This window comes from Neopsephotus bourkii, unplaced genomic scaffold, assembly GCF_033783945.1.
Source record: "Neopsephotus bourkii isolate Nb327-2 ecotype Australia unplaced genomic scaffold, CSIRO-AGI_Nbou_v1 NB_272, whole genome shotgun sequence".
Classification (NCBI taxonomy): domain Eukaryota; kingdom Metazoa; phylum Chordata; class Aves; order Psittaciformes; family Psittacidae; genus Neopsephotus; species Neopsephotus bourkii.
Genome location: NW_026900781.1, coordinates 2,811,373 through 2,955,551, shown reverse-complemented (window position 1 = coordinate 2,955,551; position 144,179 = coordinate 2,811,373). Strand labels below are relative to the sequence as shown.

The 144,179-nt window shown below is 40.3% G+C and overlaps 2 protein-coding genes and 1 long non-coding RNA gene across 5 annotated transcripts; 1 reads left to right on the top strand and 2 right to left on the bottom strand.

Annotated features, from left to right (window-relative positions):
* The first annotated feature begins 61,848 nt into the window (after positions 1–61,848).
* Positions 61,849–69,320, top strand: NRSN1 (neurensin 1). The gene is made up of 3 exons (XM_061346390.1): positions 61,849–62,112; positions 66,517–66,714; positions 67,744–69,320. The coding sequence occupies exons 2-3, from the start codon at positions 66,526–66,528 to the stop codon at positions 68,140–68,142; spliced, it is 588 nt and encodes a 195-aa protein (XP_061202374.1). The 5' UTR covers positions 61,849–62,112; positions 66,517–66,525; the 3' UTR covers positions 68,143–69,320.
* LOC133208491 (uncharacterized) lies at positions 62,933–63,195 on the bottom strand. The gene is made up of 2 exons (XR_009724381.1): positions 63,083–63,195; positions 62,933–63,005 (listed from the first exon to the last, which is right to left on the bottom strand). It is a non-coding gene; the product is annotated as an uncharacterized LOC133208491 (long non-coding RNA).
* Positions 69,321–80,047: 10,727 nt separating the features above from the next.
* On the bottom strand, positions 80,048–136,020 carry DCDC2 (doublecortin domain containing 2). Of its 3 annotated transcripts, XM_061346388.1 has the most exons (11): positions 135,929–136,020; positions 134,865–135,422; positions 129,786–129,837; positions 116,006–116,082; positions 115,762–115,893; positions 111,108–111,254; positions 110,361–110,415; positions 107,483–107,678; positions 93,920–94,020; positions 83,171–83,386; positions 80,048–81,922 (listed from the first exon to the last, which is right to left on the bottom strand). In XM_061346388.1, the coding sequence occupies exons 2-11, from the start codon at positions 135,155–135,157 to the stop codon at positions 81,833–81,835; spliced, it is 1,359 nt and encodes a 452-aa protein (XP_061202372.1). In that variant the 5' UTR covers positions 135,158–135,422; positions 135,929–136,020; the 3' UTR covers positions 80,048–81,832. The 3 variants fall into 3 exon arrangements, with proteins under 3 accessions (XP_061202372.1, XP_061202371.1, XP_061202373.1); XM_061346387.1 differs by lacking the exon at positions 135,929–136,020 and having other exon boundaries at positions 134,865–135,815; XM_061346389.1 differs by lacking the exons at positions 80,048–81,922; positions 135,929–136,020 and adding an exon at positions 82,185–82,610 and having other exon boundaries at positions 134,865–135,818.
* Positions 136,021–144,179: the final 8,159 nt, after the last annotated feature.

The following is a 144,179-nucleotide window of genomic DNA, read 5'->3' as shown; positions in this document are numbered from 1 at the left end:
ATTATATTTTAATACTGGTTGTACTAAAACACAGGCACAAAAATTTGTGATGAGAGGTTAGAAATGTTAGAAATAGCTCTTCCTATAACAGATAACATTTTGTTTGTCTTCTCCCCTCAAGTGGAATTTTTCCAGGTTAACAGGTAATGCAAAAGATCTCCAATTTTATTCAGAAATTTAGTTAGTGGCAAGAAGTGTTCTGCAGAGTGATTTTATATGCATTCCAGCACTTTATAAAGAAAAATATAGAGGAACTGAATTGCTTTTCACATTTCTGTTTTCATTTCAGATGGAAGCAAAAGAGTATCTGTAGGACATGAGAAAAGGGCATTTTATTTCATTTTATTAGAGCAACACCAGCAGTAGGTTTTTTAAGTTCCATGTAAGATTGGATTTGAGGAAGTGCACCATAAGTTGTTTGCACCATGCTGGACTGAAGGACAGCTTCACAGGTTTATGTAGAATGCAGAAGCCATGGGATACTGCTTCTTGCCAAGTTACCCAGAGGGCATGTCATGCTTCTGCATCATCATCTGTACTAACTACAAACTGCACTGAAGGATTAGCAACTCTGGAACTTCTTTCTGTGTATCTGTCAGTGACCATACTTGACAGAAAAAATACTACCTTTACAAGATTGTAGCAGGAGTCAGTTGAAAGCCTTGTTATGCTCTGCAGATGGTACCTGAATGATAACCCACGAAGACTCAGACAAGCTCAATCATACAGTAGAACTAGCACAAAACTAAGGTTATGGTTATGTGAAGAAGCCAGAAAAACATCCTGGGTGAACATCCCAACTCTTTGTGAAAATGAGACCTAATATCTCAGCATTTCTCCCCTTATCATTTCCTCCTGTCCTTGATTTTCAAAGCTAAGAAGAAAACCTATTCCTAGGCCAAGAGACAGACATGGTGCAGGCCACGTCACCAGTCTCATTTATGAGAGGTGGACTCAGAGGCATCTCCCTGCTGCATAGTCTAGACATGGCCAAGGAAACAGCTTGATTAGAGTAATTGAGCAGTAAAAAGCTTCGCAAGAGTTGAAGGTCTGAGAACACACAGGACAACAGAAACAGACTGAAAACAGTGCTGTACCCTTAAGCAAGAAGAAAAACAAAACCAAGATAAATTCATTTCTGACAGCAGCTGGCGCATAAAAGCTTGCTCTGCCTTGTTTTTCTTAACAGCTTTTTAAGTCAGACAAGAGGCAAAACTATGCAACAGAATTACAGGAATTTGAGGAGTACTGCATGCTACTGGAAAACAAATCATTTTGGAGGAGACACAAAGATAAGAACAAAACCGACACAAGCTGCTATAGAGCTTAGCAACCTATCTCACAAATGTGAAAGCTAATGAGGAAAAGGGTTAAGGATGCTCAGAGGGAAACTTCAGCACTGCAGACCTGGCAGGCAGATCATTTCCAAGTTCCAGGTTTAATGGCTGGAATTTGAGTAGCAGAAGTCACAGAGTCCCTGCTGAAGCTGAAGGAGGACTAAGTACTGGCATCCATCCAGACCTGTGCATGCCAAGGCAAGTCAAATGAGCTTACACCATATCCCGTACAAGAAAGAGAAAGGAGGATGAAGCCTGAGTTACTTCACTAGCTCTATCAGCACACACATGGCATGCTCACAGAACCTGCTAGACTAAAGAAACTCTACACTTGTATAAGCGAAGGTGGTGTGGGGCAAAGTCTTAAAACAGAAGGTTTGTTTTCAGGTCCTCTCAAATGCCTGAATGAGTGCCACCAACAGTAACATTGGCACTGAAAGGGAAGGCAAGGGTGAGCAACAAAAGCTGGGGATCAACTGCAATGTGCTCAGAAGCAGCTCTTGTGTAAAACAGTTATTGCAGTCTCTTCAGATAGGATCATAGAATGGTTAGGGTTGGAAAGGACTTTAAGATTTCCAACCCCCCTGCCATGATGCATATCAGTGTCTATGAATCTGTATGAATGGTGTCTCTATGCTCAAATATACCCAAACAATATACAGCCCCTCTCTGATATTAAAGGGTGAGACAAATGGGCTGGGTAAGAAAGAGGCATATGAGGCAACAAGAAAGAAGGGACAACTGCAGAATAGAAGAACAAAAATATAAGAAAAAGTGGAATTACAAAACAAACAAACAAGCAAAAAGTTCTGTAAGGCATGAGAACAAAACCAGTTCATTCAGATTTAGTCAGCAATTCAAGCAGCTGGTTTTTCAGCCTTGGCTTCTGGAAGAAGTTGGGTCCCCAATGCAATATAACACATGGATTTGGAGCATTTTTTGAAACACTGGTAAATAAGAAACAATTGAAACTTTAGCTCCCACCCTCACCATGCATTCCTACTGATCTGTTCATGTTTAATCATGAAAGCTTGGGCATCATAGCCTGCCTATTGGGTTCTAGCCATTGCACATGAGGGAACAGTTTTTGTAAGGCAGATGTGGAAGGCAGCCTTGAGCACGCAGATTCATCCCAAGCAACAGCACCTGAAGAACAGCCACGCTAGCAAAGAAAAGGCTGTGCTTTCTGTGCCATGGTAAACCTCAAAATCTTTCCACCTCCTAAAGAAAAGTTATTTAGCATACAGGGGAATTCCTGCTACAGGAGCAGATGCTTTAAAAAATGATGCATGTTCTGGGTGACCTTAGTAAACAGCAATGTCTTAAATCACTTTCAAAGAGAGGTCTAATAAAGGATTATATATTTTCTGGGTGTAACTGTGCTTTAAACAGTTTTCTGCACTTCTTCAGATAACAGAAAGTTGTGGTTTGGGTTTCTCAAAGACACAGTCCTCAATGAAAGTTATGAACAGGCTGCAGTACTTAAACAGATTTATAAACACGAATGTCCTCTGCAGGAGGGTGAGCCAAAGGAGCTCTTCCTGAATTCCTGCAGCCTTCTTACCACCTCTCCTCCATTCTGTCCATTAAATGGGGGGAGGAGAGGGAGAGGTGGGGGAAAGAACAGCAAAAGTAGAGTTAAAATTGAATTAAATGTCAAGGTCAAAGAGACTTCCAGCAAAGTACCAACTAGCTGCACTGCCACAGAGCCATTTCTATCTCAGAGCTGCCATGGATTTTGGTCAATACTGAGCTCCTGGTGTGAAAGCAGCAACAGCAGTCATCATCTTCTATCATGCCTCTCCAGGCATTTGGCAAACATTTGCCAGATAGATGTTTTTTTTTTCAAACTCCTTTGTGAGTCAACTTGGGTGCTATATACCAGACCATGGAACATAATTTCGTTTGAAAAGGTTATCTGCTCTCTAATTTCTGTTCTGAAAGCAGATAATGTTTCTGTCTACCTTGAACCAGACGCTTCATTGTTTCTCCCCCCACCTCTTTTTATTTTAATAATGGCTTAGTGTTGCCTGGGTTACCAATCAATCATTTTTCCTTTAGTACATCTGAATATATATCAGGTATATTGTGCAAGAAACATTGCTTATATTAAGGAATAAGTATCTCTGGATGCCATGCTAGAGGTAGAAATGCATTCGGCCACAACTTGCCTTTTCTCTTGTGCAGAGTTTCTAAGGTTAAGAAATTTTGTTAAAGCACAAAATTATTACAACCTTCTACTGTGCAGTTTTATGCATACTCATGTAAAAAATGTTACTATTTGTGCAGAAATATAATTGTTGCTGCCCTCTTATGGGCGTAAAAGTCAAAGCTATTACTCAACAAATTCATGTGATTTCTATAATCTATAATATTTCAATAGCCCAGTCACCAGTTTTAATTAACACCAGACAAAGGTCAATTATGTGCATGTAGAAGTGTTCTTTGGATGTTGTTTGTTTGCAGTCTAGAAACAGTATGCATCAAGTAAAGCTAAGACAGTCAAGAAAACTCCAGCACTTATTAATGATTTGGCATTAAAAAACAGAGATAACATTATCCAGAAGTGAACGACATGCACTGATTAAAAGACTGATGTTAATTTGCCCTATCCCAGATCTCATTTTACTTTTCTGGGAAGTTCATACTTCTTTCTATAAAAGAAATAATGGAAGAGAAGAGCAGCCCCCCAGATGCAGATGGTGTGCATACTGGATTTGAGCATATGTGTATATACAGTAAGATTTTATAAAAATGCCTGGCAGTGATACAGTGACTCCAGTAGTTCTCATTTCAGTAAGACAGGAAGACCAATGGTACACAATGACAGATATGTATCACCTGGTAAGTGCCATCAAGCACCATGTACTCCTGTTTGATTGGTCATTCAATTGGCTGATTTTCTGCAGCTGCCCTAAGAGCAGCTGCCTTCCAGTAATAGAGTATTTTAATCTTGTCAAACATTGTATTTAGCACCCATATGAATCCAATAAAGTGTTATACACACTTGGTTCATGCTCCAGTGTTGTCAGGCTTGAGATAATACCCCTGCCTTTCCCCTCCAACTCAGTAGGATCAGTTGGGCAATTTAGTCACCATCAAACTGTTTTGCCTTAGTAAAATTCCCAATAGCAAGCAGAGGGCCAAGCTACTATGCCTGCAGTCATTCAAGTTAACACCAAAGAATATTTGCGAGATGAGTAAGTGGAACAAGGCAGTTGCCAGGCTATGTCTATGTACCCTGTGCATCCAGCTAAACCCCTCACAGATAGGGCTCTGATGAAGAGCTGATGGCTGATGAGCAAACCAAAGATTACCTTCTCAGCTCAAATGCTCACGATGAGCGTTTGTGTTTTGGAACGTATTCAAGTAAATGAATGTTTAAGTGGGTTTCTGTTTTAACTTAGGGCCCCGTTACAAGAGTTACTCAGTGAATAATTGCCAAGGGGAGTGTTGAGCCCAGGATATGAGAGTTTTTGCCCTTCACAGAACATTTTGAGTTGGGAGACTTTAAAAGACCTTCTGGAGAGAAAACAGTGCCAAAAGAACAAACCATGAATAGAAGCAGAAGCATAACAACACAAAATAGCTAATATTATGCAGAAAATTAACCGTGGTTTAGATTAATCTTCAATTTTATTCCAACATTTGGAGTACAGCTCTGCTGAAAAGGGACTATAGTGGATTCAGTTCCCTGTGTTGTATCAGGTGCCCAGTAATTCCAGGCAAGCACTAGATGCGCAAACCAGAGCTGAGGCTCTTGAGCTTTTCAAGTTTTAACAAATAATATCACAAAGTTCTCTGTAGTCAAACTCATTAACTGACCTAAAGCTGTTTAGAAACCGATTTTTCATTGCTAACATTAATGTAACTATCCCATTTTCACATTTGTCTGTTACTGCTTAATCAGCCAGAGAAAAATGGCTGCAGCAAGAGAGCATACCTTTATAAGAATTCACACTTATAGAAGGCAGAACATTAGGCAGAATTCAGTAATGCTTTTTTGTTCAGCAGAAATAATTAACTGTTAGAAACTGGATGAAGAAATACTATGACACTCTATCATTTACTAAGTCTCCATTAGAAGATGATATGGGCCAGCAGTATTTTATCTTCTCAGGACCATTTGTGGTTTTTTTGGTGGTTGACGAGAAGAAAAAGATTTCTCAGAAGAGTCTTTCCTTTTAAACTACAAAAATCTGCCAAAATAAAAGGGTCACAAGAAGTCATGCTACATGAACATGAAGAGGAAAAATTCTCATGATGTTCCTCTGAAGATGTGGTTACAGCCTCTGATAGGTCCCCTTGAGCTTGGCACAGAGTAGGCTGCTTGCAACAGACTTGTTTGGCCCAGTGAGCTAGTACTAAGCAAGTGAAGAAGCCATGTCAAACCCACTCACAAAAGCTGGAGTCACACAGCATTTGGTGCCGGTGAGATTTCTCCAGTCCCCATGGACAGAAGCACCAAGCATGGATTGGGCAGATGTGATAGAGACCTAGAGAAAATACCTTCCCTAGATGAAGCCTGGGAAATGACCTTTAAATCATTCTTTATACAACAACAAATGCATTGTTTACAAGGCATCCAAGATTTGTTTTTTTCCACTTCCATACTACACATAAGCAGCGTTACACAAGCATAAAAGAATAGGATACAAGGATCAAAACCATTCATAATCTCAACATTGCAATTCAGTAAGAGTAACGAGACCTTGCAGAGAAGTAAAAATTGAGAAAAACGCAAACCTGGGGTGTCTTTCACTGGCTGTTAGTGCAACAGCTAAATAGATTAAAGGTTTCTGGATTGCATTATGGTTCACATCTCATAATTTGTCACTGGATAAGTTAGCTAGACATTTAGTGCAGGCTTTGTTAAGAATCAAAACACTGATAGCTCAGGTCAGAATTAGCATTAGCAACTCATGAGAACTCAGCCTACAACGAGAAGAACCTCCTGAGAAAGCAGAAAGTAATGCAGAACATAGCTACGCTTTAAAATAATTCATAAAATAATTCATATGACAGAACAGTGCATAGATTGATTTATGTAAGCAAATATTACGGAATTAAGAAATCCAGTGATGAAAGGTAGATGGCATCAACTATTTAACCAATGAATGTGGAAAAATATTGTGTAGTGCTAGAAAAGTTATATTGAAGTCATTTAATTGAGGCTTAAAGGCTTAGCTTATAGTGAAGGCCCCTTAGAAGGATCTTTCTAGGAGGGGCTCACATTGTATGCACAGGTGTCCTGGCATGGGCTCAACAGTTAAAAGCTATCTATGAACCTACCAGCATTGGAAATCACAAGTGTTGGTTACAAAATCAAAATTGTGTGTTTGTATGTAACACTGAGGGGAAAATCATGATGCTCCAGCAAAGAGGAAGGACTCACCAGTCCCTAGCACTGCTGGGTTCATACTCTTTGCGGCTCAAATAGATACAAGTGAAAGCTGAAAGGCAGGGAAAATGAAGGGAGACAAAGCAATCATGCATCTACAGAGCACAGTGACAAGTGCAGCACAAAGTTCCCTAGGGAAGCCTGGTGGCACTGAAGTTCTTCTAATACATTTCATCAGGCAGTCTGAGGAATCCTCTTTAGAGCAGCAATACCATTCATACAAGATGGCAGACTTTCCACTCTGAGCTGAAAACAAGGAAGACACAGTTCTACTTAAAGTAACTACCCTACAGGTTCATCCTAAGTGCCTGCTAAAACTACAGGGAAGAAGGAAGTCACAAAACCAAGTTTCAAATCTGCACCACATGCAGTGAGTTGAGATGGAGTTGTGAAGAATATCAATATGCAAATAGTTTTCTTGTTTTTCAGGAATATCTGCTTCTGTACCAGGCTCCTCATCACTGTTCAAGATTTGAAACTTGCCAGCTGCAAGAAGGAGCTGATCCCCTTCTGTTTCCTCAGGCAGGAAAGGTTTCCCTAACCAGCCCCATCACTAAGCATCTCTATCACTTCTCCAGTTCTGGAAAGCATGTGCCCTAACTCACCTATGAACATTTCTGGTACATTCAGTTTTCTGCCCAGAAATCATTTCCTGAAAATGCTCACCCTTTTCCTATTCAGAAAATAAATCCTTCTTGTTTCAACCATTTCTATACAGCAATAATACTATAATGTCTCTGTAAATGTAGTAATACAAGTTCATATATCACCCACCGATTCTCTCTTCCCTTTGGCTTCAGTTCAAGCTTTTCTCATCCTTCCCTGGATAAGGAAAGTTACACACAAACCAGATAGCCACCTTGCAGATGTGCTTGGTATATGTTGACTGGTAACATCTGTATGTTTGCATCGCTCCCTTCAAACCCAGGGGACCTGATGTCCTTCTGGCTTGATTGTCACATCCAGAATTCTACTTTCTTGAGCAAGTGTGTGAGTACCTGACTACTCTTACCACCTTGGTAGTTAGTTAATAGTAACTGTCAACCACCAACTAGTTACATTAAGAGAAGAGATTAGAAAAGTGTCTTGATGTGACCATCTCAATTACTCAACAATAAGAGTTTTGCCCATGCCAGGCTTCATTACTTTCACAAAGCTTTTGTGCTGCAGCAGAGAGCAGAAGCATTCAATGATAAATTAGAACTGACCATTACTTCCTCCTCAATACCTCTGGCTGCAACTCCTTTACTGACTTCTTACACTGCTATTTCCCCTCCTTACCTTGCTTTTGTCGTCTCTCATTAGTTGTAAAATACTGATTTACTTCTCCTCCTCCTGGCGATGTTAAAAATAGGTAAGTTTGTGTATAAACGTCAAAGCCATGTAGATGACAATTTTAACTATTTTATCTCATGTTTTTGTTTTTCTTGGACAAAAGAGCTGGGGCATTGAGCACTGACTTGAGACTTAAAAAACTACACTTCTATTCCCTCTCCTGGCTGGAGCTAGATCTTAAATCCAATTTGTGTCTGTTTTCCTAGCCTCTAAAATAAAACTCACAATAGCCATCTATTATAATGTACATAGACATTGACTACTGAAATTGCTACAAATTAGGGAATTAATGCAACCTAGATTTATAGTGATATTTTAAGTTTCAGTACGTAAACTTTAATATACGTATTTATGTTCATTCTTTTGAAAAAAAAAAAAAAAATGCATAGGAGAAGTTCTCCCAAGTCAGAATTCCCAAGTTATATTCAATCCTAACCATTTTATGATTCTGCTGTACAATCACATCCAAATGTTATTTGGATATGAAATTGAAAATAGATTAGTAGAAGGATGGAGGAAGGTATGTGGAAGATAAGGAAGGAGGTAAGGAAAAGTCAAAACTTTAGCAAACATTTTTGGGTTTCTAACTGGTCCAGGGAGAGGCAGCAGCCAGATATTTCTGAAATATTTGAATCTGTATCACCTCCAGGCCTGTCCTGCTGTGCACTGGCCTTTGCCTTCATTAGGAAATAGCTTCAGCAGAGTTTGATTTTCTACTTGAAAAATAATGTCTATGCATGCACAGACATTATTTTCTCTATACCACCCTACTATTTGCCTTACAAAAGAAGTTCCACAGCAGTCACAAAAGCTACAGTTGCTATGTCGTATTTTGCCACCTTCAATGCCTTTATCTAAGCTACATTCTAAGCCTCAGACAGACAGAACGGCTTTCAGCAACAGGAATAAAAGGAAATCCATCTTCTTCTTTAATTTGTGCCCTAAATTATTTCCTTAAATTAATCATGCCTTGTTTTCAGTACTTATCTCACTTCATACCTCTAAAATGGCAATAGTCAGCTCTCTGTGTTTGGGAACATTTGCAGCCATCAGACTGAAGGCAGTACAGAACAGCAGAAGTGAAAGTGGTGCAACACTTGATCACTTAAAACCTGACAGATTGAGGGGGGCAGTTGAGGTCATAGCAGGAAATAAATGATTTTTCAAGATGTTGGGAGGAGGCTGCTGATCCACTTCCAATAACATCTTTGCTGTAATGTAACACAGAAAAGGAATGATGATTTATACATTGAGTCCTTGGAAAAAGTGTGCCGTTTACCCTGCTTGACAATTAATCAAATAATAAAAAGCACCTAGACATAGCTGTCTGCCCTCACAGCAGAAACTTCATTAATATAAGAGGCATAGACACTTGCGCAACAGCATTCAAAACCATGTGCAATAAATAAGCCAAGGAGAGAGATGGTTATTCTGCTACCAGGACAAACGTAAGGCTCTTTAATGAAAATAAAGTTATGAAATAAACTGAGAAAACCCAAAATTCTCCACATTACATGAGACAACACCCTCATGAAACAACACCAGCTGGAAGGCCAGCTGGAATAAAGCTTTTCAGGCAGCCTCTCCATCAGGAGATGCTACTTGCAGTTCTTCAATTATTTCTCTTATGACAAATCATTTGCATCCTGCAGAATATTAATAATGCAGTCTCAAATATAACAATTAAGATTGTTATAACTCTCACAGAGACTGAGGAGTTTTGTTAGCAATATGCATTTCCCGAAAGGAAATATTTCACTTCCTTTATTGGATGGTTTTCAACTATCCTTCTCTCTTCCTACCTCCAAAATCCTGCAGTGTCCAAGTCTTTTCCCTGTACCTTCATAATTCACCTTTCTGTTCCTGCCTTAGTGTTTCTCCTCCTTTCCAATCAATTATGCGCCCTCCATCACTTTCTGCACATCAGCGCAAGGCATACAGTTGAAAGTTCACAGTATGTCAAGGATGGGTCCCTGGGGTGGGGGAAAGCTCACCATGATCACAGAAAATGGGTTGTGGGAAAATTAAGATCGGAAGAGACATCAGTAGGTCTCTAGTCAATTTATATTTGCTGTATTGTCCTTCTATGACTCACTACAGAAAAGCCTGACTTCATCTTTTTTATTAGCTCCCCAGATGTATTGACAGGCTACTATTGGGCCCTCATGAAGTTCCCTCTTTTCTAGACTGCACAGGGGCCGTTCCATCAGCTTCTTGTCACAGGGCAAGTGCTCCAGGCCCTGACCATCTTAAGGGCCCTCTGTTAAACTTGCTCAGGTTCATCAACATCTTTCTTGTATTTGAGGTGGAGCAGGAACACGGGACTCTAGATTTGGTTTAATAAATGCTGAGTAGAGAGAGATAATCACTTCCTCAATCTACTGGCTATGCTTCCTGCTGATGCCACTGCCTGGCTCAGTCTCAGGCAACTTCAATGTTTCCTCAGATGCGGTTTTATGCCCTTCATCATCTACAAGGGCAGTGGAGCTATCTACCCTGCAGTTGCAGTTCTACAGATGGAGAAGCTACCACTCTCCTTATCTGTAGTGGGAGTCTATTTACCCCAAACGCAAACAGTTTCTGCCTGCCTCTCCTTACTAACTTGGGAGTTCAGGGTCTCCGAGTATCTTCGCTGTGCTTTCACCTTTCCTAATGGTGCACTTCAGCTTAGTTCCTCCAGACTGACCTCAGCGTGGTGACACATCTCAATCAGTACCCACCTCCTGCAGGCAAGGGTCTCGCCTTCTTCTGCCCTAGCCTCAGCAAGAGGTCCTGGGCATCTCTGTATCCCCACACCTGTAAGGCTGTGTCCTTCCTTGGGAGGTCTCTCAGGGTTCATTGAGGTGTAGTGCTCTCTCAAATGCTCTGTGACACCCCACCTCTGCAGGTTCTGAGTCCCATGCTTCCAAACAGAGCCAAACACCCAGGTTTGGTCAAGCAGGTACAAACCAGCACCAACATCAAGCAACAGTCACAGCAGCATCCAGGACACCCTCCATCCAACCTGCCCAAAGCTCTGCTTGCAATGTATGTGTAGGTCTGTTCCTTCCACCCTTAATAGCAGCTACTCTAGAAAAAGAAAAGATGAATACTAGGAAAAGGAGATCATAACTCAAGATACATCAAGAATATTAACTTGGGTTTATATTACGATAACCTTTACGAGCGTAGGCTCTCTGTATATGCTATTCCATGCTATTGGTGAAAACATTAAAAAGGTGCAAATACAGGAAGCAAGATCAGAAAACTATCAAGCAGCCAAAAAATTATTTCAAAAGTATTTTTTTCAAAATACATTTTCTGCTACTCAAGAACAACTGAATACACTTCTTGGGATAATTTCCATTAAATAAATATTAAGAGAAAAATATACATTTGCTTTTCAAGTAGGAGATGCACTGAAATGTCTCTGAAAATAGCTTAGCTTGTTTCCTGCTATTGTTACTGGACTGCAAATGTATCTGCTCTCCTATAATTAATGACTCTATTGACATCACATTTAATTGGTATTCTTATTTTGCCAATGGCCTACTAAAGACTTATCATATTAATTAGTAGTAATGAGACAGATTTAACCACCCACTGTCATTAATTTCTTAAATATGTACAATAAGATGCACATTAATTGTGACAGATAATTGGTACCTGCCCACATTCTGCTTCTTTTACAATTGCTCTGAAGTAGATCTAAGAGTTAATCATAAAACTGTACTTTTAAACTGATGAGGTACAACCTTTTCAAGCAAAACATTTCTGAATTTAAGCTAAAATTTGTGCTTTTATAAGAATGCAGAATTTGCCTATAGACTTATAGACCTCGTGTTTCAATGAGTTTTGGGTCAAAATATCCTAATAGTTATGAGAGGGAAACCATGCCTAATAAGACAGAGAAAAAACACCTATAGATTTGGTGATAAGAGCATTTACCAAAGAAAGGAGTTCAAACCCCTTGGACTGAAAGATAAAGAAAATGGGATTGAACCCGAGCATTCTCACCTTAGAAAACTGTTTCCCATATCTACTCACAGCCAGGCAGAAAGTCTCTGCCTTGTTTTCATCTGCTGGAGCTCCTCCCCTTGTTATTATTTATATATTTATTTATGTATAGATAAAAGGAAGAATAAACCCAGAACGCAACATAGCTTCAAAACCAGGGTTAAAACTCTTGCTCTCATTCTTTCTTTGTATCAATACTGATTTATTCATACATGCAACTTATACTGTAAATATCTTAAAAACAGCAACAGCTCCTCTCCCCCCGCCCCATCATTGATGTTCTCCATTGATAACCAGCAGGGCTGAGTCAGTTCAGCAGGGACAGAAGTCTGTTACACATGTTCACTGTGACCTGATGATTCCTCAGGGAATCGTGAGGGAAATTCATCTGACAAACATAGGCTCCATCCCACATTGTCAACACAGTCTAATTAAAGCAGGCAGCTGAATGTAGTGAATGAGAGGTGCACAAGGAAATGGGCATCCCCCACATTCATCCATGGTTGGTCAGAAGACATATAATATTTGAAGGACTGCAAACTCTGCAGTGGGAAGGTATTAGAAGGGGAGGAGGGAGAAAAGAAAGGAAGGGACCTTATGCGTAATCAGCTTCTGCCAGTAGTCAGATACAGTTTTCCATATATCCTCATTCCATTTCCTTTCACAAGAAACTCATTTTTAATGTAAAAAGTTCTGTGCTCCGTTTTTAGGCAGTAGGAGATGGGAACAAGGTGATGCATAGCAAGAAGAAACCCAATGCAAAAGCCACATTCTCAAGTCTGCACAAGAGGAAAGTTATTTCTGAAGTGTAAAGTGACTGTCAGGATGATGGTAGTCCCAACATGCAACATCCTATACACATGTGATTTGAAATTACATCCTATCTCCTAGCTCGCTGTGGCTCTAAATTAAAATAATTGATTCTGTAAATGTATTGTCTCTCAGAGCACCTCTCTCCTCCCAAAGAATCTTTGCAAGTGGAAGGGATATGGCTTATTCAAGTGAAATATCCACAAAAGGCTTTCTACAATACAAGTCCCTACATCATGTACAACAAACTCAAAATTCTGCAGCTGCACACAAAGAAGATAGTAAACATCAAGTCAGTATATTTTAATTAAATGGATGGCTATTCAGAACACTTCAGGGTGCTTACTCACACCACCTTATCTGAAGCAAAGTACTCTAGCATTCAATGTATGTCAGAAGTAACTAAATACCACTGCATTATCATCCACAAAGTCCTCTCCTCTCAATATGTATAAAAAAGACACCAATATCTGTTTCAAAGTGTGCTGGCTTGGAGATTTTTTTTCCCCAACTGTTACTTATAATGGCCAATAAATGAAAAACAAACCTCATGTATAGCTATATCACAATGCTTACAAAAAACAACCCAAAACTCAGTTGCTGAAGATTCGCTATATCCCTACAATCCACATAAGCCAGAAGGAGAAAGAAATAACGATCAGACTAAGCTGAGGTACAGAGCATGCAATAAAAACTCCCACTGTTATGCCTTCAGCAGCACACTCGAATATGTTTTAAAAATAATTCTTTTTTATTTAAACTCAGTAAGCACTGTTTATGTTTTAAGGTAATATGATAAATTTCTGAAAAGAACCCCTGTAATTAGGAAACACAGTACATTCCTCTTGGGTAAGTGGTATTCTCACTGATCTGCAGAGATTTCTTAGAAACACTGTACAAAACTAACAGAAGGCTCCCTTGAATTTTAGCATAAAACAATATAAAACACAGAAACTGTGTGATCATACCTATTGCATTATCCTGGCCTACATTCAAACAAGATTTGTAAGCTGACATTTCTAATTTTGAACTCAGCACACAACTTTGGCCTACAGAGTATCCTCACTAGTTGATGCCTTTTCCAGGCTTCAACAGGTCTCTATTTTGGTTGTACACCACTGCAAAAACACATACCTACTAACATTACTACTAACTAAGGGCTTAGAGGGTTATCTCCTGTAGCAAAAAAAAAACATACTGCAAATATATAACAAGGAGTCCATCCTTCAAACCTGCTGGCTGACAGCAACAAACTGAAATTCAAGGTGATGATCACTGATTCCAAAACCATAGTGGTGCCTCAGCCCAAATCATCTTGAAGGTGGCTTATCCAGCTCTGGCAAATTATGAACTGCAGTAGTTCAGCTAATTATTCAAGCATTAAAATTAATTAATCATCGGTGAATATCCTCTCTAAAGCATCAGTCGTGGGACTGCTTTTACCAGAAATGGATGATCAGTCACATGCCTCATCATTCTGCAAAGATCCAAGCTGCCTTCCCTCATAAGAGGCTTCTGCTGAGCCTCGAATTGAGAGTCATTAGCCAAACTCATCCTTGAGAAAGGACTAAATAACAACATTTAGTCACCAGAGGGCACTAGTACAGAAACTAAAAGTCATGAACAACAGCATTAGGCCCAACGGCATAAGATAAAACCATCAGACAATTGATTTGTAAATATAGTAAATATTGAAAACTATAACTTCAAGCTAATTAATGTTCTAAATCCTTGGTAGAGGAACTTGGAATGGTTTATGATCTCTAAATAAACACAGATAACAAACCTGACAGATAACCACGCCTGTTTTGTTTTAACTATGCAAAAGAGGGGGACACAGAGTTTCTTGCTATAAGTACTCCAACTGAAGACGGTGGCTGCAAACTGTTATGGTCAATAAGGAAACATTACATTTACTTCTGGCATAACACTTTATTATGAAGCAAAGGACATCCCCATAGTAGAGGTAAGTGCAAATTTGAGGAGACACTAGAACCATGCAGTGCATTCTCTCTCCCCAGCTCCCATTTTTTTAGCTGCATGTTAATATACCCTCTGTAATGAGTACTCTGTTCAAGGATTTTCCCCTTGAGAATATTATAAGCTCTGAAAAGAGTCCATGTAGCTCAGCTAAACTTTCCACAGTATCTTCATCCCCTTGTTCTCACAGCAGATTGAAGGTGGGCTTGTATTTCCATAAAGGATTGCCAGCAGCTAGAGAATAGATTGCCTGAGTAAGACTGCAACATCAAATACATTCATTCAGCACAGTTAGTTCTGATTCAACCCTACAGATGTCAATTTGGGACCCACCTATTCTTGTGTAAAAACTTTTTGTCGAGGGTTTGAGAGTCAAATCACCCCCATAACACATACACTTCTTAGTTCACCAAGATACCAGCTTTAAAGATCTCTTCCCAAAGGACTGAAATATAAACATGCATTAAAAATGCTTATGTTATTTGGACATAGATTGAGACATTGCCAGGACACAAATTAAGATACTGACTAGAAGCAGGTGCAACATCCTTCGCCTAGCCTGACAATCAGCCAGAAAAACACTGTTTAGCCCTTGCAATCCGAGTTGTTTCTATACAATTTCCCTTCAGAATACAGAGTTCAACACTTGAAAATCACATGCTTCACAAACAAATAAAGGAGAAAAATTAATCTGGCTTACTAAATATTGAGAGAAAACAGACAAACCACACAAGAAAACTGGTGTTATGGGACTCAAGCAAGCATCAAGCATAGCTTGCTGAAATATAACAGTTGTGTTAACAGGGATACACAATTGTTATTTTTCAGCAAGCTATGCTTGATGCTTGCTTGAGTCCCATAGGGGACTCAAGGAGGAAAGGTGGAAAGTTGTGGAATTTGTCTACGAAAACTGTTAATAAAACATATCAATGAGTTCAAGAGTTAGAAGATTTCAGAGAAGTTATATAACCACCTAATCCCAGTAAGCATACATGAAATTACATTCAATAGGAAAAAAAAATAACACAGCAAACCCCACATACACAAAACAACAACAACAAAAAAACCCAACAATAGAAATGTTCACATTATTCAGGGCATAAATCAACTTCTGAAAAAAAATCAGATCACACTTATCTCATAATTGGCTGCATTTGATTCAACTAAAGCATCAGCCGTTATCAGAAATAACATAGTCTGAACCTTGAATGCAGTTTTTATGTTTGCACATCCCGGTCTCTCTGGCAGAGCTCACAAAGCAAAAGTAGAATAATACATAGTCATGCAGAATGAGAGCAGCAAGTGTCAGCATTTACATTAGTAATAATCCTTTAGAAAGCAACAATTGCTTAGAGACAAAAACCAGTGTCTTGCCAATTGGACAGGATGCGCAAACTGACTCCAATATATCACATGGCTCCATATTCCAGATCCTTCATTTTTTAGGTTTTTAAATAGTTTGCACTAATCCTGAAGCTTATGTTTTTAAATAGTTTGCACTAATCATGAAGCTTATAACTATATTAGATAGAAACCTGAATCTGTTTAATCCACCAAACATTAAATATACAAAAAAGCAAAAATGAAGGCTTACTCAGATTATCAAAACTTGTTGACTGAAGCAGCAGAAAAAAAGGCCAGTAGGTTAAAGAAACAAAGAAAAATGCAAACAGAAAAACTCACACATGAAGAAAAACCTGATCAAGGAGAAAACAAATGAAGGTCACCATGGTGACATTCAGATTGCAAGGAGGCATCTTTTACTTTGTTACTACTAGGAGCAAACGTGTACTAGCTACCATACAAGGCGGGGGGGGGGGGGGGGGGGGGGAGGGGGGGGAAAGGGGAAGAACCAAACACCCACCCCCTAACAAAAATTCACCACACAAACCTAAAAACATCGGCCTTGTGAAGAGGGTTTAAATGAACAGACCCAGAAACAATTGGGTCCACTCACACAGTACAAGAAGAGTAAACGAGCTTTTGGGTCTGACCAGGTCTGAAGAGCAGACAGTCCAGGGAGGAAACAAAATTAATGTACTTTTGAACAGTGCATGGGAAAAATACTTGGTGTAATTGAATTCACGTTGAGCTTGTAAGCCTCAGGAAAGTACCTAATTCTCAAATTGATTTTAATGGGAAATTGACTGGTTTGTGCCTGGGTTTTTGCTTGTTTGTTTTGATATCCACTCTGAGGGAAGGAAAACCTGATTTTACTTTAAAGCCTAATACTCATTTCAAGCCAGTGGAAAGATGTACTCCTTGCTTTTTCCTTTGTGCGCTACTGAAAGGCATTTACATACGATACACTGTTAACGGTAATATAAGGCAATAAAGTAATACCCTGGACTTCAGGAAAGAAATTACAAAAAACTCCAAACAAACAAATAAAAAAAAAAAAAGAAAACCCACTTTTTTTTAGCTACCTTCAGCTCTTGAGTGAATTACAACATATTCTCCATATTTCTCTTAATATTGCCCCCCTTACAGCTCATTAAGCTTGTCCTTCTGAAATGCTGAAGCAGCTGAAACAAAAGGCAACACAGAGAAGATAAAATGCAACTGCTCACCACCAGGCTCCAGGCTGGCCAGCCAGCTCCTCTGACAGCATCTGCTGCCATACACTCAGACAGGAATGGTCAGGAATGCTAATGGTTGAAGAGTGGTATTTGAACACTGGAGGCAAAACCATTTTACCCAGGCATTTATACAAATGACGCAGATTTCAGAAAGACTGGAAGATTGCTTGAACTTTGAACACATAGGTGTTGCTTTACATTGGTAAGGGTGTCAGATTTAGAAGAGTACAAATTACTTTCATCCTCCTAAATGGAGTATCACTTGTTTACTTATCCTCTGAAATAGAAAAACTTAGAGAAAAACAACTGTAAAGCAGAATTGCTCCTGAAATAGTTGCTACATTTGGATCCAGCTAGAAATACCCTCATTAGTACTCTTATTTGCTCTCAGTATGAAGCAGCTGTCAAAAATGATGAAAATGAAAAATGTCATGCTGCTGCTTTCCACTCTCCCTTCACAGCCCTGTTTTGGTGCCACATTACAGCACTGATAAGAAACTACATCCTACAAACACATAGTGCTGCAAAAAGCTTGACATCATTGGAGATCACTGCAAACATGCTGCTGCATAAGTACCCACATCTGTGAAGACAAGTGCAAGCACAAAAAAACAGGGAAAACAAAATGAGGAATTCCAGGAGCAAAGCCATGTGAAATGTCATTTTTGTACACACTAGACCAACAGGTCATCACCATCGTTTGTCCCCTATGGATTCTTCCTCTGTGCTCCTGATCCCTGACCTTCTGGCTTGGCTACATGTACACTTTCAAACACCACTAGTGCAAAAGACTCCCAAGCCCTGCAAGAGTCAGCTTTCAAAGACATCATTCTTTTCGCTAGGTCTATCAATATACTGATGGAGACCTGCTTGGCCCACATACCCTGAGGGCTTCAAGGAGACCCTATAACCTCTGCTAGTGTTCTTGTTCTTGAAGAGACAGCATCTCTGATCTTCTCTCCAGCTAGGACATGAGTCCTGGGCCTGAGTAGCAAACAGAGGTAATTAAAGGAGCAAGTTGCCCTGCAGCAGTCCTGCAACACGGTGAGCAAATGAACCTAAAGCAAGTGAAAGCACATGTGTATACACATGTACAGAGCAGCTGCCTTGATAAAGCTCCATAGCAGCAGACTGGAAAGACTTTGGAGTGGAAACAATCAACAGTATTAGAGTAAATTGCCTGCAGAGAAAGAGCTGAGGGTTTGTGCTTCTTATAAAACAAAAATAAATCATCAATGGTGCAATAAGATAAGTCTGAGTTATAATCAATCAAATGTGACTCAAATGGAGAGTCCTTGAAATCACACACATGGTAAATTTTGCAAAAAGAACACTGCCTGGTTTTAAATATGACATTAGAAGCATCATGGCAAGCAAAGACAGGTAGCTCTTTGTAAGCAAATGCAGTAATGTTTCAATATACTCTTTGCTAATAAGTGATCCTTGTCCAGCTTTTCAGCCACAACTTACTTATCTGTACCATGGGCATGAAACATCAAGCTTACATCAGTGCAAAAGCGTTAATGGTCAACTTCTCCCTGCAAAGAAATCCATCTAAGTGGACCTGTTCTGGGATCTTTCTCCACCTTCCTGGATGCTGAGTAATGCAGAGTAAAAGAACCAGCCCCTCTGACAGCATGACCATTTTTATGGCAGACAGCAATACTTTGGAAGATTTGAAGAGAGAGAAAGCAAATGTCCCACAAAGTGGGAGTCCATTTTCCTTCATGTTTCTATCTTGAGACATGCCTAGCAGTGGAAATCAGGCAGCAAAATGTTTTTAGCAAGTGTCACGGGAACATTTTTTTTGCTACGACATTTCATGGCATTTGGTGATTCATTGGAAGCACTTGATTATGCACATTTTGATAAGCTTTTGTCTTTGCGCAGGCTTGGGGGGGAAAAAGCACACACATAGAAAGTAAATAGCTCCTCTTGCTCTCTGATAAAATTTGTTCTAACTTTCTTAAGTCAGTCCATTAATTTTGGAAACATCATGTTTGATTTCTGTTTTCCAGCTTCTCCTAAATATGAATTGCTTTTAGATTCACTAGTATAAGTCAAGGTGGGGTGGGAACAGTGAGTTTACTTTATGTGAAAAAGCTTCCCAGCACTAATCCAACATGAAATCTGGAAAGTCAAGGTCCTAGTGACAAAACTCAGAGGTAAGGTTGAAATTCCTTTCACTAACCTAGCACAATACCAAGGATCATCCCGGCAATGCCTGACTGAAGGTGTGAAGTTGCAGGAGAGCATGGAGCCTTCTACCGTCAGGAGCAGACTGTGGAGTACATGCAACTGCTCAAAGCCAGTATCTTAATCAGTTATCCTCATGTTTCAAATCTATCACTCATGCACCACTATTTAAACATCTCCAAGTCTCAGGGTACTATAAGATCCTCTAGACAGTTTCTTTTCCACAAACACCCACAGGCAGCATATGCAAAGTATCATTTTAATGCTACATAATTGGAACCGAATTTGGTCTTAAACACAGTGTCAAAACTAAGAAAATACTGCCTGATTGCTGAGTTACCTACTAGTCATCTTGGATGCATAATAAGCCAGATCCCCAATTTAGGGGATTTTATTGTTGTTATTATTTATTTACTTTTTGTTCCCCAGGATAATACTATTGAAGCTTGGCCTTAGACTGTGTGCCATCCTGAAACATAGAGAATAATTTTCAGGTACTGTTGTATTTTTGTATGCTATGATGCAAGTCTTATTGACAGATGACAGACTAAAACATTTGACAGAGATGCAAGATGGTTCCAAAGACCTAGCTGTAACACATATCTGACACAGACTGGGCATTGCTATTGGAGCAGAATGTTCCCATTTTTTCATAGTCGGATTAAAATTCCACTTATTTTACACAAGAGATGCTCTGTTAAAAGTGAAAGCATATACAAAAAGGGCGGCAGCTAAAGAATAAAGGGAAGGATATTACACACATTTCTTGCTTATATGAATCCTACATGCAAGGGGAGCTAGCCTTGCATGTATTTTCTTGGCAGCTACTAATACCAGTTTCTTGGCTTGCATGTAGACTCATTGCACTCAGAAAACAGAGTACTGTTTTTAATACCTGCATCAGTTGGCTAAATAAAAGGGTAGCACTTTTACAAACCTCTCCTCAAACACATCACTGCTATATCTGCAAATCATTACCAAAGTAGAAAAAAGATAAAAATCTCACATCATACCTTAAAACCTGCAAATCATAATAGCACCTAGACCAGAGGGTAGAAGAAAGAATGCACCCTTTGATCTGATTTCCTTTCTAATTGCAAAATGACATGTGAACAGGAACCCAGTGAGTCATAGCTGAGTAACGTGATTTTGTGCAACGAAAAGCAGGGAAGAATTATTAAGGAAACTAAGCCACCGTAATACACAAAGTAAATGTGGATGAATTTAGGTCTTGTCAACTGTGACAGCAAGCATTGCTGTTTGGCTAGGTAAGTGTTAGAGAGAAAGAGTGAGCATAGAATACTGAATAAGGAATAGTACCTTAAGTGCTCAGTCTGCAATTGCTCTAGAGGAAACATCCTTGTTTACAATCTTTACTTGAATATTTTTAATGATGTTGAGAGAGAGGCAAAGCATGACCTTTCCACAGTAATTTTTCATCCAGGCTTAATGATCTCCACAGACCAGCAATGCACAAAACTTAGAAATAAATAATTGATGATTTTACACAGTCTGAGCTGGCTGAGTCATCTCCAATAGACTATTAAAACATCATTATGAGCTCAGCTGGTATAAAATGCCTAGAAATCCCCAGTTCTTCCTGCAACTGAAGCCTTTATTCAACTCAGGCTGAGGCACTGAGAAAACAAACAATTTAAGGAAAACCTGAGGGTTAGAGGGGTTTTGCTGTTGTTTGGGTTGCTTTGTGCCTTCCCCCTGCAGCTACAGTTCCAGATCATGACATTACAGCTAACAGTTCCTTTCCCTGTGAGAACTACAGAGCAGAACTCTCTAATGCTGCTACTTGCATTCAAGGCGGGAGGGCTCTACTCCCCATACTGTAAATAACCTTAAGAACTAACAAATCTCACTTGCATCTTTGAGAGAGGAGAGGAAGAACTGGCAGAATCCCTGACACAGAACTTCAAGGATACACCACGGCAGTTATTAGAAGGAAAGTGAGCTAGCTGGCATTTCAGACCTTGTCTAAGTACAAAGGGTTTATGGTAATAAGTACACAGAGGTAGAAAGGATTATCAACAAACAGTCTGACAAATGGCCCAAATAGATGCTTTTGTTTGCATAACAATAGGAGTTTTACATACAGAAAGGTTTTTGGTGGTTGAGCCCTGAAAGAAGCTCAGAACCAAAGTCTACCAGAAAGCCTTTTCTAGTGTAGTGGGTCTTCAGTGACAGTAGATCTGACAATTTCAAACAATCTACTAAATCAGTCAAGGTTATGGGCTTGATAAGATGCAGAAAAATATTATCCACATGTGTATTGCAACTTGCCCTAGCCAGGGTTCTTGTTATCTAGCTGTCCCATGGCCTGCAATTTATCATATCACATCCAAGGCCAGTTCTTCAGCTTGTGATGTTCTTGAACACAATGTATAAGGAGCTACTAAGAGATAGAGTATGGAAGAAACACTAAGTTAAAAACAAAACGTCAAGCTGTTAAATGCAACTTTCTCATCTTGCTGAAGCAATCTGAGCTAAGCCTTTCAAAAGCAGTTTTACTTCTATCTAAGCCATCTAGTATTCAAGATGCCACCAAAATGGGCCCTGCTTTCCCGTCCTTCATCACTAGCCATGGGTTCTCACAATCTCCTTTCTACAGTCTGAAAGATAAATGGCAAATACTTCTTACACCTTACACTTCAAACCTAAATTTTCACTGGTGTAATAGGCTTACTGCAGACAGTAAACAAATCAGAGAAACCACCATTTTTCATTGCAGTTAGATGCTGGACTGGCTTTGCCACACCACAAAACCCCATCTGCAAGAGTACCCTGAGAGCAAGTTGTATGACACAGCATAGCAAGGAGCAGAATTTCTAGCTCAGGTTGCAAAACCAGGCCAATAGCTGCCTAGCACCCAGCTGTGCTAGCCACTACTCCAAAGTACAGAGGTGCCCTAACATCAGTACTGACTTTACTTTCATGACTGCCTACAGACAGCCTGATGCTGGGAAATCAAAGGATTATTCCCAACAGAATAAAAAATAAAGTACTAAAGATGACCTTGCACTTTCACGGTTGGGTCTTAAACTCTGTTTTCCCATTTCCTACTTCAACATCTAAAATTAGAGCTACACAAATTAAAGTCAGGAAACAAAATACTACATTTGAATTTCTTCAGGGAAATTTAATGTTTGAAGCATTAACAGTTTCCATGACAGAAATTTAAAAATAATTATAAAAAGAATAGCACCCCATACCATGAGATTTTCAGCCTCCTGTCTTTATGCTTGCATTTACAGAATGAGCATGAAAATGTCCTATCAGTTATCCTATAGAGCTAGTGATCAAAAGTGATTATGCTTTCCTTAATGTAATGATGCTTGTAGATTAGGATGGGACCAAACCATTGGGTGCATCTAATAGAAGTCAGTGCTGGCTAATATGCTTAAAGAAATAACACCCAAAAGGATAACAAAGAAAATCCTGAAGTTTGTTTATGGCAACTAGTCCTCATCAGATTACTGCTAATTAATGACTCAAAATGAGGTAGAACATTCAGATCCCATTTTATTGAACAGCATTGTAAGATTCACTTTTTCCCTGACTCATCTGAACAGACTGCTTAATGAAATTCCTCCACTCCCCACCCCCTAAAGAAAGGAGTTGGGGCCTTGACAAAAAATTAATCACTTTTGGAAACCTGAATAGTAAAAATACTTCTAAAGCAGTCATAGAATCATAGAAAAGTCACGGTTGGAAAGGACCTTAAGATCATCAAGTTCCAACCCCTCTTCCATGGGCAGGGACACCTCACTCTAAACCATATCATCCAAGGTCTCACCCAACCTGGCCTTGAACACTGCCAGGGATGGAGCATTCACAACCTCCTTGGGCAACCTATTCCAGTGCCTCACCACCCTAACAGGAAAGAATTTCCTCCTTATATCCAATCTAAACTTCCCCTGTTTAAATTTTAATCCATTACCCCTTGTCCTATCACTACAGTCCCTAATGAAGAGTCCATCCCCAGCATCCCTATAGGCCCCCTTCAGATACTGGAAGGCTGCTCTGAGGTCTCCATGCAGACTTCTCCAGGCTGAACAGCCCCAACTTTCTCAGCCTGTGTTCATACAGGAAGTGCTCCAGTCCCCTGATCATTCTCATGGCCCTCCTCTGGACTTGTTCCAACAGTTCCATGTCCTTTTTATGTTGAGGACACCAGAACTGCACACAGTACTCCAAGTGAGGTCTCACGAGAGCAGAATAAAGGGGCAGGATCACCTCCTTCAACCTGCTGGTCACACTTGCTTACGATCAAAAACTGTCTAAAGCAGCAGATTCAGAAACACCAAAGTAGAGATGGGAAAAGGGAACTGAAATGGTTAAGAAAACAAAAATATGAATCACGAAGATACCAATGCCTTAGGGAAAAAACATTAAATTTTTAAAATTAGGTACCATCTTCCAAACAATCTTTTCCTATATCCTGACAGTTTCTCAGTGCAAAATGTACACTGCCAGAACCATCCTGTTTTCCAATGTTTCTGATGGGAAAAGATATGCTATAATGAATCTAAAAATCTTATAACTCCTATTTATAATGGACCTAGAATGCTCCCAAAAATAACTGGATTCATTTCTTAGCTTAAAATCTTGTAATATTACCAGTGCTTAGCAGCAAAGAGAATTGAACACTTCACAGGCTAAGTAATAACATGAAAACTCAAAGAAAAACTTTCAATATACTGTGAAGTTTTATTAGGCATTGGGTAATTAAAGTTCTGTTCAGAATGTAGTCATCTGAGGCAATATTCTGGGTCTGATTTGTCAGAGGTACGGGGTTTTAACCACTATATATTAAAATCTTGTACTGAAATAGAGCCCAATGGCACACAGTAAGACTGAGCTAAGCTAAACAAATCTCATTAAGGTGATCAGAATGGCAAATATAACTTGCAGATCAAATATTTCCTAGCAAGCAGACTAAGACTTCTTCTTAGCATAATTGCTACCTAGACAAAGAAAAATGGTTCAGTAACACTACCCAAAAACCAAAGGTTGCAATAAAGAGAAAGTCAGCATTTGTGTAGCTTTAATATGAAAGTAAACCAAATCATCCATCTACCTTAACATGAATTATCCTTTAATTAGTCCTCAAATATATAACCACAGTAGATTTCCATTTTTGCCAACTTTCCCACAGGCAGTGTCGCTCCCCCCACATTCTATTCTTCCTCTGAATAACTGAATGCTTCATACTGTACATCCTATATGAGCAATTAGAAAATCTGTTTGAATGTCTTCATTTGCAACACAATTCATTTAAGTCTAATGTGCTTCAATGTTTCATAGAAGTGGATATGCTAACTTTTTAAGCATTCAAAGGGTTTTCAGGTTTGCATTTGCTTCATGCTCCTACACAAATAATCTGAACTGGCTGTGATCTTGTGTCACACTTAGCTTGTTTGCTATGGCTTTATAAAAACCCTGATGAAAGACATTATAAAACTGTTCCACTGAGGTTTTCTCCCCATCCTAACAGCTCTAGTAGAAAGATTCTTTACTCCCAACTACATTCCTTTGCAGCTATACTTAACAAAACACTATTCAACTGCACAAGATACAGATACAATTCACACAGTGAAAGCTAAGAGCAGGCTTCATTTCTACTACTTCTAAATAAATGCTTAGGTCAGCCAAGACTTCTGATGAGAACAGGATGAATCCCCTTTCATATCACTCCTTTGTGACAACATGGTACTTGAAGCTCCAACTTCCGTGTATTGGGATATAGTTATTCTAGTTCAATCCTCCTATGCTAAAAAAAAAAACCACCAAACAAAAACAAAACAACAAAACCCCCCAAAAACCCAACCCACCAAACAAAAAAATCCCCCCCACACACACACAAAAAAAACCACAAAAATCCCCCCCTAAAAGTGACATCAAGATTCTTTTTCTTCTGAAACAGAGTAAAAATGTTCATTGAGAAGATTTAAGGACATTTTTTACATCATTAAAAAAGCAACTAAAGGTTTTTTCCTCTTTTTAGCCTGGGGAGACGCAATTTGCAGTTCATTTCTGAAATAAAGTACAGGTCCCTTGATGCAACGTGAAAATTTCCAAGAACTCATTTGTTTAAGAATACATTTTGTGTGTTTACCAGGTGCTTCAGCTAATGAAAAAAATAAGTTTGGAACAGTGAGACTTAATCTGGTAATTAATGAGCTATTATATCTATTCCTTTAAATATACATCTGCCTCAGCAGAACTTACGTCCTCAGAAAAGTAAGGCAGATGAAACATTTTGAGGCATAATTCCATTCCAAAGTTTTACAGCAGTTTATATATTAATCTATTTCTTTCATCAGTGGATACTGAAGTACTTCACTAAAAATATCAGTCCTAGTCTTTCATCAGTATATACTGAAGTACTTCACTAAAAATATCAGTCCTAGTAACCTCAGCTTCCACCTGGAGAGAGAGATTCTCATTGAAATACACCATTTTGTCCAACATGATATGGTTTAACCCCTCCCTGCACTAAGGGACTGCTAGTCCCTATACCATCTTTGACATCATACTTTTTTCTTGTTTTGTTTTCCTGCCATAAGCTTGATATAAAAAGCATGAACAAATATTCTACATACAGGAACTATGTGGAAGTCAACTGTAAGTCAAACTTGTGGCACACTGGAATCTAACATTTCTGGAGCAAGTTTACTAGGTTTTCCAGAAATGGCATAAAGTTAGCTTCTGGTATTGATGACAGCTAACAGAAGAGCTTGTCTTCCACGTCTGTTACCAAAAAAATAATCTGATTTTGTCCTGTCAGTAGCGTCTTCATTCTTCATAGCCTGACCTTGGGTCTAATGCCAAGAGGAATTGCACTGCCAGTGCATCACGTTTCTACATGCCTGTGACAGTGCATTGTTAGATAGCCCTCAGGAGACACCTTTGCCTCTCAGTTGCTACAGATGTACTGGCATGTATAACCAAATGGCAACAGATGTCACTATTGAAAGGGTGCATTTATGCAATTGCTTCCAACATTACAAGGTTCAATGCCCTTGAGAAATGCTTTTGTATTGGCTTGAGTTTAGAGAATAAATTTAACTCTATAAAAGGCAATTTCTGAGGAATACCTAACAATTCCTGCTTGCATAAATGTGTGTTACCCTCGCTAATTGTTTCCAAGTAGACTTATCTTGGCTTCTGTGGAGAAAGTCTACTGAGGAATGGTCAATAAGGAAGTTTCTCCTGCTAACCAAATACACATTTATGTGCGTTAGCCATTGCCAGTCTTTACAGACAACAAATGCAAGCTTCTTTGGGAGGGCAGAGAGATTAAATAGTGTCTGTGATACTTGTAAAGTATTTCTTGACTAAATACTTCAACACTGACAACATGTTGTAATAGAAAACAAAGCTAAAAGCCGCCATTACATTATCTAAAATGGACCGTCTCACCAATTGCAGCTCTGAGAGACATCAGACATTCTGTTTATTTCAGAAAGGACTGTTAGAAACCTCTGTTGGAAAACACCTCATTTCATTCAAGTTATTCTGCAAACCGTGTGCCTGATGTTCACAAGCATGAATGAACCTCGACATAGTCTGAGCAGGAGCTCAGGCTGGCTATAAGGTACCAACAGCAGACTTGCAGCTCTCCTTGGTCTAGAGCCCAGACTGAAGCAGCATCCCTTGCCCACCCTCCCCAACAAGAGGTGTCCCTTTAATCATTTCCAAGCTTGTTTTTAAATGCAAGTACTAATGTTCTTTGAAATCTATTCTAAAAAGGGAGCAGGAAATTCTTGTGGCAGCTGCAGGTTGGCTCTCTGGTAAACTCGTAAAACACTGACGGTTTCTGTGGCTTGCCAAGACCACAGGCACTTTCACATCATTGTGTCATGAATGTACTGCTGTTATTAGCAATCCAAAATTAAAATACTTACTCTGAAAATGTATTGTTTTTCTGTTTCATGCTGTCAAATGAACCTGTAGGAGAGCAATGATATTTCACTGGGGGCTGATGATGAATGAAAAAGGAATTAAGCTGAATGCTAAATTTAGCACTATCCATAGGAAAACAGGGTCTCAGAAACCAAAACTGATGACTCTTATAATGACTAAGTATTGGATTACCAGCCTGAATGTTCCATCAATTTCATCTTTTTTTACCAACATTACATAAGGAAAGTCTCCTTGCTCAGTTCCTGCCTGTCGAATAGGTGCTGAATAATCAACTCCGTACCAAGCAGGTTGTGAATGGATAGCGATGAAATCACCTTACGGATATGACACACAGATTTAAAGGTCAAAATATTAATTTCAAATAGCATGCTTTTTCTTTAGCAAAAGACTATCTAGGTTGCAGTATATAACCCATCACTGATTTTTACCCTTTCTGTTGTGGTGATGGGAAGGAATTTGCCACTGCTACTCCTATTAACCTATCTCCAAATCAGAAATGAATTAACTAACAGAGGTCTGAGGACACAGTTGAACCTTCACCAGTAGTTTCAATGAGATTAATTGACAGGGTATGTTGAAACAGCCTTTGACAGCGATATAATTAAAACAAGGGACTGTCCTTGTTCTGTTCTCTGTTTGTAAAAACGCCAGATACTATACTGCAGGGAGGAGGGAGGCAACAGAGCCAGCAAGATGATCCTTTCCCAAGCACCTCAGGGTGGTATATGACAATCTTCACCCAGGCACAGGATGAACAGAAAGGAAGCCATGAAAGATAGTGCAGAAACACCCCAGCAAATGACTATCAGACTGCAAGACAGCCACTGCTGGAGAGCACAGGAGAAGCAAGATGTGTCTGCTGGTTCCCGGGCACAGCTTGTTCATCCAGCAGCAGAACATCCAGCAGGCTCTTAACAGTAGGAGTGCAGTAATTCACATTTTTTGCCAGATAATGACTTCCTATAAGGAAAAAAAAAATTTTTCTTGCTATTTTTAAATCCACCACATTTTTTTTAAATAAACTTGTTTTAGAGAGCAGCATGGGAGATGGCTGACAAGACAGCTGTTTGCAGGATCATTGCTCTGTTAATCGCATCTCTTTCCCAGCAGAGCTCTCTGCTAAAAACAGTGGCTGTGAACAGTTTTAGACAAGGAAGCTGTATATTTCTACCACACTTTGCCAGACTAGAATTCAATCCAAGTATGCTGTCAAAGGAGGGCTGATGGCAGGCAACTAACTTACTCCCTATTCCAGGCTGTTTACTTCCAACAAGCTCAGTTCACAGTACAGGTAACAGGGCCTCTCATAGTAAGTATGACTGCTCAAAGCACTTAGGGTGATAAAACCTATACTGAGGTGGTTGACCCAAGTAGTCCTGCACAGTACCTGATATATAACATAGTTCCCAAGGAAAAAAAAAAAAAAAGCTTACAAAGTTTAATGGAGTAGAATTAGACATAAAACCTTGTATCAACATTCCCCTGTTTCTGAAAGCCCAACTGCATCTCTTGACACTGTAGCTATTTCTCAAACACAACCATTTCACACAGCATTTCAATTACAGCAAATATAACTATGCTTGAAGATCAGTTTGCTGGGCAAAGATTTCACATGTGATATTAGTTAACGTTCTTCCAATTCTTCTGGCCCTTACACTCCTAACATATTCCCACTGATATTTATGTGGTATAAGATTATTCCACTTTATTTCCTTACAGTGAAACCACCTGAAAAGGGGAAAATAAATCACTTCATACCACCAGTTCAATGTGTATGTCCTGACTTTACGTGTTATATAATTGTTTATATGACATTTATAATGTAAGGAAACTAAAGATTATACAAAGCTACTAGAGTGAAGATATTTTTTAAGCATTAATGATGAAAATGGAAGAGAGTTCGAACAATTATCACGGAACTTCTCTTGTTTTCCAAAAGTGTTTTTGACTTGGGACCATCACATTTGAACTCATCCCAGCTGTTTCCACAGCCATGTCTGAAAAACATCTGTTTCTCATGCCATTATAGTCCTTTAAAACTTCATTATTGCTTGTATCCTTTGAATTCTTTTCCACATCATTAGGTATCTAAACATAACAGAACACTCTTAGTTTGTGGTTTGTCCTAAACATAAGAAATAATGAGTATTGTGATGGTTGATTCATGAACCACGTCTTTAACAGGATGAAGAATATTAGCTCAATTAATTTGGTTCAAAGTCCTTTCGGTAGCCTTTAACATAGATATACACACAATTCTATGTCACTTGGTCAACAGAGAATGAGTCACTTGCTGTTACATTGCTCAGACTTTCACCCTCTACTTGCACAGCATTAAAAAGTGTTAATTAAGCATATGGATTGCACTGAAGGTCAAGACCCATTTTAACTCATATGTAGCAACCACTGAATTGTACCATCACTATGGTATCTGTGTGTCAAGTGAAAATGTACATTAAGATTGCTTTTGTCAATATCACCTTGTTGGATCAACTGCCTATAAACTCTACTTCCCTGTCAAGAGGAACAGTGAAGAAACCTGAAGTGTCAGTGGTGTTGATTCTAAGCACACCTCATCTCAAAATAATTATTAGGTTTGGGCAGTTGCTCTGAATTTTGGGAGAACTTTCACAGATTCTCTCAGCCAAGCATCATTTTTGCCCTTTCAAGTATATGGAAGTTTGTCTGTGAATAAATTCCCAAATGCTCCCAAATACCTAAAATCTCTCTGTTCATAGCCCAATTAATTTGGTGTCAGAATTGCATTTTCTCTCACACCACCCTTGTGAACAGTACAGATGTTGAAAACATTTAAGTATCATATCTGCAAATGCCTCCTAAGATTCTGCACACACAAAACCCTAATTCTGGGCATGGTAATTACTAGAGAAACACCTGTATTTATCAGCCAAGCGTTCATGCTTTCTATAGTCTGTTTGCAATTGCATTTAACTGTACATTGATTGAGCATACAAACATTGAATCCATCATATGCAATTCCCTGTAACTGCTGTTCTCGGTGATGATCAGTAGAAAGGAATGAGAAAACCAAAGAGGCTGCACTCAGATCTGTTGTGCTGAGTTCTTCTAAAAAAACCCATACCATTAAGGCGGGGAATAAAAGTGGAGGAGGAGGATTAAAAATGCATTCACAGTCATAAGGGAAATCTTGATCATGAGAGGTGATCTAGATGAAAGTTAGTTATCTGTTACACTCAGGGAGGGAAAAGAAAGACCTGTACACACACTGAATACTTCTACCTTTCTTTTCTTTCTTGTGCTTACACAAATCCTGACAGGCGAGTGTCATATTGGAGTCCCATCACAAATAAGGTGATGGCGCTGGAAGACTGTTGAACATCTTCCAACACTTAGATTAGCAAAACTATGAACACTCTTACATTTAAAAAGTTTATGGACTCTGTTAATTTGGAGTATTAAAGTTTTCCCTGGCCATCAGTCTGAGCTTCTGTCACATCATCATGGCAACTGTAGGAACTGAATCATGAAGCATCTGGGGGAAAGCAGAGTCCAAAAAAACCCTGTGATTCATTCTACAGCATCCTGTTACTTCAGGGGGTGAGTACTATTACCAGCACTCATGACCATGAGCAAGCCTGACTCGTCAACCTTATTTTTCTAAACTCTGAACTCAGAAACCTGCAAGAAACCTTACTCGTGCTTGCAATGCTTATGGGCTTAGAGACTGGTAGACGTAAGAGAGAAACTTGGAATTTAACAGCGGTGGTCATCAGAACTAAGTGAAGCATGCAATACATGTCTTGTTTAATGACTTTTCATGTTCTCTGGTTAGCTTGGGTCAGGTCCCACAGGACCTTCCACACCCATTTCAAGAGGCCTGATATAAGCCCCTCCCTCCCTCTTTTTTTTTTTTTAAGGGTCTAAATGAGCATAAACATCAAAACAACAGTTCTGTCTGTGCCTTATGACACAGTAATGTTTTCATCATATATGCTGTATTTCTTCAGAGTACATTGAGCTATCAGACTTTGAAGAAAAGGAGAAAAACTATATGAAATAGCATTTTCCTGAAAAGAGTATAGAGCCTTTCCAATAACTCCCCACCATATCACTACTGCCTTCCTCACTGTTACTTTGGTACTGACAAATGCAGTGCAAATTAAGTAAGCATTTCTACAGACAGAAGCATATTTACAGAGTTGGACTGAAGCTTCAGCAGGACTCTAAAGAAGCCCCCCTAGAAAGTTAAGAAAAATAAATAAATCAAATAGGAGTATATGTATAATAGGCATTTGAAAAGAATACATCTACCTTCCAGAGCATCTTCCTTCACAAGTGGAGACTGCAGGGCAACTTACGGACATTAGCCATTGGCCACTGCTATTGGCTTTCTGAATTTCTTTTTCAAGCAGGCTGCGAGTGACAGAAAACCCAAACTGCACATTGTCCCTTTATATTGGAAAGGGGCAGAAGAAGCAGCAGCAGCAGCAACCAGGCCCCTTTCCTCTGCCCACTAGAACAAGTGATGGCATGACCTTGATGTTGTGAGTTTCAAATCAATTCTCCAACAAATACACACCTAATCCAAAATGTGAAGATAAAGAAGGTTTTCAGGCTGTAAAGCTCAAATATCAGTCTCCTTACAGCTGGGCTGCGTGGATCTGAGGATCCTTTAGAGTCGGCATCAAGCACCACCGATGCACAAGTACAGCACAGTTTGAAGAGATTTGTCCTTAATCACACACCTGAGAACTCATGAAATAGAAAGAATCAGAGACAAATACAGCTGGTCTGCAGACAATAGATACCAGCCTACCTGCTTTACGTACTTCTGTCCGTAACTCTGGAAGCTGGTGCTTTTCCATGTTATTGAAACTGTTGTTGAATTGATAGGCTTCGTTGCCAAGGAAACTAAAGAGATGATGCTAATTGATACTATTTACAACACTGAAAAGCTTAGAAAATAATACTGTTTGACATGAAAAGGAGGGTGTCACAAGTTAGTTAAAAGCTACCTGAGTCTTAGCACTGAAAAGAGAACTAGATAGGATTTTTTTCTCTTGCTTCCCTCTATTTTTTGTCAGATACTTAAGACTTCATGCACTCCAATTGGTTTTACTGTTGTCATCACTTTGTAATCATTTTTCCGTCTTTATTTCCAAATGCAGAAGTTAGCTTAGTTAGCAGTGGAGTCTAAGCTTTTTTAAAAACACCACATACGATGCAAAATAGGATTTGACTTCGGTAATGCTCTCCAGAAGTTAGAATTTTTAATTCACAGACATTTGATTTAAGATGCTTGTGACCTTGCTCTCATGAACTGTAAGTTGTGGAAGATTTTCATGACAGATGTGGCAGATCTCATAAACCAAACCTACGTGTTATAAATGATTACATTTTCAGAAACATATGTTTGTATTAAAAAAAAAAAATAAAAATCTCATTTAAATAGAGACAGATATCCCCAAAACATAAGAAAGTACCAGGGAACTGTAAATTATTTTTTTCTTTTTCCACAAGCTATATGTTCACAGCATGAGTCATATATCAAAAGCAACCACACAAGTCTGAACTTGTGCTAGTGAAGGATCAAGCTCCAGGCACATATTTATTTACAGAAGGCTTGAGGAGTTATTTCTGCACTGGAGCCACAGATGACCCATAGTGAGGCACCTTGTTGTCATGGAAATCTCACACCACCACCCCCTGCTTTGCTCCCATCCAAAATCCTCCCTTGCATCCCTTGTGATCCTTGCCTGCCACAGCTCTCATGGGCCCCTCATCCTATGCAGGCAGCAACTGCTGGCAGGACTGGAGCACATTTAACCCTTCCTGGCACTTCCAGTTACAAGAAGATCCAGAAAGTGAATCTTTAGGCTTCTGATATTTGACAACTCACATTCTCATGCACACAGAGGTCTCTGAAGTTGTGTTTTATTGTTTCATCAGAGAGTTGCAGAGAAGTAATTGCAGAAAGTAGTGTCCTCCTGTGCCAGATATGGGGGATGGCAAGATAGTAGGAAATCCCAGCCAATTACCAAGAATTTGTTCCCAGGAGAAGGAAAAAGAAACAACATCCTATGGCTGCTCATTGTCATGGAAGATCCAGTCATAGAGGCCACTGAGTAACAGAGCTCATAAGGTGCATCCAAACTGAAACAAACAAAAAAAAAGGCAAAACAAAGCACACCTCAAAAAAAAAGAAAAATTAAAATTTCGGGTTTGTGTTGGAAGGATCCTTTAAAGGTCATCTAGTCCAAACCCCCTGCAACAAGCAGGGACATTTTCTACTACAACAGGGTGCTCAAAGCCCTGTGCAACCTGATCAAGAATGCTTCCAGGGATGGGGCCTCTACTACCACTCTGAGCAACCTGTTCCAATGTTTCACTGCCCTGCTTCCTTATGTCTAATCTGAATCTACCCTCTTTTAGTATAAAACTATTGTCCTATGGGACCTATTAAAAAGTCTGTCCTCATCTTTCTCATAAACCCCCTTTAAGTCTTGAAAAGCTACAATAAGGTTGCCCTGAAACCCTCGCTTCTTTAGGCTGAATAACCCCAATTCAGAAGAGGGATTCCATCCTCCTGATCATCTTCATGGCCCTCCTCCAACCCTGCTCCAACAGGTCCATGTCTTTCCTCTGCTGAGGAGTCCAGATGGGGTCTCACCAGAACAGAGGAACAGAATCACCTTTCTTGAACGGTGGTCACACTCCTTTTGTGTGGCCTGACACAGCTGGCTTTCTGGGTGGGCTACAAGCACACATTGTCAACACACGTTCAGCTTTTCATTTATGACTATCCTTTTCTCAACGGTACTCTCAATTTGTTCATTCCCAGGCTGTAGTAATACCAGGGAGTGCCCCAACCCAGGGGCAGGAGACTGCACTTGGTCTTGTTGAACCTCGTAAGGTTCACAAAGGCCTCCAATAGGAGGGACAGTTTGCTATATTCCCATTTTCCTGATATTGGGAACCATGTAGAGCTTTTCCAGTGGTGTCCACAGCTTACAGAGCCTGAAAATGCTCACCAGGAAGCTCTGCACCATCAACAGTCAAGCACTCAAGTAGCACAGAGCAGCCTAATACTGCTTTCTGTCAGGAAGGCTATTCTATACACCATTACTGATGGCCAGTTAAGTACTTCTTAAACATTACCCCAGCCTAAAGCATCAGAAGGACTTTAGACAACTCTCTACTCCAGAAACATGTCTGTTCATGCACGAAGAATGTTGCTCTTCCCTAATATATGAAGTTTAACCATGCCAAGTGCAAGGTCCTACACCTGGGCCAGAGCTATCCCAGACACAGCTAAAGGCTGGGCAGAGAAAAGATTGAGAGCAGCCCTGCGGAGGAGGACTTGGGGGTGCTGGTCGATGAGAAAACGAACATGAGCTGGCTTCAGTGTGTGCTTGCAGCCCAGAAAGCCAACCATATCCTGGGCTGCATCAAAATGAGCGTGACCAGCAGGTCAAAGGAGGTGATCCTGCCTCTCTACTCTGCTCTTGTGAGACCCCACTTAGAGTATTGTGTGCAGTTCTGGTGTCCTCAACATAAAAAGGACATGGAACTGTTGGAACAAGTCCAGAGGAGGGCCATGAGAATGATCAGAGGACTGGAGCACTTCCTGTATGAACACAGGCTGAGAAAGTTGGGGCTGTTCAACCTGGAGAAGAGAAGGCTGCGTGGAGACCTCATAGCAGCCTTCCAGTATCTGAAGGGGGCCTATAGGGATGCTGGGGAGGGACTCTTCATTAGGGACTGTAGTGATAGGACAAGGGGTAACAGGTTAAAATTTAAACAGGGGAAGTTTAGATTGGATATAAGGAGGACATTCTTTACTGTGAGGGTGGTGAGGCACTGGAATAGGTTGTCCAGCGAGGCTGTGAATGCTCCATCCCTGGCGGTGTCCAAGGCCAGGTTGGACAGAGCCTTGGGTGATATGGTTTAGTGTGATGTGTCCCTACCCACGGCAGCGGGGTTGGAACTTGATTATCTTAAGGTCCTTTCCAACCATGACTATTCTATGATTCTATGATTCTAATATAGCAGATAGGAAAAAGGGCCTACAGTAACAGTTAGAAAACTAAGGAGTCAGGAAGCTTATTAGAAGAAATATGGGAAAACAGTCCATTATGCCATTCAAACAGATACAGGACACTAAAATCATATATAGAATACTTCCATTGGCATGAACTGGTTTCAGAAATTGACCCTTGGTGATATTCCAAAGCATTAAAAAAATAACTGAATAATCTTATTGATTGCTTTCCATGCAAGCACATAATTCCACTTCAAGAAAGATATCTAAATTTTACCCAGTTTATGTGCATTAGAACTGCAGCCTATCAAAGTATACCTATTTGAAGCTATTTCAGTATGAGACCATTTCACAGTTTAAATGAAGGGGGTTAGTGGCAGTAAAAGTTGTGAGATTTCTAAGTCAGTTATAGGCAAAAGATTTGAAGAAAACACCTTCTCACTTAAAAACTAAAACAGGGGAAGTTTAGATTGGATATAAGGAGGAAATTCTTTCCTGTTAGGGTGGTAAGGCACTGGAATGGGTTGCCCAGGGAGGTTGTGAATGCTCCATCCCTGGCAGTGTTCAAGGCCAGGTTGAACAAGGCCTTGGGTGATATGGTTTAGAGCAAGGTGTCCCTGCCCATGGGAGAGAGGTTGGAACTTGATGATCTTAAGGTCCTTTCCAACCGTGACTATTCTATGATTCTATGATTCTGTTGCCTAGTGCTGCTGTTTTACCTTTTAGTCTCCTCTGTGGCCTCAGGAAAGAAAGCTAAAAACAGTGTTCCTGACACTTTTACAGCTGGTGAAATTCAAATAGCTCTCTTCCCAGTTGAGGCTGAAGGATAACTTCTTCTTATTATTATTATTATTATTACTATTACTCTTACTTCCAACACTGAAAATTAGCCCACTCCAATTAAGAAGCTACAACAAGAAGTGATGTCTCCCTTCGGGGAATACATTGACATTTTAAATTAAGAAATATTCCTGCTAACAAGCCTACAAATCTTCCCAATTAACTGTATTCTCCACTAGTTTATAAATCTTCTGTTCAATTTGACAATCTTAATCTCCCAAGGGGTGCCAAGAAGGATGAGACCTCTGTGGAAGCTGCTTTCCATTTCTTCCAGCAGAAGTGGATACAGACACCCTCACTGAGTATATTTTTATCTGACACATCTGAGCTAAATGGCACCACAAAGCCCAGGCATTTTCACTGCTGTCAGGTGAAGAGGTGGTTAGACAGCCAATAGCCCCCGTGACACATTTTTCACTCTCCATAAACTCTGTCAGCACCTCTAGAAACACAGCCCCAGGTGACTATCCCACAGGAGCATTTTGCACACTTCTCCATGGATTATTCTTTTTCTAATCAGAGCTTTCAGGGAACACAGGTAGTGGCTGTCCTAAGAAGCAGTGTCATACAACTGCTTGGTGGTGACAGATGAGGTAGACCAGATAATAAGGCTCGTATAAGCAGATCTGCCTGAAATATTAAATTTTACTTTTCTCTCTGTAATATAGATGGGTTTACTCCTTTTTAACATGTGAAGAGGGTAGCTGAAAAGAACAGCTAAGTAGAAGCTGGAAAGGAGACATCTGAAATAGTGATAAACAGTGAAGAACACAAGCCAAGAGGAGGCGGAAAATAATAGCAGACTATATGAAGAGATCTCAGCCTTTTCTGAAAGACAGATGCCAAAAGCTACCATCCCAAATTGGATGAGGCAAGCAGGGGTACTGCCTGACACTCTGTAAAAACACAACCAGCTGAAAAACACTGCTTTGGTTAAGGGAGTATCATAAGGCAAAGAAGATGTGGTTATTACTCTAGGGCACAACAATGTGTCCTGAAATTTGTCAGGTATAAAATGAGAAATGTCACACAGCTCCCCAGTAGCTGTGTATCCTGTTAGCACAGAAGTGGGAGAATGTTCCTCTGCCACAGCATGACTTGTTATGCTCCTCCTTTGAAAGGAGTGAGCAATGATGTTCCCCACCAGCACCTTTTCGTCATTGGTTTGTTTGGGGCTTTTTGTTTGGTTGTTTCCTCTATGTTTTTGAGGTGGGGTTCTGGATTTTGGTTTTGGGGGGAGAGGGATTCTGAAATAAAACAATCCATCCAATAAACTACTGTTAGGAAAGATCAGTATAAGGTTCAAATCTTTCCCTCCAATAGCAGTGAAGAGGAAGTTGTGCTGACAGCCTTTGCCTTGTACCCAGGAATGCTTTGAGCACTCTCCTGTTCATACATTCTGCTGCAAGTTACAGCACCTCCTAGCAAGCCATGAGCCTCATGCCCTATTATTTTGTCTTACACTGTGAGCTTTGCTTTCTGTTTTGTGTTTGGACTTCTTTTACCATACAGAGGCAAAGAGCTAAAGTTCTTCCACTACCAAAGCTCAAGCAATTGACTAACATTTAGACAACTTGCACATGTGTCTCACCCCTCAAGTATACGACAACCTTAGAGAGGCTCCTCATCACATACAAACATACGTATCTGTAAAGTCCTGCTGTTTATGGCTGTAATGTACTTTGTCACCTATTTAATCTGATCTTTGCACTGAGGCAGACAACTGCTCTCTGCCACCCACCTAGCAACAGTCATCCAGGGTGACAGATTAACCACCAAGGCAGAAAAAACAGAACAGAACACAAACATCATGTATTTAGAGCAACAACCCACAAGCATGCAGCAAGAGAGACACAGAAGGTAACACTATCATGATGAAATCAAGATGACAGCATGCATATATACACACACTGCATATTCCAACATAGTACGGACATCCACTCCCAACACCAATACCCAGTGTCACTCACACAAATTCCCTAGGGTCAGAGCAGCACAAGCACAACAGACACCAAGCACAACAGTGTCACAACAGCACACATCTTGCATAGGTGACAGTATCTCACAGTACTGTTCAGACTCAGCCCCAGAGACCCCATGGTCACCATACCTGTTCACTGAGGGGTTTGCCCTCACTGTGGTCATTTTAAGTCCAGGGCCATGGTACCAAAAACAGGGCTCACAGGCAAAGTGCCCTGTGTTGCAAATGTTTCTTAACTCTGCAGTCATTTCTAGATTCCTCTTTTCCACTTCTTTCTGGCCCTTCTCTGAGCACTTCAAACCTCTTAGCTACAAGGGTTAAACTCTGCTAAGCTTTCCCTTTGTACAAACTCTGCCAGGAACAGGACAAACACATGCAACCAAGAATAGATAATAATGTAAATTAACTAGAAAAAATAATGATATCTTGAAAACCTGTCCCAGAAAATAAATCCTTCAGTATTCATGGTTTGTTCTTCAAGTTGCCTGTCTTCACAGCTCTAGTTGCATTTTGAGCCAGAAAGGACAGGAAGTTGAGAAAACACATTTTTTAACATGGGTACAGACTGATAGTCATGCAACAGTGTGCTTTGGGACTGAAATTTAGCACCACTCTTGGCCCACAGACCAGAAAGCACTAGTGTATTTTCTCCCACAGAGGCATTTTATAAATAAAATTTTGCCAATTTGAAAGGCACAAAAATTATTTTCCCAAGGCTATTGTCCTATGCAGAAGGGATATACACCACAGGCTTTTCCAGTGAAAATGCAGCACATGTCACTGCCTCCCTTAAGCATAACATGAAGCAGATTCTGTAGTGTGGCCTTTGCAAAACAAATAGCATTAGTCTATCACAACTGAGAACAGCCCTGTGCTGCTAGCTCTAGGGCTGCTGCACCTGACCTCAGACTATGACACAAGAAGAACACATCCCTCCCTTCCCAACAAGCTCAACATGGCTGTTGGAGAGGCAGGTAGCAAAGGAAGTCATTCTGCAAGCCCTTTAATTACTATTCTGAATGCAATAGGTCTTAAGTATGTCTGTACATCAGGATTACTCTGAGGAGCATCTTTATTTAGGAGATCCTGGACATCAAGTAGTAGACACACACATTAAGATCTCTCATTAAAATAACCATACAAAAATATTCTAGTAACAGAAATGCACCACCATCATTTATGACCATTTGCAGGTCTGTGTTTATAAAACCTCTAATGTTCAATTAGGTCTGTTTATCACCCTGCATAACTGCTGATCTTAATGCAAGTTTCTTCTATTGATCACACTGCAGCAACTGCTATTGCTGCTGTGTAAAAATCCGTACATTGACAGAAACCTTTCCACATATGAACCTAAATGTGTCTGCCTCATTAGTCAGGGAACACTGCCATGCTCTAATTAATTCAAAAGAGGCAGAAAATGGATCACGTATGGCTCTACTATTACATAATCAGTTAAGAGAAGACAAAAAAAAACCAACAAAACATATTTGCTTGTATTTCCACTACCAAGAGAACTGCTCCACGCATTTGCTAAGCATTTACCATCTCTCCTAGAGGCACAGAGATCATCTTTTACAAGTGCAGCTCAATCTGATGTTGAAAGTGAAAACATCTCAGACCCAAAGGGAGACCATAGGTGTGATTCATTGCTAGTTACAACCGTGGTCATTATAAATCCATATAGAAAAATAAAATAAATAATAATTCAGAATATAGGTTTCTAGTTCAGCACTATAGTTATTGCAGTACCAAGAGTCATTTTATTAGCCAAATACAGTGCAAAGATTCAGTAACATTCCAGCACATTTGTCCTTCATAACAACAAACCAAGGGGAAAAACCCAAACAAACCCAAAATATAAGATATTTAACGTCTCTAGCAAAACAGGTCTGAAAAATACTTTTTGGATCAACAAGTCCTACCTCATGTTAAATCTTAAGCCTCATTTAAATGCATAAATAAACAAAGACCTAAAAGCACTTTTGAAGAAGCTTTGCTCTGAGTTAAGTTTTGGAAGTGGAATTTTTAAGCCTCTACAATTTTGCCTGGATGAGGAAACCAGGAATGATAATTCCTCTATGGGACATTCACCATGGCCCCTGGATGTTAGGAAAACACAGGTTCCCATTACTCTGACATGTGACAAGAGCCAATGCATATAGTAGAACTGCTTTGGACCTACCCAACAAGAGAGAGACACTAGGGGCATGGCACAACTCGATGGTCAAACAAATTGGAAGCTACATTAGCTTAAAACCATATCATTTAAGAAGGTTCTTCAATTTACTTATTGTCAGAGTCCCTTACTATTAAAAGTGTTTCTGAAAGATGCATAAGAAGAAATATGCTTATACAATAAAACTTCTCCTACCCCAAAATCACCCTAGCAAGTCCTTCCATTATGGCAAGAGGCAGAGCCTCACCCCACAGGGAGAAATGTGTCCTTGTGAGAGCTGGAAGGATGGAACAGGCCCTCCCCAGGCAGCCTACTTCTTTTGAAACTATATAAAGTATTTTATAGGTTTACTGATATTTCTTCCTATTATAATTTGCAAAACACCAGGATTAATCTCCTCCCTTTGCTATGGTCAGAAGTAACCTGTCCAATGCAAACTCCAGTTCTTTCCATTCCACAGTGTTTTGTCTCCCTTCAGTTTCTCTTTTATTTTCTTGTCCCATTACATGCCCCTTCCATAGCATTATTTCTACTGTGGCAAAGGCTAATCGAGAAAGTGTCACAGAGAATGAGGAGTCATGAACTCCCCGTGCACATGGAGCACTGGGCCTCCATCCTCCATCTGCTGGTTTCCCAGTGTAAAGGAAAAGATTTAGGGTCCTAGTTCTTACTGAGTGACTGATATGGAAGTGTTTTGATCTGAAAAGGTAGCATAAAAAAGTCACTTTCTCACTCCTCGCTCACGCACTCAGACATGCCTGGGTTCTTTTCTCCTTCCACACATTTTTACAACCATTGAGGACTGCGACTTGATCTCAAGAGTCATTTTTATACACTGGATGATGCGCAAATATAATAGCAAAACCAAGTAGCAATAAAGCAAGTAAATGTGAAGTAAAAGCAGGAAACCAAACAGAAACATTTCACATGAGAAGTCTACAGTACTCCTGAAAATAATCTTAAGCACCTACCCCATCTTACACCAGCAAGTAGGAAGCTTGCTACAGTGGTACTTGATACCTCTCAAGGCAAAATTGTTTACTTCCCCCAATTTCCCTTAGACTGCAACATAGCAAAAATGCCTTTTTTTCCCTCAATGTACAGACAGAACTATGCTTACATGTTTAACAGAAAGAAGCCTAAATCTTTTCTTGCAAAAACCCAGACAAGAAAAGTAAACATGAATATTTTTATCTCCTTTGGCCTATTAAGATGCCACCATAGTTTCCAGCTAGAAAAGCAATCTTCTGTCCTCCATTTCCTAAAAATAAATTAGAGAAAAAGCCATCAAAGGAAGTACTGACTTGAGTTCATCAGGAGAGCATTGCACTGGTCCATACTGAGTAGCTCCTATTATAGGAAATTTTAATAAGAAGGGCAGTATGTCACAAATACTTCTTGTTCAGAAAGAAAAAAAAAATAAACAGAAAGATACTACACTGAAGAGTGCAAATGTTGTTCCAAGATTTAACATTAAAGCCTCAGACTTCCAGTACTTCTCCTTCCCTAAAAAGGGAAGCACAGAAACATGAAAGTAATAAAACAAATTATATATATCTACTGGATAGTTCGTATTCTTCACAGCAACTCAAATCAGAAGTGTTCAGAAGGACATGCTCTCATTCCTGGCACAATACAAAAGGTGGTCTGCTTCTGAGTCAGGAACCAAAGATGACATCAGTGGAAAAGCTGAAGGCAGAAGAGATGCTGGCTATGAAAGACAGGGGCAGTTTGAAACTGAAACTTGGTAACATGAACTTCTACCCTTGAAAATGAACTCACCAGAAATCCTAGACTGTGGCTTTGATAATTTCAATACACCAAATCATATGAGAATCGCTTGTGCCTATGGGAATTGCCAAGGTCCATGGCCATAAGGTTTCTACATCCTGTATCTCAAATACTAGCAGAACTATGCAGAATGGGAAATCGACACTGTACAGCAGCACCAGGATCAAAGGAACGCACAAGAAGCTTGATGTTTTTCATGGGTTACTTTTTTTTCTTAGGGGGAGGGGAGGAAGAATGGGAACATTCTGGGGCTTTTTTAGCCTTCCTCAAATGTGCTGGCAGAGATGAGGACAAAACAGCTGCTCACATCAGTGAAGCTGTCTGAGTGCTGTAGTACTTGCAAGATGACATGCTCCATGCAGCACACAAATGTAATTTTGTATTATTTATATTTAATTATTAAATATTTTATATTTATTTGTATTTTCATATAGACATCCTGCTCCTAAAGGAGTGAATTATGGACATGCACTCACACTGTGAGTATTGTCTGTGGAGTTCTGTTTTATTAATTATAGCACTGTGAGCTTAAGAGTCAGAGCACCCAGATGATTAGGATGACAGACAGATTTGCTGTTGGGCTGGGACTATTATTTCTCTCTACTCTTCATGATTGTAGCATATATTCATTGGATAGTTCTGTACCATGCAACACCATTACAGCTTCACAGCTCCTACACAGCTACAAGACTGTCCTGACGTCTAACAATTGTCACTGTCCCTCGCTTTCTGCCTCCTGCCTTTTCTCCATGATTGTTTTCTGTTCAATATGAATTTCCTTCCATCAGTGCCCATGGTAACATCCATAGAAATAGCAGCAGGCTAGACAGTGGTCATGAACAGCTCCCTAACCATGGAAACCTGCCAACATTTATCACAAATATAATAAGATGTGCCACAGAAGCAAAAAGCATAACTGCATTCCTTATACTCTCTTGCACATTCTTGACACACGGTGGTAGCCAGAGCAATTTGTGAACATGGTGAAAAGCCTGTCTGGCCTTTTTACACTTGTAAGCATATAGACGCACCTTAATGTCATGTTCAAAGATTCTAGGACTATAAACTCAACTAAATAGATACCTTCACATTACCCATCAAATAATACCTGAGTCAACATGCTGTCAAAGATGCTATTGTGATAAAGATGTATAATACACAGTCTTCCTCATGCTGAAAGAAACACTGAAATTTTTACACTGGAAAATTTTAAAGACACCAAATATTCAAAATTCTCAGGAATTGAGGATATGACTTTTGGGTATGGGGTGTTGGTTTGATGTTAAGTAACTTTTGTTCCGAGAATGTGATGGGGGTGGGGTGGGGAAGGGAGAGAGTGGCACAATCATATTCCAAAGAATTAATGATGGTAGCCTGGAATCCTGCAGTGATTTCCTTTAAAATATTCACCAGTTGCCTCCTACAGTGTCTGTTTAGTAAGAGCATCAAATGATTTGGTTTATAATGATGAATCAGAATGAGCAGCAAGCCCGGGCTTATTTGGAAAACAATCAAACTATATATAGACTGGAAATTGTTGAATGCAATAAAATACAGATATGCATGCTGTTAGAAGTTCCACACAGGGGCAGTGAAATGTCCAGCATGCAACCAAGAAGTGGTCCATCTAGACCTGCATGGCAAGCAAGTCCCAGTCTATAAGCACTTCAAAGAAAGGTTCAATAAAGTCCATACTTGGCTGCCACGCGATGCTCAGCTACTGAGGTGTTTTCTCTTCTTCAATCAGTTTAAAATAGCTTATGCCCCAGAGCGCAGAGGTTCACATACCTTGTTTAACAACCAAGTTCAGATCCTCAGCAGTTGTTTAACAGCCCTTGCCTTTAGGTTACATATTTTCATCTGAACATTTTCACTATTACTTGAAATGCTTGGTCACCTATAAAAATGCTTCTCCTTTCAAAATCCTCCTCAATTTACAGGGTATAAGGCTTTGGATGCACCAGGCCTTACACAAAAGCTTCTAACATGAAGGCTTGCTGATAGCTGTATTTTAGCATTTCTGTATACACTACTGCTTACCAGAACAAAATGATTACCATAACTGATACTGATGATTACCATTGACAATTATGAGGCTTCATTATAAGCTCACCAAAATGTGCAAGATCTAATGTGTTCTGTTTAATCCAAGGTATGAATTTAAACTGATATACTGTAGCAGTTTAACAGCTGTACATGTGCATACACACCTAAGCCAACACTTTCCCTTCAGAGCATCCTCACATAGGCTTGTATGGATCTACCTCCATCTATCTACATAAGTATATGACAAACAGCAGTACTTCTTTTAGAGTGGGATTCAGTCTTTCACCTCCAAAATCCCAAATTAAGATTAGCTCCTTTCTAAGTCACACTCTAAACTCCCAAAGCTGCTCATTCCTTCTCTCACCTATCCAGCCAAGAGGCTTATAGCCTTAGCTTGTGTAAGCCAGGGTAATGAGTAGTGCTGCAAGCTTCCAGACTGCTGTCACATCAGCCTTGTGACCTCTTCTTCAGGTTCAAGTGGCCAATAAAAAGGTCCATAGGCAGAACTGAATGAACACACAAAGGTGGGGATCGTAGGATCTAAGAAAGTGTTGTTAGAAGCAGCAATTTCCCACTCCAGCTGCAGCAGCAATCAGATGCCTTTCCATCACAAAAGTGAGGTGCCACCATTCAGCCAATCCGCTTGTCTCACTTCAAAAAGAGAACCTTGCTCTCCCACTGTGTTTTCTGCAGCACATGTAAGTTCTAAGTTGTGCATTAAAGGCTCTAACCCATCACCTCAGAAAAGTGGTCTGCTCTTTTCCAGACCAACATACAAGAAGAGTTTATCATGAAAGTGAACTGACAGACAGGACTGCAACAGCAGAGTAGTAGCTTCATTTGTAGTATTAGCCCTGTGACAGTCAGTAAGCCTTTATACTCACAGGACTTTTGAGCTTGGTTGGTAATCCAGTTATTTCTGGTTGGTGTTTTTCTTCCAAGTTGTTCCTAATAGCCTGTGATTCACTAAGGAGGACTAAACACAACATCTACTTCATTCATTGTTGCTTCAAATGTGGGAGGAAAGCAAGCATAGCCTGAGCACAGGGGTCCTTACCATACTACCCTACTCAACTCATAAACTTAAGCCACACTGGCTTCCTCTAAATGCCCATTAGTTTGGCACCACCATCCTAGACATAGTTGTAGAATTAGCAATATCAAGCAGACTGCAAAAAGTGATATGTCTGTAGTTTCTAGCACTTCACTAATTATTGTCTGGGTAATAGAGCTGAACCTTTCAAACAGCTTGATGTTACTGCAGCAATTTGGCTGATGTAGTCTAAAGACTGGAAGAACATGGTATTTCTTTAGGAGTTAAAAGGGCATTAATAGCCAGGTACAATTTAAAGGATATAATTAAAATCTCACTTTCATGCTTTCCTAAGAAACTGGTCTCTTAGGATCTTGAAGAACAAAACTTAGCCAGGCAGATGAGAGAGATTTTCACTAAGTAACAAAGCCAGAACATCAAGACAGATATTAATTCTGTATGCTACCATCCCCAAGAACAGAAAGTAGCAATAAAGGGAAACTGAGAATATCATTGTAGGGCTTGAGGGAGAAGGCCTTATGATTATATTTTTCAAAACTTGCAATGGAATTGAAAAGCATCCTAAGATTTAAATATCTCAAAATGATACAAATAAGTAGCACTGGGTTTCTGTAAAAATAGCATCACTGGAATGAGATTCCATGGTTTGTGGAGATTCCTTCTTTATATTCCTTAGGTTAAGTAAACCAAATAAATTACACGTCCTTGATATATGTGTGTAACCTGTCCTTTCATCAGATTTAGGCTGCATGCATTTAATTTGTTTTAATTTTAGAAAGTTGTCAACTTACCCTTGAACCCAAGGAGCAGCTATCACATGGGTAATTGATTTTGCTTGCTTGCTTAATTTTCTTGCCAGTGAATACTGCAGATGCATGTGCCCCTTTGACTTTCTGAATACAGAATTCCCAGTTTACACCTTTCATGTTTCTGCCCTTTTCCCTTAAACGTATCTGAGAGAAACAATCAGGAGTTGAGGCTGACTCAGGTATACATAAGACTGATTAATCACCAAGAACACAGAGGCTACCAGCACAAATGACTTCAATGGAGGATGCGCACACTTTTAAACAGTGCAGGTGAGCCATGCTGCAAACTGGCAGGGATGAAGACAGCATAGTTTATGCTGCAGAAGCGCTTGAGGAGGCAGAGGTGAATCTAAAGGGGCTGGAGCAGCTCACTGAGGTATTCAATGTTCTACGAATTCCATTTTCACAAAACATAGAGAAAATTTATGCTCTAATCCAGGGCTATTCAATCATTGTTTTAAAATCTTGGAAGGCCTCACAGCCATACTTCTCAGGGGTATTTTAGTTATTTAAATCCCATTATCCTGTATGGGGCTTTCACAGATCAGCACCTCAGCATGTAATTTCGGGGATTTTCAAGCATGTCTTTCTCCCATTGGCTCCTGGGGAATTAGTCAAAGAAAAAAAAAAAAGAAAAAAAACAAAAACCCACACATAAGACAAGACTATGTAAATAACACAGCCTGACAGATCTGGTCTACCTTAAGGATTTTTTTTTAATAGCAATTGTAAGAACATTATATTTAGCAGTATAGCTAAATTCACAGTTGAAAAAAATAGTCCCTACTGTTCAAGACAAACTCTTGCTGTTCAGTATGTCTTGTTCTCTGCAGTGTTAACAGGCAATGGATTAGCATCATTTTTGTATCAGTCTTGAAATACTATGCCCCAAATTCAGTTACTTTTTTAAACACAGAACAATTCCTGCATACTTCCTTTGAAGGACTGTCCTGGTTTCAGCTGGGATAGAGTTAATTTTCTTCCCAGTAGCTGATGCAGTACTGTGCTTTGTCTTTAGTCTGCAAACAAAGCTGATAACACACCAATGTTTTGGTTGTTGCTCAGTAGCCCTTACCCCAATCAAGGACTTTTCATGCTGTCATGCTCTGCCAGTGAGGAGAAGCATAAGAAGCCGGGAGGAAACAGAGACAGGACACCTGACTCAAACTAGCCAAAGGGGTATTCCATACCACAGCACATCATGCCCAGGATATAAACTGGGGGGTCACTGAGAAGGTCCAGATCGCTGCTCAGATCGGCCTGGGTATCGGTCAGCGTGTGGTGAGCAACTGCATTGTGCATCACTGCTGTGTATTGTTTTATTGTCTTTCCCCTTTTAGTTTTATATTCTCTCCCCTTGTTATTTTCTTTATCATTAGCAATAGTAGTAGTATACTGTACTTTAGTTTTTAACTGTTCTTCTCTCAGTCTGTGGGGTTTTCATTCTTTTGATACTCCTCCCCATCCCATCCAGAGGGAAAAGGAAGAGGGGAGTGAGTGAGCAGCTGTGTGATGCTGAACTACTGGCTGTGTTTAAACCACAAGAAGAGCATAGATTCATAGAATAGAGTTGGAAAGGACCTTAAGATCATCAAGTTCCAACCCCCTGCCATTGGCAGGGACACCTCGCACTAAACACATGACCCAAGACATTGTCCAACCTGGCCTTGAACACTGCCAGGGATGGAGCATTCACAACCTCCCTGGGCAACCCATTCCAGCGCCTCACCACCCTCACAGGAAAGAATTTCCTCCTTATATGCAATCTACACTTCCCCTGTTTAAGTTTTAACTCATTACCCCTTGTCCTATCACTACAGTCCCTAATGAAGAGTCCCTCCCCAGCATCCCTATAGGCCCCCTAAATATTTCCGAAAGCTTTAGTTTTACTACCTTTGAATCTCCGACACACTCTTCCTCGACATTTCAAGACTAAGCAAGAGCTCAAGAATGCCTCAACATTGCTGAGAGGAACATTAACTTGTACACAACTGTCTTGTTTAGAATGGTATCTCTCCCATGCAAGAGCAACATATTGACGATTAGTTATGTTTCTAGTGTCTGTTGGCTCTTTTCCAGACCCTCTACTTCTATTCCCCCTTCAGTTTTCTTCAACCATTTTAAAAATTAGGCCTCACGCTTATCCTTTTCCCCTATTCTCCAAGATGACACCTATCCTCTAATAGTCCTTATGAAGTAGCTGCTAATGGTACCAGATTTACTAGCTTTTTGACCACCCCAAAATCAACATGTGCTAGTTTGAAGGAATTTGATTTAGCCTTTTAAAAAACATCATTACAATAAACACTGTTTAGGACAGTTATTCAATGGTAGATGCTCCATTGCAATCTCAAGATGTGATTGCAATTTATAGATGTGCTCAAAACAGACTTAACCCTGGTTATCTGGCTCAGTTTCCATGGTCCTAAGAAGCCACCATGTTCTTAACAAGGTACCTACTTCATGGCTTTGAAACTAGGTCCCAGGTTACCATGGCTACATACTCCTCCTGTTGTACAAACACTATAATACTTACCCCCAGATTCTCCAGTGCTGAGCCACTGGAAATGGGGTCTACCATGCGAGATCTGTAGTGATGTTTGAACACCACAAAACATGGAGGGGCACTAATCCACAGTGCTTATATAGTCTTCCTTCATGTGTCTAGGGAAGATAAAATTTAACACAAAACAGTGTGCATGTTTTCAAAAGAATCCCACATTTATTCCATGTCATTACAAGATTTAAAAATGGATATGCCTGTAAATGTATTTGCCCACATCACTGAAAATTAAAACACACAGGTTCTAAGAACAGAGACAATAACAGAAGAAAGTAATAAGAAATGCTGCACTGTGACCTTACCACCTGAGGAAGGTGTTAATGCCTAACGGAAGACATCTCTGTGGTAATCTAGTCAGCACTTAAAATGCAATTATAACTTCATAGCAGCCTGGACCAGATAATTTACAACTTCAATACTTCCAGGATTCAGGCAGAAACTTGGTGCAATTAAGCAATTTCTTTCTCAATCAGCAATGGATTTAACAAGCACAGGTGACACAGAAGAAGATATGAAAGGGCAGGCTTCTGAAAAGTGCATCAATTAAGGCGTTAATTATTTTATTAAGTTATGTAGCAAGTTGTGCTCAGCTCTACTGAATCAGGCCAAGAAACCTTTGCAAGTCCTTGGCAAGTATCTTAAGGAGGGAAAGGTGACCCCCTCTGTACACCTGGTAAAGTCAAGTATGCAAAGACCTCATCCTCTGGCTTACATATAGCCAGAAATGGGGTTGGAGTCCTTCACAGCTTCTTCCAATACACCCTGACCATAAGGTCTATTTTCTCCAGCCACAGCTGCCTGAAAAGCTCTTCCAGACAAAGAGCCAAAAGTCAAGTTCCTTCAGGTCTGGAAAGAAGATCTGGATGTGAACACAGAAGTAGCAGAAGGGGGGTATCACTGAATAAATTACTCTAGAGCATGAGCCATGGCTATACTAGAGAACCAGCCAGGGTGCAGGTATGAGCATTGTCTCATGATCCCTCGTTATCATGCCACCTAACCCCATTATGGCTCACATCACCCTGACAACACAAGGACATGGTCACAGAGCATGCTTCTCTTATGCAGTATTGATGGAGAGGAAAAGAAGGGACAGACATGCATGTAGCCCACAGACAGAAGCCATATCAGGCCAAGTTGCCCTCAAGACTGCAATAAAAGTCTATTTTATTTACTGATAAATATGTACTTTATAGAAGTACTGGGAATTGGAACCAGCAATGTTCAACATCTTTGTTGGTGACAAGGACAGTGGGATTGAGCTCACCCTCAGCAAGTTTGCCGATGACATTCAGCTGAGCGGGGCTGTCAACACACTGGAGGGAAGGGATGCCACCCAGAGGGACCTGCACAGGCTGGAGAGGTGGGCCAATGTGAAACTTACGAAGTTTAACAAGGCCAAGTACAAGGTCCTGCACATGGGTCAGCACAATCCCAAGCACAAGTACAGGCTGGCAAGACTGGATTATAAGCAGCCCCGAGGAGAAGGATTTGGGGGTGTTATTTGATGAAAAGCTCAATATGAGCTAGCAGTGTACACCTGCAGCCCAGAAAACCAGCTGTATGAAGGGTTGCATCAAAATAAATGTGACCAGCAGTTTAAGCAGGGGGATTTTGCCCCTGTGTTCTGCTCTTGTGAGACTCCACCTGGAGTACTGCTTCCAGCTCTGTGGACCTCAATATAAGAAGGATGTGGACCTTTGTCGTGAGTCCGGAGGAGGGCCACAAGGATGGTCAAAGGGCTGAAGCACCTCTCCTATGGAGACAGGCTGAGAGAGCTGGGCTTGTTCAATCTGGAAAAGGCTCCAGGGAGACATTAGAGCAGCTTTCAGTGCAAAAAGGGGCAGACAAGAAAGCTGGAAGGAGACTTTTTACAAGGACATGTAGTGGTAGGACAAAGGAGAATGGATTTAATCTGAAAGAGGGTAGATTTACACTAGACATTAGGAAGAGGCTCTTCCTTGTGAAGGTGGTGAGACACTGGCACAGGTTCCCCAGAGAAGCTGTGACTGCCCCTTCCTGGAAGTGTTCAAGGCCAGGCTGGATGGGGCTTTAAGCAACCTTGTCTAGTTTCTGCCCATGGCAAGGGGGTAGGAACTAGATGATCTTCAAGGTCCCTTCCAAGCCAAACCATTCTATGATACTATGAATTGCTTCTGCTTCTAACAGATGCCAAGTACTATAAAGATTACAAGTTTCCTTGATCTAAAAAAAGCCTAACATTCTTTTATTTTAAGACACAGATGAGTCAGCAGACAGGAAAGGCAGTTCCCAAATATAGAAGCTTACGCCAGAGAACACAGCAAGAAGAAAATTTGATCAGCCCTCCTCCTTTCACGTATATCACATCAATACATAGCTTGCCCCATCAGCCAAACAGCATTGCCCATTGCCAGCCCTTCCATAAAACATTCCTGAAGGATTCAAACAGTGAGCAAAAGTAAACAGTATTTCATTTGATATGAGATGAGGATGTGATACTATATGATTGAGATGATATGATATGAGATGATCTCCAAACAGGTAGCTGGGGGACTTTCTGATCAAGGCTAAGATGCCTTGGGGTACCCAGTTGGAACAAGAACAATCAGTGACCAAATAGGTAGCTATCTGTACTGCCACACTGTACCTGATTTTAAGTAGGTCTCTTCCTAAAAGCATCTTCTCTGGATCATTTTGATCTTTGCCTGGCAAAGGCTTCTTGGAAAGACACTCCAGAGAAAATACTTTATATACACTGCTCAGCATCAGCACTATGTACTGAAAATTGTTAAACTACAGGTCTGTTCTAACTGTTGGCTGCATTTCCATGTTGTGAGATATAACAATCCCATAGCAGTCCAATAGCCAGTCCCTGGATTGCCACCTTTTTCTGAAGCAGTACTCAGACAATCCACTCACCATGAAACATGAGCCTCTCTGCAAGATAAAGAGTAACATTGCAATACAATTCAAATTTCTGAGAATTTCTGGCTTTGTGGCCACAGGTCCCAGAAGACAAAATTCATCACAGGTCTATCAACTTCAAGCAGAGCTGTGTAATTTACTCCACAGAGTGATATAATGCAAATTAGTACTTTTGGAGTCCTCTCTGATGAAATGCCCATGAAAAAAATAAAAGTTTCTAAGAGATAGCTACAAAGATTCTGAGATCAATTTTTTTTTGTCTTTCACCTGCCCAGAAATCATATCTTACAGAGTTTTGGAGATATCATTATCTTTGTAACTTGTTTAGCATTTGTACGTATTTCTCATTAAAAGCACAAAGATTAAATTACCTTCACTAATATTCACAAGCAATTTTTGTGTAAAGGGTTTTACAATGTAGGCAGTTTCCTCTTTTGCAAGGTGTCTACATACCAACAAAGTGGATATTCTTATAAATACAAAAATGCAACCACCAGATCCTAAAATCATGTATTGTAGAACTGCTTTTGAACATAAATATCAGATAAATTGTGTAAAGTCATAGTGTAAAGTGAACCTCATTTCTATGTACACCCTAAATACTTCATAAACTGCTGAGTTGCACACTGGAATACAGCAGCAAATTTGAATAGAAGGGTGGCTTAACAAAGTTTCTTGTAACATTCAGCATTATGCAGAAAAGAACCTAGATTTTAGGAATAGAATTTAATAACCTTACATAATGCTGAACATAAATTATGCTATCTACAATAACTACCACCTCAAATAATCCTGAGGAAGCTTTCAGGCATATTCTACTCCCTCACTCGTTACCTGATACAACAACATAAAAATCTGAGATATTTCCATGAATTTTCAAAAGAATTTGAGACTTCAATTTTGGCCATTGTTTTTCATAAAGCTGGACAGTTGCTAATATATAATGACAAATCACTATAGCATACAAAGGCAAACAACCAGATAATTTAGCAAATTATAGGTTGATTTAGGCCTCCAAATCCATGGGTATCAAACCACTTAGCCCTATTCCTATTACTGCTTCTCTGTTCATTCCTTGTGTTATCTCATTGAAAAGATACCAGACACTGAGTGTATTTATATACCAAAATAAATGTGCCACAGAAGGATGGAATTGATTTTTGAAGGATGTGGGCTAAAATACCCAAAAGACCTCATAGCTGCATCTTCTTCCAGTTTGCATTCTTAAGTCACTGAGTACATTGTTTGTAGCTATTTGTTGAGCTAATTGTCTACTGTGAAGTATGACTGCATTGTTGGCAAGATGTCTCCCTTCTTGGGAAGTACATTAATTACTTCAGTGTCACCCCGGTTTTGGGATGTTCTCACATTAAAGACCATTGGGTATGAGAACCCATTACCTCAAAAAAGTATCTTAATAAATGAAGCCACCAAAACAGTCATTAGACCAAAAGCCAAAGACAATAGACTATTTTCCCACACAGTTACAGAGCCTAGCACCCAGTAACTCTCACAAAATGCATTTAAGGCTTGTTGAGTAAAAGATACAAACCAACAGACAACATGTTCTAGAGACAGAAATCTATAAAATATCTGGTTAAATTAACCAATAACTGCTACTAAATCCAGTTTGTCTTGGCATTAATGGATTTCAGTACAGGTTTGGTGGGTTTTCCCCTAGTTTACCTCACAATTTCCAAGATCAGGATCAGAGAAACATGCAAAAAGTACAATAGAATGCCCACATGTTCCTAAAGAAAACAGATATGGGTAAAAAGCAAATCCCTTGCTGGCCTATAGCAACTTTTTCTTCATCAATAATACCAGAGCATAAATACAATTAACATAAAAGGGGAATAAGAATCAAAACAAACTGGATCTCAAGAGAGAAAAATACAGCAGCAGCAGATGGAGGCAGCAGTAAATATTAAAGATGCTGGCAAGACCCAGTTCTCTCCTCTGGTATTTCTGAAGAAATATTTATCCAGTTTAGCATATGTACATAATGGTCAATTTACAATGCAAGCATTATCTCTTGAGGGGTACCATTGTCAAGTGCACAAATTCAGTGTAGAAGTAAATGAAAACATAGCCAACTCACACAACTAGTAGACCAGCTTCTTTCCATCTAGCACTCTCAAGGGCAAAGCTTGCTCTTGAAAGTAACTTCACTTTTATTTTGCAACATCCAGTTTAAGGCAAAACATGAAAAATTAATTGGGAGCCATTACACACCCCAAAGAACAGAAAGAACTCATCCCAGCTGTCTCACCACCTTGCAGATCTACAGCCCTTCGTGTCGACTTTACCAAAGAAGGAAGTTGTGTTTCTCTTCCCCTTATAACCCAGGCAACACATGTGAATGAACCTCATTATAATGCACACCTGAAGCTGGGTTTAAATGGAGTAATATATTAAATACCTATTAAGTGGAAGTCAAAGGGCACAAGTGTGTTAATCATGCATTGAGGAGACCCTTGAGCTATCATGGCAGCAGGTTTTAATTGGGTTTTCTGTTGAGGCAATTCCTCCTTTGTGATTTATCATGAAGAAACAAAATAGTCTTATTTGAAATGTTAATTCATTATCTAGCTTTAGCTTAATTAAAAAAAATCAAACAAAAAAAAATCCCTCACAACACAAAACCCCTATTCTGAATAACACAAGAAGTTTGAAGAACCTACCTAACCTCTCTACCCAAGAAAGTCTGGAAGACCTCATTGTACCACTTTATCTCTGTGTAGTAATTTTAGATGCTTTATGGTAAGCTGCCTCATTACAGTAGGTACTAGAGGCATTTGAAAATGTACTTGGCCTAAGGCTTGAAGGAATCTGAGACTGAGCAGTGCTACAAAGCTATTCTTTCACATAACTGCATTGAAATTGCATTTGGATGCCATTGCTAAAACAGTCAGGTAGGAAGTCAGACATCTTGGCAAAACACTTTTATCACCCCAGCCATACAATTAAGGTCCAGACAAAGAGAGCCTCCAGTTTTATTCCTCACAGCCACCTAAACTGAGGAAGCACCTACTGCTGAGTCAGTGGTAACACATGAATTTTATTGACATTATGGGGAATTTTGCTGTTGGCTTCAATGGAGCTACACTGTCGCCCAGTAGGCAAGAGAAGCTTTTACTCTCTTTTAAGATAATACTGAAAAGCACAAAGGTCTCTTCTCATCTTCATAATTCAGGCTATAAGATTTCAGAGAACTTCTGAATGAAGCCTGCTATTTCTTGTGAACGGACGCATCTTCCAAAGATTCCCAATCTTGATTAATAAATACAACAGAGAAGAATCTAGCAAACTCCTAGTCAAACTATTAAAAAAATTAGTTAGACTCACACTTAGAATAATGTTTCTCATTTCTAGCCTGCATTAGCACTGCATTAGTTTTGAACCCCTTTATCACAATACCTTATTTTCTCTTAGATTACAGTCATTAACTACCAGAAATTGCCTCTACTACAATGGCCACAGTGTTGTTTACAGCAATGAAAATGCCATAAATCAACTACAAAACCTCCCCTATAAAAGCCATAGTCTATTCACATCATTAAACAGATTATGACCAAGAGGCACCTTTACAACAGCAACACCATTTAGCAACTGGAATAAGTAACCAAGAAAGTCATTACACCCACTGTAGCTGGAGAAACAAAGAGCTGGTTGTTTTGGTTGCAAACCACAAATATTTATTTTGGACTGACATAAAATGAGAGGCTTTGTTTCATTTTGGGACTATTTCATTTTTTTGTCTCATCTTTTTTCTCTCTGTCTTGGTCCATTTATTAAACAAACCAAACCACTATTTTAAATGGAAGATTCAAAGGATTAAGTTTCAAAATAGAAATATTATGACATTTCAAATGTCACTTGAAATATTTAATTTTGAATAGCACTTTATCAAAATATGTTTTAAAAATCTCCCTTCTCCTTCCTTTTTTTTTCTCCACTGAGCCAACCAAAACCAAATTTCCTTTTCCTAACTCTCCAGAAACCTTTCTTTTTTTCAGTGAATTTACAATCTGTCAAAATATCCATTCATTTATGTAATAAGTAAAAATAACTAAAAAAAATGGAGAACAGAATTACTGCTCTTGGTTATGAAAGGTGCTAAATAGAAAAGTATAATCTTTCAGCCTTGAAATTGGTAACATAAGCAAAGAGAACTGAAAAAATTTCTTTGAGTACCAGGTATATCAGTCATGAATAAAATACGCTTTTTTCCAATTCTAGCTGTAGAGCATTCGGATTGCCTTCAAACCCCCTAAAACTAGCTAACTAAAGAGGCATAGCTGGTGACTCAGTGAAAGTTCCAAGCTGTATCAGTACCCACCAAACCATGGTAGTAACACTATGATCACATTATTACCAACCAAAAAAATGATCAGGACATTAATGCACTGTAGAGTGTGAAGTGGTAAAAGAAATACACATATTAATTTCCTCACTTTTTTTAAAAAAAAGGGCACTCAAATGTATTATTCAGACAACTGCATCTCGTTGGTTTCAAAGGGTTTAGCTCTCTTCAGTGAGAGCTCTTCTTCCACTACCTGAATAAGTAGATCTCAAAGCAGATTTGAAGACTTGGGCCTTAGTCTTCAGTCTTTTATATACAAAACATATGGAACAAGCAGCTGTCTAGAGCACGCTATTAAGAGCATAAAATGAAAAATTCCCAGTGAAAAATTCATTCCACAGAGATACCTGGAATAAAATTCACTTTCACAGTGAATTGAGACCTCAACACATTGCAGCAGCTGCCAAAAACAAGTGGATTCAAAAAGCAGTGGGACTTTTAAATTCACAGGGGAAAGTTCATTAATGGTTATTAAACATAAAGAGTTCCTCTAGTCCATATGCATGCATCCCTAGGCTGCATGTTGTCAGAAGCTAAAAGCTTTGAGAAACTGATGTGATTGCCCTGTTTTTATAATCTTTCTTTATAATCTTTATAATCTTTCTTTATAATCTTTCCACATGCACCTGCAAATGGCCACACAGGTGGCTAGAGGGACACAGGACTGCTCAGTACCCCTAACTGATCCTTGACTTAAAAGGAATTATTCCTCTTTCAACCCTTACACAGCCAGCATATAATAGCATGTAATACCAAGCAAGCAAGCAAGCAGCAGGAAGGAGACAGTGAAACAGATTTTGTGATCTGTAATCTGAACATGTATGCTGTTTCCTCATGCAGTCTGCACACAATTGTCATTCTCCTCTGCTCAAACTACTGAGTGATTATCATGCTCTCTTTGTAAGCAAAACAATATTAATCAAGAAAATTCATCCTTGGGGAGCAACAAAAAACAAATGAAATTTTTTTGGTGGCAGTGCAAAAAACAACTTTAGGAAGGTCCTTTGCTGAATTAGCTCTATCAAGCGCAGAGCTCAACACCCCACTGAAATATGGTTATAGAAATTAAAAGCGTTTTAAATCCTTATAGGGACAAGCAGATTTATATCAACCAATTTGCCCTTGTGACCTCTTCACAAAGGCAGCAATGCTTTAAATGTCCCACAAGCAACCCCAAGGATAATGTCAAAAGGATGATACTTGCACTAGAACCTTACATAAAAGAGCATATGTTTACTCTTCTCAGGTGTCCAAAAGAGTGGAACTGGTCTGCCTGTGATTGTTGCCTATTTACTTTTCAACACCATCAACTAATTAAAGTGGACAATGTCATCACAGAATGTCAATTATTTTTTAGTTCAGAGATAATAGATTGTGTTCTCCTCTCTTGAGGGTACCTGCCTGTCATGCCACCCTTCTGAAAGTGCATCTAGAGTCAGTGGCAGAACAGAATTTTTACTGGCCTGGCTAAAAAGAAGATAATGTGTCTTTGGTATCTCTATTCAAACACCTATGACACATTTATCTTGTCATAACATCTATAAATCATGTGAACAATCAGTGTGTGCTCTCCTCAGTTTGGGGTTTTTCCATCTAAATAGAGGTTAAAAGTTCTGTAGAGCCTCGTAGCAACACAGGCACTGTCTTTGGATTGCATTTGGATGTGGGTTCTCTTAAAAGTCAATGTATAGTTGGTTGCAGAAGCTGAGACAGCATTCATCTAATCCTTCTCACTGCTCCCAGGGAATTCATTTTTTTGGAAAGAGACTTTCATTGCTAAAATCTAGCAGTGTTTTCTGAACAAGCAACATAGATTAAGAGACAATCTATGACAGTCTGGTAATTGGCACTTAATATAGTGGATAATTACATTACAAATACATTACAAATATAGTGTGATTACACTCTTTTAGACAACAAAAACAAGTAACTCCTTGAACCAGAAGATGCCTTTGCATGGAGGTTTGTACAGCAACCACCGGACAATGCAGTTGCTGCCTGACTGCAGCCACTCACAGACACTTCCAGTGTACATGTGCAGTAACAACATCATGGTGTCATCCTTCCCATCCCTGGCCTTATAATCAAAATGTGCCTCCTAAAACTCCATTAACATTGATTACACTGTATTTGTGTACTATCTTCACTCCGTCGTGTGGTTAACATTTGGATTATACATAAAGGTATATGAGACCAATCACAGAGTAATTGCGTTATAAACTTAAAATGGGTGTTTTATAAAATGCTTCCAGTTTATCAAAAGCTGATAGGAAGCAGTATAACGACTTCTGGGATATGATCAGCCAGATAAAATCTGAAGACTCAAGGGCATTTTGAGAGGAGTTCTTAATGTCACCTTCGTGACCCTCAGCATTCACAGTAGGGGTCAAGTTTTCATATATTTCCATTTTGACGTGAACAACAAAACACAGAAAAAAATCATATATGGCATGTAGAGCATATTAGTAACCTCACCTATGGAACAGTAAGCACAGATATGCAAGGGTTACCAAAAGATGCTGTGCTTCACACATTTTCCTCATAGGCACAGGAGACAGGAATACAGCAAAAAGAGAAACTCATCTGAGGTGGCCTAATCCACCCAAACACAGTAACTCACACACATGGCAGGCACGGCTCAGCATGCCCAGAAACTGGCTGTCCCACTGGGAGCCGAGCACTCTTGAAAGGCTGCTCTTGACCAGGGTGCTCAGCACTTGTAGTGTAAGGTAAGAGCATACCTTACACTACATCTCCTCTAAAGAAAACTGAACTTCTTGGGCTGATTCACCCCCACCTGCCCTTGACTTTGAATAACATTTCCCCTGAGAAACCAAATTTCATAAATTAACCCAAGCTCTTAAGCACTGATCCTCACAGGCAGCATATTTTAAAAACAACACAGCCGTCTAGCGGTAGTAGTAGCTGCTGCAAATACTGCTGCACACATTTACTGTCCAATGCTTGGCACTGCTAGAAAATGGTGGTTTTGACATGTTGCCATTTCATTCGGATCTAAATTGAGGCTTTTTGCCTCTGAACCCTGCACACACACTGCATCTGCAAAGCTTATTTGGAAACAACCAGGTCTAAGAGCAAGCAAGTTTCTTAGTGAGCTCTGGAAACACAAACATGATGAATGGAGACAGTCTCTGATTGAAGATGGGTCCCTGGAACGCTTCTAATTCCTCCTGCTTTTCCCTCTGCCCAGCAGCAACAAGAATGAAAAAGAGAACTAACAATTCCTAGGAGACTCGAAGCCACAGGCAGTGCAGAAAACAACAATTAGCTCCTGCTCTTCATGGACCCCTCCACACTCTTCTGCGGTGGAAAGAGCTCTTGCACCTCTCTTCTGCTACCCTCAAAAGTGTGGAATATGGGTGGAATCACCTTTATCTGCCCTAGCTGCTCCTTGCAGTTCTGTGTCAACTGAAGGTTTCCTGGGAAGTGGGTATGCTATAAGCCTTATTCTCCAAGTGAAGGTGAGCAGGGCAGCAGGAAGGGAAGAATAGGCAATACATCAATGTCACTACAGCAGAAACATTGAGGTCATGGCTTTCTGCAACAAGTGAAACAGAAGCAGAGCCTCTGGAAGCTTGCCATCACCATTAAGCAAATAGGGACAGACATCTGCAACTCAGTGAACATGAGTCTCATACCAATTGCTGCATTTTGTTACAAGAGAAGCATGTTTTCCAGAAGCGGTTAATTTCTCCTGTTCAGGACAGGCTCCCAGAAGCTAACTAAGCTGTGCTCACCAAACTGGCTGATCACCTCTCAGTAAGAGAGAAGGTTGTAAACTCTATGGCATCCAACACCACCGCCTACAAAGGATTTCAGTAATAGAGGATTTTTCCCTCAGTATCCTCACTATTATCCATCACAGACCTCTAGCACAGCAGGTGGAAGACAATGAAAGCACTAGGCTTGGGTTTCCTTTCCACAAGGGAAAAAGAGACCCCAACAAGTTAACAACTTACTTGAGGTAGAATACTGCACTTGCTCTGCATGCCACTCCCAGCTGAAGCTTTCAGGATAGTCTAAATGATCTTGGCACTGATGTTACCCATTTCAAGGCTAAAAAGGCCATTTACATTCTTCTGTTCAAGACTTCAGCTATACTTCAAGAACAGCCCTCACCTCAGACTGAGTTTACAGTTTTCCTAATGCCCCAAAAGTACACTAAAAGCAGCTTCTGAGATTATCAATGGTTATCCTTCAAGGTTGTTAATTTGGAGTTCACAGATAATTTTTAGTGCAAATGTTCCCATTGCTAGAGTACTAATTTGTGTTGGTTCACAAAGCGCATCACTTCTCTATCAGGAAAAAATGTACTGGGCCAGCTCAGGTATTTTGTGTGCCTCTTGCATATTCCCTTTGTCAGAAGATAAGGAATAAAAAAGAAACTAGCTTTGTGAATAGAGGGAGCACAGTTTGGATAGACTAATTGCTTTTTCTATAGAAGACATCTTCCTCATCTGGGATAAGGCAGCATTTGGTCCGAACTATGAAACAATATGTAAATCTGGTGTTAGTCTTACAAGACAATAAATAGAAAATCTTTTTTGAGACCAATACTCCATCCTGCTTTCCAGTCATTTATCACTTCACTATATTTTCCTGGTTGTTCACAAATAATTGTCAGTTTATTAACTTGTTAGTCACCTTGGGCTGGGGTACATCAATGCTACTGATCAAATACTGTTGTGGAAGTATCTCTGGTCAGGTCAGGCGGACCGCTGTTGGCATTACTCATTACTTGAAACAAGCATAACAGCTTTGGAAGGACAGGATGAAATCCACTGAAGCAAGCATTTGTTCCTCTAAATGTAATCTCTTACTTGCTTTTTCTTTAATAGCTGTTTTTATGATTCTTAGTTTGCAACTGCCCAAACTCACTGTTGATACCACTTACAGGTTGGGTTTTTTTCAAAGGAGCTTGGGCATTATTATTATTAATGAAACCACCATTAATCTCATCTTCTTTATGTGCTGTAATGATTTAAGCACTTTAGAAAGACCTCGTTTTTACTTTGGCTAATACTACCCCATTTTGCTTTAATGCACTTCCATTCTTCTGCATGCAACAATATTTTTGTGCGTACTTCAGTACAGAGCCTTGAAATGAATATCATTCTTGCCCTTTACATTCTCATTCTTTTTTTCAGAGGAATTACATATTGCCTGTTTGTGGAATACGTTTTAGCATCTCCAGCTCTCCTTGCCTTGTCATGCTTTCTAACTCTTACCCTCACCAGCTCCCTTAACTCCTAACTTGCTTACTTAAAATCTTTCCCCACTGAACAGCCAACCTATTGTTATCAGGACAGATCCGACACACTAACACTTGGCCCTCAGCGTTACTCTGTTTCTCCTAAAAGAAAATCTGGGTCTCCTGAGAACTGATTTATTTCTCCAACACTTTGATCTCAGTGCCTTATTCTCTGCAGCTCGCATTTTTGCAACGTCTATCGGCTCCAATGGACAAGACACCGAGTCTGCATTTTTCAGGGCTGATTAACAGGGGATGGGAGATGGGGGGGGGGGGGGGGCGATTAGAGACCTGCCCCAGGGTCCCTCCTGCTCTCGCCACCCCGGGAGGACACACCGGCGTCCTTGGTGGGCACCTGGGGCAGCCACCCAGTGCGCCCGCCTAGCTTAGGGAACGGCCCCGCCGGTGCCCCGGCCGGAAGGACCCTCCTCACCGCAGACCCCCTGTGCCCGGCGTCCCCTCTCTGTCCCCGCCACAAGCCGCCCCCGGCGGAGGCGACGGCCCGCGCTCTCCTCTCTCCCCTCCACTCCCTGTGGCGGCGGCTCAGTGCGCAGGCACGGAGCGGGAGCGAGCGGCGCTCCGGGCCGTACATAATACGTGGTGTCTGGGGCCGGCGCGGCGCACAACGAAGATGGGATCGGTGAGGGAGAGCCGCAGCTAGCGCCGCTGCGGTTGCTCAGCCGGCTGAGGGGAGCGACGGGAGGGACAGGTAACCCCGGCCCGCGGCGCCGGGCCTTTCCGCAAACTTCGGCTGCTCAGTTTGGCGGCGGGAAGGGGGGATCCTCACGGGAGGCTTACGGCACCGAGCTCCCCGTGGGGAAAGTGGCGGTGGGGCATCGGCCGCCCGGCGGAAGGAATGGGGAGCTGTGTGCACGGCGAGACCTGCGGGTTTCGTCCCCGGTCCGGGTGAGGGAGCATCCCGGGGGGGAGGCTGCTGCCGCCGGGGGCGAGGCTGCTGCCGCCGGGGGCGGATGCGCGCAGCGCTGCGCTAGGGGGCGCCGCGACCGGGCCGGCCTCTCTGCCCTCGGGGCCCCGGTCGCGGCGGCGGGCTGGAGGGTAAAGGGTGCTGGTGGGTAGCGGGGACCGGGGTACCCGCTGAAGTGCGGGCGCTGCGAGGTTCTTCCGCCTCACCCGGGAAACGGTTGATGGAGAGCGTGTCCCGCCCGGCCGGCGCAGCGTCCTGCGCTCCGGTCTGCGCGGCCTTTGGCGACGGCCGCTGCCCTCTCACCCCCTTTTCGGCCTTGTCCCCGCACAGGGGAGGCCCCGCTGGCTCCCCCGTGCACGGCAGCGGCGCAGGAGTCGCCCCGGAAGGCAGCCGGGCAGCCCCGGCGCCCTCGGGGAGCAGCGGCAGCAGCTCGTCCCTCTCCCCCAGCCCCGGCGAGGCCGGAGCCGCAGGCACAAGAAGGCTCGCTTCGGCCGTGATGGACGCAGCTCAGCCTGAGCACGCCCTGGCCCAGCGTTTGGCCTGGGGAGGTTCTGGAGGCTGGTGTGACAGGGGTCTGAGGTATCAAAAGGGCCATCTCGGAGGCTGCGGTCAAAGGGAGGTTATTTATTCCAGTGTTCAGTCTTCCAGGGAACTTGCTTTTGGTAGGAAACACGGCCCTCACAGAAGGGTCCAAGTGTGTAAATCTGGAGAGGGGCACTTCACCTATGCAAACCCATCAGCGTCTGTGGCTTACATCTAGTGCTGTGTGTTGCAGAGCAAAGGCACATCCTCGTTTGCTTCGTCCTGCCTTTCAGATGTCAATTTCTTACATAGGTTTTAGGGCTTTTTAAAATGTGTCCAACCCTGCAATAAGAAAGCAAAGTAGTTGGGAAATGTATTGAGTGTTTTTTCTTAGAGCTTGCTCATCTTTTAATCTGCCTGATCACAAACCCAGTCACATCTCCCCAGATCAGTGGAGAATAGTAAAGCTCAAAGTAAACAGGACAAGCTTTTGCCATGGAAACAAAAGTTGCTAGGGGATGGATTGCTACTATGCAGTGGTGTGCTTTGAAGCTGTGATCATACATCCCACATGTTCCTAGGCACCTCGGGTTTAGGCACAGAAGAACTTTTAATGATTAAACCACTGGATGTGTGTTCTGATCTTGTGCGTTACATGGATTGGATAACTGTGACTCTCTGTTTAGCAAGTTGTCCAACATTTCAGCATTTAATTTCACAGCCATAAAGGTGAGACATGCAAATATAAATCAAACTTAAGAGATCGTAGTTACTGCAGTATTTATTCATCTGATGTAAGTTGATGGCTGTGACACGTGTTTCCTTCTTATTTATGGAGAACTGTTTACTCCCACCATAGTCTGACTGTGTCAGTTCCTCTGCCCCATCTGTAAGTAGCAAGAACACCAACATTATGTTTGCATTGCAGCTGAGAAGAGAGACCATCTTAGGCCAAATTACCAGGCTGCTTCTATGAGTCATATAGGGCTGGGAAGCTTTCTTCCCTTCTCTCTAGTGGACAAGATATTTTGCAAAAGATGGGAAATCACTTATAAGTGGAAGAGTCTGAGCATAAGGAAAATGTTCAGTAGGACTAATATACAATACTTGAGAAGAATTAGTGATCTTGGCAGGGCTCTTTTTTCCTTCCATTTTAGAAGGTCATACTATTTGATGCTGTCAAAAATCTTACACGCAAAAGGTCATTATTTTGGTTTTTATTCCATATCTCAGCTCTTATTTATCATTTTTCTCATATGCCTGACCAAATCCACCTATTAGCGTTTCAGATTGCTAAAGAATCTAGCTGTAATATAAGTGATTCCAGGCTTTTTTGGTTCCTATAGACAATTCTTCGTCAAACTGTTAGTAACAAAACACTCTTCTTTCTCTTGACTAAACCTACAGACAGTGCAGTGAATGCCAGATCATATTTATACAGTTTTCTGTCACATCACATCGAGGGGTTTTCAAATTGATTGCAATAACTACAGTTGCAATGTGCCTTATCTGATTTCTGAATTAACTAGAGAAGCTCTAAAATTATCTTCTGGTGGCAGCTGGCATAATGCAAGTGAGCTTCGACAGGCCACACTATCTGGTCATGTTATGTTGGTCCTCCCCTTTTTTTACCTTAGGGGAAAAAAAACTTCCTTTCTGCTCAAACAGACTCCAAAAGTAGAATTACTTTAAGTGTTTCCACACAAGACTTTAGGTTACATACTTATATCCATACCACTTCTTTTTTTAGTTTTGTACCTCAAAACATACCCATCAAGATTACTCATTCGTGAAGGGCAAAGGCCTGCAGGGCTGTGAAATTTGGAGGCCTTAGCTGCTGTGAGCACGTCAGACCTTCCTTCCTTCCCTTTAAGTAAAATTGCTGTGGCAATCAGATGAGCTGCTTAAAGCTGATATAATTTGAGCTGTGACATTCAGATGCAAGTACTGATTAACAGTGCCCTTTGGACTAAGACTTTCTGAACTTCTTCAAAGACAAATCAGTCAATTTAAGTAACATGGACCTGTTGCTCAAGTTTTTAGGGGCTAGTATTACTTTAATGAATTCCATAGCATCACACCTTTGAAGCAAGTTCACACCTGGGACCTGCGTAGTTAAATATAAATTTTGTGTGTTATGAGAACTTCCATGAAGTGGAAAGAGTGGGGAACATTGTTGGCAGTTTTCATAGCAGACAAAATTGTGATTTTATTAAAGTCAGCAGGAGTTGGGCATTGACTTCTCTAAGGGAGCAGCGGTGTGCCACAGGTTTAATATTTTAATTTCACTCCCTTCAGTGAGCAGGTTGGTGCTGTTATGGCATTCCATCTTTTTCATTTTTAATTATCCATATTTAAGTACAAGATATATACAGTTTCAGTCTGTCTGGGAGTTGTTTTGCCTCTGTTTCTCATGGCTATGAATGTTCTATCAGCATTTAGTCCTGCATTTCAAAAGCTTGGTAAAAAAAATATTGCAAAATCTTACCCAGTTCCTAGTTCTTCAGGTTGCAAACCCTAGCAAACTCATAGAAGCAGTCCGCATGAGAAGCAACGTGATCCCTTTGGGGTTGCTGGATTTTATTAGAATCGTAGAATAGTCAAGGTTGGAAAGGACCTTAAGATCGTCAAGTTCCAACCCCTCTGCCATAGGCAGGGACACCTCACACTAAACCATGTCACCCAGGGCTCTGTCCAACCTGGCGTTGAACACCGCCAGGGATGGAGCATTCACAACGTCCTTGTGAAACCCATTCCAGTGCCTCACCACCCTAACAGTAAAGAACTTCTTCCATATATCCAATCTGAACTTCCCCTGTTTAACTTTTAACCCATTACCCCTTGTCCTATCACTACAGTCCCTAATGAAAGAATCCCTCCCCAGCATCCCTATATGCCCCCTTCAGATGCTGGAAGGCTGCTATGAGGTCTCCACGCAGCCTTCTCTTCTCCAGGCTGAACAGCCCCAACTTTCTCAGCCTGTCTTCATACGGGAGGTGCTCCAGTCCCCTGATCATCCTCATGGCCCTCCTCTGGACTTGTTCCAACAGTTCCATGTCCTTTTTATGTTGAGGACACTAGAAGTGCACCCAATACTCCAGGTGAGGTCTCACGATAGCAGAGTAAAAGGGCAGGATCACCTCCTTTGACCTGCTGGTCATGCTCCTTTTGATGCAGCCCAGGATACAGTTGGCTTTCAGGGCTGCGAACACACACTGAAGCCGGCTCATGTTCATTTTCTCATTGACCAAGAGAACACCCCCAAGTCCTTCTCTGCAGGGCTGCGCTGAATCTCTTCTCTGCCTGGCCTGTAGCTGTGCCTGGGATTGCTCTGTAGGACCTTACTTGATATATTCTGCTTTTCTCGGTCTGCACGGAAATGTAGTAGCATGCTGGTACAAAAGATGGGGAGTGGGCACCCTGCATATGGGAGGCAGTGTTCCCTTCAGCACCTTCAGGCTGTGCTGTGCCAAGACACTGAGTGCCTTGGGTTCTCTTAAGCTGTATCACTACATGCAACTTTACCAGGCCCATTTTTTTGTTTGGAAAAACATTAAGGAAATGTCTCTCCTGGGATGCTTTTCTTTGTGTCAGCTGGAGAGTTTCTAGTTTTTCTTTCCTGCCACATCACTATTAATCTGTTTTGCATGAAACATCTCATTGCAGGTAGGAAGGATGAGCTCCTATGCTGACATCTGTGGGTCCAAGCATGCGCAGGGCAGCACTGAGGGAGGGTACCAACGATATGGAGTTCGGTCCTACCTGCATCAGTTCTATGAGGACTGCACGGCTTCGATTTGGGAGTATGAGGATGATTTTCAGATCCAGAGATCGCCTAGCAGGTGGAGCTCTATGTTCTGGAAGGTACTGAATGTTGCTGTTTACTGGCATTAGAAACTCACATTTCAGTATTTTCTCATGTAACTCATGAGTTAAGTTACATGGAAAAGTAACTAAGGCCTTCTGTTGCTCAGTTTTCTCTGAGATGATTGAGTTACAATCTCTCTGAAAGCAGGGCGCTCTTACCAAGGTGAGTCAATTTCCAAGGGAGTTCTAAGGTCTTTGGATCCTCTAATTTCTGTGTCACAAGGAGCCATATTACTGAAACATCACAGTGTTGCCTGGGAAACTCCACACATAGCTTGAAAGTGTAGTTTACCTTTGCTCTGCACCCACAATAGTCTTGCCAAACTATTGGGAGTAGGACTGGTAGGTTAACAGCAGTAACTCTAGGACTGCTTGACTTGGGGATCAAGAAAACTGCAGGGTCTCTGTTAAGGTCAGGGAACTTGACAGAACTGGAGAACATCAGAGGCTGGAAGGGGCCCATGAGGCCATCTAATTCAACCCCTCTGCTCTGATGGTAGGGGCATTCTGTGCAAACAAGATTTTGCACTTACACTTGAATTGTGCTAGAAATAGTCTATGATCTATTCATAGCAATAGCAACTTCCTTCTAATCTCTGCGAAGGAATTTCATGGTGTAAAAGCAAGTGGTGAATATGACACTATATGACTATCAGCAAGGATTGAAATGTTGGTCCTAACCACCACCTAAAGCTAAAGAAATAAATCTGTCACACAGCACCGGGCTTAAACTGTGATCCTGTCTCTGATAGGGCCTTTGGACGTGAAATGCTCTTTGGATGTATAAATGCATGTTCCATTGTTTCCAGAAATGTAAATGCTGAATTAAAGTTGTAATAAGACAGTTTCTCCGTATATTCTAGTCTTGGTAGTGTCACATAATGACCTGAAAGAAAAATATCATCCTTCTCCTAGAAGAGAAAACTCTACCTGCAAGACACTGTGAAAGCTAGATGCCCTCTAGGACCACTTACCCATAAAAAACTGGAAATGCATATTAATTTGTTTTGTTTCTTTGTTTTCCAGGTCGGACTCATCTCTGGGACGGCTTTTATGCTCATAGGTTTAACGGTTCTTGTGGTGGGTTTTCTTGTGCCACCAAAAATTGAAGCTCTTGGGAAAGATGATTTTGTTGTGGTAGATACCCGTGCCATTCAGTTTAATGGGTCCCTTGATATATGCAAGCTGGCAGGAGCAATCGTGTTTTGCATTGGAGGGTCCAGCGTGGCAGTGTGTCTGCTGATGTCTGCTTTTGCTAAAAGTTACTCCAAAGAAGAAAAGTACCTCCAGCAGAGATTCAAAGAGAGAATAGCTGATATAAAAGCCCATGCAAACCCAGTCACAAAAGCTCCAGCACCGGGCGAATCAAAGATACCTGTCACTTTGTCCAAAGTTCAAAATGTCCAACCTCTATCTGAAACCTGACCCTTCCCTTAGGTTTTGTTTCTCACCTGTAGGTCACTTCAACTGGAAAATATCAGCCATTGTTGGCATACGTGCTAGTCGATTACAACATCCAGTGCTCTGCTATACAAACACACAGCTGAGAGGGAAGCTGCTCCAATACAAATTTAGGATTGGGAAAAGGGAAATGATGTGATTAGATCTGTGACCAATATATTCACAGGGTATTTGAACATTTTAATCTGTGTTGAACCAGTAAGTCCTTGCAACGATGATTAGGTGTTTTGGTTATCAGATTGCATCCCTGGAAAACATAGGGTGCATTTATGACAGCTGTACCAAGAACACCCCACATCCCACTATTTCAAGTTTAGATGAGCTGGCTTTTTGTTTAATTTTCTTCTTGCCAGTAAAATACTGTTTAGTCTTACCGTTAACTCCTGGTAGTGCTGTCTGGGAAGCAAAGATTCTGCCCTTGTAATTTGCACTTGTCCTCCTGTCACATTCTACAGCCTGCATCAAAGTAACACTGCACAGGTAAAACATACATGGCAGTGAGTGCCCTTAATTTGATCCTGGTGCATCTCACTTTCTAGTAATATTACTTTCTGGGAAGGGCAAGTTATGCTTGATCCCAAGTTACAGTTAACCTGTGCGTAGCTGCCACTTCTGTCTTGTTTATTGCCATATTAACAAAAACAAATAGAAGGAATTCATATGGAAGGAGGAATATGTACTTGTGTATCTTTGGTTTGATATTGTTTCATTGTGTTGTGTTATGTTTGAAGCTCATACGATGTTTTCTTTTCGGATGGGTATGGATTACTAAACATGGTTTGGCATGCCCAGGCCTCATATTCTGTCAGTACATTGATGACATAACATAAGTTAGATGACCTTAACACACTTATCTAAAGGCATTTTGAAATGCTGTTTATATTTTTATAGAGGATAGAAAAAGTTATGCTTAACCAGATAAATTTGTGTAAATGCTAACTTGAAGACTTGTCCTTTCATGGAAGACCCTCAATTATTTTCCCACCCAGGGCAATTATTTCACTGTCTTAATCTATGGATTTAAATTAAACCGTATAAAGAAAGATGTGACATTTGTACTCTCTGACAATATGTGCCACCTTATAGTTCTGTCTATTTTTTGACTGGATTGAATAAAACTCTCGGCGTGAGCCAGTGATGGATTTTGTGAAAAGTCTCTTTCTTATCAAACAGGTTTCTCTATAAATTTAATAAGATATTTTGAAAGGAGAAATCAGTAGTTGAAACTCAGATTCTCTTAATGCAGGCTGTGTTTTCAGCTTTCATAGGTGAGGAAATAGCATTGATGCTGAATCAAAAAGACTCCAGTGCACTAACAACAGGTTCATGGTAACAACTGTGCTCTTTCCCTTCCTCTTTCCGACAGTTTGTGGGCTGTGACTTGGTTCATACTTCCACACCTTAAATAGACCAGAACATACATGCTTGGGGAGTTTCAGCTCAATCTGCAGTGATTATCGTGGCTGACAGCAGCAGAAGTAAAATTTTCTTCTTCAAAGAAAGTGCCTGTCTTAGCAGCTCAATGGGAACGTACAGGCATTAGCACTGGAGAGAGGGACAATCAAGAGCTTGTCACATGCACATGATTACAGAGAATGAAACAAAGTGAGTTTTGAGGCATCCAACAACTCACTGGCACCCATATGTTAGGAGTGCAAAAGCACATTGCACCTGATACTTAAAAATATTACTGTAATCTCGGGGGAGAAGCAGATCAAGCAGTGCTAAACAGGAAAAGATGAGGAGATGGGTAAGTTAGGAGCTCTGCAATATTCACAGAGCAAGCCAGGAAGAAGAGGGGTGGTGGGTAATGATTCCTCACAAGGCACATGGCAGGGCTGGGACACAGGGGACAGGTTGTCGCTGCTGCCATTCGTTAGTTATTCCAGGCAGAGAGTCCTCAGAACTTGCTTTTCAGTCTGAGAGGATTTGGGTTTACTGTGATGAGCTTTCATGGCTGCCTGGCTATCGGTGTGTGGGCAGCAGAGTCAAGCTGCCCTGACCTTTCCAATGGAGAGCTTTCAATTAAAGACTGTGCATGGCGGAAATGTGACATTTTCAGTTCTACAGTGAAGTTCACTGAAGGAGATGAGAGTGCTGGCTCCTGTAGCTATTACTGACTCCCTTCACCTACCTTTTCTTAACACCACTGGAAGTTTGAATGAAAATGCTGCTGGAAAAGAAAGGGTTTGTTTACCCAAAGTAACTATATGGGTATACAGTCCTTCTTAAAACATACCCCACAGGTAGATGCACACATGCAAGCATCACTGTATTTTTGTCTAGAGGATGGCTGGCCTAATAGAGCTGATGCAAGCCAGGCACTCTGTCACATTGTGCATCGCTCCTGCACAACTGAACATGCTTTGGCAGTATGAGAGAGGATGAGTCATGGCATGGCATTACCCAGGTGTTAGGGGAAAAAAACCCTCGAGGAACTTACTGAAGCTTGCTGGGATAGGAAATGTGTTTGGAATTTAGCAGCAGCAGCAAAGCCGGTAACGCTGTCGTGGCTAACATTGCCACACGTTTCATCTCACTAAATCTTGTTTCGGTTGCTTAGAGCTTTTCCACAATAGAGACCTCCAGAGGCTGCAGTCCTTCACAGCAGAGAATCAGTGCCTCACAGGGCTTTTGCAGAAATACTAAGCAGAAAATTACTCTGTTGCTATTAAGAAGCTGGAAAGATTAAGACATTGTAGAAACATTTTCAAGATCCATTCACTTGTAGTGTTTTAACACCTTCATCCTTTGGTGCAGGAACTGAAACATCAGCAGAAGAGCAGCAGAGACGTGCTTTTTGCTGTTCTCATTGAAAGAGCCTATGGTACAGCCTCCAGCTGGGGAGCAGTGAGGGGCAGTCAAGATCCCCAGGTACTTTCCAGTGAAGCTGAGGGCAATCTGTCCCTGCATATATCAGTCCCCTACCATGCATCTTTTTCCTCTTGCAGTGCATGTTCCACTCCAGGACTGCCCGTGACTTCACCTCCCAGGACAGACTGCCATCACCTTTCCAAAGAGAACAAAATAAAATACAGCTTAAGGACCCAAGCTGTTCTTTTTCCAGCCTTCTGACCTTCCTGCTCAAAAGTCTCTAATTTTCTTCACATTCACCTTATTTCTTTTCCCTCTTCTAGTCTTTTTTTGGCTTAAAATTACAATGCAACCCCTCTTAGCCCAACACCATTTTCTCTGCAACTCTGGTAAAAGAAATCACATTGTTAGTCAAAGTGGTAATCACCAATTTCATTTCGGTGGATAGACGTTCTTCTGAAGGTTAGGTCTGCTTCCCCCACCACACTGTACAGATAAGGCTTCTCTTCAGCATCTGTTCTGTCCTTCCCCCTCCAGGCTGTCTTGACGCCTTTATTTTCCATTTGTTTCCAGTGCACAGCGAATCACAGGCAAAGGCACAGATGCAGAAACATTCCCTCCTCCCAAGCTGCCTATAAGCAGATTTAATTCCCAGTTTCTGCCACAGCCTCAGCCTGCCATTTCCACATATGAGAGTTCTAATCATGCACGAGTGCAAGCAAACAGCTCTTCATGAAAGCAGCAGCAGTGTGGGGAAGGCTGCAGCATCCTCATCAGCGGCCATCAGAGAGAGGTTCAGTAGGGTGACAGCAGCAGCAGAATCTGAACACCATTGAGGCTGTTTAGCCCTCAAGAACATGAGATCCAAGGGAGGCAACAAAAGACTGCAAGTACCTTATTTGGGTGCACTTTGCCAGCAGCTTTCTATCAAAGGGCTAATAGCAGAATAAATTCGGAAAAATAAAGGAATTAGCACTTTGGCTCATTCAGCACTGACCGGTCATTCTGCCATTACATAGCAGGCTGCCCTCTCATCTCACTGTATGTTAGGGATAGAGGGACAGTATTATGCTTGCCAAGCAGACTTTGGAGGCATAGCCTCACTCCCTCCTCATCCCACCACTTCCACAGCTGACAACTGGGATCTCCACAGAACATTATCCTGCACTGGTCATTTGGGGTTCATGCCTATGTGCCACTTACGGAAATGATGTTTGAGTTTTGCCAGGTCATCCCTGTGGCACAATGTGTCCCTGAGGAATATCACAGCAAATGGGAAGACCCACATAGTCTCCTACTATTTCTATTACTTTGAGACCGTGTATGCTCCTTCTGGAGCCTTCTGATCTGTGGGCAAACAATCCATCCACCCCCTGATTTTTATTCAGCTCTTATCTGGATGAGTGGCAGACCACACAGTGAGCGTTTCCTGCATTAGTTCACTTGATATAGATTAAGCAGGGCAAAGCTCAGTTTCGCTGTCAGATAATTTACAGAGGGATTAGCATGAAAATAATCCCTGCATATTAACACTAGGTCAGGCAAATACTTCTAACATCCCTGTAGACAGAAGAGACAGCATCAAGTAACTTATTGTTTTGTCTAATCATTTGCAGCTGTTTTTTGAAGGCCCGCTTTTTACATAATTTACCACTCGCAGGCTTTTGCAAATAAAGACAGGAGATCGCTTCTAAACACTTGCTAATAAGCCAGTCAGTTTAACTATGTACTAGATATGCTGCTCCAGCAATTTCAGCCTCAAGCCTTACAGCTTCAGGCTGTTGCCTAGCTAGAGACACCCCACAGCCTGAGGCTAGGAGGATGTGTTCTTCAGCAGGAGAACACATAGAATGACTTCGTTTCCCTGCTTATTCTCACCTAATGACTTCAGCATCTGCTGCCCTTTCTCTCCCTGGCACCATAAGGAACTTCCAGCCCTGACATTTCCTTCCTAAGCCTCCCTGTCTGTTTTCAGGAGAGCAGCAGGGGTGAGGTGAGAGGGACCCCTGCCCCAGGCATGTCTTGGAGTGGGTGCAAAATGAGCCTGCCTGACATGGTGACACAGGGGAGGCAGCACAGACAGGAGGGAGATAAAGAGGGCAGAGGCAAGCAGGAAGGAATAGCCAGGAGAGAGCTGGCGAAACACAGCATTTCAAGCATCAATATTGGTCATTGTCAATGAATATCAGATGAGACAATGAGTGAATATTGAAAGCACAGAAAATCTTGCTGCAGGTCTAAAACCTGTGACCAGAACAACACAAGTACAGTGGCTGGAATCTTTGTGGAAGCAGACATTTAAACCAAACCAAACCGACAAACAAAAAAACCCCAACCAAACAAAACCAACAAAAGCAAAACAAATTAACTTTTAACATCAATATTCTGTCCACCACAGATGGCTGGAGGATCTTTATTGTTGGACAAGTGCATTGTCTCCAGTGTAAGGACACACTTTGCCTAAGGTATGATGGGAAAGCATCATCCAGATCACACAGTTTGTCTGCCTGAACCAATGGCATAAACCAGAGGCCTCAGCTCAAAAGTAGCTCCAGAGCTGATAGCCAGACGGTTTCCTCTCTACAGATGCATTTATGGCATCTATGTTAAGGTGACTTTGGCCCCTAATTGGTATGCTGCCAAGCCTATTCATACAGGTTTTGTGCAGCAACCCAGCAGGCAGGCACACATAAGGCAGTTCCCAAACCACTCTCCAAGAGCAGTGTAGACCAGGACAAAGAGTCCTCACCTTCAAAACACTCAGCTGTGAATCATGAAGATGTTGGTTTGGAAGAAACCCAAAGCATACACAAAGGTATCTCCAGATCTGCTCTGCAAGGAGGCTGCTGGCTGCTTCTTTTGCATGTCACACCTGCATTCAAGGCATCAAAGACTACAATCTGCATTCCATGTGTAAGGGAATTTATATAGCACAGGCTCATTGATTATAAGCAGAGGTGAGCAGAAAAAATGGACAGAGCTGCTGGGAGCATCATGTGCCAGGGAAATGAGCCATGGGTGGATGGAGCTGAATACCCAGAGAATCACGTGCTGTTGAGTGCCTGACACACCACTCCTTTTGGCACAGGAGCCCTGAAAGGGCTTTTTATTTGAAAGTCCTTTTTATTTGCTGGTGGAAGGAACGTGCTTCCAGAGAAACAGGCATCTGTCAGAAAGAGGTGGCAAACACCTCGCACACCAGCCAAACACCCACCCACCCGCAGAAGCCAAGTCAGGGGCCCTTAGCAGTGCCATAGTTCTCCCTGCTGTGGAGCAGCAGCAGTACCTCTGCCTGTGCATAGGTGTTAGTAAGTGAAAAAAGCCTGGCACCAATATTAAGGCCTTTAAGATGAACTACCCACCCATCCCCAAAATCCCCTCTGACTCAGTTTGGCCACAGAAACTAACACTGCCAGGGAAAGGCTCTAATTCCCATAAGCAGGCACAGTGCTACCACAGCAGATGGTTGCCTCCCTTCACACACAGGACCATCTGCAATCACCAGATGTGTTTGAGGGCAAGGCCCCCAGCCAGAAGCACCCAAGAGGTGTAGCTACCCTATCTTCCTTGTCATGGGATATGCTACTTATAACCACATGGTCAGGACGCTTTGAAGGATGAACCCTTCAGTCTTCTTGAACTTGGCCTTGTGTTGCATGAAAAAGAGAAATAGCCTTCATCCACTTCTGTTTCTCTACAGAGGGAGATTACTTTTAAACAGTGGATACAAATCGTAACTCTTGGCTTACTAAGTAAACTCCTGTTTGGTGCTAACTGAGGGGGCAGTGGGAGCAATAAAGGAAAGGCAGGGGAAGGTGTAAAGCTTGGGTTTCTCAGAGGATGTCAGCCTTCCACCAACAATTTGTAAGGGAGAAAAAACATGCCATATAGGCATGAGTTTTGGCAACAGCATTTCTCACAGCTAAACTAGAAGAAGCAAACACAGCAGAGAAACAGAATGATACAGAGATGGTGTGCACTAATAGAAACACAACAGTAAAGTATCTCTGAGGTAGAGGAGCTTAAATCAAATCTCTAGTCAAATCAGAAGTCCTTCCCAACTAAAACAGAAAAGTCCACAGATCCCTGAGGTCTGAAGACACTTTACTTTCTCAAGAGCAGGAGAGGCCACTCACCCCTGTGAGCACAAAGGCAAAAGGATGGTACCCACCCCCTTAGAACTTGCTAATTAAATAGGGAACAACGTTTTGGACACAACTCAAGTATGGAACAATATGGGAAAAGTAAATGCTTTCAAAAGGGATTTTGCAGAGAGAGTTTGAATTTGACACACACGTGCATCAGTGCCAGCACAAAGGCTGTGATCCACAACATGAGGGTAAGCATCCAGGAAAATACTACTTACAGAAGAGAGGCCTGTTTTTTACAATGAAATGCATGGACAATAGTCAGAGAGTTCACAGCATAAATTGTATACATAAATCCTCTGCCTTTGAAAATCCATTAACCATAATCATGAGTCTACATGTTCTTGACATACAGAACTGTGAATCATTTTATAGAGAATTAGATTCCTTCTAGATTACACCAAACAAGAGATTTTGAAACCATTTTAGGATTAGAGAGTAGAAGCTTTCAACTAATAACACCTGTATTTTGAATAAATTTTGGTGGCATTTGGAACAAGGGAAAAGTATAGCTGAATGAGGGATTAATTTATAAAATCACGAATAATAGAGCTGTAGATGACTGCAAGAAATAATATTAACATTTAAAGGCATTCTTAGTAACCGCATAGGTTATTGGAAGTCTGCCTACTGTTTCCAAATACCCCTTCGTTTAAATCAGATGTTCCCAGCACTGTAGCTGGTACTAAAGACCTTTGAGAGTTTTGGTATCACATGCCATAGTAAAGACTTGCACTTTCTTGAATTTTCCAAATCCTGTCCACTGCTTTATGACCAACATAGCTCACACTCAGTTCTAGGCTACTATTTCTGTTTTACTTCAGGGCTCCAATTCTGAGCTTGGCTCAGAAAAGCACCGAAATATGCAATAACTTAAAAAGACATGTCACCCTTTTTATGAGGTTAGTTATGACTAGATTTAGCTATGTTTCCTTGTATAATTATAACAAATTTCAGCTACAATCAATAACATTTTCTCCCATCACTAACAATATAACAAGTTTAGATTATAGCATATGCACATTATTCATGTGTGCCGTATGTGTGGACACACAGCGAATGCATTGTTAGAGTGTTCACACACATGCCTGTAAGTTAATGCATACAAATATGCACATTCACAATAATCTAAAGATAGTGGACAACTTCATTACCTATTGCCATCTGTAAAGCACTTCTTTTGATTAAAATTTAAATTGAAGGCTATCGACCACCCAAAACCACACATCTTTGAGCTGCATCCCATCAAATAATTCTGATTGCTACTACTTAATAAATACACCCTTCCTCAAGATATTTGTACTTGTATTTATTATCTAATGTTTATTTTAATGTACCTTTTGGATAGTCAATCAAAGTACTCAAGCAACAATTCCTTCCCTGTATTTTCAAGTAATCGGAACACTTACTCTTTTTCTTCTATGCACACAATTATTTTTCTTTACTCCAGATGAGACTGAGCAGGAATTGTATTTTCTTTATTTTTACCCATCTCTGTCTGGAAACTAACTTTATTTTGACTCTGATATGTTAAAGCACCAAAGCATTAGATAAAATTCAATGAAAACTGCAGTCCCAGGGGATTTAAGTATATGCTTTAACGCTTTACTGAAATTAGGCATTTCAGCAGGGAGTTATCTAGAAGTTCTGGTAGTTTCTCTAGTTTTGCCAGTGAAGAGATAAAACTCACATTACTTGCTCAGTACCAGCTCAACAGTATACACATAACAGTAATCCAGTCCTAACCTGAACTGTGTCATTAAAAATGAGTGGCCAATTTAACTGTGCTGTTATTCTTAGATTTGTAACTTAGATTTATATCTATGTAATAAGTAAATTATCAGCGTATTTCCTTTCACAGTTGCAACATGAAAACTACAAAATCTGAATTTTTTTGGAAAGTTCTAGTTATGAGAGAATCCTATCAGCTGCAAAATCACTATGTGAATAAAGCCAGTCACCCAAAGATAGACTTAGCATAAACAGGTCTTGATATGAGACGAAACACAAAAATGTCTGCATGATAGTTCTCTTTAATAGCAAAAAAAAAAAAAATCAAAACGAGAAAACAAGTCATAAAAAAACCCTCAGAAATGTTGATATAAGCTTAATAAAATAACATTATATAAGCTTAACAAAATAATGTATTTCTCATGTAAAACTGAGTTAAGGCATCACACACAGAAAATGAAAACAGAAAAACTATTAGCAAAACCACCTGTATCTTAGAATCATAGAATGGTTTTGGCTGGAAAGGACTTTAAGATCTTCTAGTTCCAACCCCCCTGCCACAGGCAGGGAAGCCGCACACAAAGCCGCGTCACCCAAGACTCCGTACAACCTGGCTTTGGACACCACCAGGAATGGAGCATTCGCAACTTCCGTGGGCAACCCATTCCAGTGCCTCACCACCCTCACAGGAAAGAATTTCCCCCTTATATCCAACTTATAGCTAAACTTCCCCTGTTTAACTTTTAACCCATTACCCCTTGTCCTGTCACTACAGTCCCTAATGAAGAGTCCCTCCCCAGCATCCTTATAGGCCCCCTTCAGATACTGGAAGGCTGCTATGAAGTCTCCACGCAGCCTTCTCTTCTCCAGGCTGAACAGCCCTAACTTTCTCAGCCTATCTTCATACAGGAGGTGCTCCAGTCCCCTGATCATCCTCATGGCCCTCCTCTGGACTTGTTCCAACAGTTCCATGTCATTTTTATGTTGAGGACACCAGAACTGCACGCAATACTCCAGGTGAGGTCTCAGAAGAGCAGAGTAGAGGGGCAGGATCACCTCCTTCGAACTGCTGGTCACGCTCCTTTTGATGCAGCCCAGGATACAGTTGGCTTTCTGGGCTGCAAGCGCACACTGAAGCCGGCTCATGTTCATATTCTCATCGACCAACACCCCCAAGTCCTTCTCCGCAGGGCTGCTCTGAATCTCTTCTCTGCCCAGCCTGTAGCTGTGCCTGGGATTGCTCCGACCCAGGTGTAGGACCTTGCACTTGCCATGGTTAAACTTCATGAGGTTGGCATCAGCCCACTTCACAAGCGTGTCAAGGTCCCTCAGGATGGCATTCCTTCCCTCCAGCGTATCAACCGAACCACACAGCTTGGTGTCATCGGCAAACTTGCTGAGGGCGCACTCAATCCCACTGTCCATGTCAGCGACAATGATGTTGAACAAGACCGGTCCCAACACCGATCCCTGAGGGACACCACTTGTTACTGGTCTCCAGCCGGACATTGAGCCATTGACCACAACTCTTTGTGTGCGGCCATCCAGCCAGTTCTTTATCCACCAAGTGGTCCATCCATCAAATTGATGTCTCTCCAATTTAGAGACAAGGAAGTCGTGTGGGACAGTGTTGAACACTTTACACAAGTCCAGGTAGATGACATCAACTGCTCTATCGCTGTCCATCAGTTCTGTAGCCCCATCATAGAAGGCCACCAAATTGGCAGTTAGGATTTCCCCTTAGTGAAGCCATGCTGGCTGTCACCAAACACCTTGTTGTTTTTCATGTGCCTTAGCATGCCTTCCAGGAGAATCTGCTCCAAGATTTTGCGAGGCACAGAGGAGAGACTGACTGGTCTGTAATTCCCCGGGTCATCCATCTTCCCCTTCTTGAAAATGGGGGTTATATTTCCCTTTTTCCAGTCGTCGGGAGCTTCACCTCACTGCCACATTTTTTCAAATATGGACAGTAGCTTAGCAACTTCATTTGCCAGCTCTTTCAGGACCCATGGATGGATTTCATCAGGTCCCATGGACTTGACACATTCAGATTCTTAAGATGATCTCAAACCTGATCCTCTCCTACAGTGAGCCTAAGGTCTTCATTCTCACAGTCCCTGCATCTGCCTTCCAAGACTTCTTGCTTAATTTCTTTTTTAACATCAGCATTGTTTTTTATGGATAAACTATTTTTTCTATATAAAAGAACCTGATACAAGATTCATGTTGTCAGTGTTGTAAAGGTGAACAATAAAATCGTTATATCTCTATTTCTAGAAGTCTGATTTGCTGTTACAAAGAAATATATATTTTCTTTCTTACAAAAAAACAGAGGGGAAAATATTTTAAAAGCTGAATAATACTCATAGGGATTTCATGTTCCCATTAAAGAAAACAATCCAATTATACTTCCCTAGAATTTAGTTTCCGCTTTTATATTACTCTTATTGATATCTGTAAGACTTTTAAGCATGGAAGACACTGAACTCTTGGGGAAAAGGGAAGAAATGACAGAAACTGTTGGCAGACAGAATAAATAGAAATCAAAAGGAGAAAAGAATCATCATACAAATCCATCAGTTTCTTCAAAATATTGTTTCTAGGTACAACATTTTGAGGCAAATGTTCTCAAAATTAAGTATCTCCATCAGATATTTTTGGGTGTTGAATTAACTTCAAATTTCTGAGGATGAAGAACATCTCAGAGGTTGCTGATGTCTTAATCTGCAATAAAATGACAAGTACAGTCCTGTATTTGCTACACCATTAACTGCTAGTGAAAAGACCATTCAGAGTAATGTCAGTACAAGATTAATGTTGTCTTGATTCAGCAACGCATTTAAGACCATGCTTACTCATGAATAGCTAATAAGCATATGAGCTATTCAGCTTAAAGTGAGCAGAGATGCAGCATTAGTCATTCTCCTAGGTCAGCTTTACACAGAAATTTCAGCAGGTAAATTCTCCTAAACTCCCTGAGGAGACAGAGCTGCCTTCTCTGACTGGTTAAGTATTGTTTGAGAGCTTTTAATGCTACTGCACATTATTATTCCAGTACAGGATCAGCTATAAAGGTACATAGGGATTTCTCTCATTTTTCCTTACTAGAACATACAATTATTTTATCCCTAATGTTTATGGAGTTTTTCTGAGGTGTTGGTTGGGCTGATTGCTTAACTTTAAATGTCTTCTTAAACCCCTGTGAAATCAAGATATTTGAGCATAGGCTTAACTGCTGTATCAAATATCAGACGCATGCACACTTGCTTAAGATTTTGACTAAGCTAGGAGCTTATTTTGAACTGATCACAAACATAATATTCCTCTAGATCTTACTCAGACAGTTCAACAAAGGAGACACGAATCACAGACAGTTCAGAGATGCCACTGGGCAAACTTTTCTAACCCTGTTCCTATTGTTTTTGACATATTCTTTTATACTTACATTGCCAATACTTAGAAACATGCTGAAGGACCTCTATGTGTTTCTAGTCCATTGGAAAAATATATTCAATAGTTATTGGAAATATATTCAACTTTTTCTACTGAAAAAGAGAAGATGTGTGGATGAATTTCAGTTATGAAGAGTAGTTCTTCACATTCCTCAAAGTGCTTCAAGTTCAATTTGTTCATAAATGTAATTTTTGTCTTAATGGCATGAAATCAACAAAAATGACATTTAGCTTCTCATAGTAATAATTTATCAGCATTAATGATATGGAAACTCACTATTTCTTTTGTATAATTAATGAAATTATGCTCAGGGCTGCATTTCTATGAAATACAAATTATCCCCATTGCTAACAGAGAAACAATAAGAGTAACAGAATTGGTGTCATTAAGAGAACTAATACTGTGGATCAATGCTTTATTTACTAATGCAAATTAAGCCACAGCCGATAAGGAGCCAGCTTACTCCAAAAGATGATGACACACTTCCAACCATTAAGACTACATAAAGGATTCATAAATGCAGCAATTGTTGCCAATTTTTACAGAAAACTGGAGGGCTCATCCTAATGTATTTCATATTTAAATGGCTCCATTGATAGGAATGGTTTCATGGTTAATTTCAGTCTGAATTCAGGCCTATTCTACTTTTTTCCCTTTAATAAATTAAGTTTCACACAGTACTGGATTACAAATCTACTGAAACTCAATTTTAAACTAATCTGCTAAATACTCTTTCTCTACTTTTTTTTCCCCACTATGGTAACAACTCACTGTTTAGTAAACTGGTCCAGGACAATCAACATTCATGTTGTAAATGAAAACAAGCGGCAGTACTGTGGGCTGTCTACATACATTCATAGTGCTAAATATGAGCTATTTATTTTAGAATGTAAAAACTAACAATTCTAACTAATATATTAAAAATCCACTATTTAGTAACATTAGGACTGACACCTCATTAGAGTACACCAGTTTTTATGGGCATAAATCCATTAACTGAAGAACATATTCTAATTATATCTTAATGTTATGCCTGGAAAACATACATTTCTGGAATTCTAAAGGAGAAACTACGTATGTCCTCATTAAAGGTAAAAAATGTTTCTCTTTTCTGAACGAATGTGCAAAAAAAAGTTTTGATATTGAATTAGGGTGGTGGACTTTCCCTTTTTCTGGAACAGTGTCATTTTTTGTAGTTATTCTATTACTGTTAGCCATCTTATACCACAGAACAGTTAATTTATTTCTAACACTACTATACAGTACGCTTGTATTTCCTCCCTCCATTTGGAAAATCTCACCCTAAAAATAGTTCTATGTTCTTCCAGTAGCTATTAATGTTTGTTTTCTAAATCAGTCCATATGGCATCACTATTTCAAGACTCGGTATGTGGGAACTATCTTTCCATTACAAGTTATCAATTACGAAAAATAGCATGCTTTATATTTAAAGTACTATAATCTTTCAATTTTGTTCATTACATTTTTTTCTATCTATGCAACTGCAGTCATTGCTCTGGTCTGTTTCCTTCACTTTCCTGTGGGCTGGTGATTGTCACCCTTGGAGCTGTGGATGTTTTTTCAAGATGGGAATCGACCTACAGAAAAAGGAAAAGTACTGTTAACTTCACGAGGTAACAAAGATTTCACTTCATTTCAGTCTAGTGCTAGCACCTCATACTAAAGTTTCCACAAGGTATCAACGTGAAAAAAATGTTTTCTGAGAATGATCACATTAACATTTTTATTTACCTTACACATATATACCTTCCAAAGGATAAATTACTCAGATTAGAGGTTCCCCAAGTTCTTTCATCAAATATCAGTTACCCACATACCCACTTGAAGTAAATGCTCACTTTCCCCACTCCCATAAATAACTTCAGCTTTTCTGAAAACAAACAAAAGATCAACATATTGAGCATTGAATAAATTCAGGGCCCAAGAAAACGTCACACTATGTAGCTCTCTTAATTGAAAGATGTTCGTGTATGTCATACAGAAACAGAAGAAAGCCTAGTTGCAAGGTACAAGAAGCCATTCCCAGTGTCACAAAGAGAGGAAGAGTCTGGTTTCAACAGCATATAGGCATGAAATATGCAGCAAGTTGTTATGCTTCTGATGCTCAAGAATCCCACTTTTCCAGATCTGGATTCTCCCTATCAAACAAAATACTTCATTCCCCCATTCTGTTTGCTGGTCAGTTCACATGACAGTCAGGGCAGTTCACTTTATTTTTCTGGGCTGTATGCCTCCATCTAAGCCAACAGCATGTTACCATAGCTCCTAAGTTAAAAGGATATTTGCTTTTGAACCAACAAAAGCCCCCTGCTTTGAGGATTGCGTTCATCTCCACTGTCTTTTCCAATTTCTAAGAAAAGGAGATGAAAATTCCACAAAGCAATGGCAAGAGCTTTTATGCAATGAAATTTCTGTGAATGTCAACTCATCAAAATAATGAGGCATGGTGGTTTCATGAACACACCGTTCTGCTCTGTTCTAAAGGACAATGTAGGGTGGAAATATATAAATGACCATGCATTTTCTGGAAATTGCAAGATTTTTTTTTATTTTTTTTTTTTAAAGTCAGCATTCTCAGGAAAGCAAGAGATGCAGATTCATCAGATAGCAAGAAACATCTGCTTTCTCAGTTGGAGAGCGTATAATGTAATTACTGATGTAACTGATCTATACAGATGGAAAACAGCTTTTCCTCAAACTGAAGTTCTTGTAAATGCATCAACTTATCAGAAGTGAGCTATTTAAAGACTAGCTGAGAAGCCTAAGGCTGAGATGAATCAACATCAATAACTTAAGAAAAACAAACTGAAAGTATAAACACTCACCTGGTTCTGACTATCAGAATCCTCTTCTGGTTCTTCTGCTTCATCTTTGTAATTATGGTTTAATTTCTTTTCTTCCACTTCACTTCTTTCTGCAGCAGTTTTCTCACTTTCATCTCCATTCACTTCTGGATATTCTTCTTCTCCTTTATATACCTCCTCTCCACAGTCATTTTTCTCTTCTGCATTTTCTTCTTCTTCTACAGTTTCTGCTGGCCTCTGGTGAAAGGAAAAGCAGCAGCATTATGAGGCGCTTTTAATCAGAATGCTCCACAAAATTCTGAAATGTGACAGACATCAAAATCATAATTACATCATTACTTGGGGAGCAAGAATGTTAATTTGAGGTTTGTCTACATGGACAGAAAATGATGCTCCTGTACTAACATCCCCTAATGAACTGATACTCTACATTAAAAAAAAAAAAGTATTAGTGAGATTTAAATGAATTACATTGGGTTAATCCATTTGACCATATCCAAAACAACTGGAATGAACTAGGTTTAACTAATAAAGCATGAGCTATTCTGTTCCTGCTATTCCAGATTCTCCAACATTCTAGCATTTAGCATGTACTTTTTTATAAAATCCTGCAACAACAAAATATTCAATGTCACTGTTCCCCTAGAACCATTTTACCAACAGACCAGGCCATGCCATGCCAATTGGTCCTGTTGTGCAGCTTGTCTTATTTGCATCCACAGAAAAGTAGCAAGAGAGATAAGATAGACCTACAACACTTCTACAACATCACTGTCCTTCCCAAGGACCCCTATGTGGGGTGGCATTGTTAGGATTTGTTTGATATTTAGCAACTGACCAACTAAGAGGAGGAACAGCATCTTGTCCCATACTGAAGAAGAGAAAGCAGAAAGTCACTATAGATGGAGCTGCTAGCAGCATCATTTCATAATCACCTGGAAGACTCATGCACGTAGTAGCTACTTTCTGTCATTTTACTTCCAGTTTCAGCTTTGAAGATTCGCCTGACTGTTCAGTGAACCAATGCCCCTACTTCCAAGATGACTTAGGTACTTGTGTTAAGGTTTGAATGAAAATAAAGAGGAAAAAAAAAATCATACAGGAGTGACAGGGTGTTTGCCTCCCACACAGCCTCATCAGACTAAATCTAAAGCAAACAAGCTGAGAACAATAGATTCTCTTTTAATCATAAGTGTTTGGAATTTTATTATCATTAGCAGCTCCTTTATGCAGGCAGCTATCTGCTACAGACCTATAAATTATGTCTTCTAAAAATCTCTTTCTCTCACTAACATTTCAGAAGAACTGCCTCATCACCTTCAACAAACTAGTAAAAGCCATTTCAGCAATACCAACAATTGACTGAAGCCTCTTGATGAAACGCCTTGCTTTTGCTTTTATATCTAAGTAGCAACATAAGACAACTTTATTATGCCAGTGCACAACACCACATTGACACAGCTTCAGAAAGGCAAGTAATTGTGTTGTAATAATGCACAGAATGACAAATTACTAGAAATATTACATGGTTACCTGACCAGATAAATAACAGCTCCACAAGTAATATTTGAAGTACAGTAGTCTCTGTGTGTATTTTATTCAAGCCTTCCTGACTCATTTTCATCTGGTGACATCAAGCTGCACATACTATCACTAAAATAAAAATTAAACAAGAGAAGTCTTAAGAGACACCTTCAAAGAAGGCACCATCTAAAGCAAACTTGAGCCAACTTTGGTAACCTCCAGCACATGAAGATAGCAAAGAATCTGTAGATCCGTAAGTTCTCAGAAGTTACCTGCTAGTCTTACTTACGTGACCTACTAATTTTCTTTTCAGTCTGCTAAGGCAATTAGCAGCTCTGGATTCTGACCAGAAACAGGGGAGGGTGGGACAAATTACATGCACCAGACACCACTAGCTATAATAAGTGGTTTTGGTTTTGCTTAATGACACTGCTTGCTATGACATTACAAACATTAAATGAAGAGAGGGTAAGAAAAGAAGAAAACTAAACTGAGGCTTTCTCAGTTAACTGCTGTAGTCATCCAAGATATTATTATTTCCAGCTTTTTGTCACTGCCTGGTAGTGGGTACAATCAGAACAGAGTATCTGCCTTGCCTGAGCTGCTTTAGTATGGTGACTCATTTTGGACTTCAGAAGAAGGTATGTAGACTTTACACTATGGTGTAAACATATGTATTCTAATAGATACGCTTTTACTGGTTACATTGGTGTGGAAGCAGTCTTTAGCATAGAACAACGGACATTTGAGGGGCACTAACCTCCTAAGGTGCTATGCTAGCTAGACTCATTAGACCTCATTTGCCTAAAATGGGTGGGGATGCAAATTTTTTAAGACTTAAAACTCATATGGAAGATAAACATGGTATTACTGAACTCTACCCAGAAACTCGCTGGAACCTCACAAGGAACTGGCATGAAATAACATTCATATTTCAACTAATTTAACTGACCAGACAAGCTAAATTGCCTGAAAAATAATAGTACAAAACAAGACCAGTAAACCAAATCCCATCAGTACAAGTATAATGCTTCTTTAGTAGGTGAAAATTTCAAGACAGCCGAGCACATTACTACAACGGTTACTACTACTACAGAAAAAAATAAAAAGGCATATATGCAGCGAATAACAGGAAAGCAAAATGAGTTCTTCATTTAATCTCCACTCAAGCTGCACTGAATTAGAATGGACATTTCAAACAAGCTAAAAATCAGCACTGACCCAGAGAAGAAGACCTTCTGCAAGGTAATCTAAAATGCAGTATGGTTCTCACTGCATCCAGAGTCATAGGTAGGCTTTGAAATGTGAAAAGGACCGCAGACAATGCATTCCAGAATGCACAGCAGAAAGAAGACAGGACTGTAGGGAGGGAAATGAAGGCCAAAATTACACAGAATCATAAAATTAAAGAATGATTTGTGTTGGAAAGCACCTTAAAGATCATACAGTTCCAACCCCCTGCTATGGGCAGGGACACCTTCCACCACACAGGTTCCTCCAAGCCCTGTCCAGACTGGCCTTGAACACTGCCAGGTATGGGGCAGCCAGCTTCTCTGGACAACATGTGCCAGGGCCTCACCACCCTCACAGGAAAGAACTTCTTCTGAATATCTAATCTAAATCTCTCCTCCTTCAGCTTAAAGCCATTTCTTCCTATCCTGTCACTACATGCCCTTGTAAAAGGACACCACCACATCATACACTGCTTTTAACATAAAAGGTGTGACACTTTACTTTTCTATTGATCTACTAGCTATGCATAAATTAGCATCCACTATTTTAAGTACACCTTCTTCACTGAGAAAGTGAAGCAAAAGTTGAATTTTTGATATTTAGGGGAAAACGATGTTTATATATACAGGCAGGAAGGAAAACAGGAAAAGGCAGGAAATACAGAGCAAATGGTCTAAAGCCTCTAAATGTTGTATATACTTTATTTTCTAGAACAGTTCCAGTGATTTCAGTGAACCTGAAATAGTGAGCTAAAGCCTCCAAAAACGTTCTTGCTGGGTCACGGTACAATTCAAAGTCCCCTGGAGTCAATGGGAACCTTTTCATTGAATTTTACACACTTCAGCCACCCCTCTACCTACAACTGTAAAAAACGCCCATTACATATACAACAAAATTACTGCAGACTGTTTTCTCTCAGTCAATAAATCAGGATAGGCATACTGAAAACAAAACAGGTATGCTGATTCAGACCTATGTGTCCATGCAGAAATCATCAGACTCATTTCTAGAAGTCAGCAATATATGCAAGGAAAAGCAGTGACATATCATATCTTAGTTTTTAGCTTTTCATCACTCAACTTTTAAATAAACAGAATATTCTGAGTAAGAGCTTCCTATGTGGAATGTACTGGCTACATAGCCAAGACATATGTGGGACTCTGCCACTCCTCTTTGCACTCAAGAAATCAGAGTTCAGCTTTCAGTCAGTGTGTTGGCTCAGAGGAAGTCACACATTACATTTGGATTGCTGTGAAAGCTCCTGGTATCTCAAATCCACAGAACCAGCTATACCTCCAGACCTAAGTGACTAAGATCTATGACCACTTTGTAAAACAATGAAATGAACATGAGCATCAAATACTAGTATCAACATGTTGTCATGGGAGAATCCAGGATCATAACAGAGAACAAGAAGCACTTTAAAAATTCATATTGGAAGCACCCTGCCAGCTGTAGCCCAGGGTAACTAAACATGCATACGGTAGTGAACTGCAGAATACAGGTTCATGTGTTACTTTAGGCCTGTGTCCATTTAACAAAAAGCCAGCAGCACAACTTCAACATGACAGCAATAAATACCAAACTGCAGAAGCATGAGGTGATTACATTCTTATTCTTTGAAGTAATTTTCACAGAGAAGTAAATGCCTTCAAGGAAAAGGGACTTTTCAAGTGACTGTGATGAATTATCCTCATTCTTTCCATAGTCAGAACATGACAACTACTCCTAGTAAGGTTTGTAATTTTGTGTTTTGTATGGTTGCAAGAAAATAGGAAGTAACCTTTCTTGTATTGTTGGCTGCATCTTTTAAGTGAAGATGATGCTTTTGCAATTTCCCAGAGGAAAGTACACTAGTAAACCAACTAGTTTTCAAGTCATACCTTCACAACTGTCAGCGCAATTCTTTGCTTGTCACGGACAAGCAATAAGAAGACTTGCTGACACAATATATGTATACTGAAAGGCATATTCAACCAAAGGCACCTACAACAACTGAAGTCATTCTCAACTTCATGCTGGAAACATGGACCCAGCCTGCCTTCTGGAAACCTCCTGACTTACTAGCAGGTTGATAAGGAACAGAGTGAATTTCATTTTGCATTCAAGAAGTATGATTGCTTGATGGTATTTTTAATCTCAGCAAAACCAGAGTGTTTAAAAAAGAAAGATGTATTCTAATTACACTCATCATGCTATCATTCATTAAGAACTACATTACCAAATGCCATCATCATTCAAAAGCAGTAAAAGTCAGGAAATCTTAAGACACTGAAGCATTTGGCTTCTTTTCCTCTAGGGATGCTAATGTAACCTCTCAGGTCTGTACATGACTGATACTAGAATACTGAAAAGTGCAGTATCACAAATCATTTAAGGTAGAAATTATTTTGTACCATTAAAGTAAAACATAATTTTGCTTTATTGAAGCCATTTGCAAATGTTTACTTGGCTAATGGTCACAACAGACAAACAATGAGGTAGACAATAAAAATCTTAATGGTCACAAATACCGGCATGAATACACCTCAGAAATGCAGCATCAGGAACACTTAACTTTGATTGCACCAAACCTCTCCACAACGGAGCTGCCCCTGCTCCTACCCAGTCAGGAATGCTTGGTAGCTGCACTGCACAGATTCCAACAGCAAAACATTTTGTTCCCGAACCAGACAGGGTTGCTAAGTGACAGCAGCCCTCTTTTCTTCCACATCATTTACAAAACCCAGGCTCTTAAAAACAAGTAAATGAATAGATAAGTGTTCATCAGGTTTACGTTTCCCACATAGTAAATGTAATGGTTGTTCCTGAGGGCAAAACGTCTTTATCCCCACAATATTTAAACTCCAACCTTTTTATCAGTTGGATGCATTATTTTAATTTTTTTATTAACAACAAATGCAGCACCTGAGTCCAAAGAGTGTAATTTTTTCATAAGAACATAGCACCAAGAAATCTAACTAGAATTAATGGAAACTATGTAACTTGAAGTGTAGAAAAAACAGTTTTTCAAACACTATTCCTCGGTTTCATCTGTGGTAACTGGAAGCATGCATAATTCCTCTATCACATTATGGACATGGTAGAGAAAAAAACATCTGATCAGACCTTTACTTCTCTAAGATATAACTAAGTCAACAATATTTTTCTTCAGCTATTCACTGACAACCATGTCTAGTTTTTCCACAACATTTTCCACGTGTACATTAAAATTTACCGAAGCTTCACAATACAGCATGTTCTGCTGAGCATCCCTGTAGACAATGAAGAGATTGATAAGCATTTAAAAAGAAGCCCTACTGAGGGGCTACAGAAATGTATTTGGTTTGGGTTTTTTTTTTGTTTGGTTTTGTTTGTTGTTTTTTTTTTTTTCCAGAAAAAGACTCTTCTATAGTGAATGAAAAATGCCCTGAATCTTAAGCAATTTGAGAAATTGTCTGCTCTATGATTGCTAGAACTTTTCAAGACAGGCGCACACAGAAAAAGGAAACTTTTGTCAAAGTGGTACCAACACTGGTTTTACAACAGAACTGTGTTTGCAGGCTTCATTCTGAAGACGTGAAGGCCCTCCAAGAACTGGTCATGCAGGCCTTTAAAGAAAAGATCAAACCCTGTTGCTATAGTTTCAGAAATCAGTCATCCAATACAGAAACCAATGGAAGATCTCTCTTCTCGTTCTGAGCTGCAATGAACCAACCAGAGCAAGTTTCCTATCTCACACAGAGAAACCGTAAAAAAAAAAAAAAAAAGTGTAAATCAGTGGAGCTGAAAGAGGAATATGCCGTGAAAATCTTATCTGCTGGCTTGTCAGCACTCAGCATCCAGAAGCCTTAGATCACAGCTGCATCATTCGTAGCAAAATTTCAGCGTATGAAGTTCTGCATGTATTCTTTGCAAATGTCATTTTGAAATACTTACTGATGCAATGCAAAATGTTTTATCGTGAAAGGTCCTAACCTTTTTAATCAAGGAATGTCTCTTCAAGCAGTCAGCCTGTTTTACTGTTGAATCACTGTAAGCTTTAACATTTTGCCTTCAGCAACAGGGAAAAAAAACATTCTGTTCTGCTCACTGAGGTGAATCTTGGGTTTCTAAAGCAAAATGTACACTTCATAATGAAAACTACAAATGAAAGGTGCAAATTTTCTGCAACTGATGATACACTCCAGCTGCAGAGAGCACCTAGGGGAGCTACACAATCTCACATCACATAACAGCCCAGGAAATGGGGAATAATGAGTGGCATCAGGTCTGCATTAATCAGTGGACATGTCTGTAGTAATAGAAAGAATATGGCTACTGAAAGAACTAAGAGTTGAACATCTACAAAACCCCAAATCAGTGCCCATTAGATGAATTTAGCATCCAGTGATTCTTACAAATAAACACAGAGAGAAGACTGAGATAATGAATCTGGAGAAAAAAAAAAAAAAACAAACCAAAACCAAAACCACAACCAAATCCCAAACAAACAGATTCATTCACCACCACTCAAATCTTAATAGTCAGTATCATATACCCCCTGGCAAAGTAGGCTAGCATAACATGCATTAATTCCTTGTAGAGGTCAGACACTGGACAGCGTCTCATGACTTTCATGCTTACCCCAACCCTGCTTATGGAAATGCAAAACTTGCAGCGTTATTTCAGTACTATTACAACCAACTGCTGGCTTTGTATTTCACAACTTGTATAAAATTATAGTAGTTGATTCTGAAAGCTTTGAAAAGTTAGATTTTCTATCTCAGAGTTACTTTGAATATATTGCTATTATTATCAGCAAACTCAAAGTAACACACTTAATTACCATCTCAAATAAGAAACTTGTCTTTTTGCTGTGCCCCTACCAAGAACTGCAATAAAACCACCTTGTTCTCTGTTATTTGCAAAACTGACTTCATAGTCTGCCATACATTACCATGAATGTTGACACATAGATGTAAACAACCAACCTGGAATAAGTCTGCATGTCAAAAGAAGAAACTATCAATTTTGCATTTGGAAGCTGAAACCCTGACACAGAATATAGAACAGAAGGGTCTGGTTTGGTTTTAGGCAGAAAACTGATTTTTCCTCCTTGATGCTCAATTACAACTGTCAGCTAGTCTGGAGTAAAGCAAATCTTGTTCTTTTAATGTGTTCTCAGCTGGCAGACAGCATTTTACAGAGTAGGACATAAGCAGCTGTCTAGCCAGTATTACACTAAGTTTAGTTAATGGCTAATCTGGCATTTGTTCAACAGTGTACTGCAAATGGCAACACAGAGAAGGTGCATAAAAAGAAAAAAAAGACTAAGCTCTATCTTCACCACCTCATTTATGTGGCTGATGGAAATGATAGTATATCAGAAGTGCCAGCATTCTACTGAAACCTGGCATGTGAATATTTGTGCATAATGCAAGATAGTCAAGCCCTGATTGGCTGTCCTTTTCCATATTTCTAGCAATAACAGAAACAGCAGTTTAGATAAGAAAAAGCTATAAAGCTTTACATCACAGAATTTAAAACAATTTAAAATGGTCATTAATGAGAATCTGAACATGTAAAATGCTAAATGATTCCAAGGTCTGAGTAATCTCAGTTATCTGGGAACAAAAAGTACTCAGCGCTATTCAGAAGGACCTGACTTCTTGCCAGATTACCTAGCAAACTATATATGAAGTTTTGAAATGATAAATACATCACGGCTTGAGTTTAAATAAATTTTTGTGCTCTGTTTGGGTTTTCTGAAAATTTAAATCAGACTATTAGTAGTGTAATGGCTGTTTTTTTAAAATCTGCTCCCCCAAACACACCTGCTTTCAGCTCCTTGTCCAGGTAGCAAAACCAGTTGATAGCAACCAAAAAGTATTTCCATCTAAGGACAATGCATGCACTTTTGTACACGAGCTTAGAGGTATCAAGCAAGTTCTTAGCACTGCAAGACTGCCAGCACATCCATGTTCACTGGCAACTCTAACAACCACAGCTACCACTGCCAACTACAGAAGTGTTGGTTGAAAGTTAACTGTTCTTCCTTCCCTGATGATGGTCACTGTCCTCTGGCTGAAGTGAACTGGTGAGACACACAGCAGAATGGGCAGAGCCGTTGCCTCCACTGTAGGATCTCCATGGAGAAGTAAGGAAGCCATCTCCAGGATTCTTGGATTTCATATGAATTGCAGTTTCAACCAATTGACTTTTTAAGTCCCGTCGAACCAGTCAATTTTTCATCCACTTTGTAGCCCACAGATCTAGTCCCTACCTTCCTTAAGGTTATCTTCCTCCCCATATCTACCACACTTCTTCCAATTGCTTCTATAAATACATGAGTCTATGCTGAAAACAAGATAAATGATGATAGCTACTCTCCCTTCATCCACAGAGCCAATTATTCATCACTAATGTAGAGACTGGTTAAGTATGATGTGCCCATAGCAAATCCATTGTTGGTTATTCAGAATCACATTCATTAGTTTCCATTTCTCAACAAGCTTTGGCTTCTCCAGTTCCACCCCTGCATGCCCAGTCAATGTCTCCATACTGCTCCTTAGTAGTTCCTCACCTTCCCAAGTCTTTTAGTATGAGGTCCAGAGTCCTCTGTTCAAAGCATCTTCCTGCTATGCCTGCCAGTTTTCTTGCACATGAGGCTAATTCTTGTGCTTTAAGGGAAATACCCTTGATGATCAACCACATCTCCCATGCTCCTCTGCACTTCAGGACAGCCTCACGCAGGATCATGCCTGCCCTTTTGCCAATCAAGGCAGAGTCCACTCTCCTGAATTCTAGGATTTTTATTTTGTTATTTGCCATCCCCACTTTCTTCAGTGGCTTAAATTCTGTCATCTCATGGCCACTGCAACTAAGGCTGCCATTATCACAAACCCGGTAAGTTACTCTTTATTGATGAGTAGCAAACCCAGCAGAATGCCTCTCCTAATCATGTATCCCACTACTTACAATAAAAAATTGGCTCTGACACAGTCCAGGAATCTCCTGGATCGTTTGTGCTTCATCCTGTTACCCTGAGTAATTAAAGTGTATTTACAAACAACTATTTTCAATTCCCTCCCATTTGTTTACAGTCTCACACTGACAGCAGTTCTCATCACTGAGCTGACGAGAAGTCAGGAAAATGCCTAAGAATCTCTTACTTTTCTGGAATTATTTTTAGCCTGAGAAACCTATTGGGTAAAATGTAATTCCTTACACTGCAGCACGTATCAGAAACACTGTTTTGTGGCCTAGGTGGCTGGCCTTAAGCTATCATTAGCAGATACCAAAAAACACAGTGCAACATCTTGTGGACTGGACACAAAGTTGAACAAGGTAGCAAATTCCTGCAAACGTGAGATGAAAGAGAACTGTCTTATCAGCAATTCATAAGCAAGAAAGTGGGGGGGGGGGGGGGAAGAAAGAAAAAAGGTAATTCTTCAGCAAATAATTTAAGCAGCTCTACTCCCTTTTCAAATAAACATCGACTTACCTACTTCCTGTACTATTTCAGTTGACAGGAGTTTCTTTTAAAAACAAATCAAAGAGAGAGGATATAATCTTATGTTAAAGACCAATTTATTGCACCTAAGTCTTATTAATAAAATTTTGGCCAACTAAGTACTATGTTGTTCCAACAGCTGACAGCTTTAATAAAAATCAGATAAATCCACACTTGTTTGTAGTTCAAGACTTCAGGAATTCTGACACTGATTCTGTACCATAGTGCCTTTACCCTGCTCCACCAGTATGAATGGACTGAGATCCAGGTGGATCTATTTGGTAGGTTGTGACAGCAAGGAGTCCTGATTTTCTAAGGCACTATAAGGGCTCTCAGAGCAAGGGCTCTCAAAGCAGTTCTGAAGCCTATGAAAAGGTACCTGATACTTAACATATTAACAAGATAAGAAGCTGTATCTTTGAGCTGTTACAATTACCCCTACATAATTAAACTGTACACTTGAAAGAAAATGGGAAAGAAAACCAGCACACAACTTGTAACCCCAAATAAATCCATTTATTTAAAGAGCTTGATCAAACCTGGTCCAGCGGAACTTCTACACGAGTATCTTCATCTTCCTGCACTTCAGCTGCTCCCCAGATTTCAGACCCATCTCCACTGGCTTTGAAAATATTTTCACCTATAATGAGAAAGATACAGAGTGGAAGGAAGTGAAGTCCCATTGTGACACTGTGTGGCACAACTACTGAACTGCATTCAGTTTTGTTTCTGAGAGCAGATATCTGAGCTGACCCACCATTCCCTATACAGTTCTTTTAATGAAATTTTCAATCTCCCATTATTGTCAATTTGTTTTCCTTTTTAATAACAAATACTTACATGCTGCACCATTTGGAGAAGAGGAAGGAAAGGGGGAAAGGAGGAAAGGGTAAAAAAAGAAAAAGATGTAAAAAAAGGGGAAAAGTGTAAAAAAGGGGAAAAGGAGAAAAGAAGAAATGGGAAAAGGGAAAAAGGTAAAGAGTAAAGGAAACTCTTTCCTTTAAAAAATATTCTAGGTCTGAAGTTCCTTCACTTCTGACAAACGTCAGGAGTCAATATGAACTTAATACATTATAAAAATCATATTCTTCTATTTCTGCAGTCAATTATACCCTCCAGTAATTAGCACTACCACACAAATCTAGCAAAAATCTCAGGCTCTGAGTAAACTATAAAAATCATGAAACAGGACATCAGTAAAAGATTAACAGAAACAGTTGGGATTAATGCTGCTCCCCACCCTTGGGCACACGCTGGAACTATAGCTGAAACTCCATACTCACATTAAAAAAGCGCATACTGCTAACTAACAAGGTTAATGGTTACAATGATATTCAATTTTGCAAAGATTTTACACCATTTAGTTTGGGTAATTTTTCCCCAGTTGTAAGTAATAACTAGGGGTCATCAAAGTTTCGAATACAGGTCTTTCAGTGTCAGTTAACTAGGAGAGTGTAGGTAAGTACATACAGAAAGCAAAGAATTTCAGGTGAGACACATTTGCCTTTTCCTTCATCCCAAACTGAAAACAGTCCAGAAATTAAAAACACAGGTTACTCCAAATCATAACCCCTCTCCCTCTATCTATTTAGGAAAGGCAGATGGTCCTATGCTGATGTGTTCAAATCCAACATAATAAATAACAACAGTAAGGAAGAGGAAAATATATTTGTGCTGTTTCAGACTGACTCTTAATTCTCCATAAAAGGATGTGAACTTGATAACATCAACTGACAATGCAAATTGATCTACACTGCTGGACGCTATTAAATAAACAGCCCTCGTGCAGCACTGAACCATTCACAGAAGAACTGAGAAGGAGGAAAAATAATGGACAAAACCCCAAGACTCAGAGAAATCTTGAATCTACCTGCATTAAAAGGCAGCATTGACTACTCCGGAAGCTAGTTTCTGTCCTGGGTTCAGCAGTAGCAGTCATTTTTTCTCCTTCTTAGTACCTGGTGCAGTGCTGTGTTTTTTCACTTTTGGCCTGGGAACGGTGCTGATAACACTGATGATTTTAGTTACTTCTCAAATGTTTTAGTTTGACCAAGGACTTTGTGAGCCTCATGCTCTGCCAGGGAGGAGGGAAAGCCAGGAGGAAGCAGAGACAGGACACCTGACCCAAACTGACCAAAGAGGTATTCCATACCACAGCACGTCACACCCAGGATGTAAACTGAGAGTTATCTGGAAGGTTTAGTTCACTGCTTGGTCTCACTGGGTATCGGTTGGCGGGTGGTGGTGTTGTATCTTCTTCCCTTGTTATTTCCCTTATCATTATTATTATTGGTGGTAGCAGTAGTGGTTTGTGTTATACCTTAGTTACTGCACTGCTCCTATCTCAATCCATGGGAATTACATTCTTTCGATTCTCCTCCCCATCCCTCCGGGAGCAGGGGGAAGAAAGGGAGGGGAAGTGAGTGAGGACTGCATGGCTGATTTATGACTGAGCTTAAACCACAACAGTTTCCCAGTTACTTTCTCATCACCACAAAAGCCAAGCAAAGCATTTACCCTGGGAACAAAATTCTGAGGCTTACCATACCACTGCAAATGGCTAACTGGGAGGAAGGTGCCAGCTCATCCAGATGGCTTCAGATATCTACTGACAGGCCACTGACAAAAGCAGCAGAAATGAAAGCCATTCTCATAGTTTAAAATTAAGACAAAGAAAGTCTATGTCTATGGAACATCACAATGATATTCCAGAATTGTACAGCTGGTTGCAACTTTGGAGACAGATTTTCTCATGGATACAGCACCTGGAGTACCTGAGCATCAGCCCCGTTGAACCTCCGCTCCCCACCCCACCAAAAGATCTATACTACTTGTCTTCTGAAAGTATTGGTGCTGGAAATACCACAGGGTTCTCAGGATTATTGGATATACTCTTACTCTAAACATCACACTCATCTTGAAAAAGTCCCCATCTTCATACCTAGCATGGAAATATTTTTTTCCTAAGTCCCTTTCTTTTGTAGATTATTAAATATAATTTATCTGTTGTAGCATGTACCATTGACACCAGCTAAGGACATCCAATATTTGCTGGCAGTATGGCAAATCTTGCACAATCTTTGCGTACATATCTCATTACAGATCCCCTTTAACAAGACAGTGTTGGGCGTTGTTTTTTTTACAAATTCAAACAATGCACTTCACATTTCCCATTCTTCTGAGCTCTCTAAGGAACAGAAGGTTCAGTTTCTCTTATCTGATATTATCATTGTGGCCTCTCATCATAGACATTCAACTGAGATATAGATCACTACCATATTCTGCGAGGAAAATATAATGTGTTCCTTGAAAGCTACCATGATGACTTTCCTAATTCAAGGCCTTCTCTGAAGTACATGAGAAAAGAACCTTGTCCTAGATTCCTTGGCTCACTGAACTATAAGAAGTGAAATCAGTTCTGAGAAAACAGCATTCAGTATCACCATAATTCCATTTAGGCTCTGTAATACCAACTTTGTCTTCAAGGTCCCCAAGTCTTTCAACCAAAATGGGGATTGTCTGGCATCTAGATATAAAAGGATTTTGGTACAGAGCTAACTTTAATTAGATTTTTCTCCTGCAGGTAAAAGAATTACAAGGGGAAAATGGATGACCTGGGGAATTACAGACCATTTAGTCTCACCTCTGTGCCTGGCAAAATCTTGGAGCAGATTCTCCTGGAAGGCATGCTAAGGCACATGAAAAACAACAAGGTGCTTGGTGACAGCCAGCATGGCTTCACTAAGGGGAAATCCTGCCTGATCAATTTGGTAGCCTTCTATAATGGGGCTACAGAACTGATGGACAGTGGTAGAGAAGTTGATGTCATCTACCTGGATTTGTGTAAAGCGTTCGATACTGTCCCACACGACATTCTTGTCTCTAAGTTGGAGAGACATCAATTTGATGGATGGACCACTCGGTGGATAAAGAACTGGATGGATGGCCGCACACAAAGAGTTGTGGTCAATGGCTCAGTGTGCAGCTGGAGACCAGTAACAAGTGGTGTCCCTCAGGGATCGGTGTTGCGGCTGATCTTGTTCAACATTATTGTTGCTGACATGGACAGTGGGATTGAGTGCGCCCTCAGCAAGTTTGCTGATGACACCAAGCTGTGTGGTTCGGTTGATACGTTGGAGGGAAGGAATGCCATCCAGAGGGACCTTGACACGCTTGTGAGGTGGGCTGATGCCAACCTCATGAAGTTTAACCATGCCAAGTGCGAGGTCCTACACCTGGGTCGAAGCAATCCCAGGCACAGCTACAGGCCGGGCAGAGAAGAGATTCAGAGCACCCCTGCGGAGAAGGACTTGGGGGTGTTGGTCGATGAGAAAATGAACATGAGCCGGCTTCAGTGTGCGCTCGCAGCCCTGAAAGCCAACCGTATCCTGGGCTGCATCAAAAGGAGCATGACCAGCAGGTCGAAGGAGGTGATCCTGCCCCTCTACTCTGCTCTTCTGAGACCTCACTTGGAGTATTGTGTGCAGTTCTGGTGTCCTCAACATAAAAATGACATGGATCTGTTGGAACAAGTCCAGAGGAGGGCCACGAGGATGATCAGGGGACTGGAGAACGTCCTGTTTGAAGACAGGCTGAGAAAGTTGGGGCTGTTCAGCCTGGAGAAGAGAAGGCTGGTAGAGACCTCATAGCAGCCTTCCAGTATCTGAAGGGGGCATATAGGGATGCTGGGGAGCGACTCTTTCATTAGGGACTGTAGTGATAGGACAAGGGGTAACGGATTCAAACTTAAACAGGGGAAGATTAAATTAGATATAAGGAGTTCACAGTTCTTTCCTGTGAGGGTGGTGAGGCACTGGAATGGGTTGCACAAGGAAGTTGTGAATGCTCCATCCTTGGCGAAGTCCAAGGCAGGCTGGATAGAGCCTTGGGTGACAAGGCTTAGTGTGAGGTGTCCCTGCCCATGGCAGGGGGGTTGGAACCTGATGATCTTAAAGGTCCTTTCCAACCCTAACTATTCTATGATTTTATAAATACTTTATGAAAAAAAACCTTGATTAAATGGAGCATTAAGAAAATAGCTTAAATTATAAACATTACTAGTGCTACTACTCAAACCAGATTTAGACTTTTTTTGTGTGAATTTACAAATATCTGGAGCAGGGCAGCTAAGTAAAAAGCCAACGTATTACTTGTTTATGTGATTCTGTGCCAAGATCCGGTCAGCAGGAGTTCACAGACCACATTAACCATTATTACCAGTGCTGTGAGTTACTCAGCACCTCCCAAGCAAAAGGGTTAGGTTTTTTATTTAGGAATTGAAAAAATGGATGAAAAGTATCTTATTGATGTAATATTTCACATCTCTATGAATCATGAGTCAGTTTCTACACACATCTCTAAGAGAGGAGAAAAAAAGGCTGCATTTTAGAAAACACTATAAATTACATGAAAAAAAATTTTGCAAGTCTGCCTTCCATATTGTGGGCTTATATTGCAATCTCTGCTGAAGTTAGAAATAAGTAATGTACCTTACTGAAAAGAGAATTCCCAGCATTTCCATTAGAGTGAACATTTATGCCTACCCCAAATGGTTCATAAAATATTTTAGATTACATATACTCCTCATACAAAAGCTAGTTCTGACTTTCTGTGCCTCGAAATGGGAATTTGCCACAACCAGGGATATGGCAACGTTGAGTCAGAAAAGTTCTAAAATGGGGTAAGAAAGGAAGGTAGGTCTAATCCTTATAGTCAAGGTGTGGCATCTATGCATCTGCTCCAAGTTGAGTAGAATACAATGGCACTAAATAATTCAAGGGCACTTTGAGCTCCAAAATGTCTCCCTACAGCTTTGCAGACAAGTGTAAATCAGAGGATTTATTGCAGTTAGGTTTTTTTAGTTCTCCACGCCACAGTAAGTGCTACTTCTGTCAACAGGCCAAGCACAATGTTACCAAAAGTCTTAATCTGTGAGGATATTTTTCCATAGTGCCCAGACAACCAAAACAGACTGGAATTTTTCGGGTTTTGTCAGTCCGTGTATGAAAACAGACTGTCTTAAGCTAAAAATAATTACTTTTTATACCCTATACAGAAAGAAGTGAGGTAACCAAAACAAAGATCTCGCATTATTTCTGATTATTTTAAAGCAGGGTCTTGTTCAGTCATTCAGGTAAGAAGGAGAAAGAAGAACCTGCAAAAGGGCAAAGAACAAATCACAAGAGGGAAAAGGCATTCAGGAGGAGCAGCCAACTGGAGAGAGAGGACACTCAGAGGCTGGAGGATACAGAAACAGAGAGAGATGATGCACAGTAGTGTTAGTAGGAATGTGTGGAATGAGAAACTGTACAAGATTAAACAGAAAAATGAGGAACACAAATGGAGACTAAGGGAAGAAATGGTGTCTAGCACACTGGCAGGAAGGCAGAAAAACAGGTTATGTGCATTGGAAGACTAGAAGATTGAAGGAATGAGAAATGAAGGAAGAGCAAGCCAGCAGGTACTCCAGCTTTCAGCTGTATTTGGATTATTTTTCTCCCTTTCTCAAAGACTTCTTCCGCTGTATCGCCCCACACAATAATGTCATCAATGTATTCCAGGTGTTCTGGAGCTTGCTCCTGTTCTAGTGCAGTATGGACCAGTCCATGGCAGATGGTAGGGCTGTGTTTCCACCCCTGGGGCAGTCGGTTCCAAGTGTACTGGACACCCCTCCAAGTAAAAGCGAACTGTGGCCTGCACTCTGCTGCCAAAGGAATTGAGAAAAATTCATTGGCAATATCAGTCGTGGCATACCACTTGGCTGCCTTTGACTCCAGTTCATACTGAAGTTCTAGCATGTCCGGTACGGCAGCACTCAATGGTGGTGTGACTTCATTCAGGCCACGATAGCCTACCGTTAGTCTTCACTTTCCATTGGACTTTCACACTAGCCATATGGGACTGAGCAGGTTATACTGATCACTCCTTGACTCTCCAGTTTACAGATCAGCTTATGGGTGGGAATTAGGGAGTCTTGGTTGGTGCGATATTGCCACTAGTGCACTGCTGTGGTCGTGACTGGCACTTGTTCTTCGACCTTCAGCAACCCCCCAACAGAAGGATCCTCTGAGAGACCAGGCAAAGTGGACAGCTGCTCAATTTCCTCAGTCTCCAAAGCAGCAATACCAAAAGCCCATCGGTACCCTTTGGGGTCTTTGAAGTACCCTCTCCTGAGGTAGTCTATGCCAAGGATGCATGGAGACTCAGTAGCACGCCGTGATCGTATAGTGGTTAGTACTCTGCGTTGTGGCTGCAGCAACCTGGGTTTGAATCCGAGTCACAGCATCGCCCTGGCAGTACCATGGCGTTGGTGGAGACATTGCTGTAATCTTCTTGGTCACATCTGTGGGGATCTGGCAACATCCATCTTGCCATTTTTTTCCCCAGAATTGAACCTCCTGTACAGGTCCCTTGACCTTACTCCGTTTTATGGCAAAACCGGCTTTCAGCATTCAAGCTTCAGAATTTAAGCTTCTTAAAGGAATCTTCCTTCATGAAAGCCTTATTAGAGGAATGTCATTTTACTAGTACTTATCTGCAATTGAATTTCTATGTTCAGATGCTCCCACACATACTCATTAGTGACAGAAGTGCAGCAAAAACCAACCAGGAAAAAATGCACACTGTCGTCAGACAAGTACTTTTCTTGGTTACTTATTTATTTCCTACAAAAACAATATTTATTAAGACTCCAGTTAGTGGTTCTACAGTTTGTGGAAAGAATTCTTACAGCATTTTTTGGTTTCAGGCTGAAGGGATGAATGAAAACTGAAAGCACAAGTGCTTTCTTATGGAGCTTATTTAAGAGTTATGCCCTATCTGACCTCTTCTTCAGCTCTGAAATCCCACGGAGAGAAAGACTGATGAATCTCAAGAGGACACAGACTGCTTCAAGCTTTGAATTCCCCAAAGCCTTGTGAGGGTTACCAGGAAAAGGAACACATGGAGCCCAATACACTGCACTGAAGAGAGATAGCTAGTGTCTCAAAAAAGCAGGGAACCAACTCAATCTGCCCTAAGCAAAGTGGAATGATAACAGCTGTTGAAACACTAGCATCTACTTTATGGCAGACCTCTGCAGCTAGCAGCAATGGAACCACACAAACAGTAAGAAAGATCAAGAGAACAGTTTTATGTGAAAAAGGCAGTAACATTACATGAGGGAGAATCTTCTTAGAAGGCTCAGCTCTTTGAAGAGCCGGACCAGAGGCTGTGGGTAGGAGAAAGGCAGCATGGACACGTCTGCATTAGAAAGGATGATGTCTGATAAACAGGGTGTGGGGTTTCTGATTTTGTACCTGGCCAAGGTCTATTTCATAAAGTAAGCAGCTGGGTCCTCAGCTGGTTTCACCAAAGATAAGACAAGGTGGTTCTGTGTTCCTACAGTACTTCACCTCTGTGACTTTGTTGCAAATGTCCAAATAAACCCAATGCAGTTTAAGACAATATTAAGACTGCTGTAAATTGTGCTTCTTGCATAATGGTTCTTAATAGCCAAGGATCCTCAGAGTTACCTGTTCTGCCCTGTCCCCTCACCCATGCCAGCTATGACAGATCTGCAGCTCCTGAGAATTCCTTTGTGTGAAAGAGAGTCCACTGACTATTCAGAGGAATTTTCTACATATTTTATACTTCCAGCTAATCTCCCTATAGGTATAGAGCAGAACAGATTACTTACCAGTAAAAGCAAACACCCAAAACATTTTGACTAACAACACTTCACCTGACACGTTACCAGTTGTCTCAATACATGGATGTTCGGTATATTGTGCACTCACTCTATATGTATAGAAAAAGCAATGAATGCATGTATAACCAAGCAGACCTTGTCTAAAGTGCCAAGATCATTTTCTGTCTGACGCCCTTCAGTATTGCAGCTGGAATACTGATAAGTTATATGACTTTATTAAATAGTAATTGAGTTACACACTGAACCAGCTCATAAAAAATCTATATATTTAAAATAATTGAGCATAGCAATTACTGGCTCTTATATAAGCGCCTTTCCTAACCAGCATTATCTGTAAAACATTTATTGCAGCACAAATTACAACATTATGCAGTTATTAATGCATTCCAAATTTTAAACTGATTGAAGTTTACTAGGAGGGATAAAAAAAAAATCATTATAATAATAGCCTGCCCTGAATATTTTATGGAAATCAGAGGCATTTACTAACTGCAAGCTCTGTATGAAAGAAAGGAAGTTAATCTGACTAAAAAAAAAAAAATTAATGTGACTTACCACAGAGACTGGCTCATAAAAATGTTAAGTCAAATTAAAAACAAAAAGGAAAAAATTTGTGGCTCGTTATATTGACTAGGTTGCTATGAGGAATAGGGAGGACAGGTGCGCTTATGCCTGTACCCAACAGCATTTTCTGGGTTTTTCTTTCTTTTTTTTTTTTTTCTATTTTAAAGCACCACTGTTGTACAAGACCCATTTCCAACAAAAAGCCACTACCTTGGTGATAGGTTTGCATGTGTTTGTATGCCTAAGACTTCTATCAAGAAAAAGTAATGGAATTAAAAAGAAACTGGTAGCAATATACATATGAAACTGTTCTGAATATTAAAAAATATATATTTTTCTTCAACTATTGCAGCCTCAGGCTTCTAAGCAATTAGTTCCTCTGTTAGAAAACACTGAATTTCTAAGAAGATTTCATACAATTATAGATTGGTGACATGTGACTACCTCAACAGAAACTGCAAAAGGTGCTTCTAGAGCTTCACCTTGTCTCCTTTACTGGTAGGAAATGTCTTAACAGTAGAGCAAAACAAAATTTGCCTTAGGCAGCTGCAATAGCTCAGTCATCCTTACACATAACCGGGTACACAAGTAAAGGACTGCATGTCACAATACAAGGGTTTTTTCTTCCTTCTCCCTACTTTGGTCATTCACATAATTTATTCTCCATGTTTCTAAGCATCTAATTTATCCATTTGTTTAAATTACAGATCATTAAAATAATTTGCATTTTGAAATTAATAAAGCAGCTTCCATTCAGCCACATCTTTTTTAATTCCATGCCTGTTTCAAAACTCAGCCTTCTTATATCTTCTACATCTGGGTCCTAAGGGCTAAACTCTCACAGAGAAAATGCAAAAGCCCTGAAATGCCTGTCCTGGTCCAGTTATTTTAAACTGATCATCAGTACACCTACACTCCATTCTGCAACGAGTTAAGCAACATGGCTTTCCTGCTGCCAAGTACCATGTGCTCATTTTGCCCATTTTATGCTTCGCAATATATTCATTCTATTAAAGCAAACATAAAAAACTCACCATGTTCACAAACAATACTCACAATGCACAGCCGATATTCAGCTATCCAGGTTTATACTCCTTGGCAAGTTTCTAATTTTATTGAAAGCAATTCAGAGCATGATAGCAGGAGTGGCTCCCATACCTGATGGTCTGTGTAGCTTCCCCTTTAATTAAGGGTTGGCCTTTTCCTTCTTTTTTTAGCCAACAGTGAAACCAGGAAACTGAAATGATTGCTGACTTTTAAGACCTTTTAATACTCAAAACTAGATCTGAAAAACTGCAGAGTAGCTTAGCCCATGTCCAGTATAGTACTTTTCCAAATCTTAGTGAGAACTCAAACATCACATTCTATTATCTTTAGAACTTGTTTTATACTTCAGAGGGGAGTAGGGAGTGATTTTGCAAGCTGTGAGACCACAATTAAACTACTGCACTTGAATGGAATAGGCTTTAAAGTCAGGGTGTTTCCTTACAAGAATTTTCTACTACATGTCTGAATTTACTTTCCTGTTCAACTTCCTACAGTATATCCTTTACAGAACGTGGCACAAATGAAAAAATAATTAGGTTTGGGGTTTGTATTTTTCAAAACTTTAAACCAAGATGCTGATAATTAAATGTGCCTTTGGTGTCACTTTTATAAGCCCTAATTATGCCAAACCAGCTGCACTAGTCTAAGCTTTAAGCCTCACATTTCTAGCTGCAATTACCGTTACATATAATATATTCAATATTAATTAGGTTCTACTAGTGCAATGAGAGTCCAATTATAACATTAATAGCATATCTTATAAGTTACAAAAACCAAACCACCAGCTCAGAGTCTACTGGATTTGCTCTAGCAGTGGTGAATTTAAGTCTTGCACAAAGAGTTTTCAACACTAAGAAACTCTTTAATCATCTTGATTTGAGAGGATTATGACATGGATCAGTTTTAATATGAATGGCATGCTGGTGAAATTCTTAGTGTGTTAAAAGAAAAAAATCAAATTAAATACACAGTTAGCCCAACTAAACACCATTGGAAGATTAGGTTAAGCTTTAAATACAGTATGAGCATAATTCTTCAGATGTTAAGTCCCAGGAAACAATCACTTTCAAACAATCAGGCATTTAAAAGAGAGAAGGTTCGACATAACTGCTAAACTGTCAGGGAAAAGGACAGCGAAGAATATGGGATGCATTCTTTCCTACTATGAATATTTTCTTTATAGCTATTTCCGTACACTCAAAAAATGTGCATGTATAAACTCACTGTGTGGTTTATTAGTTTCCGATTAAAATAAATTAATCCCTCATCAGTGACAGCCAAATGCAGCCAACTAAAATGCCAAGAGTCTTTCTCACTGTCCCTCAGGAAAATATTAAATAAAAATATATAAAAAAAGATATGATGGTGATGAGTGTTTCCATTTTTTGAATTTGAAGGAGCTTTTTTTAATAAATCTGCAAAGCCAACTGAGGAATTGCAAGGAGCCTTCAGAGCAGACAGTGAAGCTATACTTAACCCAAACAATACTTGAAAGCAATCATTATCACTGTGATTGGAGTTGGCTGCTTGCTCTCCATCAAAAATATAACTCCATCTCAAAATAAGACTCCTTACTCTAAAATGAAACTGAAAATGACAGAATTCTATGATTCTTCTTTCAAGAAGGTGGTAAATATATTCAGATGTACTGAAAGGCATGAGATGGGCAGGCAGGTTAAACCCAAGCAGCCAACTGAGCCATGAACAACAAGCTGTAGGATACAGATATGTTAGGTCATGTGAGTATGAAAATGTTTTCAGTGTTTGCAGATCTCTAACATTTCTTTCCTTCCTCGGTGGTATGATAAAGGTCAGCTTAGTATGTCAAAAGAAGCAGGAAGAGAAGCCAGCCACAACCTGGTCTGCTTGAAAGAGGCAAACTAGTTTGTTTCTTTCATTAGCAAGGAAGCATGGTAGTGAGACTTGCCCACTGTGAACTCTTTTTTCTCTGTAGAGAAGGGGCTGCACAGGTGAAAACTGAGCCAGGTGACTTTCCTGTGATGCACCAAAAAACAATGCCAATGCTGATGAGGGCAGAGTGTTTCGGGCTTTGCTTACTTCAATACATCTTCTTGTTTCTCATACCCCACTGACAGAGTTGTAGTCAGTGGGCTCTTAAACTGATCTGACTGATGAGGCTCTCTAGGGAAAGCTTTTGAAGGAGACTATCACCTACCTCTGTTTCAAAATGTACATCAACCAGCTAACAACTTCCACTTCCCACCTGCAGATAGATAATTTGGTGGAAATACTTAATCAAGCTCCTGTGCTATATTTAACTCAACAGATAGTCCCACAGGTGAAAAATATTCAGCTAATGAGGAATAAAGAAAAAAATTAATAGCAAAACAGGCTATAAATTCACAAAATAATATGCCTTTGTCATGTTTAACATCATCACAAATCACACAGCAGTTCAGTCCCTTCAAATAGTAAAGAACAGAAATAAGGTGGAATGCTGATCTCTGCAACACTCTATTTTTACGGTCCAACTGGCTTTCTGTCAAGGGCAGTCTCTGACAAAGAGGGTTGGCTGGGCAGGAGGATACTGAAGTTGCAGCACTCCACACTAACAGCTCACAGCTCCTACAGCCTGCCTGGCCTGTGCTTCAGGTCACTACATCTTTGTGTGTGACCAGAATAAATGCTTGGAAGACAACAACTGTGTAGATGTCTCTGTGGGGTCAATATAGTACATTTTCTTTGAACTACTTCACCACAAGGTGAATCTAAGTTCTGACTGCAGTGGAGCTCCCACAGAGGGTCTGACTCGAGTAAAAAGACCTTTGTTCTGATTTGTCAGGATTTGTCCTCTTTCCTCAAATTTTGCCTGCAAGTGCTGCTGTCTCTCACAGGCAGACAAATAAGGGCAAAAAAACCCCAGATGAGCAATTCAAGTCCTTCAAATCCCACATGTAGGTGTTTATTTCCTACTGCTTTGCTTTTCCAGAGAGAAGCCTGCTATTCATTTATATGGGAAAGAACAATAAAAAGGAACATACAGCAACAGACTTTGGTTACCAAACATGGTACAGTATGCTAACTCCTCTTTTACACTCCTAAGATTCAATAGAAAACAAATAAAATAAAGAATCTATCTGCATGCATAAAACCTAGTGAAGTTATATTATCTGAATTATGCACACCCTACAATTAGTATATTGCTCAAGAACAGTTCCAGCTGTAAAAACTGCTACCACACTAGCAATTTCAAAAAATTATTTCAGATATGCTGTCTCCAAATATTCCCAAAGACAAAGGTAAACTTAAACAACTGTAGCTATAAATCTCAACATTTCCTATATCTCTGAAAGGCATCATCGCATCCTAGGGAAATATATACTAAGTACACTGAAGAACTTAAAGTAATCAAGTTGTGTAATATCACTAACAATCTTACAGGTGCATTTTAGTGGTTAATTGTAATGGTGAAATACAAGACATTTTTTCCTTTGGGCAGACCAACTCCTTTTCTTTACTTTTTTGTAGGGCAGAACTGTGGGAAAATGTTCAAAATATGTTTTCTATTATGTTTTTATCAAAAACACGAAGACAGGATTGTATTAGTTTAACTTCCAAGGTATACTAAAAGTTATATACAGCCTCCTGTGGTACACAAAGCCAGGAAAGTAGCGGTTATGCATAGGTACATTTCCTAAGCAGAAAGAACCTTTGTAAATTCAGTTAGCCAGAGTAAACAGGCAATTCAAGAGCTATACAAGCATATTATTTCACTGTTTCAATGAATTTTAACTGAAGAGCAAAAGCCACTGTGTAAAATAGTGTCTATCTCAGTACTGACCATTATCTTGAAGGACTCCCGTGGAATCTGTCACTGTCTGTTCTACTTTAGTGGAGTTGTTAGAAAAGTGCCGTCTGGACACAGAATCCTCCGGATTATGGCTTCTTTTGTCTTTCCTTTTGGGAAACTGAGGTGAGGAACTGTTTTCTCCTGGGTCACTGGATCCAGTGGTAGATTTAGACTGCCGATCACTTCCCTGAAAATAAGTGTACATAGTTATCATTGATACAAATAACAATTATTTTTTTTAGTTTCCATTTTAATTCAACTTTTTAATGCTAAGGATTGTCAAGTGTTAAAGAAGCATATTAATTTTAAATCAGTAAAGTGATAAGCTATCCAGAAAACTGTAACTATCTCATCAACTTACTATAGGATCCAACTGATTAAATGTTCCTCAACAATGCCTAGAAGAAAACACCACATTTGTTATAGGCAAATAATGTTTCATTTGATGAACAGAAAGCTAGGGGAATCTACATGCATGCATGTGATATACAGCTATATCTCATCTATGCATATGTGTGGAAAGTCACAAGATGTAACAAATACAACCTGTAAGGATTCATTGGCTGTCTAAATGAGGCATGGGCATTAAGCTAAGTGTCAAAAGCAGATCAAAGAGGATGACAGTCTGGCAGCAACACTGACTCCAAGTGGACACTAAGAAAGGGGTTTGCCCACACATCACCTCTGCATCACCTCTGAAGACATTAGCCAGTTCCTCTGCTTGCTCTGTAACGTATCTAGAAACAGAACCAGAAACCTGGTCTGTACTTTTACTGCTCTGATGTGTGTATGATCCTGCATGTATTAGCCAGAGATTTTACTACTTGCCCACACTTTTCTTCAGTGTAAATCTGTTCATAATCAACATCATAAAAATCTGAACTGTATAGGTTCTGTTTATATCACTCCAGGCTTTACAAAGACCTTACCAACTGAACACCCTCACCACTGCCTCCTACTTTTGCCATTCTAACAGCACATGCAGTTTCTTCCTAATCCAGTACTGCCAAACACTGGAACTGTTCACCTATCACTGACTTAGCTGAATCACAGAAGACAAATAAATTCTACTTCACTATTTTGCTTAGTGTAGCTGCATGAACAATTCATGCCATTTTAGAACTTGCCCACTAGAAAGGCCTTTCATTCTGTGATGGTCATACACAATTCATTTCACCTCACTGCTTAAGTTAGAAGGTAATACTATATAAAATTTAAATCTTTCAGAAAAATAAGTCCTGAACAAAATCCTGCATCTCTTTAAAATATCCTGCATACATTACTACATTTTAATGTGATTCTGCTAGTTTTCACATAATCAGTAGAAATCAGTTCCTTTTAAAATATCTTATTTAAACAGCTTTTACCATCTAATCTACCCTTTATCTACCGATACCATCAAATCTACCATTTATCCTTTCTCTATAAAAAGAAATAATGGCATGGCAATATTTCAGTCTCTTCTAATTCAAACTGGAGACTGTTACTCCCAAGCAATAATAGTAATAAAGAATAGATATCAAACTGAAGTAAACAATTGTATGATTTATACAAAGAAGAGATACAAGGACTCCCTGAAACAATACCTTAGCCTTGGCCATATTGACTACCATCAGTGGTCCACCTTGGCCTCCAATCGGGAGACTTGGAGGCACACCATACATAATGCCGCTGACTCCTTTGAGAGTTCACGAAGAACTAGTCTCGAGGAGAAAAGACAACGCAGGAAGAATCGTGTCCCACCTGTTCCACCCAAGGAGACCTTCTGCTGTGCTTTTTGTAGCCGGATTTGCCTATCCCACATTGGCCTTCTTAGTCATCAGCGCGCCTGTAGTAAGCGTGGGTAAATGCCCTTCCCAAATCTTCGTTCGCGAAGTCAAGCCATGAAATGTTGCACTACATATTTAAGAGCAGCAGTAGGTATTCCTGCCTCCTTACGTTTTGACACTTGTTATTAGTGTGTATTACAATCCCAGTGAATAAAAGTATCAAATAATTTTCTGTCCATGTTGTAAAATAATAATAGAAGAGGCAAGAATTTAAAGCTAACAAATGCTAGAACTGCAAAGCTCACATCTTAAAACCACACTGCACTTGAAACTATGTTCTTTACTGAGGTTTTATCTTTGACTGAATTTCAGCAGAATTGAACAGCATATTTTATTGCTTATTTTGTTCAGTGGCTCCACATTTTTTTGTTTTGTAAACACTGAATGGACATGATCAACTACTACAATTATCATGACAGACAGTGAATCTGACTTTCCACTGTCTTGTATAGTGAACAGCACTTGTACAGAATCTGTGCAAACAGATACTTACATTCTGATTTGGCACTGTTTTAAATCCACAGTGGACTCATTTGTACCTATATAAGTAGCTATACAAGTTACAAAACAGTGGAGGCTCAAGCTCTGTATTTAGTGGTTAGCTAGGACAAAACATCAGATAGGAAATTGGTTTAGAGCCTTATTCAGACTCAGCATGCAGAAACACCATTTTCTGCAAGATGTTTTTTGAAAGGTTCTGTGTTTTTCCTCTATGTATTTAGTTTAAATGAATAAATAAATAAACACACAAAGATAACTGCCATGGTTTATGGGAAAGACCTCAAGGCAGCAGCTGAACTTCGCTATGGAAGGTTTTATAACAAATAAAGCAGCCATTATTGCAATAATATTTTCTCAAATTTCTTCTGTCTAATTGTCACTGCAAATAGCTACAGATTCATCAAGCTTTTATAAGCATACCACCAGGTGGCTGTGGATTTTTTCACTTCAGATTTAATCAAAACCCAAAGGACAAGGATTTTCCATCTACTGGAATTAAGCAAAATTAGAAACATTTTATTATGGCACTTGATACTTACACTGCCTTTAGACTTTCGAGATCCCACAATTGGAGGTAGTGCAGAGGCTTTAGAACTGCAGAAATAAGCCATATTTTAGAACTGGTATGTTGTCACTACCATAGACATTATGTATCAGTCAGATAATGCCAAATCAGCTATGGCAACAGGGTTAATTCTTTTATTTGTTGTATATTTTTACTAACAAACATTACATTTCCCCACAATGCATACTTCATATACGGAAAATTTGCAGAGCAGCATTCAGTGAATTACTAAGTGAAAGATATCTGTAACTATGATAATGAAAAGTTCCAGCAATTAAAAAAATAATTGGTTTACATCAGTTGATCAACATAGCTTTTCAATGTCCTTAAATTCCTTTGTTGCAAATGCTGTTTCCCAAAACACTTTCAAATTATTTACATTGTCTATAGTTCAATTGGGGAAAAAAAAACAACAACAAAAAAAAACAACAAACAAACAAAACCCCAACAAATTAAGAAAAGTCACAATAATACTGTTTTGTGATACATGTTCAATGGCATATTTATGAGCTGAAATAGTCTTCTGAATTTCCATTTTTTCTTTCATTTTCATCTTCTCAACTTTCTCAAAAGCTATCAATAGCTTTACATCCCTACTAACCCATCCATCTATCCCTCCATCCATTCCTCATTATGATTTTGTACTTTACTGGTGGTACTTTGTAAAGATATTGACACACACAGGCATGTGAGAATTAAACCACACACCTATAGAACTTACCCCTGTGGCCTTCTCATTACAGATTTGCGGAACAGCAGATCACCATACGGCAACTTCTTAAACTTTTCTCTACCTGCTGCAACATAAATTTGCCCATTCTCCAAGTCTGACCCATTCTGAACAAGCTTTCCATCTATAGTGTAAAGTCTGAAAAATATGAAAATGTGTAATATAATAAACCCTGTTAGGTGCATTGAGTTGAAAGCTATATTAATCTAAATGCACTAAATCATGTTGAATTTCCAGATATGAAACCAAATAAAGTATCGTAGATGCCATACAATGATCAGTCACAATATAACAAGGAAAGACAGAGCAAAATAATGACCTAAATCACAATTTATATAAAGCTAATGAAATATGAAGTGCTATGAAAGATGAAACACTCTCATAATTTCTAAAATTAAATAAATTATTTTATACTTAGAAGGTCTTTAATGTCTTTCTCCTGACACCTTGAAAGGGATCTATTACATGAGTTCCTCACCCCACTCATACGACTTTCCACCTCCTATCTGTGCTCTAGTCGTTCATGGCCACCTAACTGCAAACCAGGACCTGTCCACCTACCACAGCATAGAATCACAGAATAGTTAGGGTTGGAAAGGACCTTAAAATCATCAAGTTCCAACCCCCCTGCCATGGGCAGGAACACCTCACTCCTGTACAAGCTTGTACAGGACAAACAGGTGGTCAGGCCCAGTTAGCATGGGTTTCTTAAAAGCAGGTCTTGCTTGACTAGCCTGGATCTCCATCTATGACAAGGTGACCCACTTACAGGATAAAATAAAGGCTGTGGACACTTTCCCACAGCATTCTCCTGGAGAAACTTGCTGCTCATTGGACAGGTGTACTGCTCATTGGGTAAAAAATGGCTGAATGGCCAGACCCAGAGAGTTGTAGTGAATGGGGTTAAATCCAGTTGGTGACCAGTCACAAGTGGTGTTCCCCAGGAGTCAGTCAGTACTGTCTAATGTCTTTATCAGTGATGTGGACAGGGGGAACTAGTGCACCCTCAGAAAGTTTGAAGGTGACACCAAGTTGTGTGGGAGTGTTGATCTGCTTGAGAGTGAGAAGGCTGCACAGAAGGATCTGGACAGGATGGATCAATGGGCCAAGGCTAGTGATATGAGGTTCAACAAGGCAAAGTACTGGGTACTGTACTTGGGCCACAACAACCTCATGCAACACTCCAGGCTTGCGGAAGAGTGGCTGAAAAGCTGCTTGGTGGAAAAGGGTCTGGAGTGCTGACTGTTGCTGAACATGGGCCAGCTTGTGCCCAGGCATCCTGGCCTCTATCAGAAATAGTGTGACAGCAGGGTCACTACAAGAAAGATATTGAGGTGCTGGAGTCAGGAAGTTGGTTAAGGGTCCAGAGCACAGGTCTTTTGAAGAGTGTCTGAGGGAACTGGGGTTATTCAATCTTGAGAAAAAAAGGCTCAAAGGAGACCTTATTGCTCTCTACAAGTACTAGAAAGGAGGTTGTAGTGAGGTGGGGATCAGTCTCTTCTCACAAGTAACAAGAAACAGAACAAGAGGAAATGTCTTCAAGTTGTGCCAGATAGGACAGGATAGTAGGAAAAATTTCTTCCCCAAAAGGGTTGTTAATTACTGGAACAGGCTGCCGAGGGGAGCATTGAGTCACCATCCCTGAAGTTTATTAAAAGACATATTTTCTGCTTAAGGACATGTTTTAGTGGTGGACTTGGCAGTGCTTGGTCAAAGGTTGAACATTACAACCTTACAGGTCTTTTCCAACCTAAAGAATTTTCTCATTCTATGATCTCTGTGACCCTTCGCTGTGCTTGCAGTGTGTCCATGTCTTTCTTAAGTTCCCTTCATTAAAGTACCTTGCTTTTCTAGGTGCCTCCTGCCATATGAAAGTTCCTTGGATTTCTAAGTGCAAAGACTGAAAGTTCGTAAAAGTGAAATTGCAGCTTTTTAAATTCTTGATCACATTGCTGCTTCTTATGAAGAAGTATGCCAACTCTGAAGCACTCTGTTTGTATTACTTACATTTACTTTTTAGTGCAAGCATTTCACAGGCATGCCAGCAATTCAAAGAACAATTTATGTTTTACAACATCAGTTACACACAAAAATCAAAATAAAACAATCAGTCTAAAATCAGCAATAAACTTATTTCTGAATTAATCTGTGTTTTGCTAGATTACATTTTGCTTTGGGGAACTCAGGATAAAACAGTAAATCAATGTACCAGAGTTTATGAACTGTGTTATATATTTGTATTGTGCTGAAGGTATATAGGGGCTCATACAGACATGACTGTGAAGTTTTTTTCTCAATCTTCCACTTTGCTTGCATTTTAATATTATATTTAATGCACCAAAGTTGTTTGTTTAATATAACTCCCCAAAATGTTAGAGATCATCTGAAAATTTCTAGTGTATTTTTCACCCTGAAAATAATGATAACTGAATCAAACATAATCAGCCACTCAAGATGAAAGTGAAATCAAAAATGCATTTAAAAAAAATGGCACTTCAAACACATAAATAACTATTGACTTAACAAGGATCACAAAACTTTTGTGACACTTAGTTCTGAAGTCTTTTACCCACCCACCTGACCACAACCATTCACAGACCAGCTGAGTTCTCTCTGGCTACTACTACACAACAAAGGTGTCCTTGTGGTCACTTCTGGTCACTGGGGGATGACTCAGGACTTATCCTGTGGGATGTCAGTCGACTTCCATTTTCCCTCCTGAATCCAAGCCAGAAAGTGGCAGCCAAAATAAAGCAAGCATACAGGCTGACAAAGGAGACAGCAAAGACACAACTTGTGGGACCAATATCCCCAAATTCCCAGTTGCCAATGCACCAGGTACCTGCCCATCAGGTTGCTCTACCCCATCCCCATGCACAATCTGACAAGCAGAAAAGCTACTTTGTCATTTCTTACTTACAACCCTATTCTAATGCAGATGAACAATATTTGTTTTTTTCAAAAAAGCTACATGTGAAACTGTAAGACTTGGAAGCTTTATATGTCCTTTAATAACATGGAAAAGAAAAACTGCCATGTACATAATGCAGGTTCTTGTACTTCCACTTACGCTTCTTTAATGAGAAATTATATCTTCTCAGCATCAGTGGTCTTACAGGAACTCCCCTAATGCTTACATAGCTTCAGCAAACCCCAGCAATTAATGTGTAACTTATTAAAGAACAATGATCACTTTACTAACATATTTAATATGTATTCCTAGCATTTTTAGGAAAAATAAAATGAAAACTCAGTTAATAGAAAACCAGAAAAAGGAAAACATTAAATAATTCAAAATGTCATACACATTATCTTATTTTAAAGGATTAAATCTGAGCACTGAAGGGAACTTCTAAAAAGCAATCCTAGCTATGTACAGAATGATTTCTGCTTTCATGTACATCATACAGTTTCACCAAAGAGTGACATCAAGTAATGAGAATAAAATGTGAAAGGCTTTTAAATCACTAAACAACATAAGAGCAGAAAAAATTGGTATGCTGTAAACCACTGTCACCTTGCTCACTTCTGAGCTATACCAGCTGAGAATCAGATCCAGAAAGCTGCAACATGTGTGTAAGTTTAGTTAGCTGCAAGTAAAAGTGCTAAGTAGCCAAATAATAGGAGCAAAGAAATGCAGGGCTGAGGAAAAATTAGGCAAGAGCTGACAGTCAACAGATAGCATGACCTTCATCAAGATCGGCTCTGGGAAACCAGTCACAAGAATTTAAAGACTACCTTATCTTCACTGGGTTGAGAAAGATTTTGCAAGCTTAGCCTCAGACACTGTGTAAGCTGTGAAGAATGATTTTCTACAGAAGGCTCTTTCCCATCTGAGGAATGGACTTCTGTAATGTGCTCCTCATGGGGTAGCACTGGAATGTCAATAATTTGCCTGTACACACCTTGGCAGCCCATTTATACAACATGAACAGTTTGTCATGGAAACTGTATATATCATTTTCTTCTAAAACTTGCAACAGCTACCTTACACTACTTTAGAGAGCTTATTTAGAGAGCCTCAAGGGACTAAAACTTACCTATCCAAGAGCTCAATTCCTGCTCCTGGGAGAACACAACTCAGCCCAGCTGAAATACTAGAACTGGCGAACTCCCAACTCCAACTTTGGCCTTGGCTCTTATTACAAGGCTGAGCTGGCTGAGTATAAGGCACATCCTAGTCATATCACAGGTCTTCAAAAACCAAAGACTCTATAGCATTTTTCTTGATTTTATTTTTGCCCCAATGATTTTAAATACCAAAATTAAAAGGAAATATGGATAGCACTGATTATTGCACATTACAAACTTCTTCACCAACTTTATCATATTCATTTATTTATTCTGACCTTTAACTTAATTATTAATTCCAAACATTATAAAATGCCTGCTAACTAAATATTTAATCAAGAAATAACAGTTGAAACAAGTTGAGTTATTTGCATTTTCAAATAGCAGTTGAAATGAAACATGAAGGTTGCCTGGAGTCAATATATTCCATTTTGTGACTTCTACATGTATTTTAATTTTCTTATAGTGGAAATTCCCATGAAGCAGAAATGATCCATTATATCTACCTATGGAGTTGAAAAAAATAGATCTACACAAATCAAACGTATCTTGCAAATAGTCAGCTTCCTGATACCTGTGAACAGCCCCACTTCTGATGGTAACTTTTCCTGTAACCATTTCAAGAATATGATCCCAGTGATTCAGTGTTTTCCTGGGAATGAGGAGGCGTACTACAGGGCTAATGAGGTCTCCATTAGCAATCAGGCTGAAATAAAGCAAAGTAAAATAATTTAGAGGAGCATTTTAAACAAAACTACTTAAGATGCCACCACCCCCGGCCCTGAAATGGCAGTTCACTAACTGAAAATTCTACTTACAAAATAGTGTAGGGCTCCTGGAGTGGTTTTCGAAACCGTGCTGACACAGTGATTCGACTGTGAGTAACAGGCTTGACCTGCAAGGAAAAAAAGAATTAGAAATTATTCGATCTTCACATTAGGAAAGAGTTTGCCTCAAACACCACTAGCAAGGGAGGCAGCATATTTGCAGAAAGACGCTCCTGTTTTTAAACCACAAATTTTATTCCCTTCCAGCTTTACCTTCTACACACAGCATACGTAATTACTGCTGCAGGTTTATATACATGTTGGAGATCAATCACAGCATAGTACACCACAGTGCAACATGGCACAATGTATGATTCCCACAGAGAGGTTATGATCTTATGGACATCTTTGGTGACTTCTCAGTTGTTGTTGCTAGAGACCCAAAGCAACACTTCCAAACACTGTTTTTGTTTTCTTAGTCTTTACTGCTCATAACCATGGTCCAAGCAACTAAACCGACTTCTCTTTTTAACCATAAATGTCATCTATAGGTCTCTCTGCTAGTATGTAATAATAAAAATTATGTTATAATAATAAAAGTACTTATTATGTAATAAGTACTTTTCCGTTTGTACAGGTCTTTTCATCCAAATCTATCAGACATTTATAAAGGTTGCTGAATAGTATGCTTATTTAAGGGTGATGACTTACAAGTGAAGTGAACTGCAGATTTTCAGCCCTCAGAATAAAACATAGGCTATTTGCAGCATTATTCACTATATTACTTTGAGGAGACACTGTATTGAGACCAATCAGGTAGGTCTTCTACAAGAGGAGATACAGCAAGAAAAATGTTACTGCCACATAGTGCCAACAATGTTAGTGGACCTTTCCTTTATTCAAACAATTTACTAGGTAGTGTATTTACTCCTTAATAATTATTTCACAGATATATGTTTGTCTTGGCCTCATACAATGAGAAATTTTGTGCCAGACTGTACGTATGCTATGCCTTAATGCCTAAGGCAATTGCAATTCATAGACTTGCTGTTAATTCCAATGTGCTCTGAATCAGGTGGAAGATTCACACCTACTACTACAAGCTTGGAAAGAGAGCAAGAGGAGAGTAAGAGGTTGCTATAATACATCTCATTAGGGGAAGCAAAGAAATTTTTTTGCAACTGGCAAATAATTTAGGAGCTCAGCCATTCTTGCAGATACATTTAAAGCACATTTTTCAGAGTATAACATGTCACTTAAATCACCAAAATTAGAAATGAAAATTTATTGAGTCTCTAGGAAGAAAAAGAAAACATATCTTAAGCTGCAACTTCTGAAAACATTTCTATCGGTGCTGTCATCCATCAAGGTTATTTGCCCAACATAAGCAAAGTAATAGAAAGCTTCAGAAAACAGAAAAGATAAGGTAACTTTCTTAAAAGTATGCTACTGAAGTGCAACGCAATACTGATTTACTTCCATAGTATCAGGTCCTAACATTCAGACTCCAAACAGAGGTTGCATCCAAGCCAGGAATGACTTAACTTTGGCTGGCCATACACCTTTCTGCATAGCTCCTAGATTGTCAGGCTAATCCCCTATAAGTTATTCAGTATATAACTAGTAAAGCCTCACATTGCTTTTTCTAAAGGTTGATTCCTCATCCATACTTACACTCTTGATACCTATGCTCAAGCTCTCACATGCTCCAAACAGTCCATCAAATTAAGTTCTCTGATCCAGCCTGCAACACTCAGGTTCCAATGATCCACACTTTACTGAAACTAGTTAGAAAGCATTCACTAAGTATGAAGGAGTTCTTTAGGATACTCCCATGTGTACCCAATTATTTAGTTGTTCTTACAAGTTGATTAAACCATTAACTCTAAGGTAGGCTCCTAAGAAGGCCATCATGTTATTGCATGCAGTCCAATCACCCGGCCCCTGAGAAAACAAGCAACTTGGCACGTTAAGTGCTCATTTATTATTCAAAGGATTGTATTTCTCCCAGTAATAGCTACTGTGGCATCAGCTTTCTGACAAGTCTCTCTTTTGGGTTAATCTATCAAAGAGCATTAATATTTCTATCAGCCTTCTGTGGTCTAACAAGCCAGCCCTGTTCTTGAACAAGTAAACTTCAGGTGACTGTAAGATGGGACTAGCTTGGGCAGAGACAATATTTGTTTTTTCTACCTAAGCATGGCCTAAACCAAAATAAAACACAATTTTGTGTTGTTTTGCTAAGCATTTTTAAATCAAATGTAACTGTCTTAAAAGGTGAAAAGAATACATTAGTCAAATATTACATTTGCTAATCTAACACCACAAAAATCAGTGCATAGAAACTCTAAGGTGACTATGACACTATTAAAACACCCACAAGTATTTATCACAGTGCATAGACCAGACCTCAGTTTCTGGGAGCTTGGAACAGAGTAGCCTGGAATTAAGCAGATGCTGGACCACAGTGGCACAGAGCATTGAAGAGTTTTTTGCCACACCCAACATGAATAGCAAGGACGAATGTACTGCTCTTGGGGTCCACATGCTCTCAAGCTGCTGTTTAGGCTATTGTTTGTCTGGAAGATGAGGGGTAACTAGTGTCTTTGGGACTGCTTGGCTTCTGAAGGTACATTTTACACCTGATCTGCTTTCAGGGGGCAAAAAGATATATAAACTCTTTATACTCATCCAGAACACAGGGACAACACTGATGCTACAAATGAGAGAGAAGAAAGGAGGAAATAAATACATCGATTATAAGAAAAATAAAAAACAAAACACAATAAAACAATAAACAGAGGAAAGTGCTTGCACAGGGCACTGCAAATGAGCTGGTTAAAACATTTCTAATTTTGAAGCTGGCAAGTGTGCGAACATGCAAGTAACTGCCACATAGTATAGTATAGTATTCCTCAATGCACAAGAGAGCACTTACAGATACCCAAAGTATGTTCTGGCTACAGAATAGTATATCAAGCTCTCCAAGCACAAAAGCAAAAAACTCAGCACAAGCAACTCTAGCCTGCTCTAAAGCCACTTGTTTAAAAAACAGTTTGGCTATTTGTACACAGCACTGTGATTGAAAACAAACCAACAAACAAACCCCTGCACTCTATACACCCTTCTAATTAATGTGACTGTCCTGCTGGTTTTGGGGGGTTTTGTTGCTTTTAGTTTGGTTTGGGGTTTTCTGGCACAGCCTTCAAGTTACTACCTCTTAGAATTTAGAACAATTTATGCCAGACTAATGTTAAATTATTTATGGTTATGAAAAGCCACATAATTTCAATGTACAGAAATACACATTAATAAAAGACCAAGCGCCTAGCCACTGTAAATCAGTCTCATCCTTTTGAAGTACATGGAGTTATGCCAAACCCCCAAAGGAGAAGACCTGACCGAGGACTTAATTAAAGAATTCATGCTTCTGCTCCTATTTCCTTTGTAGGAGGTACCACAGCGCTGCAGTGTCTGGAATAGCCTGACCCCTCTGGCACTGAAGAGTTACATATTAACAGCGATGTGGTCTTGGGTGAAAAGTTTGTGCTTACATTAACAGACCAGCATCACTAGCCCCCTAAGCCCTTCATTTTCTTTTAATTTCACCAGCCACATTCTCAGCCGATATAAATCAGCACCTTCCCATTTACGTCAGCAATTGTACATTAATCAATGGTCTGGCCCCATTATGATTTTATCTTTGAATTTTGTACATTTTCAGTTTGTTTGAAAAGACCCATTCAAGGGCAGCTTCCATATCCTCCTCACAAATGCTGCCAACATTTCATGATTTGTGACAGGAGACTCATCTGAGTTATTACACAATAACATACAGCAGCAACACAAAGTATTTAAGGGAGGAAGGAGAAAGCATTATATTACTTGAAACTCAGAGGGGACTTTAAGGTGGGGACAAGAAATCAGATAAGAATTTGCAGTGCAACAAAGAGCTAAAAACAGTTGGAAATACACCATGGGATCACAGACACTCAACACTACCATGATTTTTACCATTCTATTATACAATGAATTTGTTGTTGTTTTCCACAGTGCCTCTTACCCCAACAGCAGTGTGGATGATCCTTGCTTCAGAGAGGAGTTACTACCTGTCAAATAATTTTGCAAAGCACCTTGCAGAGTCTGGGAAAAACAAAGCAGCTAAACTCAACACAGGCTAGATTCTGGGAGTGGGGATCAATCTGCAGTGTTTGAGATCTCTGTAAATACTCAAATTTCAGAATACATTTTACAAAGAGTCTCTTAGAGCCCAGCTTTCCTCTTCAGCTGGAATTCACTGTGGTTGAACTTGTGTCGCTGAATGTTAGCTGCTGCTGAGTACCTTCTAACATTCCTTTGAAAATAAAAATCCAAGATGCAGATCAGCATCTAACTGAAATATGGTAAAAAAAAATCCGCAACCTCACAGCTGCTTTATAACAATATTCACTATATTTTTCACTTACGCTAAAAAAATTTGCTCAATATGCATAAAATTTAACAAACACAGACAAAACACTTAGCAAACGCATACAACATATTGCACGATATACTTCAGGGTACTTACATCTTCCACTGTTGACTGTGGGGAAAAAAAACAAAACAAAATTACCTGAGGTATACTATTATATGTACACATATGAAAAACAGCTTTTGTAAGAAAACCGTTTGAATTAGTGTGTGCATATCCTTGTCTATGTATGTATATAAAGTGTGTGCATGCATACATATATACACCAACTTAATATAACTTTCATACAAAAATATCTATTATGTTTACGTGGTCCAGCTGACCACACGAAGGACTGAAGATCTACAAAAAACGCGTTACTCCTTTTTAGAACACTATCGATGGGCTTTTGCTCATGCAATTCTCTAAATACCAGTGGGAAGAGAATGTTACATACACAGCTTTACAGGAAAATCACCATTAAGAATGTGGGGACTGCTCAGCAAAGACAAAGTAACCCACACACTGGCTTGAAATACAGATAAAAAAGAATATTTTTTACTTCTTTGTTCAGAAATGTGTTAACCAGTAAAAAGTAAAAAACACAATCCTAAAATGAAGATGTAGCAAAATTATGTATTTGTTTTGATTGGTATGAACCTATTATTTGATCCCAATGCATAAAGTTTTTGCTTCTATGACTGCTACATTATCCTTTTCACACTTATCATTCAAATATAGACTGGAAAGTGGGACAGACCCAGCAAACTATCCAACCTCCTGTTGGCTACTTGGGACTTGCAAGAGGCATAGGACACTTCAGAGAATCAGTCCTTGTCTATCAGAACAGTATACAGTTCATTAAAAAGTATTTTCATTGTTCTCTGAAAATGCTGCTTATTTAGTTTCTAAAAAGATCAATTTATCACTTGAGAATAGTTTTAAACAGAAACGTATTACTCTTAGCTTTTTTTCTTTTTTTTTTCCCCCTCCATTGTATATCAGAGACATGCTAAATACAGAGGTCTGGGAGCACATTCACAGGCTACCATGAGGACACAGGCTAGTTATCCAGAGCTAAGAATTGGTATGACTATGATTTCTTTCCTTTTCTTCCCAGAAGTGTCTCCCATCAAAGGTAGTAACTGAGCAACTCCAAGATTTACAGGTTTACACATATTTATAAAGCTATTCTGGATGGCAGCAAAACAACAGTAAAAAAAACATAACCTCCCTGAACCAGACACTATATGCTGGTTTGATTTATACAGGTTTAAGACTTGCTCTTTCTTCTTGCTGTATTAATATAGTCTTGGGTGCTATGAACATCTCACTCATTACATCAGTTTATAACTAACCTTTTCTTTTTAAGTATTTCAACACAATGTCACATTCCAAATTTATCAGCTCATGCAATGAGCCATGGATTTGCCAGTTTGTTACAATGGTCTGTTAATCAATGTGCTCAGAAAAATTGAGAACAAATATTTGCATTCCCTTAGGGTAGAACTGGGGTCAAAAGAACCAAAACCCTATTTATACACACTATCACCACACTGTGATGTAAAAGAAAGGAATGTTCAAGGTTCAGTGATCAAAAGCAAATTAGAATGATAAGTTTTCTAAAGCTATTACAACACAGGAAATATCTATTACATAGAAACACAACTTTTTTTTTTTTAATGGGCATTTTCATACACTTGGACAGAAGATGCAGAGTCACTGAGGTGTTTGGTCAGTACAAAACCATTAGTTATCCTTACATAGTAATTAAGCTGGGTAATCTACATTCCCCTGTCTACTTTGCATTGCTAGATGGTACACTGGATAGTATAGAACAGCCTTGAGCAAGAGACTACTAGCCTTTCCACTGGTGTGGACACAAAGCACCATTGAAACTGTTATTAGCTGAATGTATTTCTAAGCTTACATAAATAGGTCACAACGCCACCCGCAGTACACAGACTTATCAGCCCACACACAGCATAGATAAGCCAGAAATTTAGATTTAAATTAGACAGTAGAAAAAAATTATTCACTGTGAGGGTGCTGAGGCCCTGGCACAGGTTGCCCAGAGAAGCTGTGGCTGCCCCATTCCTGGCAGTGTTCAAGGCCAGGTTGGATGGGGTTTGGAGCAACCTGCTCTAGTGGAAGGTGTCCCTGCCTGTGGCAGGGGGGTTGAAACTAGATGATCTTTAAGGTCCCTTCCAACCCAAACTCTTCCGTGATTCTACAAAATTAACTATGTTAGGACAACTATGCCGGAACAAATGGCCATGTACAGACTCAGGGAGCCTTTTAGACCTCAAAACTCCTACAACATTCACGAAGTGTTTAAAGCCACTCTGTTCCCCTCCAAAGCGAATTGTGCTCCTTTTCAACTATGGTAAGTGATATTGAGTTCACATCCCTTGTGCATCTGGGGATAAGTCTCACCACATCCAGCTAAGCCCTGAAAAGACAAATGCTTCTCTTGGGATCCATCATTGTTTTGGGGCACTGGACTAGAGGCCAGATCTTCAGCTGAGATAAATCAGACAATGGCATGGCCTTATCTGCGCAGGCACTTAGACTGTGCAGTGCTCCAAGACTGATCACACCCATGTTGCTTCTGGATCCCAAGAATCTCTCCTATTTCTTCTCTGAGTTGTATGATGTTATCTATATCCTGCACTCCTGACAACACACACAACGATGGCATCAATAATGCAGATTTTATTCAAGCAAAATAGATCTTGAAACTCCTTTCTGTCACTGACAGAATACTGACAATTCTGTCTATTTTTTGCAATTCCTTAGACTCATTTAAATCAAAAAGAAGCCTCTAGCCTTCATAGCTGCTCAGAAAGGCCTGAATCTGTGAACCTGTGAACAATGACAGCTGAAGAACAAAAAGCAGCCCTAAAAAACAATTTTTTTCATCATTTTTAATCAAAGATATCAGTTGTTAAAGTTTCCAATAGGTCAATGCAATATGCAGCAACTAGTTTTAATGAGACTAACATGCCTCATTAGAAGCTTCAGTACTGGCAGCTCTTCCCTTCCAGACTCTTCACAGACCAGAAAGAGCAGTTACCCTACAGAACAAGGCCGCTGTGTTAATCAAGGAAGAGACCAACTTTCAAGTTTCATAAAAAACTCAATATAGACCATGAAATTCTCCAGTGAACCAAAGCTGTAGAACCAAAGCCTCTCCAAGTCTTTCTGTTGCTCCAAAATCCATTAAATCCATCTGTAAGCAAGCTGATAATCAGAATATTCAAAATTGCACAATTCAGGTATACAGAATGATATAAAGAGAAATCCTATTAATTCATAGGCCCTATTAGGAGACAGCTTACGTTTTAACTGGATGTCTGGTCAGTTCTTCCGATTCCTCCTGGTATCAGGATGAGTATTTGTTTTGTATGCCTTGTTGTGCTAATTATGTTACTAGGATACTAAGTACCAAACAATGACATATAAAATTTAAGGATTAAATATGCTGCTCAGGAGATTAAAGACATATATCTCCTTTTTTTTATCTTCACCTTTTGACAGTCTTATTCCCGAAACTATGCTTACAGTAGAATTCCTAATTAATTCAGCATCAGAAAATGAGAAATTCCTTACTGAGCCTGTGACACCAGCAGTAGAAGAAACCAAACTGGTTAGATATGGAATAGCAAGAGGGTTTAGTTTTGCATATCAGCATAAGAATATGAGTGGACCTTTATATTATATTTATTTCCAGTCATACAAGTATTTTGTATACAGTAATTCTGAGTAGCACAGGTCCTGTTTGTTTCTAAGTCTTAGGAAGGAATGAGGAAAAAATATCCTGTGAAGATAGATTATTTTGACATAAAGTGGCTGTAATTTGAACATGCTGGGATCATTTCTGATATCTGTTCAGGCACTCTCTCACCCTCACGAGACTTTCTCCTACACAGAGAAAGTCTCAGTGAGCCATTTCTAATCCAACGTTAAAAGTAAATCAAGATTACACCCACTGAAAAATTAAAAGCTTTTTCTTATGATTAGACATGCACATTATTTGTCAGATATGATAAATGCTAGGTTTGAAGTAAACAATATAATTATAAATACTGGGATTTTTCATGAGAATATACTAGGAAAAAATATGCAAGTATGCTAAAGACAAGGTATATCAACATAAACATACCACAAGAATTTCTAAAATTGAGAAAATATTATAAACTTCCAAAATTCAATTTTTACAAATTAATCCAATCATATCACTGCTGACAGGTGAGTGGTGACTCCACTTCTAGCAATCAAGATGAGCATAAAGGATGCAGAAGTAACAATTGTCATAAATTATACTAAATGAATTTTAAAATATGGAGGAGCAGCAGGAGACAGAGAAATTGCAGCTCCTTAAAATACTTTCACAGCAACATCTCAAATGCTTTTTTTTTTTTTTTAATTGTGATGGTAAGTTCCGAGCTACCAAGTCTCAAACATTGTATTTTCCACCTCACACCCCCTTGTCATGGTGTGAGCTGAAGCTGAAATAGAGTTACGGAACAGTAAAATGCATTTACGTAAAACAGTGAAAAAAAAGTAATGAATCACTGAAAAAATGGGACCAAGACAAAACTACTGCAATGTGAGCCAATCATAGCACAAGAAATGTACCCAGGCTGAACATGGGAAGAATCAGGAACTGGAAAAGTAGGGCAAGAACTGGTGGGCAGTGGGCAGAGAGTCCCCTACTGCATCCCTCACACCGGAGTCCCTGACGCATATCACCAAATCTGACAGTCTAAGAGCCATACTTGTAATGCTAAATGACAGCATCCTGGAATGAACCCACCGTTCTAAGAACTGAGAAAAGCAACCCTTCCTCAACCAGCCACACATTTGGCCTACAACCAAGCAGCTCTTGCAATGTCTGTTTTCATACTTACTGCCCTACAGCCATTCCCAATTGATGGATAATGCTAGAAATGCACTGTAGGTCAGCAAGTGTTCTAAAATTGTGGAGCAGGTTGTTTTCATTGTTTAAACATCATAGGCAACAGTGCAGGACCTAAGGAAAAGAGTCTACACCATCCTTATCTCTATACAGTATAGAGATAAATCTTAATGTGCCTTACATTGGGTAAGACGTAAGTAGAGTTCTCTCAAATAACTTCATAAATTTAAAGTTGGTAAAAAAATCCAAGCGGAACACAAATGACAATGAATCTTGAGCAGCACAAAAAATACTTGTGTCAGAGTTTGCCATGAAATTACCTTGTCCTAGAATCCCAGAGGAAAAAGTGAAGTGCAGACCAAAAACTTAATGTTTTTACTACCTAAGAAAATCTGTCTGCTCTCAACCAAGGCCAAATCTATCTTTATGGATCAGTAAAGCAGCTTAATACAGGCCTACTATGAACTTTCGATAATAGATGCTGTTTCGTACACTGTAAGGTTCCCTTTTTATTTTGTTTGCAAAAGACTGGCTCTTCAATATCAAAATGCCTCTGCTTTTCTTTGGTGATTGCAATTCTTTGCCTTTATAGTAATAACTCATTGCAAAGACTTTTTAGTTCAATGTGTTCAAAAACCTTCGTCACAAGAAGTCAAAAAAGGAAGGAGGTTTCAGCTGAACCATTTTGTGACACAAAAAATCTCAAACAAAGAGTTGCCTACAGGATTTGCACATACAAAAGCTCAGCTAATTCTTCAGCAGCTTACTCAGCCCCAGTGACAAGTAAAATGACATCTTTTGGAGTGCACAGGGAGAGACCATCTAGATCAGGTATAGTGCCTAGAGAAATATAAATGTCCGTTTTACACATAAATAATGGGAATAATTTATAATGGGAAATAATTTATAATGGGAAAATAATGTTCAATACCTTTTACAAACAATTAAGCTTATAATAATAAACAAATGGTAGGTCTGTTGGTCCATACTTCCTCAAGAGATTAATTGTTAGATTCCACAAGCGCATCATTTTGTACTTGCAGATCACCTTCAGTACAAAAGGGATCTCTCTTGCAAAACAAGCTCAGTTGCCAAAATAAGCGATGGATGAAAAAATACCTGAGGAATAGTTTGCATCGAAGCTTTAGCTTGAGTCAGAAAGAAATCTTCTTACTACTTTCTGTACAAGTAACATAACTGTAAAAAGTTTTGAGACATATTATTATAGTGTGAGGGCTCTGTCAGAGGATTTAAAATAGCCAAGAGCCAGGCCATCTGCTGAGACTGACACAGTTTTCCCATGCTTCTAGAACAAGTGTCCTCTTTTACCCTTACTGCTGTGTCTGGTTGAAAAGAAGACTGAAATGTGAACTTATTCTCTACCCCTGCTCTCTCTCCAAAAAGTCTAAACTAAGATGGGATGTGACAATTCTACGGAACCACCTTGTTGCAAAGAACCAAATAGAAATTGAAAAATTAGACTTTTCCTAGAAAACTTGTTCCAGCCTTCCATACAGAACAACTACCACAGTGCAAGAGACACGTCATCACTTATTTGCTGGGATAAACAGCAAAACACAGGGGAAAGAGCATTGCCATGTCAGGAAAACACTTGAGCCAGATACAGATTTGCCAATACAGGCACTCTTTCACTCTTCACAGTGGCAGCTACTCACTGCCTTTAGCTCTGATTTCATCTTTTCTTTCTCCCTCTTCATGAGGCACAGCTCACCCTTCTGACTGTCATGAGCCCTCCTAGTGAAGTGAATTTCTGTCACTGTGAAAATCAGCTGAGTGGCACATCAATCTGATGTTAAAGCCACCAGAGAATGCAGGGCCTAAACTGCTGTGCTGCTGCTGCTATTGCTAAGGTGAAAAAAAGTACAAGCAGGCAAGGAAGTGTCCAGTGCACATAACAATGTAGCAGTGAGAAGAGAGAGATGCGGCTTTTAATGAAACAAACAGGGAGGATTTTATTGCTGAAATTCGATTTAAAATAAGGCCTTACAAAAGCAAAATACCTTTGTGGGCTAGAGCATCAATGACTGCTACAAGGCTTCAAGGAAAAACATGATTTTTGTTTGTTTGTTTGTTTGTTGATGAAAATCTGACAGAATCAAAGACAAAACTGCTGCCCCTCCTGGTCCTAAAGCACATCTAGGGTTTTTTTATTTCTAAGTGAATGCCTGAAAAAAAACCAAAACAAAATAAAACAAAACAGAACTTGCTTCCTCACATCATTTTAACATAAATATACTTAGACATGAAAACTTCTGTTACCAGCCCACTGAAAGTTCATTCTTAGGACTAAACGATTAGGGCATGAAAACATTTGTGTTACTCATAATCCCAGATAAAAATTGGTAGACTATTACTAGGTTTCATTTCATTTTTATGACTCCTTTGCCCAAATAAATCGATCACATAAAGTTAAAGTCAACACGGGGAGTTAAGTTCTCCACAGAGACTGGAGATTGCAAACATAAGACAAACACGAAGAATGAAAGCTGAGATAATAGATGGTTTGTACTAGTTTACTTCAAAGGCTGGAGAGATGGCTGAAAATATTAAAATAATTTACAATGAACAATGATTCCAGAAGAAACAATAGAAGCCTCTCTCACCTGTAAGTAAAAAACCCACAACTTCTACAACTACTTCTCCAGCTGCACAGAATTTGTATTGTATCGAGAATCTTCTAAGGATATGCTGCAAAACAGTCAGTCTTAAAACTAGCCTTCAAGTAGCAAGCCTATTGTACTGATAACTGGCAGTATCAGGAGATTTAGCTAAAGCCTTCCATAAAGACAACTATCTTCTCAGCAAGGGCACATGCAGTTAGTCACACTGCACATTATCAATGAGATTCACACATAATAGTGAATCCAAACCACTGCATTTTTGGAGGTAATTAGAAGCAACTTCCTCAAGCTATTTTTCTTGTTCTAGATATGTAAAAATAATTTTCTTTTTCACCCAAATACTGTTTTAATATAAAATATAGTCCTACACACACATCCAAGTATTCCAAAAAAATACTGAAGACCAGACATGCACCCAAAGGTATGTTTTTTGGTTCAGAACTATGTTTCCTGTGTTGAAGGTTCAGAAAAGTGCAATACTACTAAGTACAAACATTTTACCATTCCTTCCCCCCTCCCCCAATTATAATACCTTACTTAGATCATAATTAAGTGAGATAATAATTTTATTCTCTGCCTGTGCACACTGCAATTAAATAGTTTCATTAAGAATCATAAAACTTGGTCAAAAAAGACTCAGGAGTGGAAGAAGAAGAAAATGCTGGGGGTCAAAAATTGAATTTATGAATAAATGTCATGGGAAAGCTTAAATAGAGCTTTATGTGAAGGACAGCTGCTCAATAAATATACATCAGCAACAAAGTATCATCCTGCTGACTCATCAGTGTTTAATTAGCTTTTCCCAGTTTAAAAAAATTGTTCCTTTTTCTTTGTAAAAAAGACCCAAGCAACAGAGAAACATGAATGGCTACACAGAAACAACAAAACTATCTCTACAATGTTCTGGTCAATTGCATAAATAAACTCGGGAAAAAGTATGAGCTACAAAGTTATGACCAATTATAAAACGCAGATGTCATATTTCATAGCCTCTGAATCAGAAATATCTGAGTATCACAGTAAATGTCATTAGGGCACTATAAGTTTTGACGGTCTTCTAGTACAAGGTGTCCTACTCTCTGAAAACATCCACTATACAAGCCATTAAATTGCTGGAAGTGTGGCATGTCAGCACAAGGTGAAAGAAACTGGAAAAAAAAAGTGAGCTGATGCTTCCTGCCAGGCAGAAGCTGCAATTCAAATGTTTGTTGGGAATCATTGCTCCCATATACAATAAAACAGCAAAAATAATGCAGAGTCACACATCTCACAAAACCCCACATACAGTGTGTTTTGAAGCCTGCAGTTGCCCCCTCAGACTACAGCATAGCACTGTTGAAGACAGCATAGGTGAGCTATGGACTAGGACTTGTTAGAAGTTTATAACTTACAGTGTCAGTGACTGGGAAAAGTATTTCAACTGTCATTTTTTCAAACAAAAATATCCCTACTCCAGAAAAAAATACCAGATTTTGAAAAAAAATTGCTGGTCCAAAACTCCCAAAATTTCCACTCCCACCATCTTTTTTGCATGAGGAAAAAAAAAAAGCTCTCTTAGGTTTACGACCAGATCCAATGAAGACAAGAGGCTTTCTTTACTGAAAATTTTTAACTGGATGTAGCAATTCAGAAAGCTGAGCAGAAGACAATCAGTGCATCATGCTCAGAGCAATCAGAGTAATAATCACTAAAATAATATGCTCAGAATGGTCGATAATTGTATTATTATTATTAAGCATAATAAATACAAAAAATCAGACATGCAGGCATGTCACCAACATTAACTGCAGGTTTACTTAATTATTTCAGACATCCTACCTCGTTATTGACTTCAGGAAGTTTTTTCTTTGTTTCTCCAATGTTCAAATAGCTGCGAAAGGAAAACAGTTTTGATTACTTACAGAAGCACTTAACTTACACAATGCAAATATTTCTGCTTTTTTTCATGCACAAAGTTTTTAAAATTTATCATGCCTCAAAATAACATAAAAAGTAACTAATTTAAGATTTTAATGAAGGAGTGTTACTATAAACCTGCAGGCTAGCTCCCTGGGCCAATACAAAGTACAGGGGAGAACCAATCATCTACTTTCAAGTCACTGGTGGTTAGTACAGACCACCAATAACCCCCATGTCATAAAGAAGCTCATATATTATTGTGATGTGCATCAACAAATCTCAGCACACTATCAACTTACAAGAGTTTTCAAGCTCAGCATCTTGCTTCTCAGTTTCTCGCATTAAGTCTCTGATACATTTAAAGCTTTCCTCCATGCCCAAATTTAACCCATTGCACCTGCTAAAGTTTAAAAGGATCTACAGCTGTGTTTCAACAGGACATGGATACATCTGAACACTGTATATCCCGGTTTCTCATGATGGTGATGAACCAATATCATCTGAACAATTATCTTGTGAATAAAGAAAATACAAGCCTCAACTGGACAAGAAAACAAAATACCTCTATTTGAACAAAACTGCTCTCCTTCAGAATACATATTTCCGCAAAAACAGTGCATTAACACAGACCTGTTAGTTAAAACACACAGTGATGGATTAGCTGTGTGCTGCCTTTCCTATGAAAGGGAATTAAATAAGCCTTTAAGCATGAGTAACCCACAGACTGGCAAACAGGCAACTGTCCAGGTACCCAGGCTATGTTAACTCCTTTCCCGTGTCAGCACTCTGAGAGCCAGGAAAGAGGTTCTTCTTATGAATGCAGCTCTCAGGACCTTCCAGTACTGCAAGATATTTTCAGTTCCCAGTGCTGTAGGAAAATATACCTTCATGGGCAATTACAACTTAGTACAGCAGCACCTTTCAGCACCTTCTACCAAGAACTGAACGTGAGGGAAAAAAAAAACAACAAACCATGACTGGGGCATCTGTTCTATGCTGGGATCATCTAACTCAACATTAGGGTGATAGGCATTTGTTAGAGTTTCTCCCTATTCCAACTTTCAGTGAGAAACCCCAAGTGCTTTGCCAGGCTTTTAAGGCTAGAAGATCCTATCTGGGAATGTCAGGTGCAAGCCACAGTGTAAGCTCACCAAAAAAATCTTTTGTAACACATCTGCAGCCCTCAAGTAATGTCATGTTCTATAGTTAATGGCTGGGATAAGATTTGTTTGATAGAGGAAACTTTCCTGCCTGGTCAAAGTTGACAATTCATGGGACCTGAACAAAGGTGTAGAAGCAAGGAAGAAGGAATTCTTTGAAAGAATGGCAATTGTCTACCAAGGAACCACAAAACGGACACAGGGATTTTAAGGCTTGAGTGTGCAAGGACAGTGAGACACAGCAAGGCTTCGAGGCAATGCTTGAAAGTGCATGTCAATGATGTGGCACAGCTACAGGTTGGGCAAAGAAGAGATTCAGAGCAGCCCTGCGGAGAAGGACTTGGGGTGTTGGTTGATGAGAAAATGAACATGAGCCGTCTTCAGTGTGCGCTTGCAGCCCAGAAAGCCAACCGTATCCTGGGCTGCATCAAAAGGAGTGTGACCAGCAGGTTAAAGGAGGTGATCCTGCCCTTTTATTTGCTCTTGTGAGACCTCACTTGGAGTATTGTGTGCAGTTCTTGTGTCCTCAACATACAAAGGACACGGAACTGTTGGAACAAGTCCAGAGGAGGGTCATGAGGATGATCGGGAGCTGGAGCACCTCCCATATGAAGACAGGCTGAGAAAGTTGGGGCTGTTCAGCCTGAAGAAGAGAAGGCTGTGTGGAGACCTCATTGCAGCCTTCCAGTATCTGAAGGGGGCCTATAAGGATGCTGGGAATGGACTCTTTCATTAGGGACTGCAGTGACAGGACAAGGGGTAATGGGTTAAAACTTAACAAGTTTAGATTGGATATAAGGAGGAAGTTCTTTACTGTGAGGGTGGTGAGGCACTGGAATAGGTTGCCCAAGGATGTTGTGAATGCTCCATCCCTGGCGGTGTTCAAAGCCAGGTTGGACAGAGCCTTGGGTGACAAGGCTTAGTGTGAGGTGTCCCTGCCCATGGCAGGGGGGTTGGAATTTGATGATCTTAAGGTCCTTTCCAACCCTAACTATTCTATGATTCTGTGGTATGGAAAAGGTAAATGTAGCAACACAGGACAATATTTAAAAACAAAGTGTGGAAACCTCATGTTTAAAAAACAAAAACAAACAAAACCAACTATTGCAAGTTTCTCCAAAGGAACAAACTCCCCCCCCAAAAGAAAAACCCCAAAACCAAACAAACAAAAACCCCACCACAAACAAACAAACAAACAAACAAAAGTCTTAAAGCTTACAAGACTAAAAAGAAAGAAGCTGCTGACCATGGTTCTTGTTCTCTGGCACCAGTGAATTAGTTTGAGGAGAACTAAGAAAAGTGACAAAGAAGAGCAAATATATAAGCAAAGGCTTAAATTTGCTATGCAGAGGTCTGGGTATTCAGCTGTCAAATTTCAGAGATCCATGAATGAGAAAAGGTTTAGACAGTGCCAAAGGCTTTTCGTGTGATAACGGCATTCAAAAAAATTCTAGATCAAAAAGTTAACCAAAGTATATCCACTTGCTAAGAAAGCAGAGACACTTCCACTCAATGACTATCCAAGTCAGTGATAAAACAGCAAATGTTTAAATGCCAATTACTTTATTTAAATATGAAACATATCAGCAGCTTACATTGACTACATCCCTTCAAAGGTATATTTCATCTAAATATATATATTACATCTAAAGATGTTACAATTCAGTGCTTTGAATGAGTGTTAAAGGAGAGCAAAGTTTAGACTAGAAATCACTGCAGACAGGGAAGAAAAAGGTTCATTTCTCAGTGTAAGACATGTGAGGAGAAACAAATGTACTGCTTGAAGTGGAGCAATGGCATTTTCAGCTTCTGCTTCTCCTTGGATATTCTCTCCTTTCCATTACATTCCCTAACATAAGTGGCACAAACCACCATTCCAGAGTTCAGTCTATCACAGCATGAATGTGTTCAATAAGCAACACTGGGGAAAAAAAATAATGTACAAACTTCTTGTTGCTGTCAGACCAGAGGCAGATCCTTTAGGGCAGATGCTCCGGTCTCTTGCAGCTGCAACAGCTTTTATCTTTGCCTGTGACACATACAGAGACATACACTCTTTAATTCCTTCAATACCTTTCAGAAAACTGTCCCCTTTGATTAATCCATCCTCTCCTCTGACTTTTCTGGATGTCTCCCTCATTATCATTCTGTCTACAACGCAGTTAAGAACAAGATCAACATTAAGCCCTTCATCCTGTCATAAATAATGCTGGTAATAGCACTGTCAACATTTACAGCACTATATAAATAAATAAATACTAATAGTGAAGAACTCTGACTTTGAACAGAAGGATGGGAAAGATCTCAAGTCACCCCATTTATCCTCCCTACAGTACAGGTCTATGGCATTCTATCAAGGGATATACAAACCAACCTCCTCTTAACAAGTCCTTTAGGTTAGCTTTTCTTAAGGTATTCTCTTTGGTGACCTTAAATTCTTAGCTATATTGTTTGATGTTGGAGCCATAAAAGTCTGAAAAGCTCTCACCATAAAACTCTGACCATAAAACATAACAAGACAAAAAGGAATGCTTTTTCCCACCCAAAATAAATCCAGAGTGCTCAGTCCTCTACACAGTGCATGCTAATGCCAAACACTTACTTACATTTAGCCTGTCTGTTGTACATAAAATACATTTAGGGAGGTGAAACATGATGTGCTGACAGCTAACAACTTTAAGCTATCCACAGAATCACAGCATTTAATACCAAAAAGATACGGTAGATCTTTCTTGAGAAATGAACACCGCATTTGACATGGAAGACAGTACAGAGGGAAAGGGACTTATATTTAGCCTGTCACATCCTTCTCTCTTGCTTTGCCACTGAAGTGCAAGAAGCTTCAATAAAAGTTCAGAAGCAGGCAGTGACAAAAATGGTAAGAGTGCTGATAGAAATCCTGATCATTACAGTTTTCTCCTGAAACATCATGAGCTGTCCTGGAAGAAGTAGTGTCTTGATCTCTGCAAAACCAAGATGAGCAAGGTCCCATAAAGCTGCTAGTTTAGCATATAAATTCCTAACCACCTTCAGAAAGGGACTGTTAGAGATTTTGTTGTTTGTTTTGCTTTGTTTTGTTTTGTTTAATTCAACTGTAAGAAAAACGCCCACAAAGAAATTCACTGCCAGAATTAAGAACCATTACTGATCACATGCAGAGCCACTCAGGAATCACACCTGAAAGCCCAGATCTCTTCCATGATACCATCCCAGTCACTGATTAGAAAACAGAGAAACTGTCATCCCAATTCTTGATATCAAGGGAGGGAAGAGAAAGCAAACAGTCATCTTTTAAATAACAGGAGGGACCCAGATATTCTGCTCATAAAAAGTCTATATAACTACCCAAAATGAACAGAAGTAATGGAGAGGTGGATAGCTAGGTAGAATTGTTTAGACTTTATAAAACAAGCAAGAAAGTGCTGGGAATTAAATTCCCAGGCTCATAAGCTTCACAGCAGGACTGTCAAGACTCCACCTTTCTGCAGCGTTTTCCCTCTTACCACTCACCCCTCAGTTAAGCACACATATCACAACATCATGCCATTGCTGCATGTCCTTCAAGTTAAAAGGCTGTTTCTCCTTTTCTACCGTCATGTCAAGGGAATGGCACTATGTTACTGATGGTTACAGCAGCCTTTCTGTGGCTTGCAGCTCTTGTGCAGTTTTATGTTACAAGCACCTTTCCTTTTGCCTTGGGTTGCAGTCATTTAAGTCCTCATTCTGCAATGCCTAATAAAGGGGGTGGGAGCCTTCTGAAGTAACACCATAGCACCAAATCCCAAATCCCGATATTCAAGTTCCACACATAATCTGATATTACTTTTTAGTCACTCACTTGAGTTTTTTGAAGGCTTCCCTGCCACCAGCCACATATTGCTCTCCACTTCGAAGCTCCTCCAGCTGCCGGACACGATGCCCACCCCGGGGGGTATAGATGTTACGCACAGCTCCGAAGGGTGCCTTCACCCCAGCTGTCACCTCTTTCAGGAACACCTCAAAGTTGGACACTTTCTTCTCACTGATGACAATGCGGTGCCCTGGGAAGAAAGGGTCCCCGTTCCGATATACCAGCAAGCTCTTCACCGTCGGCTGCGAGAGCCACGACCCCTTTGTGCCAGTACTAGTCATGCTCGATGGCTTCAGTCCTCCTGATGCCTGCACCAGTTTATTCAGGAGAAGGCTCCTGCTCGAGCAACCCTCTCACCTCTGCCCTGACAGCGGGGTGAAGCGCACACACCCAGGCCAGGCCTGGGCACCAGGGCCCACCTCCAAGGAGGCAGAGGAGGGAGCCCGGCGCCGCGGGGAGGGACCACAGCCTCCCCAGGGCTTGCGGCACAGCTCAGCTCAGCCTCTCGAGAGCGGCTCTTACTTGGCAACCAGCTCCTGCTGGTCCCTGGCACCTGGGGAGGTTAACGCCGATTACACTAACCCAGGCAAAAAAACCCAAAACAACATTGCATGGAGGTAGGTCCAACACAGGTGGAAAATGGACTGCAGGGGACCTACGGCTTCCCAGGGTATTTATCCTCCAGCCTTGCCATTACGGGAAGCGACTTGCCGCTGTCACCCTGGTTTCCGCGAAGAAATTTATCCCGCGTTGGTTCGTCCTCCCCCTTGCCCAGCCAGGCGACAGCCTGTTAGGAGCCTGACGGACCCAGAGCCACCGCACAAAGCACTGCTCAGTTATTCACCGCGCGGTGGCTGGGGGGAAGGAGAACGAGGAGGCGTTGTGTCTAGAGGCACGGCGAAGGACGCGGGGGCAATACAGGCAGAGCGTAAACGGACCAAGGGCCCCACACCTGAGCGAGAGGGGATAGTCCCCCCTCTGCCTCCTCCTCCTCCTCCCTAGCAGCTCAGGCGCTGCAGCGCGGTGGGTCTCGCCGCCACAGGGGAAAGTACCGGCCACTGAACTGCCCTCAGCGGGGAGCGGCGGCGGAGGTGAAACCTTGAGCCGGCTTAGCGCTCCCGCAGTGAGCCCGGGCAGGGAGAATAACGGTGGCCGGGTCCAGCGAGGCGGAGCTGCCGTGAGATGGCGGCTCCACACAGGCGAGTGGCCGGTAAGCGCCGTTAACCGCCGGTAACAGACCCCCGCGCCGCCGCAGGGGTGAGTACGGGATTAACCACCCGCAAGTCTGTCCCTGACGGTCCCTGGCCCCGCCGCGATGGGCCTGAAGTTGGGCGGTGTCAGGCTGCAGCCGCGGCCGGCAGAGGAGAAGGAAGGGGTAAAAACCATGTTATTTCATTCACGTCTAGCCGGCTCTTCTTGGGGTCACTTATTTCCTTCTCCAGAATAAAACAGACTTTTACTAGATTTTTTAGGTCAAGGTAACGAAAACGCTAGGCAGGTGCCCTGGCGTGGAGGTAAGGGCAAGGCTCAGCCGCCAGCAAAAAGGCAGTTTCTACAACACGAGTGACTGCTTCAGGCGCTCTGCCCTGGCTGCTTCTGCGTATTCCCTTGCTGAATCTGACACATGCTTTCTCCACTGGAGATTTAGTTACTTGGTGCCTGATAATTGCCTTTGGTTCATGATTAACATCTAACGATTCCCACTTGGGTGTGCAGGAAGGTCCATGCATGAAGCAGACGAACCACTAAAAAGTCATACTTGCTGTTATTCTTTCTTTACTTCTTGCCAGTTACTAAAAATCCCTCCTGAAAATTGGATCTTTGCTGCAGGTCACCTGTTGCTATTTGCTGTTTACACTTCCTGCTACTCAGAAATAAAGCTGGGTCATGATTTTGCCGGGGACTAAAAACCAGTGGGGTTGAAATTAGGTTCTTTGACCATACAAATTAATTGCATACATTTGCAGACAATTATTCTGTTGTTTTGACTTTTTTAATATGCCAACTAACATTATGTCCTCTGAACATCTTTTTGAGATGATATGTAAATGTTGTGGACACTGCGGGGGTGCTTTTTTCCGATTCTACCATCTGAATGGGCAAAATTTGCTTGTAACACAGAACTAAGATGCACTCCCCCTGTGTCTGGGTAATTTTATTTCACTATTTTCATTGGAATATTTGAAGGCTTTTCAGTACTCCTGTTATTCTTTGGTTGAGTAAGTCTGCTATAATTTGTTCTCTTAAGCATCCAGGATCAGTCACAAGAAGTAATATCACTCCTGCTGAGCTGGCCCAAACCTGCAATTCTGTCTGGAAAATTTCAGTTAATAAGACTCAGCAATGATTTGCCCTACTAAACCAAGATCAATTTGAAATACAATATGAACAGTAGCCTGATAAATCAGAAGAATATCCTCGGGCACAATTTATTTTAAACAAAAATACATCAACAAAATGAAACAGAAAAAAAATAGGCAAATGTTGTTGTTTAACAAAACATAAATGTGGGCAACAAAATGTAAAGTAACATACCTGATTCAAAGAACATGATGTAAAGTCAAATGAGATTATGTTGCAGTCTTTCTTTAGTCAATTTCTATAATTCTACATAGTAGGTATGCTATAGCAGGTATAAAAAGTACATTTTTATACCTATTAAGAACCAGATCCAATGGCTGCCATCATCAAAAGACTTCCTTAGGTTTCATAGATAAATATATTGGATCATGAAATCATACCATTTTAATCTTAAAACTATTAAAAAAACTTTGCAAACAAATGATCCACTTGAAGCTGCATTTTCTTGCTAATTGTCAGCCAAACATCTCCAGGTTGTCCAGTGTTTGAGAAGTAATTTTGGATATTGCATTATCAGAATAGTAGACCTGTTTAATCTCAGATTAATAAAATTTGTAAAAAATCAATCAAGAATGGGTCTTACAGGCTTACTCAATGTACAGATGAGTCTCTGGTGTGTCCAGACCACCAAAATTCTGACTACAGATCAGTTTTGTTTACTTGACAACACTTTAGGCATGCTTGGGACATGCCTTTTGGCCATACTTTTTAATGCTATCTGCTTTGCTCTTTCCAGGAAGCTGCATAATGAAATACAGAGACTTTGGTTCCACTGGATTTTTGCCACAGCTTGGGTACAAGAAGCCGTGAAACCTGAGAGAAAATAAACAGAAAACACCTTAAATTCAAACTGAATTCCTTTAACAGCCCCATTTCCCCACTGGTTGTTGCAAGACTAGAACTGGTCTAGATCTTCTTACCTGGAATTGCTTAGTGTACAGTAATGATTATTCTTCCAAATGGATTTTAACACATGTGATGGAAAGAATTTTTCTTCCCTTTTATCTTGCTTCCTTTGATGGGAAAATTACCCCCCTGCTGTGAGTTACAACTGGGCAGTTAAGCATTACAGAAAGCAATTTCAGGGTGAGGGAAGTCAAATATGCTGTTACTGGTTAACAGTTAAATTTCTCTACTTGCTGCTGGTTTGCTTCTGTCTAGTAAAGGGGAGAGCCAAACATTTACCATCTGCAAATTAATACTGCATAACACTGCATGATCTGTTGCAACCTGAAATGAAAAAATACATTAAAAATATGCTTATGTTTAAAAACCAAAAATGCTGATGACCTTCACACCACTCTGCAGTCAAGTAATGATATGCCAACTATTTGTCTACTATTTTGTGCCAGATTTTACCACTTAAGGTGATCTTAGGCCAATTACACATTGTCTTTGGCATAGGTATAAGCCAGTGAGGATTTTACTTATGCATCCGTTTTGACATTTGTGTTACTCCAGAATACTGTTGGTCTTTACCTATAGCCATACTGTTTACAATCACTTTTTTGTACTGCAATGAAACATCCCCTGAATGATACCAGAGACTTAAAGCAGCCTGGAACTGGTGGGCAAAATCTTTGTCCAAAACTAGGAGCACGTTACAAATCCTTTGCAGAATTGCAATGCAGAATCTTCCCCATAGTTTAAGCTTTCCATAGCTGATAGCAGTGCCTCATAAGGACTTCATCTCTCAAATTCAGCTGCTTGCCTTTCTGCCCTCTGTCCTCTTACTTGTGCTGCAGTGGAATCTCACTGTTTTCCTATTCTTAAGGCACCACTTTGAAATTCAGCCCCTGAAAAGCAACCATGACTGTCTAGTGCACAATGGGCCCATTACCTCACACAAGTCTTTTCAGAATGAAACATTTAATTTTCTTCAGTGATAGGAACAAAAAACAAACCCAGAGTATTTCCAAGGTTAGCATGTTTTTTGTCTTGCCTAAGTGCAATCATTGCCCATCATCATCATCATTTCATGGCTTGACTTTGCGAACAAAGATTTGGGAAGGGCTTTACCCATGCTTACTACAAGCGTGCTGATGACTAAGAAGGCCAATGTGGGATAGGCAAAACCGGCTACAAAAAGCACAGCAGAAGGTCTCCTTGGGTGGTACAGGTGGGGTGTGATTCTTTCTGCATTGTCTTTTCTCCTCGAAACTAGTTCTTTGTGAGCTCTCAAAGGAGTCGACGGCATTATCTATGGTGTGCCTCCAAGTCTCTCGATTGGAGGCCAATGTGGACCACTGATGGTAGTCAATATGGCCAAGGCTAAGGTATTGTTTCAGGGAGTCCTTATATCTCTTCTTTGGGGCACCTCTCTTGCGGCTACCGGTGGCAAGTTCACCGTAAAACACGATCTTGGGGAGGCGGTGATCCTTCATCCTAGAGACGTGCCCTGCCCAGCGCAGCTGCAATTTCAGCAATATGGCCTCGATGCTGGTGACCCCTGCCTGTTCAAGGACAGTGACATTAGACACATAGTCAGTCCAATGGATGTTTAGAATTGTACGGAGGCAGCGCTGATGAAAGCGTTCGAGGAGTCACAGGTGATGACGGTAGATGACCCATGATTCAGACACATATAAAAGAGTAGACGATGGCTCTATAGACACTGATCTTTGTACTTTTCTTCAGGTGTTTATTACACCAGACTCATTTAAGGAGTTTTCCTAAGGCTCTATATGCCTTTGCTATTCTGTTGTCTATCTCTTTGTCAATAGTGGCATTTCCTCAGTGGCATCTGAGGAAATGATGCTTCCCAGATAGCTGAACTGCTGAACTGTCTTAAGCTCTGACTCGCCAATGGCAATGTGGGGATGGCGATAATCTTCTTGCGGTGCAGGTTGGTAGAGGACTACTGTCTTCTTCAAGCTGACTTCCAGCCCAAAAACCTCAGCCGCCTCCACAAAGCAAGATGTTAAACGCTGCAGAGCTGCTTCTGTGTGGGCAACAAGGGCGGCATCATCAGCAAAAAGCAGTTCACAGACAAGATGATTTGGGGTCTTAGTGTGGGCCTTCAGTCGCCTTAGATTGAATAGGCTACCATTGGTATGATATCAAATATAAATGCCGTCTTGTTCGTCGAGGTCTGCTGTAGCCCTTTGGAGCATCATGCTGAAGAAGATTGTGAATAAGGTCGGTGCGAGAACGCAACCTTGTTTCACACCATTGGTTATTGGGAAAGGCTCAGAGAGTGCATCGCCATACCTGACTTGGCCTTGCTGATCCTCATGGAACAGCATAATCATTTTGAGGAACCTGGGGGGACAACCTAATCGTTCCAAGATCAGTCACAGGCTTTTTCTGCTCACAGTGTCAAAAGCTTTGGTGAGGTCAACGAAAGTTACATATAACCCCTTATTCTGTTCTCTACAATTTTCTTGCAGTTGTCTGAGAACAAATATCATGTCTGTGGTACTTCTATTAACTCTGAAACCACACCGACTTTCAGGTAGAAGTTCTTCTGCGATAGCAGGTACCAGTCTGTTCAATAGTATTCTTGCAATAATTTTACCAGCAATGGAGAGCAGAGTTATACCGCGGTAGCTTGAGCAGTCTGACTTGACACCTTTTTTCTTATACAGAGTGACGATGATTGCGTCACGAAAGTCTGATGGTGTTTGCCTTGTTCCCAACAGCACACAACTAGCTCGTGAAATTTAGCATGAAGTGCTTGGCCTCTGTGCTTCCATATTTCAAGTGGGACTCCATCAACCCCAACTGCCTTGCCAGTTTTCACCTGCTGTATGGCCTTAAGAGTCTCTCACATGGTAGGGGCTAAATCCAATTTGTTTTTCACCGGATGTTGCAGAATGTGCTGGATTCCTTCGCCTTGGACTACACGATTAGCACTAAAGAGGGTTTGAAAATGTTCAGACCAACGATTCAGGATGGAGATTTTATCTGTAAGAAGCGTTTGGCCATCTGCACTAAGTAAGGGGCTTTGAACCTGAAATGTGGGTCCATACACTGCCTTCAGTGCCTCATAGAATCCTCTGTGGTCACCCAAATCTGCACATAGTTGAGTCTTTTCTGCTAGGTTCAGCCACCACTTGTTCTGGATGTCTCTAAGTTTCTGTTGGAGTTTGCTACATGCAAGACGAAAGGCTGCTTTTCTTACATGGCAGAGTGGCTGAGCGAGGTGTGCTTGATGAGCAGATCTCTTTTTTGTCAGCAATTCCTGGACCTCCTGGTTGCTATCGTCAAACCAGTCTTTGTTTTTCTTTGAGGACAGCCCAATGGATTCTACGGAGGACTGCAGGATGCTATTTTTGATATGTTGCCAAAGCGCTTCAGGAGAAGAATCTGTAAGTTGGTCTTCAAGCCTAGTTTGAAAGTTAGCCTGAAAGCTGTCCCTCACTGCAGCTACTGGAGATTATTAACATTGAGCCTCCTCCTTGGAATGCTGTCCCTCTTAGGTTTGGGCTTGAGGTGGAAATTAAGTTTGCAACGCACAAGGCAGTGGTCTGTTTGGCATTCTGCACTAGGCATCACTCTGGTCTGGCAGACATCACGAATATTTCTCTGGAGCACTAAAACATAATCAATAAGGTGCCAATGTTTAGATCGAGGATGCATCCAGGTTGTCTTCCAGCTGTCTTTCTGCTGGAAGATAGTGTTGGTGATGGTAAGCTGTTGCTCTGCACACAACTCAGTAGAGTTAGTAAAGAGGTGACCGTTATCATTGCAGCTGCCAACACCGTGCTTGCCTAGTACTCCTTTCCAGGCTTCAAAGTTCTTTCCTACTCGGGCGTTGAAGTCACCAAGGATTATGAACTTATCTTCTACAGGAACCTTTTGAGTGAGGTGACGCAGGTCGGAGTAGAATTTTTCTTTTTCTGCAGGGTCAGCTTGCAGAGTTGGAGCATATATGCTGGAAAGAACAACGTGTTGCTTATTGTGCAGTGGAAGACGTAAGGAGATAATACGATCAGAGTGACCTATCGGCGAATTTTCAAGTTTAGAGGCTATGGAGTTTTTAATCATGAAGCCGACTCCAGAAAGATGACTTTCAGTTGTGGGTTTGCCTGACCAGTAGAGTGTATAGCCAGCACCATGTTCTTTGAGGCTACCTTCCTCATGAAGGCGAACTTCACTGAGAGCAGCGATATCGATGTTAAGTCGTGACAATTCATGGGCAATTAGTGCAGAACAGTGCTCAGGACGCCCACTGTTCGCTGTATCAAGCATAGTTCTGATGTTCCAACATGCAAGTGTCAGTCTGGACACACCTTTGGAGGCAGGTGTATGCCTTTGTCTCTTTGTCTTTAATTGACCGCAATAGAAGATGCCCGCTGGCCGCGGCTAGCCAACCAGGTGGAGGGGGAGATGAGCTTTGGTTAGGCCACCTTTTCTAGGCCTCTCTCCATATGGAGCAAGCAGTGCTGTCCTTGAAAAAGGCTGCTTGGTCATTCAGGATGCTGCTGAACAAGACTGTCATCTCCTGGGTCAGTCTTGAGCGACCAGTGTCCTGAACCGCCTGCATGCAGGGTTGGGTCTGCGACTTCCAGTGCACCTTATCACCTGCTGTTTCATCCCTCGCCTGTCGCTACAGGGCTTTGCAAGTGTGGGTAAACCCTTCGGGCCTGCGCAGTGGATTTATTTTAGGTGAGGCACAGCGTGCACAGAACTGGCCTCACCCTTTACACCTGAGGTTTATCTGCCAGGGCCTAGCGAGCTTGGACGGTGACAGCAAAGTCCTCAGGTCGTAGGTTTAATTAGAGTATCCTTCTCTTAGATGGATGGCCTTACAGGGCTATACGAGCTCCATCTGCCCAGGTTTGAAGTTGGAGTTGTCCTTCTCCTAGGATGATTGCCCGAAGGCTAGTGAGCCCATCCTGCCCATGGACACACTTTGTCTGACCCTTCATTTGAGACCTGACTGGCATGGGAGACCCTACCGGAAGCATAAGCCACCACCAGCATAGCTCCCAACTTCACAAGGGCACGCAAGCTCTTTCCCCACAACAAGGGGGTGTCCGTGAAAGAGAATCATTGCCCAAAAGCTAAGAAAAGCTCAATCACTTCAGCTGATGATAGCAGCCTTCATTTATGAGAATCTGCTCTTTCTAGCCTTTGCAGGGCTGGAGCACTTATTCCCACTATTGTTTCAGTTCCTAAGCTATCTCCTGTCACATTCTCCATAGTAACATAAAAGCTGCTGAACCCACTGACACAATTAATATAAACACAGAGACACAATCTCTTTGTGATGGAGCAATGTCAGACCTCTCATCTTACTTGAAGTCAGGTCAAGTGTCGGGATCACATGATGGACCAGACGTCAATGAACACATGTTGGGGGATGTAATGAGAACCAAGCCATGGCATAGTGACACAGTATCAAATAGGGTCACTTTTTCTGTAGCAAAATACTGTGAGGTCTCTGGCATCTCAGGATCAGGAGCGATTTTGCAGCTTGTTGCAGGTCCCTGATAACAAGGCTCAGTGACAGCAAAACATGAGGCCATGAACATGTCCTAGTGCTGAAGACTGACAATGCAAAATGATAAACTTTCTAAATACAGAGAACAGAATTCAGCTTGTTCTGTTGTACACAGCGCTGAGACTCACACTTAATAACTACACCTTTGTGCAGCTTATCTAAAAATCAGACTAAGCAACAGCAGCCACTTTATTCCCAGTTGCAATTCTGGGGTGATCGGACTGTCTGAACTGACGTTTTAATGTATATAAATACTGGGTAGTTCAATTTTCAGACACATGCACTAACTGGAAGAAACAAAATACTGATGCAGTTGGGCAGTTGTAAATTTTAAAACCCATGTCATAGTAATTTCACATTCTTCTACAACTGCAAGATCAAAACCTCCTTAGACTACCAGGATCAATTATTTTTCCTTAAATAAAGCATTAATCTTAGTTGAAGCTACAGCTTTTGATGACGTCTTATGAGTTCTAACCATTCTTGAGAGAGCT

What these genes read in the sequence shown, in the direction of transcription:
- NRSN1 (XM_061346390.1), top strand. Translation starts at nt 66,526, where the DNA reads ATGAGCTCCTATGCTGACATCTGTGGGTCCAAGCATGCGCAGGGCAGC. An exon ending in GGAGCTCTATGTTCTGGAAG is followed by an intron (nt 66,715 to 67,743) that starts GTACTGAATGTT and finishes TTTGTTTTCCAG; the next exon opens with GTCGGACTCATCTCTGGGAC.
- DCDC2 (XM_061346388.1), bottom strand. Translation starts at nt 135,157, where the DNA reads ATGACTAGTACTGGCACAAAGGGGTCGTGGCTCTCGCAGCCGACGGTG. An exon ending in GAAGCCTTCAAAAAACTCAA is followed by an intron (nt 129,838 to 134,864) that starts GTGAGTGACTAA and finishes TTCCTTTCGCAG; the next exon opens with CTATTTGAACATTGGAGAAA. An exon ending in GTAATGAGAAGGCCACAGGG is followed by an intron (nt 110,416 to 111,107) that starts GTAAGTTCTATA and finishes TTATTTCTGCAG; the next exon opens with TTCTAAAGCCTCTGCACTAC.